This window comes from Rhodamnia argentea, chromosome 1 (genome assembly GCF_020921035.1).
Source record: "Rhodamnia argentea isolate NSW1041297 chromosome 1, ASM2092103v1, whole genome shotgun sequence".
Taxonomy (NCBI): domain Eukaryota; kingdom Viridiplantae; phylum Streptophyta; class Magnoliopsida; order Myrtales; family Myrtaceae; genus Rhodamnia; species Rhodamnia argentea.
In genome coordinates, this window is record NC_063150.1 from 16,111,337 (window position 1) to 16,255,515 (window position 144,179).

General features: G+C 39.9%; 1 protein-coding gene and 1 pseudogene across 1 annotated transcript; one reads left to right on the forward strand and one right to left on the reverse strand.

Annotated features, from left to right (window-relative positions):
* Positions 1–22,821: 22,821 nt before the first annotated feature.
* Positions 22,822–76,745, forward strand: LOC125314589 (annotated as a pseudogene).
* Positions 76,746–113,459: 36,714 nt separating this feature from the next.
* On the reverse strand, positions 113,460–116,866 carry LOC115754654 (UPF0481 protein At3g47200-like). Its single transcript, XM_048281833.1, has 2 exons — positions 116,827–116,866; positions 113,460–114,855 (listed from the first exon to the last, which is right to left on the reverse strand). Exons 1-2 carry the CDS (start codon positions 116,848–116,850, stop codon positions 113,575–113,577), a joined length of 1,305 nt encoding a protein of 434 aa, XP_048137790.1. The 5' UTR covers positions 116,851–116,866; the 3' UTR covers positions 113,460–113,574.
* Positions 116,867–144,179: the final 27,313 nt, after the last annotated feature.

Below are 144,179 nucleotides of genomic sequence, written 5' to 3' on the forward strand. Positions count from 1 at the left end.
TTATGAAATATCATAAGTAGAACATAGCTGATCAATACCCGAATTAAGTGAATTCTAAAAGAATTGGGGGCCTAATAATCTAATTAGGGAGGGATTCCATTCCGATTAGTTTTTACAATCCAATTCGCCATTCGAGACAATTGAAACACCTTCAAGATAGGCCAGCAAATCCTTGTACTCCTCAACAGGACTTTGGAGTTGACAAAAAAAAAAGGGCCTTTGGAAGGCCCATGGGTTAGGTGACAAAACAGCGAGCATATTCACTAGGCCTGTAAAAATGGGTTTAAAACATATTTATTTACCCACATTCACTCGGTATCTTTTATGTCGGCCTTCCTTTTTTTCAAAAAAGTCATTTCGCATGCTCCCCGATTAGGACCTAAGGGGAAGTTCGGATATTCCAATTCCTTCATGGAGAGTCAAAAGTTATAAATGGGTCATCGAAAATCTAGCAGGCCAACTACAAATGAATTTTCGACCAAAAAAAAAAAAACTACAAATGGATACCAAATGAAAGGGTCAAAATAAATAGGTTATAAATGGGTCATGTTATTAACCCATTTAGTTATTTCCATAGAAAGCTCAACTCAATCCATTTAAGTCGTGAGCGCATCTCTTTTTCTTTGCGAGTGCTTCTTCTTCTTCTTCTTTGGAAACTCCATCTACAAACCGATCGAACTCCAAACAATCATTTTCTATATTCTTTGATTCCATTCGAAACTTTATCAAATTCCTCGATAGCCTATTTTTTTGTTTTCTATATCCTTTCGATTCGACCCATCTCAAGATGCTTCCACCTTCACCGATCGCTGAGATTTTGGTTGCTTCGATGGATGCAGGCTCTCCACCACCTTGTTACCAATGTTGGAGACCACGGATCTCGTAAAACTTCTTTAACTATGAAAGCTATTTTAATTGTGTCGCCTTGAGAGCCGTGTTCGAGGCAAATGTTGAGGTACGATTGCGTTGTTGGGTTTCTATTCAGAAACCGGTCGTTTGGAGGTTGCGGACAAGCTAATTGATTTAATTCCTGAGTCAGAATCGGTTTCTTCGAATGCCTTTCATTGCTGGCTCTTCTCTAAATTGCCTGGTGTTAGCAAGGGTTAGCCGGCCCTTGCTGAAATTCGTAAAAAAAGAAAATATCAAATTGAGTGTTTTTTAAAAGTTACAAAAATTATCCTAATATGATTTTTTTAATTGGTACAAAATAAATTTTTCTATATTAGGTTAAATACAAAAGTATTTAATAAATATAGGTCAATGTGGGTATGGGTCGGGTTGAGTATGGGTCAAAAAATTTACATTGTGATAGATGGGTCATAAACGAATTAATAGGTCAATTTAGCTCGGGTCATGGGTCGGATCATTTGTGTCCCGACTCGAGACGGGTCTATATATTCACTATCAATAGGCTATTGGAGAAGAGCTCCACGTATAGATCAAAACCATGCTTGCTTTAGTTTGGTACCGTTCGTTTCGTGAAAAAAAAAAATTTGAAAAATATTTTTTATATTTTTCGGTGTTTGCAGACACGGCCGGTTCGGTGGAACCGCCGATTCCGGTTCAGGAACCGGCCGTGTATAATTCCGGTTCCGGTTCCGAACAGGAACCGGCGGTTCCGGGCTGGTTCCCGGGCCGGTTCCGGTTCCGCTTCGGAACCGCCGGTTCATTCCAATTCCTTTTTAATAATAATTTTTAAAATAATAAATAATAAATTAATATAATAAATTATAAATTATAAAATACAATTAAATTGTACATTGTAATAAAATATGGGCAAAAAAAAAAAAAGAAGGAATGGGCTTGAACTTAATGAATTATCATTAAGCGCCTACATATCTTCTTGGGGATAGAAGAATCAAAGCCCATGTAGTTCTTTTACCTTTGAGAACCCCAACTTACCTCATCGTCAATCGTCGCTACCCGTTGTGATACCCGTGGCGGTGGTATCTCCAACATCATCGCTAAAAAATTCGTGTTTACGATCTAACTCTTGGTGTTGATATTTCGCCCTCGTCCAATCGCCGACACAAGCTTGAGCTTCCACAGAGTCCGGGCTTAATCTTGAACGGCGAGCGTCCAAAATTAATCCTCCAGCACTAAATGCTTGTTCAACTACAACCGTTGAAGAAGGGATTGCTAATATTTGACGAGCGATGAGGGCGAGAACTGGATACTCGATTTGGTGACTCTTCCACCATTTCGAGATTTCGAAATCTGTACTATGTTCCGCATCACGAAACTCAAATTGAGTGGTTAAATATTTTTCTAATTCGGAAATACTACCTGTTGCCCCTTTTTTTTTTTTTTGCCTACTCTTAAGCATATTATACCCTCTACTAAGTGAACTACCACCTTCGCTACGTGAGGCAGTAGATTGTAAAGATCTAGAATCACTTAAATCATATCTACTACAAAATTCTCCATATAATGCTACTATAGATTCTTTAACATGTCCTAATATATTTGAAATATCTATTGAATCTTCCAAATGTAAACAATCATGATAATACATATTCAAATAATCTTGTAAACCTTCTAATTTAATACGTGGATCAAAAACAATACCAACTAAATAGACAAGAGGAATTTGCAAATAATAATGCAACCATTTTTCTCGCATTACTAAAATAGTTCGACCTAATTCGGTATCATTTTCATATTCACTAAAAACACTACCAATATTAACACACTCTATTAAAAATAAATGCGTTGTAGGATAATAAATACCAGATAAAGTCTTAGTAGCATCATTAAAAATTTTCAAAATATCTAAAATTTTCTTGCAAACGTCCCAATGTTGAGGAAGTAAAGTAATTTCGGGAATATTTTGTGAAATAAACATACATAATAAATCTTTATATTCAAAAGTTTGCCGAAGCAACTCGTACGTAGAATTCCAACGAGTCGAAATATCTTTTGGAAATCTTCTTGCCCTTCTCCCATTTTGTTTACAAAATTTTCCCCATGATTTCATACATTGGGGACGACTCCATAAAAATTTAATTGCACTTTTTATTGGGGCGAGAGAAGTGTCAAGAGTTCGTAAACCATCTTGTACACATAAATTTAAAACATGACAAGCACATCTAATGTGAAAAAATTGTCCGCCAAAAGTGGGTTTGCAAATATTTTCTAATTCGGGAATAGAAGCGGTATTTGCGGCAGCATTATCAAAACCAATTGAAAATACTTTATTTATTAAATTATATTCTTCTAAAACTTACCTAATTATTCTATAAATATTATGAGCCGAATGGCTTTCATCAAAAACTCGGAATGCAATAAGTCTTTTTTGAATCATCCAATTGTCATCTATCCAATGACACGTGACACCCATATAAGAATGAAATTGCCAAGGATCACTCCAAATATCGCTACCTATATGCACACGTCCATTGAATTCCGCAAAAAATTTTGCTAAAGATTTTTTTCCTTTTTTATAAAGATGAAAAACTTCGCGTTTAAGAGTATTTTTTGGAATAGTTGGCGCTTGCGGAACCAACGCAATATTTATCAAATATTTCATATTAAAATTTTCACCAGTATTAAACCGAGCATGATCAAGGGCAACATATTCACATAATGTTTGTTTATAAAGTGCTTCAGTGAAACGAAATAAAGGATAAGGATTAGAAGTGGCGTACCCGGAAATTTGTTGTTGCGTATTGTCGATCCCCGCTTGCGTTGGATGTTTTTTCGTCAAATGCCGATGGAATGTTCCGTAGCCGTCTCCTTTCGTAAATTTATATGTTTGCGAACAATATTTACATTTTACATTATACTTACCTTCGACTTCATCACGTACCTTGTCGAAGTGTAGCCACAAGTCCGATGTATTATCTTGGCCCTTCCGTTCTGGTTCATTTGCCGTTGACGTTTCTTCGACACCAGTGGGAGGATGAAGACTTTCTTGTGTTGTTGGGATGTGCTCGACGTTCGGAATCGGGACATAGTTGATATTATCGTCGTCATCTTCCCAACTTGCATACTCACGAGGATCATATTCAAGAATGGGATACTCGGAATCTCCCATAGTCATCTTGCCCTTGTCAGCATTTCTGCTTCCACTTGCCATTTTTGAGAGAATTGATCGGAAATCCGATTGAGAGAATTGAGTCGGGATTGAGAGAATTGGGAGAATTTGAGCGATTTGAGAGGATTTCAGAGAGAATTCGAGAGATTGTTCAGAGAATTTGTGACAAAAATGAAAGGGGAAGCATATGTATTTATAGGCAAAAATTATTTTTAATTCTTTTTTTTTATTATAAAGCAACGGCCCAAAGAAGAGAGGGGGGGAGGGGGGTAGTGGCGGGCGGGCCCGGGGGCGAGAGCCCAACGGCTCTCGCCCCGGGCCCCTTTTTTTTTTTTCGCGGTTCCAAACCGGCCTGGAACCACCGGTTCCGGGTCGGTTCCCATGATTCCGGAACTGTGGGCCCGGTCAACGGGCCGGTTTCGGGCCGGTCAACGGGCCGGTTCCGGGCCCACGGACCCAAATGGCCCCCTCTAGGTGTTTGGTTCACGGAAAATTAAAATGATTCAAAAAAAATATTTTCTACCCATAAAAAAGTATTTTCAAAAGCAAGGAAAATGATTTTCTCTTTTTGAATGGAAAACATTTTCCCTCATCCTTCCTCCCTCCATTCCTTCGCATTCATTTTTGGGCGGGCGGGCTCGGGGCGCAGAGAGCCCAACGGCTCTGCGCCCCGGCCCCCCTTTTTTTTTTTTTCGCGGTTCCCACGATTCCGGAACCGTGGGCCCGGTCAATGGGCCGGTTCCAGGCCCACGGGTCCAAATGGCCCCCTCTAGGTGTTTGGTTCACGGAAAATTAAAATGATTCAAAAAAAATATTTTCTACCCATAAAAAAGTATTTTCAAAAGCAAGGAAAATGATTTTCTCTTTTTGAATGGAAAACATTTTCCCTCATCCTTCCTCCCTCCATTCCTTCGCATTCATTTTTGGGAAAATTTCAAATAAGTGCATGAAGTATCTTTATTTTCTCAAATAAGGGTTTGAACCGAACATCATTTCAAATAAAGGTTTAAAGTGCTCAAATTGTTTCAAAAAATGGCCTAACCAAAGGGCATTTTTGTCCTTTAACTTTGTAAATATTTTTTGTTTTTCTCTTTTTCCTTTTTTACTTTTTCTTTTACCTCACTTTCCCTCCCTAAGCTATCGCCAGCCCGCAAACGAGGCCCAACCACCAGCCGAGGTGAGGGCGAGGGCTGCCTCGCCTGCGTCGATTAAGGGTAGTGGGCTGGCGAGACCAGCTCATGCGGGTCGTCACCGACCGCCACCGCCATCGCCATCGCTTCATTCATCGGGACATAAAGCTCGACAACATGCCTTCGACTCTCGGAGGTGGTTGAGGCTCGCGGACTTTGGCTCCATGGAGGTAATCGGCGAAGAGCCAATAGCGGCGCTGAGGGGGTTGTGGGCACACCATACTACGTGACGTCAGAGGTGGTGGTGGGGAGGGCATACGAGGATAAGGTGGACGTGCGGAGCATGTGGGTGGTGCCTAATCTTAGCTCCGACACTCGCATACTCTCAATGCAGCAGATTTTCACCCTTGAAAGAATTTGGAAACTTGTTTATATGAATCTTGAACCACACACACGAGATCTGACATTGAACACAGAGTGAGGGAGGGAGAGAAAGAGAGAGACCATACCAACTTCAGATTTTGGCAACAAAAGGCAGAGCCAGAGCGAAGTAGACAAAGCTAATGCGGATTGCGAGGAGACCCTTTTTCATGTTCTTTACGGTCTGCTTCTGTCATGAACATACGAAACAAATGTAGTCAAGGAGATCAAAAAGTTTTATTTCAAATTTACGATCCATTACGATTCACCTAATCCTTGTTCCGATCATAAAATCGTCAACTTGAAATGGTACTTAACGCAAGGCATCCATAGGTGATTAACTGCTCTTCCGGTGATGGCCTACGAAGGGAAGGAAAAAGAAAAAGAAAAGAGGAAAGAAGATAGAAAGACAGAAAAAGAAAAAAAACATTCAAAAAGTTAAAAGAATGCCCTTTCTTTGAAATAATTTAAGCACTTTAGACCCTTATTTGATAAAATAAAAACACTTTAAGCTCTTATTTGGAATTTTCCCTTCATTTTTAATTAAATTTTCTTTTCATTTTCTTTTTTGTTTTATTTTTGAATTTTTTATTTCTTATATTCATCTTCTTTTATTTTATTTTTTTCTCTTTCGCTCACCGACCACATGCGATGCACGACTAAGGTCGAGAAAGAAAGAAAAAAAGAAGAAGAAAAACTAAAAAAACTAATAAATTCATAATTTTTTCAAATTACAAAAATTATTCACATTAATGCCAACCATGCCATGTAGGATGGCCTAGTCCACGTTTTTGACCAAACAACGACTTAGAAAATCAAGTTTGATTTTGCATACTAAATGGCGACATATATTTTTCAGTTTACTTTCAAGTTTCAGCCAAACAAAAAAAAATATTGTCATTGTCCTTAAAAATGACTTCCCGAGAAATATTTTCCAAAAGTAACACATTTTTAACGAAATGAATGGAGCCTTTGTGCTTCTTGGAGTCAGACAGAACGGAGATGGCTTCTCGAAACCTTATGCTTGATCTAAAAGCAAAAAATAGCAACTATCCAAAGCTGTGATTTATTGAACTGCTGAAATTTATTGTATTTTAATCTCATAGTGAAAGACTTCTTTAAATAAATTGTGCATTTCTTGACTAATGTTGCTTTAAGTTCAAAACAATCAATCCACAGTTTTTTTTTTTTTTTTGTCATCATTTGCCATTACGCTGTCTCGATGACGGACCATTATGGTAGGGGCAAAAGCAAATTGAGTTCTGGATCTCAACTGCCAGGCGTCAATCATAACATATTCGTGGTCATTCCCTCCATCATAGTATGTCTCTTGTCAAGGATGATGGGTGCAATAATGGTCTGAATTTCAATAGCCACACAGAGAAATGATTGCAATTTTATTTAGCTTTTTAATTTGTTTTCTTCTCTTTCTTCAAGTATTTCATTGACTTGTAGAGTGATAATAGCAGATAAGCCAAATACTTTGTTAGCCTACCATTTCTCTCCACATATGCACATCAAGCAATAGATGATGCAATCCATCCTAGGTTTAGCAAAATTCAACGTGGCCTCTAGGATCTAACCTATTGGCACCGTCTTATGTGGTTACATCGGTCATTCCACCTTTCAAAATTGTCTATTTGAAGAATTTTTTTTCGATAAATTATTTGCCGATTTTTTTATGCTTTGATGATAGAAAACAAATAGATATTTGAAATTTTTTTCTATGTGACCAAAAGTAATAAGTCCAGATTAGAGGAAAATAACTTTCGTTTCTCGTAAGAAGGAAATCATTTTACCTATATTACAAAATAAATAAAGACTTAACCATTTTTTCTTGAATCTAATTTCTATAGAAAGTTTTCTCTTTTATTATGAAATCAAAACATAGGGTGGACAGAGGGTCCATTGGTGGAGTAGGAGACAATGATTGAATGTGGTGCATAGTATCTAGAGAATCCATTTATTTTAACTTGAAACCAAAGCCCAAATCCGTTTCATTATTTGTGGATGGCCCGAGCTGGACTTTTCGGCACCACCTTTATGCTTCCGTCCATAACCGATCCACAAGCTTCCTCACTAACTTGACGAGCCAGTCCATGGGGCCATCCATTCTTCAAATGTAGCATTATAGGGTAAAAAAAAATGCTAAAAATGAATCACGAGATGGGTCGGGACAAGTTGGATATGATTCAAGAAATTTGCATGGCAAATAAATGGGTAAAAATAGTTTAAATGATCTAATTTGGATGCGACTATTTATGGCGCAATCCGACTCCAACTCGACTAGACCACCTGCTTGATGGTCTTAGATCTAGATCTAGCTCTAAATAGATACAAACGCTCGACATACGCACTTGCAAATTTCTAAAAATAAAAAAGATGATGCTGATGTGGCGGTTCGCGCTTGCGTTAGTGTTGATCGAGCTAACCATCATGTGACATACATAGAAGAGTAATGAGACATTTTTTATAATGTTTAACCGACGCTTAATTTTTATGCTTCATTTTTAAAATTTTTCAATAGTGGGAAATGATCCCGAAGTCACCTCGGAATGAAATGGTAAGGATTTCACTAAGAAAAATGAAAAATGTAAAAGAATTTTCAAGTCTCCATGTAAAATACAAAAGTCTAATTATATATTAGAATTTTCTTGAACATAGTGAAATTGATTATGTAAAATAATTACGTTATGGACAGATATGCTTTAAAAGATCTAAATCCATACTTTTTTGTACGATACATAGTAAATCCAAGTTAGCTGCACATAATAGAATTCTTTATTATTGTTATTTTCATAAAAGTTGAATATGTTAATTTTCTTTTATAATTAATGAAATTTCATAAAGAATGGAAAAATAAAATACCACGCAACGCATGAATAACAACATTGGTTTAATATAAACCCACCAAGTTTGCAATTAAGAAAAGTAGAAAAAAAACTAAAGCAAGCTACTCAAATTTATTTGTGGATGGCCCGAGTTGAACTTTCGGCACCACCTTTATGTTCCCGTCTCAGAACCGATCCATGAGCTTCCTTTCTAACTTGACGAGCCGGTCCATGGGGCCATCCATTCTTCAAATGTAGTATTATAGGGAAAAAAAATGCTAAAAATGAATTACGAGATGGGTCGAGTACGGGTTGGATATGAATCAAGAAATTTGCGTGACAAATAAATGGGTAAAAACATTTTAAATGATTTAATTTGGATGCGACTATTTATAACCCGATTTGACTCCAACTTGACTAGACCACTTGTTTGATGGTCTTAGATCTAGATCTAGCTCTAAACAGATACAAACGCTCAACATACGCACTCATTCGTAAATTCCTAAAAATAAAAAAGATGATGTTGATGTGGTTGTTTGCGCTTGCGTTAGTGTTGATCGGGCTAATCATCATGTGAAATACACAAGAGAGTAATGAGAAAATTTTTATTATTGTTCGATGGATAGATATGTTTGACCGAGTAATTTTTATGCTTCATTTTAAAAATTTTCAATAGTGGGAGATGATCTCGAGTCACCTCATAATGAAATTGTAAGGATTTCAACAAGAAAAATGAAAAATGTAAAAGAATTTTCAAGTCTCCATGTAAAATACAAAAGTCTAATTATATATTAAAATTTTTTTGGACATAGTGAAATTGATTATGTAAAACAATTAATTTATGGACAAATATGCTTTAAAAGATCTAAATCCATAATCTTTCGTACAATACATAATGAATCCAAGTTAACTGCACATAGTAAAATTATTTATTGTTATTCTTATTATTTTCATACAAATTGAATATGTTAATTTTCTTTTATAATTAACGACATTTCATAGAGAATGGAAGAATAAAATACCACGCAAGGTATGAATAACAACATTGATTTAATATAAATCCACCAAGTTTGCAATTAAGAAAAGCAAGCTACTCAAATTTATTAACAAAGATTGGACATTTAACAAACATATCGTGAAAAGAAAAAAGAAACTCAGCGTTCGCCCCAGCAAAAGGCCACGTGCCAAGCAGGCTGTGTTCTCCTCACGCGTCTTGACCTTAATTCAACAGAAGTCCTCTCTCTCTCTCTCTCTCTCTCTCTCTTTCCCTCTCGAGATAAATTCAAACTCAATTCCTCTCTCTCTCTCTCGCTCGCCCTTCTTGGTCGCCATGGCAGAGACGCGGTGCGGGATGGGACAACGGTCGCAGATCTACAGCTTCGTGGCTTGGGCCACGGTGATACTGGCCGATTACACCGAATTCACCGGCAATTTCCCCAGCTTCGCCTTGCATTGCCCTCGAAGAACCAACTGCGACGGCCACACCTTCGACTTCACCGTCAACGACGGCTTCAGTAAGTCCATGGCTGCTTCATCGATCTCTGTGGATTTGGTTTCGCAGCCTTCGTGCTCAGATCCGTGCGACTGTAAACGATGGGTTTGAGGACGGGTTTCCTCCCTCCGTCGACGGGTCTTTTTGGTTTAGGTTTGGGTTTGTGAACCGAAACGAAACGAGTCAGTAAGTGCATGGCCCCTTCGATCGATCTCTGTGGATTTGGTTTCGTAGTCTTCGTGCTCAGATCCGTGCGACTGTAAACGATGGGTTTGAGGACGGGTTTCCTCCCTCCGTCGACGGGTCTTTTGGTTCAGGTTTGGGTTTGTGAACCGAAACGAAACGAGTCAGTAAGTGCATGGACCCCTTCGATCGGTCTCTGTGGATTTGGTTTCGCAGTCTTCGTGCTCAGATCCCGTCGACGGGTCTTTTGGTCCAGTTTTGGGTCTGTGAACCGAAACGAAGCGCGTCAATAAGTCAATGGACGCTTCGTTCGATCTCTGTGGATTTGGTTTCGCAGTCTTCGTGCTCTGATCCATGCGAAGGTAAACGATGGGTAGCTTGGGTTTTCCTCTCCGTCACAAATTCACTTTCCCTCACAAATGGGTCTTTTTGGTCCAGTTTTGGATTAACTGCGGCGGCCAAACCTTCAATTTCATCATCCATGATGGCTTCAGTAAGTGCATGGCCGCTTCGATCCATCTATGTGGATTTGGTTCTGTTTTGCCATAGGAAGAAATTTCTCCGTACCTAGTATGAGGATTTTAGGCTTAGATTTTCTGTTGATTGCTTGGCTTGAAGTTCAAGCGCTACATGTTTGTGAATATGCAAAACTGAATTTGAATATGAGGTCCATCTATACTAAGATTAAGTGCATTTACCTACCTTGAAGTTGAGCCAGTAAAATTTTTTCTTGGGTGTTGAACGTGCATACATGACAGACAGTTTATGTTCTCGGGTTGTACCCACCATATCTGCCTTTGGACTCATCGAGTTACAATGTTTGAATCAATGTCAACTTGTTAGCTTCCCTATATATATATTTTGCTATGTTGGAAATGTTCAGGAGGGAAAGGAAAGAAATCGGACAAAAAGAAAAAAAATTACAGTGAAAGAAATGGGAAAAAAAGCTGAAAAAAGTAAAATGCTAGAGGAGAAAAGGGAGAAAAACAGAGGATGCCCGGTGAAAGGCATGCATAACAAGTCGGTCCCCTGCTACCTTTCTATTGTAGTAGTCTCTAGTTTTGCTGCATTGGAGCAACTCAAGAGTCTTGCAACATCGATTTTAGAGTCCTTGAGTGCTTCTATGATTTAAGTTATTTTTTATTTTGGATCTTAACAACAATTGGATTATTGATGCTATGTGGCATCTTTTCACTTGTTACGAGAAGAATTGACAGTGCTGGGTTATCGGGTCATGTTGGTGAGTTCTAGCTAATTAGAATGGATGTTAATGTGGTTGATTATGCTTTTTGCAGAAAATTTCACTTGATGCCATCGTATCTGAGTCGCTGTCAGTACACGGCAACTATGCTTCAGGAGGGAAAGGAAAGAAAAAGGACAAACAGCAAAAAAAAAAAAAAAATCAAGAAATATGAAAAAATTCAAAAAAAGTAAAAGGCTAGAGGAGAAAAGGAGAAAAACAGAGGACCCCGGTGAAGGGCATACATCAGAAGTGAGTCCCCTGCTACCTTTCTATTGTAGTTGTCTCTAGTTTTGCTGCATTGCAGCAACTCATAAGTCCTGCAATGTTGATTTTAGGGTCCTTGAGTGCTTCTATGATTTAAGTTATGCTTTTTATTTCGAATCTTAACAACAATTGGATTATTGCTGCTATGTGGCATCTTATAACTTATTACGAGAAGAATTGACAGGGCTGGGTTATGGGGTCATTTTGGTGAGTTCTAGCTAAATAGAGTGGATGTTAATGTGGTTGATTATGCTTTTTGCAGAAAATTTCACTTGATGCCACCTTATCTAGGTCACTGTCAGTATGGAGCGACTATGCAATATTTTCTTCTTCCCTGGACTCTCCCTCTCTAAACTACTGGTGAAATATCCGCAAAGAAGCAGGTCCTTAATTGTCAACAACAAACTTTCTCTCTACCTAATCCTTAAAAGTCTGTAAGGACAAAATTCAGAGAGAGAGGGCAAAACAGAGATAGATGTCAACTGCTTCGCTTTGCTCTTTGATGCTCTAGTCTCAGATAAGTGGACTGGGAGGAGGACTCAAGCTCCAGAGATCTTCTCTTCGTCGACCGAACAATGTTGCTGTCACCAGGTATTGCCTCCTCCTCCTCCTCCTCCTTAGTCTTGGCATTGAAGTTATTGCTGCTTTTGTCTGTGGAGCTGAAGTTTGGAAAGGTGTTCTTTGAGAGGTTAATGTTGCTTTGGAATTCGGGATATTCTAGTGCTTAAATCTGTGCAGAATTGGGAGGGAAGTTGTTTTGACCAGTTTCGATGGAGACATTCTGGCTGGAACAAAGCGAGTAACTAACTGTTTATGGCAATTCGATCGAGTATAGTCCAGGAAATGAAGGATAAAGTAAAATCAGTTCACCTTTGTTTTTTTTTCCCTGTGGGTGGTGTGGTTTGCGTGGGAAGAATTTTCGTCTAGTGTGAGGTTTTGGAGTTTTGTTGATCTCTTGTTGGGGACATGTGTTGTCTGGATAAAGTAAAATCAGTTCACCTTCGTTTTCTTTTCCGGCTATGTAGCAAGAGTGCGATGTGGTTTGCCGTGGGAAGAAATTTCTCAGTAACTAGTGTGAGGATTTTAGGCTAAGATTTTCTGTTGATCACTTGGATTGAAGTTCAAGCGCTACATGTTTGTGAATATGCAAAGCTGAATTTGAATATTGAAGGTCCATATATACTAAGAACAAGTGTATTTACCTACCTTGAAGTTGAGCCACTAAAAATGCGTTTCTCTGTCTTTCTTTTCTTCAGTGTTCGCGTCTGTCCCTTGGAAATCAAATTCCATGGAAAAAATATTTCAAGTGATGCTCTTGAATTGCTTTTTGCGTGTGATTTGTATCTGGTTGGTTTCAATAGAAGCCTAGTTTCTGAGTTGCTAGTACTTCTCTCATTTGGATTAATAATCTGCAGGTGGGAAGCGTTTAGTGGCAGTCGGTCTTGAAGATGATGACCATGCATTGAAGATGATTTCACTACACGGTACTAGGAATACTTGAATCAGCTTCCTGAAGTTCAGCTTTATAATCTTCTTTCAATCCTGAATCTAGTAAAATAAATGCGATGTTTTGATTTTCTATTTGAAGGGTTGAGTTGTTTGGGATTAGGATGATTCCCCACTGTGTCCACTCCCTATATTGCTGTTGGGCCCAAACATGGGGTTGTTTTCCATGAAACTGCAAATTGCTAAAGTAGATATAAACTTGAGTAATGCAAATGGCCATACCACAGTTGATGCGCGACACCATGCAGGCACTACAGTGCTAAGAACTTTTACTTTATGATCAAACTACATCAATCTTCTTCCGTAAGATATTTTTTTATTCATGAAGTGTTAATGTGCTTATAAATAAGGAGGTTCACTTGCACTCATCTTGAGTTTGACATTGCTGGCACAGGGCTCACTCAATTTTTCTTCCTTGATCACTTGTTAAGGAAGTTATTGGAAATTGGTTAACTTTTTGTAAAATGGGGTTTATTCTTGGATGTAAATGCTTTGATTGACATTGTGGATTCTTGATCTTCCAAATTAGATTTTATATGGCTTTTAGCTATATTTTGGCTTTGGGCTCTTTATAGCAATGGGTTGGCACTCCCTTGGTGCCTTATAGCTCATATTATCTATGGAGGGAAAATGTATTGCTTTCGATTCCGATAAATTTATTTCTTCTTTTGGTACTAATCTTCCTTTGTGGTACTTAATTACTACAGGAAAAACACAAAGCTGTGTGGCGACTTCTACACATCTGACAGGATTGTAGCTTCTCCTCTCGGTGTGATTGCAGTAAGCAAATATTTCTCCTGCTTAATCATTATTAAGTTTTTGGGTAGAATTGCATTCTCTAAGATCCTAGTTGCCATACCTCAGAAGATTGATAGTGACAACTACGCGGTGGTACATATCTCAACATCATTTAAATTCTAATGTCCACATAATTTTGTTGTGTGCATATTGCAAAGATATTCACGACCAGCAAGGGCAATGACACGTTTTATTGTGTCCTGGGGGATTATATGATTCTTTTCTTCTTCTTCTTCTTGTTTTTATTCTATGGTGGTAATTTTTTGGTTTTTGGAAGTTACACATTATTCATTGTAAAATAAGTTATCGTTTAGGTCTGTGAACTCTAAATTTTTCTTCGGTGTTGAACATGCTAAGATGACAGACTGTTTATGTTCTTGCCTGTATCTGCCTTTGGACTCATCAAGTTACATTGTTTGAATCAATGTCAACTTGTTAGCTTCCCTTTGTGACAAGATACTCTTTTTTCATTTTTGTTATGTTGCAAATGTTAAGGGAGGGGAAGGAAAGAAAAAGGAGAAAAACCAAAAAACCAAAAAAAGCAGAGGAAAAGGGAAAAAAAAGGCCAAAAAAAGTAAAATGCTTAGAGGAGAAGAGGCAAAAAACACGGAGGATGCCCGGGGAAAGGCATACATCACAAGTGAGTCCCCCGCTACCTTTTTATTGCATTCGTCTCTAGGTTTGCTGCATTGCAGCAATGCATCTTTTCACTTGTTGCAAGAAGAATTGATTTGGTGACTTCTAGCTAAATAGAAGTTGATGTTAATGTGGTTGATTATGCTTTTTGCAGAAAATTTAACTTGATGCCATGGTATCTAGGTCCCTGTCAGTACGGGGCGACTAGACAATATTTTCTTCTTCACCGGACTCTCCCTCTCTGAACGACTGGTGAAATATTCGCAGAGAAACAGGTCCTGAATTGTCAACAGAAAAAATTCTCTCTCTCCCTCTACCTAACCATTAAAACTCTATAAGGACACAATTCAGAGAGAGAGAGAGAGAGAGAGAGGGAGCAAAACAGAGATAGACGTCAACTGCTTTGCTTTGCTCTTCGATGCTGGAGTCTCAGATCAGTGGACTAGGAAGAGGTCTCAAGCTCCAGAGATCTTCTCTTCATCGACCCCGAACAATGTTGCTTTCAACAGGTGTTGCCTTCTCCTCCTCCTTAGTCTTTGCAGTGAAGTTATCGCTGCTTTTGTCTATGGTGCTAAAGTTTGGAAAGGTGTTCTCTGAGAGCTGAATGTTCGTTTGAAATTCGAGATATTCTAGTGCTTAAATCTGTGCAGAAATGGTATAATCTTGGGAGGGAAGTTGTTTCGACCAGTTTCGATGTAGACATTCTGGTTGGAACAAAGCTAGTAACAAACTGTTTATGGCAATTCGATCGAGTATAGTTCAGGAAATGAAGGATAAAGTAAAATCAGTTGACCTTTCTTTTCTTTTCTGGCTATGTAGCAAGAGTGTGATGTGGTTTGCCGTGGAAGAAATTTCTCAGTAACCATTGTGAGGATTTTTGGCTAAGATTTTCTATTGATTACTTGGGTTGAAGTTCAAGGGCTATATGTTTGTGAAAATGCAAAGCTGAATTTTAATGTTGAAGGTCCATCTATACTATGATTAAGTGTAATTTACTTACCATGAAGATGAGCCAGTAAAAATGCCTTTTTCTATCTTTATTTTCTTCAGTTTTCACATCACTCCTTTGGAAGTCAAATTCCATAAAAAAAAAAAAAGATTTTAAGTGATGCTGTCGGAAATGTTTGTTTTTCCCGTGATTTGTATCTTGTTTGCTTCAATAGAAACCTAGTTTCTGAGTTGCTTGTACTTCTCTCATTTAGATTAAAAATCTGCAGGTGAGAAGAGTTCAGTGGCAGTTGGTCTTGGAGATGATGAACTGACAGTGCTGGGTTATTGGGACATTTTTTTGAGTTCTAACTAATTAGAATGGGTTGTAATGTGGTTGATTATGCTTTTTGCAGAAAATTTCACTGGATGCCCCCTTATCTAGGTCACTGTCAGTACAGTGCAACTATGCTTCAGGAGGGAAAGGAAAGAAAAAGGACAAAAAGCAAAAAAAAAAAAAGGGCAGAGGAAAAGGGAAAAAAAGGCAGAAAAAAGTAAAATGCTTAGAGGAGAAAAGGAGAAAAACATGGAGGACGCCCGGTGAAAGTCATACATCACAAGTGAGTCCCCTGCTACCTTTTATTGTATTAGTCTCTGGTTTTGCTGCATTGCAGAAACTCATGTCTTGTAACATCGATTTTAGAGTCCTTGAGTGCTTCTATGATTTAAGTTATTTATTATTTGGGATCTTAATGACAATTGGATTATTGATGCTATGTGGCATCTTATCACTTGTAACAAGAAGAATTGATAGTGCTCGGTTATCCGGTCATATTGGTGAGTTCTAGCTAATTAGAATGGATGTTAATGTGGTTGATTATGCTTTTTGCAGAAAATTTCACTTAGATGCCACAGTATCTAGGTCACCAGCAGACTATGCTTCAAGAGGGAAAGGAAAGAAAAAGGACAAAAAGCCAAAAAAAAAAAAAAAGGCAGAGGAAAAGGAAAAAAAAGGGCCGAAAAAAGTGAAATGCGTAGTGGACAAAAGGAGAAAAACACGGAGGACGCCTGGGGGAAGGCATACATCACAAATGAGTCCCCTTGCTACCTATTTATTGCATTAGTCTCTATTTTTGCTGCATCACAGTAGCTCACACACGGAGGACGCCCGGTGAAAGGCATACATCTCTGTCTCTGTGTCTCTATCTCTGTCTCTCTGTCTGTCTGTCTCTCTCTCTATCTCTCTGCAGTGTCCAGCAGATGTAATGCAAGTTTTTCCTTGAAAGATTAGTAACTTTGAATTTTGATCATTACCTTCTAGTTTTAGTCATTTTGTCTTTGAATTGCTTAAAATGAGTTGGTAGTAATGAAATAGTCATTTTCATTTGAATAGGGAAGTCTGTAGTTACTTACTACATTTAATGACTGACCTTGCTACTTACAATGGCTTGAACAAAACATCGTTTTTAGTTAAAATAATAATGTTTTCCCCAAACCGTTCAAAATATCTTTTGACACTCATTTCCAAATCCACCAAACTACCATTCCAACATGAATCTTGAGTTTGTTGCTGAAAATTCTGTCCTCAATCTTGGAGGCTCCGGTGAGAGAGATCGCACATGTTCCATTGGGTCTCTTTGCGGTTTGAATAAACGATTAGTTTGTTCTTTTCCTTTCTGTGGTGGTTCTGGTAAGTTTTTAATTGATGCAACTTTGTTTTCTTTGCCTTTAAGAAAAGAAAACTTTGTTATCCACCATCACATTTGCCTTGTCCTTATGTTAGGTTTTTGACTTAGTTGATTTGCTAATTTTGATAATGCTTTTCAGGTTTTCATGGTTTTGCCACTTCATAGCACTGCATTCTGAGTTGTTAGGGAGGAGCAGGCGTGGCAGCGAACTCAAAAAGTTTGATGAAAGCACGACGAATTTCCATTGCAGCTGAGCGAGCTCCTCCTTCAACAGGGAGGCGGGTTTACATTGCTACCCTCTTCCCAGAATCTAGGTTGCCGAAGAAATGAATGAAATGCAAATCAGGGATGACAAAGTAAGTAATGGAACTATTTCGAGACACTTGCATAATTTTTGGTACTAAAGCATCATTTTTTCTTTCCTTCTTGTTTGTGTCAGTATGAATATTCAAAATATTTAGCATCTCATCCTTACTTCTAATCAGGAAATGGACAAGGACCATAGTTGATAGTAATGGCACAGGCGCAGGACACATCATTGTGACAACTATCTGTGGCAGAAATAGTCAGTCAAAGCCGGTGAGTTTTTGGAATTTTTATGATATTTCACAACATCTACTCCCTCCCCCAACATACTCCTCTATGTTTTTGTTTCTCTTTTTTGCGCGCTTGGTGTTTGTCAAATGGAATGGTTGATGAATTGCCCATAGAACATAGAAACTAATTTTTATTGTCTTCTTCATCAAATACTCCATTTAACCTAGCCTAGTTTAGAATAATTGTTTGTAATTTTCTTGTTCGTCTGATTAATTATTCGATAGCGCCTCAGGATTTGAGAGAGTAGCACACTGCTCTCTCTGATGAAATGAAGGGGATAACTGTGAGTGCTTTTGCTGGGCTCGAACTAATTGATATGCTTGATCAACTTAGAAAGTGCTCTCTACTTTCTAACTCTTGTCCACATTTTCATAATCTGACTTCGTTTTGTTCATTGTTTAAGTCTATCTGGATCGACTTTCCTCATTGACAAAAAGGGGTTGAGTTAAGAGAGAAGGTGTGCAAAAATGAAAACAGAACATTTTTTTTTTTGGCAATAGGAGAAAGGAACATTCGATCTGTCTGGAGGAGGATCATATAATTTCTATCTAGGCCTTAAAGGCTATCATGGTGTCTAAATAGCTTGTCATAGCCATTGCCTTTCTATTGATTAATGGATTCTTCTGATGCCGGGCCTTGCTTTCTTTTGATGCTGATTACTTGGCTTATGGACCACTACATGAAGTAAAATGAGGACTTCCAACTGATTTTTCCCCTTTGAAATTATATTCTTAAATGAATACTGGATCCTTTATTTTGATATTATCATTTGCTTTACATTTATCTTTACATTGTTTTTCACTGGGTTACTCCTCATGGTACCCTCTCATCAAAATTTTGGAGTCTGTGGGCCAAGAAACTCATCATGGTTTCCATCTCTTCTTGTCTACAAGTCGAGAGTAGCATCTTTTGGGTTTGTCTAGATAGAAAAAGCTGGCATGGCTGTTTTTCCGTTAGAATGAATAGCTTGTGTGTGCTTGTTCTTTGTTAATGGACAGAATCTGAAAAACATGTTGACTGTTAATGCCCCCTCTCCGTTACCTGACCTGTTGCTCTATGTACAGGATAGAGTACAACCAATACTTGTGGGAAAAAGATTTTACTCTAGCAGGCAGGTCACACAAAAGACAAGATTTGGAGGCAAGTATGGACAACAATACCAACAAAATAATAATTGTTTTTTTGCTTTCGCTACAATTTAATGTGCATTTTCTGTGGTTTCGGATTGTTTTTGTCATGATGCTTCCATTTCAGTTTACTAAGAAAAGATGCCATACTCTGAAGTGTAGTCATTATGCTCCTTCACCTTTCCTAGAGGAAACACCTTTTCCTTGTGTTATTTACTGCTGCTGAACAGGTAAAAAATGTCATCCCATTTGTAATGAATTTCTTTATCGCAAAGAGAACCTTAGTTTTTATTCATTATGTCGTACTATTGACAATGTGTTATAATGCTGAGCACTTCCATTTTTACGTTGTCTTGTTCCTGTTATATAATGCATGTTCTGGATTAAGTCACCAACTACCCTGAGTCATGTAGCCATATGAAAGCTCTTTAATTCCTATTAAGTTATCGAGTAGCTATAGCGCAGGTAAGTACCCTTCTCTCTAAAGAAAAATGAAAGTCGAATGGCAAATTTTCATCATAAAGAATAAACTTTTAGTGTTTCCCTGAAAATGAACATAAAAATGGAAATGTTGAGAGGAAACAAACTTTTTTCAGAAAGATTTGTAATATCCTTCTTTATCTGAAATTTGTCTTTTTGCTTCATGGATCATTCATCTTGAATCAAGATTCCCTATAGAGATTAATCTCATCATATGATCTTAACAATAGGAAGGATAGATGTTTAATCATGCCAAATGAGAGACGCTTAGAATGAAGAAAGGTAAGCTATTCCTAAACACGTCCTTTAAACACTTCGAGAGTTGAGCGAAAGAGAAAACCCGTGTCGTCTAGGACGAGGGATTCATTCGCAAGTGGTACATGGATCGGGATGATAAGAGGCATTTCTTTCCTCTATCTTACACACTACAGGTGGCCATTGTTAGCCTCTTTGAGCCTTTACATGTGAAGAATTTTTGTGAAATAGCCTTGTCAAGAACCACCCCACAATGGGGGCAAATATGGAGGTTTGGGTTGGTATCATTTGGTGGATAAGATGAGAAAGACTTCTTTGCCTTCACTTGCATCAATCCTCTTGTGGTGTCTTTTGGGTGAGCTCAAATGAAAGTTCGAGACATCCCAAAGTGAAGAAGAGCATTCATTTCTCTGCCCTACACAGTTATACCCTTTGCGAAGCCAATTCGAGCCTACTAATTGATTTCTTGAACCCTAGTTGGTGATCATCTCTCTACATTGAGGCAAGGCAAATGATTTAGGTGATTGAAGACATGGAGTCTCGAGAGTCCATAGCACTCCCATATAAAATTCATGGAATTGTGATGTATATAGTCTTTGAAAGGGAAAGCCAAAGAGCATGAAATGAAAAAGATGATAAAAAGCTTGGGGCATGAAAAAGCAGTGCCACGTAAAAAGCAAGGCAAATGTCCATAAATGTAGAAAAGTGTTGAGAAAGAAAAGAAAGAATATATGTGTGCATTTCAATCCCATGTTAAAAGCAAGTCCTATGTCCTGTGGAATCTTGAGACTGGTGAAAGCACAAAGAATTGAGCAATCTCGGAAACAAGGATGTTGGTGATGATGCTCAGATGGTCACCAACCATAAAGCCCCCTTGATATACTTTTGGAGCCTATTGAGCCTTTCATTTCTTAACCCCAACACCAAGCCTACATTACGTCCCTTAATAAAGTCTCTTCAGATTGGGATTTTTCGGGCTAACATATTAGTTTCACATTGAAAGGTACTGCTCGAGGAAGTGGGAGCAAGGTTGTCTTATCTCATCTTAAGGTTTCTTGACTCGTAAACCTGGCGAAGATGATGATCGATGATTATTTCATTTCTTGGCTGATCATGCTTATCCATTGTTGAAACTGTGACCAAGCCCACATTACGTCCTTTTAAAGACCTCTTGGATTGGTCAATGTGTACCTCTTGCGAATGTTTCTTGAGCCTTCAACACCGGGAGTGTGAGTTATATCGAGTGATCAGATTTCTATTCCACATTATTGGATGGGATCAAATAGCTTTTTCTTGAGAGTATGTGAGAAGTCCTTGCTGACTAAGAATCTCTCGTTTGGCATGCTTAACTTACTCTTTTCAGGAGTTAAGTTCATTTTGAAAATGACTTCTCTCTCAAGGGAATTTAATGATTGATGATATACTCCAAGCCTGATGAAAATTCCATGATATTGGATGATATTAAATGCTAAACAAATTTATCTTGGTTCGCTCATGTGATAAATGCTTTCATTAAAATCCTTGACTTTCATGAGGAGGTGGTGTTTTCGGTTGAATATGCTAATACCATTTCAGAGTTTTCTCACTGGTTTCATTTGTTGACATCACATATACACACTCCGCATTTTTGATCCAAGGGTGAAGGCACACACAGGGGGCTCAGCAAAAATCCTCTACCGATCAACAAGTTTCAGATTCTTCTTCTATTGCAACATTTGGCTCTGAGGATTCAGTAAATGGATGGAAAAAGATGGCATTGCTTGCTTGACTGGACTCCTTAATTCCCTATAAAATGCCAACACCATGTGAATTGAATTGTGAAACCGTTTATAGTTTGTGTCTCACTTGCAAATGATACCTGGATATTTTGCTAAGAAGGGAACTCAGTGTAGCAATCATTCTTTACTATGTAATCATGTTCTCAGGACATCCTTGAGCTTTGTGCACTTATTTATGAAATTCATCTATATATTTTTATTTTTCAGCATTTTCTGAAATGGATGTCTTTGCAGACCTTTGGGGTTCATTGGTGTCCATATGGGAAATTAGCAAGGCTGCCTTTTTTTCAGTAAGAGTTATTTCAAACTCTAATGGTTGCATCTTGTTATTTATTGATTATTTCTCTGATTATACATTAATTCTCATTTTTTGACATAGAAGAACATTCCCGACTTCCATTTTTGGTACTAAATAAGCAAGAGCCTTTTAGGGTTATATTTTCTTACATGGTTGTGGGATGTTCTTATACAAGAAAGAAAGGGGAAATTTTTATAGTAATTTTCTCGTTAGTAGCTGAAAAGTCCATCTCAGCTACTTTCTCAAACAAAACCATTGAAATACGGATGTCTAATGTTTCAGGGCATCTATATTCAGGTTACTCAGCATATAGATAATTTAATAATAGTTCATTGTTTTCTTATGTGAAAAGTGGAATGAATTAATCGAAGAGTTGGAACATCAGGAACGATAAATCTTGGTAACTGTGGGATGTCATTGATGGATTAGGTGTTGAGAGAAGGGCAAAGAAAGCGAGTAAGAAGATGAAGTTGGTGATGTGTGCTCTTTAATCCCTTTTAGTGCATGACTGGTCCATTGTTTTTGGATAGTAAATTTATTCTCGATGCAAGCATTTATTAGGCTCAAAGCAGGATGTGCTTGTGCATGACTCATAAGGGCAATGACAACAGAGTATTGGCAAGTTGATTTCCAAATTTAATGTGGTTGATGAACGCAAGGATAGAAAGTTGACTTCCATGGAGTTAATGTAGCAGATGTCACTATGTAGGGTGTTGTCGACAAGCAGTTGCATCCATGAGGAAGGTAGGTTGGTTTGGAGTTTAAGTTTTGCCCCTTTTCGTTTTTTATTGAAACAGAACGAACATTGTTGAGCTATGAGACTATTGTAAAGAATGTTGAACTGATATAACCTGAAAATCTTCTTTTCTGTGTGTATTTCTGTATCCAGTAGATAGGGTCAAGGGCATATCTTAATTTAGTCAGGATCACCATACTTTGAGTCAAGCGGATAGAATTCATTTTGCGAAGGATTGAACACATCTGTCTATGGGTCAAAGGCACCTTGTGAGTCAATGAGAATGGAGTGGACCCCCTCATGCACGTTTTTCTTTGGGGTTCTGTAGCAGTAAACCTAGCTTAGTTCAAAATAATTTTTTGAAATTTTCTCGATCTTTTGATCATCAATTCTATAATGCTTCTGGATTTGACAAAGGAGCACGCTACTCTATCGGATGGAATTAAAGGTATATCTCCGAGTGCTTTTGATGGGCCCAAACGTATTGATACATTTGATCAACTCAGTAAGTGCTTTCTACTTTCTAACTCTTGTCCACATTTTTATGCTCTGATTGCATTGTGTTCATTGGTTGCCTACGTATGATTGGTAGGCAAAGAGAATGAAAGATTAAAGAAGCAGTACCTTGAGGCGTCATATGAAAGAAAGAGACTGTACAATGAAGTGATATGTCTTCTGTAGATGTAGACCATTAAACTCAGAAGAAATTGCAAGTGGCTCAGCTTGTGTGGTAAAATTTGTCCCTTCTCAGGTCAGTGAGCTTCAGGTACTTTCCTCTGATTCCTCGGAGAAGCTTTAATTTGATCATGTGTTTAAGCTGAGGATAACCAAGGTATCGTGACTAACTTTCTTGCAGACATTAACCTCATTGTCACATGTTTCAGAAACTATTCTTCATCCTCTCATCTTCTGCGTAATGCAGAGGCTGTTTTGCTCAGACGAAACCCATTACCGCTTCAGTAATGGATGGAAATAATGTGTGAATTTCCGCATATGGCCAAACTTGTACTGGAAAGATATTTACAATGGAAGGAACTCAAGAAAACTGGGGAGTCCACTACAGGACTTTGGAAGAGTTATTTCAGACATCCAAGGAAAGAAATGGCAGTGATATGAATTGTTTGACCGCATGCTGGAAGTGGACAATGCGAAGATAAGAGACCACTTGGTAGAAATCTTAGAACAGCCAGCTGAGAAGTGAGTCTTATTGTTTCACTGGATCTGGGATCAGTGCTCCTTTTTAAACTTAGTGCTGACATATTGTTATTGCATTTGGCATGTCTAAAGTATGCTAGCTTCCTGTTCTTTGGACTAGCATGGAGGTAGGAACAGACTCTGGTACCTAGTGTCGCCACCACATACTCAGCTACACATGTTCAGGTTAACCGCTTTGACAACTGTCGTGGGATAAAGCAGCCTATAGTCCACACCGATTCTGTTATCTAGTAATACCCAGCATTTTCAGCATCAGGAAAAAAAAAAAAAAAAAAAAAAAAAAAAAAAAAAAAAAAAAAAAAAAAAAAAAAAAAAAAAAAAAAAAAAAAAAAAAAAAAAAAAAAAAAAAAAAAAAAAAAAAAAAAAAAAAAAAAAAAAAAAAAAATGAGATAAAGCAAGCCGCAGATGGGGCTCAAGATGTTCCAAGGCTGGTTGAATCTCGTGTTTTCCGTACAGAGGAAGTGTGGGAGCTACTGAAGTCTAGAAGTCGAGCTAGATCACTCAGATCCACAAGTGTTATTGGCACTCACTGGTGATTTTTCTAGTTTATGCCTATCCTAGATTATGTTTCACTTAATTCAACTGCTGGATGTGTGCTGTTTTATCTCATTCTAAAGAATACTGGGATCTATCCATAATAATATACTCTGGCACTAGCTTATTCACTGAGTTCATTGATCACTGTCCACAGTCGCCAAATATTCCTATGCCAGCCTAGTGTGAGTGACCGTGGAGGGTGAGAATTTAGTAAACGGACAGAAGGTGAAGAGTCATCATTGGATGGTTGATTTGGCCGGCAGTGAGGCTGTTGGAAGGATTTAAGTTGAAGAAGGAATCTAAATTTATAAAGAGGTCCCCCTTTCTGGACTAGGAGATGTGATATCTGCCCTCACATATCTCATAGGTTCTCTCTTTCTCTCCTCTCTCTCTCCCTTTTATATGGTTGTGTGTCACTGGTGTTGCATTCTTATTAGTTCAATCCTTAACAGAAACTTAAAGCTCAGTCACATGCTGCAGAGTTCCCTAGGTAGGCCTTTCTTTTGTAGTCCTAAGGTTCTGATATACCAAGCTCCCTAGAGTTTTTGCTCTCCCTACTCACAAAAGTTCTTTTTCCATTTCCCATCCAATTTTTGCTCTTCCTTTTTCCTTCATTTGCCTTCATTCCTTTATTTTGTACCATTTGCTAGGATGTGTTCAGAAATTTTATTGAAATTTTGCAGAGACTTAAGGTGGTGACTTATAGCCCCATGTTTGTGTCCTGATTCTTTTACTGCAATATTTGGCTCTGAGGTTTAAACTAATGGATGTAAAAAGATGACATTATTTTCTTTGCATTATGGGGTCAAGAGCGGACCTGCTCGCAAGCAGGCAGATGTTTTAGATGTTTTCAGGCACAAGCAGATGGTATGGAGCAGCATTCAGAACCTCTGGACGTTTCACCTTCTGTCAGCTTATGTTGCTGCTTCTGAACTATTCTTTTTTAACAGGTGGAAAAACTAAAGCATGATGATAAAGAAACAAAAAGTTTCAAGACAATTTTTAGTCATTGCAGTTCAGGCTTGCTGGGAGAGAGCATACTTGCAGAAGCCTTCAAGAAAAGGTTAGTTATATACTTGGATTTTCTCCATTAGTTTGATTTTTTATCCTTCATAAGTAAGTCCGTTTGAGTATATTATGTTAAGCCTAGAGTTACATTTGACATTTCATATGGTATGAGGAAAAACAATTTTTTCCCAGTCTGTCTTTGTGGTCCTGTAGGAATAACTGTATCTTGAAGTCATTGTGTTCCTATGCTTAGGGCTTTTCCTCAGGCCCATTATCTGTTGCCCTCTTCAAACGTCTCTTTTTCTCCTATTTCCTTTAAGATAAAGGGTATTATGGTCAAGTACGGTAGGTATAGGGCTTCTGAAATATAGAAACAGAGAGCTCGTAGTTGAAATTTTAGGATCCGTTTCTTCCTCTCTTCATCTCCTCTCTATTTCTCCTCTCATGCTTCTTCTCTCTTTGCTATTTACCGTAAATTCTCTAATCAGCTTTGTGACAGTAATAATTAGTTGTGCAAGCTAATTGAGAAGGGACAATTAGCTACTTTAATCTCAAGTACTGCCAAGTGTATAGCTGAGATTCTTTAGCACGTAAAAATGTAAAAAATAGGAATAGTTGGCAATAATAATTGGCCTGGGTTTTTGTAAATGAGCTGTGCGACATATTTCTAGCAATTCATTAATGCTCAGGAGGCTGATCCAACTAATTTGGAAGTGGTTCTTTCCTTGGTGTCAGTCACAGAAATGGTAGGTGCAAAGTTAATAGCGAAATTTACCAAACAAACCAGTATGCATTTTTATGCTAGTTTTAGCGTTGACAGGATTCATGAGTTAATGAATTACATATTGGGACTCTGCTTTCTTCCTAGTACTTAGTAATGCAGACGAAGCTATTTGCGAGCTCCTTGAACTTGAATATTTCATTATTACTCAAATCTGTCTTATCCGGTGCTTAACATTGGCTTTATTCTTCACCAGTTCAAGTCAAGTCTCTCAGCTCCTGAGCTTCTTAGAGTTGTTGAGAAACATATACATAGCATATACTTAAGAACATTGAAATTTAAGCTATATAGTATTCCTCTTTAATAATTTGAGTGCAAGCTTGAGCACATTTTAACTTGAGTCTGCAATATGATTCTAGATATTTAAGTCGAGTTTTGTATATAAGGAGTTTCACTAGTTGAGGTTTTGTTTGAAAATTCTAATAGCCTGTGTTTGGATTTCTGGGTCTCTCTCTTTCTGTCTGTCACTCACTCACTCACTCACTCTCTCTCTCTCTCTCTCTGTGCAGTGTCCGGCAGATGTAATGCAAGTTTTGCCTAGAAAGAGCAGTAACTATGAATTTTGATTATTACCTTCTGGTTTTTGTCATTTGGTCTTTGAGGTGCTTAAAATGAGTTGGTAGTAATGAAATAATAATTGTCATTTGGGATAGGGAAATCTGTACATGTAATGCAAGTTTTGCCTAGAAAGAGCAGTAACTATGAATTTTGATTATTACCTTCTGGTTTTAGTCATTTGGTCTTTGAGGTGCTTAAAATGAGTTGGTAGTATTGAAATAATAATTGGCATTTGGGATAGGGAAATCTGTAGGTACTTACTACATTTAATGACAGACCTTGCTACTTACAATGGCTTGAGCAAAATATTGTCTTTAGATAAAATAAGAATCTTTTCGAATTGTTCAAAATATCTTTTGACACTCATTTCCAAATCCACCAAACTACCATCCCAAACATGTATCTTGAGTTTGTTGCTGAAAATTCTGTCCTTGATCTTGAAGGCTCCAGTGAGCGATCGCACATGTTGAATTGGGTATCTTTGCCCTTTGAGTGAATGATTAGTTTTTTCTTTTCCTTTCTGTTGTGGTTCTGGTAAGCTTCAAGAAAAGAAAACTTTGTTATCCACTATCACATTTACTTTGTCCTTATGTTAGGTTATTAACTTAGTTTATTTGCTAATTTTGATAATGCTTTTCAGGTCTTCATGCTTTTGCCACTCCATAGCACTGCATTCCCAGTTGTTAAAGAGGCTAATACGATTGACACCTTCAAATCACAAGGTACATATTAGGTTTGCTTGTTAAAGTTGTTGACCTAGTGTTGAAAATTCTAGTAATGATTTTGCCGCATTGTATCTTGTAAGTGCTGAAAGCTCCAACCATTCGGCCAATATATCAAAATATCCATTTTTGAATTAAGATCTAAACATGGTGACTCTCTTACGTGTTTACGGTATTATCCTAGACACGACTGGCGCATCCATCATAATAAACTAGATGCTGTATGATATCTTCTGGTGTTGGGTTCATTTGGAAAGAGCGAGACATCTGCAACAACTTATTTGGATATTATTCTTCAGCTCCTTCAATGCATTACTTTGTCAATCATTTCCCTACAGGACTTTTGTGTACATGTTGCATATGCATTTCTTGTTTTGTATTGGTTTGACTTATATGAAGTTCCATAGGGCTATTTGTGAAATGTTTAATGAATCTAATATTTCCTACTGAGTTGCCTCCATTGTTTTGGGTTGTGTAGTGAGTTACCGAGCTGTGTATTATTGTATCGCGAGTTGCTGGATTTTTAAGAGTGGCTGTATTTTTTGGATTCTGGCTTCCATTTACAATTTGTTTCAATTGTGTAGGTTAAGGAAATTGGAAAGGCAAAGGCAAGCTATGCTGGGACATTCTCTGTGTATGACTGAATATGTGCCCGTGGTTGATAAGGCAGTTGATGCTGGTTGGAAGAAGCAATCAACCCTTCAGAGGCCTTTTGCTTCCAAAGAAAAGGGAGCAAACCAGAGAAGAAGTGAATTTTTTACTAAACATAACAAGAGTACCATTTTACTAGCAATAGCTTTGCTTCTAAGGCACTAACACGGCAAACAGCAGCACTAAGCAATTCCTTTTTCTCATTGGGCATTTCAGATGGCTCCCAGCCTTTTCCTCTAGCTCACCCCGTCTTTTCAGTACAGAGGAGAGGAGTTCGGCCTCAGTAAATGCCAAGTACGTGATGGGTGACTGAATTCTTCTGAGTACTATCAGGAGCAACTTCAGAAATATTCTGATCAAGATTTAGTAAAAACGTGTGCAATTGATCGCAGGAAAGCAAACAGAGTCATGAAGAAGGCATAACAGCAAACAAATCTGAGCATCAAGTCCTTCTACTCTCTTTGCAGGGTCTGCCCGGGCTACAGTCCCTGGATCATGGGTAATTCAAATCATTTACTTAATTTTATAAAACAAAAGTGATTGTAAATCACAGATTAGCCAGCATTATTAACAACAATGCATGCTTAACATGCTAATGGAATACTTTGAAGAATTCACAACCTCTACAATCATAGATTTGCACTATTTGTCGTTGTTTGCATTAAGCTGGACTAATTTTGAGTCTATATGTGAGCTTTCCATTTTTATGTTTAGAGGGGTTATATTCTTCCTTTTTTGCAACATAAGATGTCACTTTGGGATTGGTATCTTCTACTATGAATTCGGTTGGGAGCTTTACTTGTTTATGAGGATATTTCAACGTGCATTTTTTCTTTATTTTTTATGATGAGCTATTGACAATGAGGGGCTAGATTGTTTTTATTTTTTATTTTTAAAGAATGGGGTTGATTGACGCTCTTTTTGGGTTAATTGTAGAGTTAGTATAGGGTTGTTTGGATATTGAGGTTTTTGAGTCATATTCTTTGTTTTCAACCGTTTAGATTTTTAGGCTATTCTGATTGGTGGGGTTATATCAACATTGAGCATGTTTTAGCACTTTACTTGTTTTGTGTGGTTGTAATTGTTTTGATTGGGACTCAGTTGAGTTTAATTATGAGCTATTTAGGACTTACAAGGTTTTTCCAAAGTTAGGGGTGCTTATTATGGGTTTTTAAGATTTTATCGGTTCACTCATTATATCCTTCATTGTTTGCAGTTATATGTTATTTGGAATTATAAGTTAGTGGGGACATGTTGGTTATCCAATATATTTTGGCCATTTGGTGTTCTTAATGAGATTCCAATTTTAGGGTTTTTCGATTAAGTTCTTTAACATGTTATTGAAGGGTTGTAATGGGATCATATGAGACTCATTTGAGGCTTGTTGGGTGTTGATTTAAGAGAGATAGTTCTTGTTTTGGCGTTTTTTCATATTTAGCGGTCTTTTGAAGGAAAAGAAGAACTTATCATTAATGGATATCGAGATAATTCCAGCAAAATTGCTGATGCTGACATTGATTTGATGTTGAAGTTGCCAGGATCATGGCCATTCAAAATGATGTTTCCTGGTTGGGTTCTTTTACCTGTGTCCTTCATGCATGTGTATCTCTGGTGTCGATACTGATGTCTTCGTAAATTTCATTCTATTTCTTTCAAATTGCATGATTTGGTCTTTCATCTGGTGTGTACAACAACAAATCTTTCTGGAAGATGCTTCTTGGTTTTTGGATGTAAGACTAAGATTTTAGCTTGTGTGGCCAGCTGAGCGGGAGTTATAATGAGAAAGAAGCAAATCTTGATTAGTGCTCCACAATGATTGTTTCAACCCAAGCAAAGATGTGCCAAGAAGAGGAAAAGCACAAAATTTATTTGTTACAAACAGGAGAATAGGAAACTGGTGAGAAATTTTTCATAATGAACTAATCAGCTTCATGGATGGTTTTGACACGATAGTAGTTGAACCATGAAACCTTTGGTAGCTTCACCGGATATATTGATGTGCTTCAACAACTGAAATTTTGCTCCATTGGCGTCAGTTTGTTTGATATATCGATATCAATTTCACTGTTTTTGCACTCTGCAGTTTGTAGCATCTTATATTTGTGTGGATTTAATGCATCACGACTAGTTGATTTATTTTGCTCATTCTTTTGCAGTTATTGATATTTTCAGGATGGTAATCCTGCATCCAGACGTGGCAGCTGGACTTCTGAGGCATCTAGAGGACAAGAAGGGTATTGTCAATTTCTTCTTTTGTTGAGCGGATGATTTCTCAGACTAGATTACCTACGAATTTAGGCCCATTTTTTTTTTTGCAAAGCGCTTTACTAGCTGTTGCAAATTGAAGAATATTTTGTTCTGATGGGATGTTGATTTGGCACCGTGATAGATGTTCTTATGGAATCAATCAAGAGAGCAGCTGGAGATCCTTTAGTTCCTGCAAATTCTTAACCAGCATTTGGGCCGTTGCTAATCTATTCGAGAATTCAGCATGCTACAACTACAACTGGTTGCAGAAGCATTGCGGTATGGTTATTGCCTTTTTGTCACGTTTCTATTTAGATGTAAATGTGGATATCTTACATTCAGGCAAGCAAACACGCATGCCAAGCAAACACGCATGTAGCGAGAGGGAAGGAGCTAACAAAAGGATTTGTTTCTTGATAAGCCGATAAAAATGTGTCGTTCACGAGTGCTTTATCTTAGTCTAAAAATATTTTTGAGTTCTGGTGAACATATATTTGTAGGATGGCAAATGGTTATTTGAGGTTCACGTTAAGCTTGCTTAGGGTTTAGTCAGCGTTAGGCTAATTTTGAGGTTTGGCTAGTTGTGTGTTTGAGTGGATTTTTGGTCGATATTCTTGGTTTTTCACTTGTTTGAGCCCTGTGCAGTATATGGAAACAATTTTCTTATTTTTTTGTCAGCTTCATGTTGGACGAAGGCAATTGTTATGAATTTTTCTAATATTGAAGTTACGGTTCAAGAACGGCGATTCTTAGATCGATGTCCAATCCGATCGTATTTGTTGTCGTATCCCGACCATGTCTCGGGTTTTTCATTCGTTTGTAATTAAACACCCGACGAGTTGCGGGTACTTTATTGCTTTTGTGTAACTTATTTTGATTTATCCTCCCTTATTCCCTTAATTGCTTTGAATGCTTATTTGTTGTCGGATCAGGACCATGTCTCGGGTTTTCCATTCGTTTGTCATTAAACACCCAATGAGTTGCGGGTACTTCTTTATCGCTTTTGTGTAACTTATTTTGATTTATCCTCCCTTATTCCCTTGATTGCTTAGGGTGCTTTTCTTGTTTCTTTTAGAATAGGAATCAAAACTTTAGAAAATGGCATGAAAAGAACTGAACACATTTGCATGAAAACTTGGCAAGAACGAAAAGACGAGGAGTCAATAGATTAATCAAGAATTTGAAAGGATGTTAATAGAAATATTAGTGTAACCAAATTTTCGAATTCTAGAACTTTGGTTGTATAGGAATTAGGAAGTTTTCTCTAGCCTGATATTTTGAGAACGAAATATCCAAAACCGTTGTAGAAAGGTATGGAACTGTGGAGTGCTCTCTGACAAATACGTACCCCAAAACAATTTTCTCAATTAATCTTGTTAGGTATAGGTGCTTTTCTGTTTACTCCCATGAAAAATGCCTCGTGCTATATTCGAAAAATGATGACCTAAGCCCTTCGCAGGGAAAGATCGTCCCCCTTTTCTTCGGATTTTGAGTAGATAAATCACTTTAATAGTGAGATGATATGACGAGAAACGCGTACTGTTACAGCAAATTTGGGTGTTATTTCATATTTGTGTTTTTTATGGTATATGGTTTCCTTTTGTGATTTTGCTGTCTTAATGATATATTTTTCTTAATGCTTTTGGTTTTTTTAGCCACATTTGGAGGTTACCATTGGCTATTTTAATACCAATTTTGAGCTTATTTCAGAGCTTTTCATGTTTAGGTTTTATTTCAAGATTAAGAGTTATTAACGGCTTATTATCATTTTGTGGAGTTTGCTGTAATATTCTTAATTTATATGATTTTTCTGTTTAGGGGCTATGATTCTAGTGTGGGGGTAATTTTTCGAGATAATTTTAATATATTCAGTTTATGAGATATATTGGTGTTATTCTTGCTCAAATGAACTAGTCTATTTTGACAAAAAAAAAAAAAACTACAATCTATTTATTTGAGGGTAGCTTGAGTGCTTGGGTTGTTTTATCAAAGCTTGAGGAGTTTTTTGAGCCAAATTTAGGGGTTGATTTTGGCTATTTTTAGCGTTTTCATGTTAGGGGGTTATTTTAAAATTAGGGATTATTAATGGCTTATTTTGATTTTGCGGTAAGATTCTGACTTTTTGCAATTTGTGTTTATTTGAGGCTTTTAGAACATCGATATAGGGTCTAGTTTAAGGGTAATTTTTGAGATTATTTTAATATATTCAGGTTGATGTGGATATTGGTGTTATTCTTACTCAAGTCAACCACAATTTATTTATTTGAGGGTACTCTGATTGTTTGGGTTATTTCGTTATGAAGCATCTATTAAGATATATGAAGATATTTTTAGGATATTTTTATTGAGCATTGATAAATAGTGATTTCCTTCTGATAAGTTATTAAAGTTTTATGGGTTTTTTGAGCTACATTTAGGGGTTACCTTTGGCTATTTTTAGACTAATTGAGGTTATTTAGGAGCGTCTTTCATGTTTAGGGATTACTTCAAGACTAGGGGTTACCGATGGCTTATTTTCATTTTGGGTATTTTGTGGTAAGATTATGACATTTTGCAATTCGCGTTTATTTGAGGTTTTTCGAACGTTGATTATTATTCTAGTTTTGGGGTTATTTTCAGGATTATTTTAGAATATGTAGGGTTATTTTGGTGTTTTTCTTATTCAAATATTTTTTTAGGGCAGTTTTATTGTGCGTGTTATTTCTTTATGGAGCATGTATTAGGTTATATGAAGATATATTTATTGTTGGAGTAATTTCGGTGTTGAGCATTAATTTATATAGCAGTTAGAAAGCGATAACGTGAGGCTTTCTTACAGTTAGCAAAGGGCATGTAAAGAGGGTGTGGTTGGCAAGACTTATGGAGTTTTATTTTGGTTTAGTTTATAATTTTGGTTTGTGGTTGTGGCACATTTAGAGTTATTTGAGCGTGTTTGAAGTTTTTTGGTTATTTTGATAATGAAATGTTTTTCTGTTCTTTCCTTACCAAAAAAAAAAAAAAAATGTTTTCTGTTCGGTGTTAATCATGTCATTTTAGACTAATTTCGAGTTTATTTGGGAGGTTCTTATTTTTAGGGGTGGGGGGTTATAATCGTTTTTTTTTTCTTAGAAAGATGCCATTTGGGGATTGTGAGTTGTTTAGGTTGAAAATTTTAAATAAAGGCCCCAAGTATCCTCATGAAGTGGCCCCTCGTCCGACGCCGACGAGGGTGGCCCCTCGTGCGATGCCGACGAGGGTGGCTCTCGCCTCAATCTAAGTTCTGATCTTTGTCCGGGGAACTTTGTGAGTAGATTTACAACTCTCTCGTCCTCTTAGATAGCAGGGACAGTGTTTGGACATCTTAGGCTTTACCAAGCTGCTTCTTGGGCAAAACTTGCTTCCTACTCCAATGGAATGAAAGCAGCCGCTTGTAAAAAGTGAGCAAATGAAATATCAAACCACATACGTGTTTCAAAATGCGGACATGAATGACCATGAAAGGGTTTCAAAGCATAGATCTCTTACAATTCAGAGTAATTTGTTGGGCCATATGTATTTTTGTTCTACGTCTCCAAACTATATATCCTCGTCTAATTCTAGTCATTGAATAAATGAAACTTTCATGAATAAGTAATTGATTTCCTTTCTTTCAGTTATTCTTTTTCCTTTTTCTTAGTTTATTAATAACAAAACGGATTCATCCAGTGTATAAAATAAAAATTCCCATGGCTTTTGCTACTATAACCTTCCCGACCACAGTTTGTCTTTTTTTTTTTTTATAGGTATTTCACCTCGAAACGAGTATTGATACGAGGTATAAAAGAACAAAAAAAGTAATAAATAGAGACCTCTAAGGAAAATTAGGACATTATTCCATCCTTTTGGTATCAGACATCTTGAGATGAAGAATTTCTTCTAAACAAACAATTGACACTCAAAATAACTCTCCCTCCGAGGCACCTGCGGTTTAGAGGTCAATATGTGTGCTAATCTCATGAGGGATTGACACACGTGCATAACACTTAAGGAGTTGACACATGTAGTAGACACGGAGAAGGCACGTCGAGAGAGAATAAGTAAAGCTTGTGTAGAACACATGATGGTACCGATGTACATCATTTGAAAAAAGCGTCGGAGCACCAAAGTATTTGGAAGCTATTTTCTTGAATCTCTTGGCAGGAGGACAATTTTGAGGCAAAATGATTCCTTAAGAACAAGTCGCGGATTTTGCGAAATGCGGGTGATATGAACATACCCTTCACAACCGAAAGGGAACTGGTAAGAATCCTATCTACAGTTACTAGATTGTTAAACTGCGTAGCCCCAAGATGTAGAGGACATGGGCATGATTGATACAAGGTAATCGAAGAGAAGCGCCAACAATATCAGTTATCTAAAGTCGAATAACCGCTCAAAGACTGGATCAGAAAGAATTCAAAAAGAGCGAGAAAGGCGGCAATTGTTGGTGCGCTCGGATTATAATCGCTAAGGAGCAGTTACCATTTCAATCATTATAAATATACGCAAGCATCCACAGAGGAGAACTTCTTGAACAAATCAACAAATTTATCTTATCTTCACTTTTCGTATTGCATTTATTTTCCTTACTTGTAGTTTTCAAGTTCTCGTCATCAAGTTAAGCTCCGGCGTCTATCTTTATCCTATACCATGCCATCGAGTTAAACTCTGATGCATTATCAAAGTGTATTGAAGGCTTTGTCATCGAGTCAAATTCTGACTCTGTTTTGGGTGGTTAGCTCATTACGTTTGAAGGAATGGTGCTTGTCGGATCATACCATCGAGTTAAACTCTAATTTAGTTCACGTTTGTGCATTTTTTTTAAATTTCGCATGTATCGATTCCTTTAGATTTGTACTTGTAGACTCACCATTTTCTATTGGATTCTTTGCAAGTTTTATTTATGGATTCTTCTTACTATATGAAATTCTCCTATCCAAAATTATCATAAAATCCCTTATCACATTTACAAGTTGAATCATGAATTTCGGTGAAAGATATTTTGCTGCAAAGTAATTTCGGCAAAACATCTTTTCACCGCCCCTGATGGGACCATTGTGATTGATTCAAGGAGAATGTCAATGGGAACCGGAAACCAACGTAATCCAGGCAACATCAGTTTGTGATGCTTCTCCACCACCGCCTCTTGATCGAGTAGGTGTATCAGAGTCATCAAACACTCAGGCAATTGCAAACCAAGTGCAAATAGTTGAGACAAATATCCCTAGGAAGCTACGGATGATTAGAAAGCGCAAATGAAGGTAAATCTGTCTACTTTTGCTATGACACTCCAAGAGAGTTGGATTGAGTAGACTAATCTTGTGATCAAATAGATGGCAGAGATGCTCAAACCTTTGATAATCAACAAAATTATGGAATGTGATCATACGCGAGAGTCGTTAAGCAGCACTGGTCTCACGCATGGTTAACATACATATCCCGATGACCTCCAGGTATGTTCCTTAACTCGCTAATGTGGTATGTTCCTCAATTCGCTAATGTTATATCCACTACAGGGAATCTTGTTTAGACGGTACCCCCTATGCTCTTGACAAGAATCCTTCAAAGGTTAAGACTATTAGCAGAATGCCGGCAGACGGAACAACTCAGCTTGGTCGTTCAAGTTGGTGTGAACAGTAGTGGTGAAAATAATCAAGCAACCCAAAATGTTTACCAGAACATAGCATCGATGATTGTCAAACCCATTCCCCAACCTGTTCCACATCTTGTTCCACAGATCATTCCACAACCTGTTCCACAGATCATTCAACAACCTATTCCATAGGCATATCCATAGAACCTACAACAAAATCTTAATCAACTGCCACAACCCAAGGGTTCTACGCACAATCGGCCGTGCCGCAGCCAATTCAAGGGGTCCAACTTATATAGCAACCTATGGTACAAGCTCTCAATCAGAACCTGGCTATATATGCTCAAGCGCCAAGATAATATGGAGTTGAAGTAGATGGAATTAGGGAGTATCGCATGCCGTATACATCATGAATGGATGAGATCGCTTATCCAAGGGGTAACATCTCAAATTTTCATATTAGAAAGCAAAATAAACCCTCTTAATATGTTCTTTGGGAAATTTTTGAGAAAGATATATAGAAATCCTACACGAATTATTTTGATATTTTCTAATGAGACAATTGCTTGACTTGTTTATGGAATTTTTGAAAATAGTATTAAAAATATATATAAGGAAGTAATAGCTTAAATAAGTTAATATTAAGCTAAATTGAGCTAATTGCAAGTCAATTTTCTAAATAATAAGAATGGGTCAATGCTTGGTCCATGATAAATTAATTTTCTAAAGGAAAAGGATGAAATCAATGTTAAGTCAATGCTAGGTCAATAATAAGTCAATTTTCTAAGAGATAGGATTAATTTCATTTCCATGTAATTAGCTATATAAATGGACCAATTGAATAACGGTAAGTGGCTATTCTAGGAACCTAAGAGAATAGCCTAAAGAAAAAGTTAAATGTTATAAATGTGTACATAGTTATAGAGAAACTCGATGAGCAAGTTGTTAATAAAGAAAACTAAAAAAGAAGTAGAATTTAATAAATACATTCCTAATTACCGTGAATGAAATTACATTAGCAAGATTAGTAAAGTTAAATGCTCTCCAATATAGTAAAATAAAATGTCATTAATAACCAAACTGAAATGCTTTCTTAGAAATTTATAAAAAAGATGAAGTTCGATGACACGAGGACAGATTACGGCACGTCAATCGGTTCGCCATGAGGGATGGTGTGAGCTTGGATGACACCCTATGAGCGGCGCCGACGGCCGTTGTCCCTTGACAGAGGTCGATCGTATTCCGAATTCACTTATCGTCTTTAATTATTTAAGATTAGTTTATAGATAATTAGCTTGATCTAATTACTTAACTAATTGATTAAGATTGTAATTAAGATGATTAAAGCTTTTTGAACATTTTGACCAATGAAAAATTGCCAAGAAACTATCCTAGGATCAATATAACAAGTGGACCAATAGGAAAATGATAAGTAGCTAGAAGACAAGGCTATGTGATTAGGTTTACTAGGTGGCCTCTTATTAGAATGCTAAGTGGCTTTTAATAAATAAAGCCTTAAATTCAAGAAGCTTCTTCATTAAGAAGTTTGACTTTTAGGAAAAAATCTCATTAGTATATTCTTGAGAAATTCCTAGAGCAAAGTCATAAGGTTGTTCACTATAAATAGAAGTGGTCCCCCTCTTGAAAAAGACCAGCCAAAACTTTCTCTCTACACTCCTCTCGTCGCTTCAAATTCCTTTACCTAGCCATTTTGCAGCCGCATCGCTCCACATGCCCGCACTGCCACACCATTCTACCTCTCAAGCCGCACGCCCGTTGCCTCATCCGTTGCCTTGCATGCCATTGCCCGTCATCATTATCGCTCCGTCGCCGATCCATTGTTATTGTTTATTTTTATTGGAACGGTAATCGGTAAAGAGGTAAATAGAATTTCTAGATCTAATACGATAATATTCATTTATTATTTGATTTGGCATTGCATTTTCGTGTGGTTGCATGCGTTTATGCATTTCATGGCATTAATGACAAGTTTTTAGTTAAAATTGCATAGAAAGGAGTTTGAGGATACGGAGAGGGAACAATAAAAAATGGATTGGGAGATTGTCAAGGCTGGTTGGACCGACAAAGGACCGATCCTAGAATTGGTTGGGTGTGGAATCGGTCCAATCCGGTCCGAATATAACCAATTCGGTTCTGCTGGGTGGCACCTGGTCGGTTTGGACGGGGTCCGGACCGGATCGGTTCGGTTCAGCCTGGCTAGATGCAAACTAGGGTTGGTCAACCCAGTCTTGGATGATTCCAATGTTTGACTTGATTTCGAGCCTTACCAGAATGGTTTGTTGGATCTGAAACAATTTGATTAAACCTTCATCCCGCCTTTGTTCCGCCGTTTTAATCTTGCACGATGGTAACGAGAAAAGACTATAACTGGAGCATTCGTGTGCAAGTTTGTAAATGGCCTTAACATCTATGTGCCTCTGTTAGTACAAGAAGCTACGGGGCAAGGGCTCGGGGTTAAGCGAAGTGAGTTTTAAAGTAGCCGTTGTTCGCGACAACGAAATCGATTACCGTCATCCGCCAAAAGTTTACTTTAGGCGATGGCGCATACGTCATTTACCAAGTGATTGAATCTCATGTGCCGTCATACACGAGACGACATTACCTAGTACCGAAAGTCTCGTTATAACCTCGAGAACAAGGATGCCCAAAAAGTGTAAAGAAAAGTAAATGCATTATTACATTATATGTGTACATGAGAATGATTCGATCATTGATGCTTGGCATGAAAAGTAAAGTAAATGCATGGCTGCATCTTTGATTGACATGGAAAAGATTTGATTGTTAATGCATAGCATTCTTGAAAAAGATCACGGGGTAGCTTTGTGTCTAATATTTGGACACCCCCGTGTTGAGTGCTATCCCGATATTCCTGTCTTAGGCTTAGAAATTTCATTTACTAGGCTATTTGCTCACCTTAATATTTTTCAAGAAAGAAAATGGAGTTTCCATGAGATCCATTGTTTGGGTATCCTCCCCATGACTCACCTTCGCCAAACTAAAATTGATGTAGAAACCGGCATCACATATATCTGTATCACTGCAATTGTATGGCTCGATGTGGGATTAACACATCAAATACCCCATCAAGTTCGTGTCGTGGCATGAACAAATGTGAGAGTGCATGATGAGAGTACCATTGCGAAACCTTAATATCCATGGCCCATCGGGACCTCAAGGTAGAGTAACGTCTTGAAATGGATCTTGCTGATGAAGTAGGGTCATTTCATCCTCTGATGAATAGTTGGTCTAGCGGACCGGTAAGATGGGTGAATGATCGAATAGCCTCCAACAATTTTTGTTGTATAAGATAAGTTGGAGGTAAAGTGCTGTGGGTATATGGGGATGCTTGAGATGTATAGCTTTCCTAGATTTTGGGTTATAAAATAGAATAGGAAAGCTAGGTGGTGTAATAATGGCATGGGATGCCCACTTTATATAATATTAAGAAGGTTTTGCAAATGTCTTGCAAGTCGCTATGTCTACTATGTAGATTGGGTAGTAAGTCTTCCACATTTGAGAATAAAGACTCGCAGAAAATAAGGAATTATCCTAGAATTGAACTTAGTATCATATAATTGAGAAGTCAATGGAATAATACATGTATTATGAGATAACTCTATAAGAAAGAGAGACCCGTGGTATTGAATGAGCAGATTAGATGTTTAAAATAAAGGATAACGTGGTCGGGTCCTGGGGACATCACACAAGGGGTTTTAAAAGATGATCAATCGACATAGCCTGAATTCACTTTGTGATGCCGTAGCCGGTTCAAAGGGTCCAGCTTATACCGCAACTAGAGTTCACTTTGTTCACTGGAAAAGATGATCAATCGATATAGGAACGCATGAACAATTTCGTTTCCATGTGCGGAGATGCTAGTCATGCTAATCATCGGAAGTTAAGTTTATTTCCATTATCCTTATCTAAAACGGCCTTCACCTGGTATACCTCCTTGCCACTAACTCGATAAATATGTGGTACCAAATGGAAATGATGTTCCACGATCAATTTCAAAGGGTCCAACACAAAGTGTTGGTGGAAGACTTGGCAGCTATGAGACAGCAGAGCAACAAATCGGTAGATCACTTTGTTGCTCGGTTCAAGAAGACTAGAAACAAGTGTCTCGTGTCATTACCCGAGAAGACATTTGCGGACCTTGCTTTGAGCAGACTCAAGTTCAATCTTCGAGAGAGGATGGTCGTAGGTGGAAAATGCAAGCCATACGGGTTCAACCTCCCTTAACTAAGAAGGAATTGGAGGAGTATCTCCTAAAGGCACTCTCGCGAGAGTATTTTAACCATATGTGCGCATAAAACTACTACTCTTTCGAGCATTTGATGGATGTAGGCACGAGAGTGGAAGGCATAATGACGAGAATCGAGAGGAACCGTCGAAGTGTTAGCGATGAAAGGAAACTCAAAAGTTCAACATGTGTGGAAGCATATAGCAGGTATAATTCTAAAGACATCCATGAGGATGAGTTGATTATGACGGTTGAGATATCGGTTCCCTTCGTGATCAATTTGATTAAGGTTGATACATAGGGTGAGGATGAAGATGGTCCCCATAAACTGCTGATTATCAAACTATTGAATGATGAACCGGAAAAAGTATCGGAGAACCGGAATGATGAGATCAAACTAGTGGTGATTAAAATTCCTTCGGTTGAGGAATATAACCCAAAGGCGGTACATTGGGATTATGAGATTGGTGAGATTGACGCCGTTATGAGATTTGGAAGATGTTATGCGCCAAGAGAAGGTGCACCCGAGAGCAAGCATACATTCTGAAATTCGTTTAGTGGTTTCATACAAAACTATTCTTCCGAGCTTGCACTATCAAATCACTTTAGTTCCTGTCAGGCATAATTTGAAGAAAAATGTGTATTTTGCCAATATGTTCTAATGATGCGATTCATGCATGACTATTTTATCAAGTTTACATTACCAATTCTATTCAGGAAGGTCATTACATCGTGACTTCCTTGAATGTAACATGAATGGGGGATTTCGATCCGAAAGGGCTTTCATTTGCTCTTGAGAAAAGCTGTTTATCTTGACCCTAAGATTCAAGATAAATCACTCAATCTTACTATCAGCACATTCGACATGAGTCTGAATAATCTCATAATTGGTACAACCAAGATAATATGGAGGTCTTGATTAGGACCGTAATGAGAGTTAAGTCAATGGTTCATCAAAAGCGACTCTGTCAAGTCAAATCTTTTGAAATGAAGTTCTTCGTCATCTACCTCAAGTTTACAAGCCAAAAACCTATAAAAATGAGAGAGAAATAATCTTGCTTGATGTTTAAAATCATTTAACTTTATGTTAACACAAGTGCCCTAATCATAAGAGATTTTGAAGGGTTGTAACATATGTTACGATACGGAATTGACGAACAAAAAGGCTCGTTTTGGCTCAAAAAGTATGAGAAGGCCTTGATATTGGTGATCATTGTTGATTTGTCACCAATCTTGGTCTTCTGAGAATGTCTTCGAAGGATACCATCATTGCTCGAGGGATGGTAGTTTTTTGTTGAGAATTACATTTTGCAAACTAATTTCTCCAAGGAATTTTCTTTACAACTAGTCCCCGTTGGGGATTTACAAGAAATACAACATATGCAAACACATTGAATTTACAAACTAACGTACAAAAATGTACACTTGAAAATTCAAAAGTACTGTACAAATGAACAAGAATTTGAATACGTATCGACCTTCCTTTTGATAGGCACTTTGCTTTTTCTAATGCCGAGATTTTGTGTGAGATCAACATTTGCTTTTCATACTCCAGCTCCCATTTTTCTTTTCCTCTTTCTTTTCTTTTTTCTTTTTCGAGAGAGCTTCTTTTCGACATCTCTTTTTCTCGTTTTTTTTAAAGAGATTTTTTTCTATTGCTTTTGCCACTTTTTTGTTTTTTTTTCTCGGGAGTGGACCCTTTTCTTTCAGGCTGAATTTTCCTTTCATAATCCGATGTTTTTGACAATCCCATGATTAGGAATTACAACAACATATTTACAAACAAAAATATGCCAAACATTACAAGAAAACTCTAGCTTGTGAGGGCCAAACATTACAAGAAAAACATTGTGATTCAGGTTGATACGTGTCGTGTTCTTTCGGGCTCAAATTAGACATCAATTAACTAAATGGATATTAATTAAAAGTCTTAAATACTTAAGTGAGCAAAAATGGACTGATTTAAATTTGAAACTAAGTCCAAGCCCCTTTGAATTTTCGGCACCCCCTATATCCTAGCCTTACCGAATTTTGTGATGAAATTATGGGCTTACCTCAAATTTTCGGGCTCAATTAAGGCTTTTCTCAAATAATGGACATTTAATTAAATACCTTAAATATATAATTAAACTTGAATAAACTGGATTTTGCTTGAAAATAGGTCCAAATGGCCTCAGATTTTTAGCACACCCTCCTGTGACTTTGGTAAAAGAATCTCAAACTCGGTCTGGTGGAACCGCTTGTCGAAATGAACTCAATTGCTTTCTTTGGCCTGAATGTCATGATATGCATGACTAACAGAAATTAAATATGCAATGCATGAGAAATTTGTTTTTGGCAGGAACCATAGTTAATTTTCATTTTATGCTTAAATGAATGAATTAAGGGAAATCAAAACTCAGATGTCAACGCAATTAAAAAAAGGTAACTTACAAAAACTATCCTTGTCTGTACTATTTGGCAATTTTTAATTTCGTTCACCGTACTATTTTTTGTGACATATATGGTCTCTAAACTAATCATGCAACACAGGCAAACAGAAGCTAATCTCCAAACATAATTTCAGGATAAATCCCATCTTCCGCATGAATTTCCATGGAAAATGCTAACTAAGCGCCGAAGATGAACAAGTGCCGCTGACTTTTAATATAAAACAAATCAATGGTTGAGGAAGAGTTTTACGAATATGAGACCCAAATCGATGTCGAAGGCGAAAAAACCACGTTGAATAGTTTTATGACTATAAAACAGAATAATTGGAATTGAATTTAACAAACATTGATCACATGTATAATTATTCAAAAAATCCTAAAATTATTAAAGGCGGCCAATTTAGTTTTAAACTTTTTTTTTTGTCAAAAGTGAAAACCTTTCAATTTGACCCATTTAGTTATAAACCTTTTTATGATATTCTACTGTATTCTTTTTCCGTTAATTTTGGTCGAAAATCGCTAATATGTACTCCAAATGTCCTATGTAATAATACTAGCGCTGACGTGAGTTATTTTTAATTTTTTTTAAATATCTTATTTTTTTATGTTTTTCTCTTTCTTTCTTTTTGTTTCTTTTCTATTGTTCATCTTCCAAGGGGGACTGATGGGGGTCCCTCGGGGATGGCAGGCATTCGGTCAGCTGCTAACCATGCATAATTTTGAGAAGTAAAAGTCAAGTCTAATAAAAGATGAAAAAAGGAAAAATAAAGAAAAATGAAAAAGAATAGAAAAGGGAAAATTTCTTAAGAGGGCCCGAAGTCCCTCATTGTCTTAAATAAGGGTCTGAAGTGACTTACAAATCTCATAAAAGGGCCTGATTCATCGGTTAGTAGGGACATTTTGGTTGTTTAGTATTTTTTTTCCTATTTATTATTTATTTTTTCCTTCTTTCAATTTTTCAAAAACAATTTAAGAAAACGGCCGAATCGGTCGATCGGCGAGGTCCGGCCCTTATTTGAAACGATTCTGACGATTTCGGACTCTTATTTGAGACAATAAGGGCAGCTCAGGCCCTTATTTGAAATAAGGATAACTCCAAACCCTTATTTCAGAAAATGAAAGCACTTGGGCCCTTATTTGGAATTTTTCATAAAAAAATTAAAAGTTATGTATAAAAATCATCTATTCCAATACCGCTATATAGGTAGCTGGCATTAATCGAATCGCCACATTAGCAATTTCCAGACATAATTGGCCGGAAGAAATATATGAAAAAATTGTGAAGATGTTTTAAGAATGAATTGGCCGCAAATAGATTTACGACTTGATGTCATTAAAAGCAATAAGAATCCCGTGTCTGAAGTAATTTCTTTACATACCGTAGAAATGATTGTCTTTGGACTTCATTTTTTTTTCGTACATCTATGCATATAAGAAATGTGTGGGCTTGGGGAGGCAAATAGGGGACACCGCTGGCCCGACGACCCCCTGGACCCGCCACTGATTAACTGCTGGATACAATTTTGGAAGCTGCTTGTGTCATTGCCACACTAGAAGGATGAATCCATCCTTCGTAAGAAACAAGACGAAATTGACTATATGACAACGATGTATGAAGTCTTTCACAAGTTGCATTGGAGTATTATCTCGATTGGCACGCCGATTGATTCATATGTCAGGAACTATTAGTCACACGCTCATATTCCAACAGCTATGTGCTAATTGCTCCGATTACTGCAATAAAATGAAAGTTCGCAGAACTTGCTGAAGAGGAAAACGCCTAAGAAGGACGAACAAGGAAACATCAAAAATTGACTTTATGAGAACGACGCATGAAGTCTTCGATAAGTTGCATTGTACTAAGTGAAACCGGACCACTTAACAAACTTCAAGGAACATTTGGAAAGAGTTCTACGTTCAAGCTGCTGGCTAACTAGTTCAATCTCTTTCCTAATTCAAACAACTTGTACACTTGTCATAGACGTAAATCCTCAATATCAATGCAATTGGTTGACACGTTGGGAGATTTTCAAGCTAGAAATTGAGAGTCACATGTTCATATTTCATCAACTGCACGCATACTATTCTAGGTATTGCAATAAACTGAAAGTTCATGGAACTTGATGAAGAGGCAAAGGGCTAAGAAAGCCTTAAAAGGAAACGTCAAAAATTGACTTTATGAGAACGATGCATGAACTCATGTCCACAAGTTGCATTGTTTTTTGTGAAAACCCACTTGCTTACAAAACTTCATGGAAAATCGGGAAAGTACACTAGAAGTGCCATAACTTGTGTACCTGTTCACTTGAGTGCCATAACTTTCAAAACGTTCACTTAAGTGCTATAACTTTCAAAAATTGTTCACTTGAGTGCTCCGTCGGAGCAAAATCGTTTACTTGAGTGCTACAATAACTTTTCCGGCGTGCCACGTCATCTTTCCGGTGAGCCACGTCGGCTTTTCGGCGTTCCACGTCAGCTTTCCGGCTGTCACGTCGGCTTTTTCGGCGTCTACGTTAATATGGCATTCAAGTGAACGATTTTTGAAAGTTATGGTACTAAAGTGAACATTTTGAAAGTTATGGCACTCAAGTCAACGCTGTACAAAAGTTATGGCACTTCTAGTGTACTTTTCCCCGGAAAATCTAGAAAGATTCCTACGTTCTAGGTATTGGCGAGAGTGAGAGAGGCATTTGAAAAATGAGTGGATGTCGAAAGGTGAACGTGTTCCGGTTAAATAGGCATACATGCACACACGAATTTCACTCAAAGTAACGGCAAAAATTCAAAAATATTTAATAAAAATAAAGAAGATAATTGTAATGATCGGAAAAATCACATCAATAGTCATTGCAGTAGATATTTCGTCAGAACGGGCAGATTTCTCATTTCCCGGTGTATTGTAACGGTAACATTTTTTAAGAGATAAGATGTACTTGATCTTTCGAATGTTACAAAGATTTGGTTACCCGATCTATTTCAAAATCTGCTGATCTCTTGTCGTTTGGACTAGTCACTCGGGAGGATTAGAAATTCCTAATTCTCCTATGATGAATTCGAACAATTGCTTGTCCAAAGGCTTTGTGAAAATGTCAGCCGGTCGATGCTTTGAGTCGACAAAGTGAATGTACACATCACCACTATTCACATGATCTCTAATAAAATGATGTCTTACTTCAATGTGCTTAGCTCTTAAATGCAATATAGGACTCCTAATCAGGTTTATAGCACTTGTATTGTCACAGCAGATATGAATACTAGTAAAATGTTCCTCAAAGTCGCTAAGTTGTTGTTTCATCCAAAGAAGTTGAGTATAGCAGCTTCCTAGCGTAATGTACTCATCTTCAGTGGTTGAAAGAGCAACTGAATTTTGCTTCTTTGAAAACCATGATATCAACATGTTTTCCATCATTTGACAAGTACTTGTGGTACTCTTATGATCAACCTTACATCTTGCATAATCAACATATGAGTATCCCAATATATCAAAGCTTGAAGCTTTTGGATACCATAACCCTGTTTTGAGCGAGGATGCCACGTACCTTATGATCCTTTTCACAGCCATGATATGTGATTCCTTTGGATTTGATTGGAATCATGCACACAAACATACGACAAATAATATATCCGGTGGAGAAGCAGTTAAGTATAGTGCTGATCCTATCATGCTTCTGTAGAGTTTGAAATCAATGGACGTACCTTTTTCATCCTTGTTCGGCTTGATAAATGCTACTATAGGTGTTTCGGTGAATTTGCATCCTCTAAACCGAATCTTTTCACCACATCTTTGGCATATTTTTCTTGATGGATAAACGTGCCAGCTCTTGCTTGCTTTATTTGAGGTCCAAGAAAAAAATTCATCTCTCCCATCATGCTCATTTCGAACTCACTTGTCATAACTTTGGGAAACTCCTTACAAAGATTTTCATTAGTAGAGCCAAAGATTATGTCATCAAATCTGAACTAACAATATGTTTTTATCTTTCTCTTTGATAAACAAGGCAGTGTTAACTTTCCCGTTTTGAAGTTGTATTCAAGAAGGAAAGAACTTAATCTTTTGTATCAAGCTCTAGGGCCTCATTTGAGACCGTAAAGAGCCTTCTTTAATTGATAAACATTATTTGATCGTGAAGGATCTTCAAAATTTGGTGGTTGATCAACAAACACCCTTTCTTTGATATAGCCATTTTTTTTTTGGTCGGATTTGATATAGCCATTAAGAAAGACACTTTTGACATCCATTTGGTACAAGGTAAAATCATAATAACATGCATAAGCAAGTAAGAGTCGAATAGCTTCAAGTCTAGCAACAGGAGCATATGTTTCATCAAAACCTATGCCTTCTTCCTATGAGTAACCTTTAGCTACTAACCTTGCTTTGTTTCTTACCACATTACCTTTGTCATCCATTTTGTTGCGGAACACCTATTTGGTGCCAATGATCTGCTAATCTTTTGGTTGAGGAACTAAATTCCAAATATCATTGATTGCGAATTGTCGGAGCTCATCTTGCATGGCTTCAATCCAACTTTCATCAATTATAGCTTCGTCAACTTTCATCACATTTGCCGTAGTTAATCATTGGTAGACCACATACCGGATCTTTTGATGCAATCTTGGAGATGTGCTTTACGTTGGTATGGTTTAGTTTCTTGTGCCATAGATCACATTCCTCCTTGATTAACATCAAACACTGCATTTCATCAAGTGCAACATTCAGCAAATATATGTTACCATGCCTTTTACCTGTAAAAGATTGTGTCGGATCCTAGCCGGTTCCAGTGCACATGTTTTCTTCAAAGCCGATCTTGTATCCCCTATCACACAGTTGGCTTATGTTGAGAAGATTATATCCAAGCCCTTAGACTAGTGAAGCATCTTCAATGATCAAGTTTCCCAACTTTACATTTCCAAAGCCAATGATCTTTCCTTTTCTTGACCTCCGAAGGTGACATTTCTACCGTCCACCTGTTTGAGATTGATGAACATGTTTCTTTCTCCTGTTATGTGGCATGAGCATCCATGTGGCGTAAGCATCCACTGTCCAAATACCACTTGTTCTTCTTCAATATCACTTGCAATCAAAGAGAGATTCATGTTTTCTTTGCTACCTACAAAAACTTGGGTCCTTTTTTGTTAGTCTTTGGACTCGTATCATATCTCCAGTAGATCTTTTTGGGCTTCATTTGCTCCGCTGGGCATGTTTGTTTATTATGACTAGATTCATTACAACTAGAACAATTGAATTGCTTGCCAGTGGATCTAATGAATTGTCGTGCAAAACGATATTTGTAAAATTGAAGAGGTAGTGTTTGTTTCAACCTCGTTTTGACATTTGGAAAATGATTCTTCTCTTCATGCTTCTTTTCGCATCCCAGTCTAGAGTTGTCGCAAAGGGGAACTTCAATGGAAAGAATGTATTGCAAAGTTTTTGAACTAAAGGAGAAATTGGTGCTGATTTTTGAAATGTCTTCCTTTAAAGATTTGCTTTCTTCCTATAGAGAGTCACGTTCACTTTAAGAGTTGAGCAGATCTTTTCATAGTTTCTTGAGCTCATCTTTCCGAGAAAGATTTTGTTCAGTTTTGAAACTTCCTTTTTTAGTTCTCAAATTCTTTTTGAGGCTTTTTTGTGCTCCAAAAATATTTCCTTTAAAAACTTTTGCATTTCCTCATATGACAGCTCGGAATCATTTACCTCAAATTCATTTTCTCTTTCGGATTTAGCCATGAGGCAAAGATTTGCTTCGCCGCCATCGTTTGACTCGCTTTCGGCGTCACTCCATGTTTTCACCTTAAGTGCTCATTTTTTCTTTTCAAATCTTCCTCCTCTTTTCTTTAGGAGGGGACATTATGGCTTTACATGATGTCCTTACCTTTGCTTTCTTCTTTTCCTTTGAAAAGCTTCTTCTCTTTTGAGAATTTTTTTTTATTCTTTTTACCTCCGAAATTGTCACCTTTCTTCATAAGGGTCTTGAATCTCTTGGTGAACAGGGCCATCTCGACATCATTGTCTTCTTCAGCAGATGTTTTGCCTCTTGTATTTTCATCGTCAGCATTAAATGCAATTACCTTCTCGCCTTTAACAAGATTTTGCTTGTTCACGCCTTGAGCTTCATATGATATCGGTGTGCCTATGGATTTGTCCATCGTGATGAGTTAAATCCTCATAGTTTCTTGAACTAATGTGTTCACGGTCATCCTTGTGTCAGGAAGTGCTTTGAGTATTTTGTTCACTTTTTCGGAAAATGTAAAGATCTTTCCTTGACTTACTAAGCCATTCACTATCTCGGTGAATCTAGTGTACATCTATCGTACTGTTTCATCGGGGCTCATCATGAACATTTCATATTTTCTGAGCAAGATATTCATCCTGGTCTCCTTCACTCTATCCGTGTCATTATATACCAAGTGGAGTCGATCCCATATTTCCTTAGCTGCGGGACAAGAAACAATTCGGTTAAACTCGGAAGGAGATAATGCATAATATAGAAGATGTCTAGCTTTAGAATTAAGAGTGACTCTTTTTCGGATTAGTTCAAGATGAGCAACAACCACTTCAGCTATTTGTGCAGCGGTTTGTTGTTCTCTAACGGCAACATCGAGTGCGGGAACAGCAAGTGCGGGAGCAGCCGCTGGAACTTCAATACCATTTTGGATTACATCCCACGTATCTTGATCATAGGCATCAAAATAGGCATACATCTTGTTCTTCCAATAGCTGTAGTTGCTTTCATCAAAGTTAGCCATAATAAGGATCTTTACGCTCCGAGGAAATACACTTCAAATAACGAGCAACAAAGCTCTGCTACCAATTGTTAGGACCGACAATGCAACCTAAAGGGGGATGAATAGGTTCTTTCGAAACTTTTTCAGATTTTGTAGAAAACCAAAGGTGATATGAAAAAGATCGGGTGAACAAATGTTTTACTAAATAGTGTCTAGGTGTTTGCAATCGGAGATATAAGCAAGAGAAGATTAGCACACCGGATTTATAGTGGTTCCACTAATACCAAGCCTACGTCCATTCCACACAACTAACAGCCACAACACGGGCTGTAATACACTAGTAAACCGCCTCACAAGTTACAAACAATATGTGAGTTGATCTTTCACATGATAGATCACACTATCTTGATACTGCCTCACTACTCTCAAATATACACTTATTTTTGCACGATTACAAGGCAACTACGTATCACAAGATCTTTCACACTTGCTTTTCAACTTGAGTAGATTCTAGAGCAACGATTGATATTCAATCGGTTCGGGTTCTCTTCTCCTGCTCTTTGGTCTTCGCGACCTCCTCTTTATATAAGCCTTAGCAAACTAGCCATTGGAGAACTTCTAGAGGAACAAAAGAACCGTTGGAGTCCGAAGGGACAACTTGTATATTCCTTGGAACTGCTTTCTCTTCGTCAAAAGAGACTTTCCTAAAATAGGTGCTAACGCATTGTTCCGTCACTGACAGTTTTAGCTTTTCTCTGACATAGCAGAGAATTGTTCCCAAGAAGCTAGAATTCTTCTCATTGGCCATTTCTAGCACGTGCGAGTAACTTTAGCAAATCTTTTCGAAACAATAACATGCACAGACTTTATACTCCTCACTTCTTCTGATATTTTAAGCTTCGATATTACATATCTAGTGACCGGATCTTTTGAGGACGCCAATGAATGTTTTCACGAAAGTACTTCGGTCTTCACACGAATTTTACCCGATAGCCATCTCGTGATCCTTTGCCATATGCAATAGACATCTGCATACAAATGGCAAATAAAATACCAAAGGATAGTTTGGAAATCATCAAAATATTTTATGAGATGTTTCTCCAATAGGTCCAATCCTCAATTGTCCGAGCAATTGATAGCCTCATCATAAGATTTCCAAATTAAAAATATCACATATTCAAAATTTACTTATTGTGTACAAACTATTTTGGAAATTGCAATAAACTAAAACTTATTACACCTTCAACAAATGTAAATATAAAGATGCTAGCCCAATCCTATCGATTTACATAATTGGTTGGCGGGTCAAGAAATTTCCAAGTTGGGAATTGAAAGTCGCATGTTGAAATTTCTCTACTGCATAAAACTATTCTGAGTTAGGGTCATCTATACAGACGAAACACTCGAACTTAATCGGTTCAAGTGCTCATAAAATGTTCCGATGGACCTTCGGTTAGCCGACCTACCCGGGCTTGTCCACCTAGATTATTAAAAAAAAGTGTCAGCCATGGAAAAAATATATATAGTTCATATTTGTGATTTTGTTTTAGTTAATTTTTTTGTATGGGACAATCCAGTTGTCCCAAAAGCTAGCATGTTTAGGAGTTAGAGGGACGCTTATTTCATCAGCATTCCTATCCTCCCTATCCATCGTTAGGCTTGTACCACTTGAGGGTCCGGACGGTCGCAAGTGCATGTTCATGGAACTTGAAGGGTAGAGAAGAATAAGAAGAGTAGGAAGACATTGAAATTGTCCCACTTAGGTTTCGTTTGTTTCGCGGAAAACAACTTCTCCAAAAATATTTTTTGGATTTTTCAGCATTTGGGAGCAAAAAAAAAGCTAGTCCCGGAAAACATTTTTCCTTGTGGAAAAACTCCTTAAAAAATGAGGAAAACATCTTTCTCTTTTTGAAAAGAGGACTTTCTTTTTCATCTTTCATTGCTCTTCTCTTTCACACCTTTTTTCTTTTTAATTATTTTGTTACTTTCTTTTCATTTTTTATTATTTTTTTATTTTTTTAAATTTTAAATTTTTTTCTTTTTCTTTAATTCTTCTTCCTCCTTACTTGGTTGACCACGAGCTACAACTGGATGCCCGACAATTAGCCATGATGTGGGTCGGCAACTCAGGGCTTGGCTGGTCCCGACAATCTCGGGCTTGCCGAGTCGGCAAGCTTTGAGCTTGGCCGAGGTAATCTCAACCATGGCGAAGGAGTTGAAGAACCTTGTTAAGTACATGCCCATTGAGGTTTCGAGCTTCGTCGTCCTCGTCACCATCATCTACCGCTTTTGATGGCCACTTCCATATCCATGTTGCTCCCTTACGACATGATAAAGAATCGCAAATTCGCCCATCGTTTTGTCTGAATCATTTGGTGTGCGTGGCACATTGGCTAAGAGGTTGCTGCATTGGACACTATATTACATTAACCTTTTCTCTCCAAATAATTCCTCCCTCTCTCTCTCTCCCCTTCTCTCTTCAGCGAGCATTCAATGTTCAGCAAAAAACAAAAGAAAATAGGTAAAAGTAAAGAGAGGGGAGTTATCTCTCTCTCTTCCCCCCTTTCGTTTTCATCTTCCCCTATCAATCAGTGTCTAAAATATCTAATAAAATTCGAGTTGGGCACGAGCACAATCATAACGATTCTGATTCATCCACGTGTTTCTCTTGATATTTTTTTCGGTGTGCCCGATGACGGTGGTTGGTGCATTGTTTTGGTGGCGGTAGATCGATGTGGATGTGCCGTTCACGGGGGCATTCCAAGGGCAAGTGGTGGAGGTCGGTGTCGAACTTGATCGGGGTCGGTGCGAGCTTTGGGATCCTGACGTCCCCGATGGTGGCGATGCCGGGGCGAACGTAGTACATGTGTGAGATTGGGTAGTTCGGCATGGCTCTCGCCCGGCTCGCTTGGGACCGGCTAACCCTTGAGTTCGCTTGCGATCGGTAACCAATCGAAACCGGAAGAAAAAAATAAAAAATAAACAGAGCAAAACGACAAAGATAAATAATAAAAAATTCAAATTAAGAAAATAAAAAAAATAGAAAACAGTATTAAAAGGAGTCCATGAAGAAAAATCAAATCTAATTTTCCATACCAAACAACAAAAAATATTTTCTGATTTTTTTATAGTTTAACTAAACACCGGAAAACATTGTCATTTTCTTAGAAAATAACTTTCTGAAAAATATTTTTTGAAAACTTCGTTTTTTCTGCGGAAAAAATCCAGCCTTTAAGTAACTTAGCAAGTCTTTCCATGAGTTGCATTAGTAAGTCATGTAGTACCTATATGTGTGGTGAGCGTTTTAGCAATGTCAATTTTCACGTCGGTGAAAATCATTTTGGAGAAGTCTTACCTTTTTGAAATAAAAAAATAAATACATAAGTTTCAAGATTTTGCATGTCATGATTTGTATGAATGTAATAAGACATTTATATAAGGCATAAGGAGAAGCATGATTGGCAAACGAATAACACGGGAACACGACCGTCTATGTTATAAAAGCTATAGAAACACAAGTTGTGCATTACAAATAAGACCAAAACCACTGGTGATCGTATTAGATTCACGGGGTAGACAAAATACACTTCCTTTGGAGTTTTTTTTTTTTTCCAATCACAAAGACCTTAAAAGGACATAACCCGAAATCAGACACTCCTTCTCGTTCTCAAGGATGCACGGTCAACACTTGTGATACCTTAGATTTTCGACATCCGTACGGCATCCGAATCCCATAAAAGGGTTTGAGATTGAATTCCAGTTCGATTCTAGATATTAAATTTTAGGGAATTAGGTATCGAAAATTGAAATTTTTCGAATCGTCGATCGAATCAGATTAGGTTTCTAACGATTAGCCGCCACGCCTTAGAATTAGAAACTCTTGAGCCCAAGCTTTATTTCAATCAAACCGACTCGAGATTGGATTAGAATACCCTTCGACGGATTGCCAAATATCCGAATTACCCTAGTTGTGACAAAACCGTCTTGTTCCCAACTAAAAACTTGAAAGGACCAAAATGCCCTTGGGATTTTTATGAGCAACAAGACAAGGAAATTAATGAAGTGGGACCCACCCCATCTCTTAAGCCCATTGGTCAAATTTTTTAGCCATTCTCTCTCTGTCATTCTTTCCCCCTCTTCTTCGTTCTGTTTTTCTTCTTTTTCCTAAGGTTTTGTGTGACCCTCACCACCCGAACACCATCCGGACCACCACCACCACCTCACGCCACCTCCGTTGGCCCATCATCACCACCGTGATCGCCGGAAGAAGCTGAAATAGACGCCGAAGCCTGTTGCTCTACTTTGCTTCTCGCTTGGCCTGTTTTCGCTTCCGTCTCGCTCTCGTTAGCTATTGTCTAGACACCTACGGCCACCCCGCACCATTATCAGCCACCCCCACACTTGTCCCATCCTCATCGAACCGCTTCAGCCCTCACTAAACCCCAAATATCCCCAAACCCGAAGCCCCCGTTCTGCCGCCCTGTTTTGCGCTTGTTTCGCCCCTGCTATTGTTGCTTGCTGTTTCGACCTCCTTTGGCTAACTCTATCGCCCACCGACCACCAATAATGACCACTATTGACCCTCGACGCCGCCCAAGTCTGCTGGTGGCCGATCGTTGCTTCTCGAACCCCAAAACAGCCACGAACTATTATGCTCTGCCTCCGATCCCCTATTTTGAGCCCAGCACCGGTTCCGCCTCTGTTTCGTTATCGTTCCCGCGTCTCCTCCACCCGGTTCCGCTACCACTGGCCACCTCCAGCTGTCTCAAAGTTTGCCCATGCCTTCTACTACACGCCACCAGCCATAAGTTACTGAAAGAGCCTCCTTAGCTACCATACGAAATGATCGCCTTGCCCGCCCTATTTCTCGAGTGTGCCCTATTTTATGGGCCACCGAGCTAGGCCGTGGCCGGGACTCTGTGCCGAGTGGGCCGAGAGTTTGCGCCGAGAGCTTGGGCCGTGTTCGAGAAATTTGGTCCTTCCGATAGAGTCTATCCTGAAGCGTGTACCCATATATTCGAGACCATATGTCGATTTACCCGGGCCATGGCCGAGCTCGTGTGCCACTATTCTTAGGCTGCGTGCCGGGTTCGTGGGCTAAGTGGGCTGAGGAATTGGGCCGGTTGCCCGAGAAATCTAGCCCGTGAGCCTAAGTGTCCGAGCCACGTCCGAAGTTCGTGCTGAGAAAATTCCAAGGATCGCCGTCGTTCTCGCTTTGAGTAATTGATTGTGAGTCGATCCCTAATCCTTGGTTAGGTCACTAATTGCGTTTGAATTAACTTAATTAGATTATTAGGTGTTTAGGTAGTTCGATTAGTGCTGGCTTAGGTTAGAAACTTGGCCCGGTTTCAATGGCCTTAATTGGTTAGGATAGCCTGGTTAGCTAGGATTACGTGGCTGATTGAATTTTGAATTAGATTAGTTGATCGAATGATTGTTATTGCTTAATTATGAGCGAGCAATAGGTTAGAGACGAGTGTACGTTCGATTGATGAGTTGGATTGGTTAATAATGAATTAATGTATGAATTGAGCCTAAATAAGTGAGATTGGGTTGAATTCTCATATGAAGATGCTTGGCCTTACTTGAATCTATTGTTTGATTGAATGGACTGATTATCCGTTGATTGATTGGATGTTCGATTTGGGGGTTAATTATTTCGTTGTGTGCGCAAAGTTGAGAGGATAATTATGTGCATTCGTATAACCACATCTAGCATCAATTGCACGTATTGGAATGAAAATGGCCTTGGGCCGAGTCACGAACATATCGTGTGAACATATGGCTAAAAATAGAATTATGAACCGATGGATTGCCAAGTATGTTTGAATGGTCATATAATGGATCTTCCACGACAATGTCGTACCATGTTGATCAAAATTCCACCACTTGTTAGATGCATGCCTTTCCGTGTCGTCGGATTGAGTAGATGTCGGTCTCAGCATGTGACGGACGGAAGCCCTTCTGAGGATTCTTAGTAGTTCCATACCATGTCGATCGAAATCACACGGATTATCGGATGTCGTCGTCGGAAGTAAGGGATGAAACCCGGTCCCGCCAGTAGAGCACCAATCGTCTAGTGTGCTATGCACCAACCGGCCGGCGTGCAAGGCCAAACGACCATTAATAATTGAACCGTATGCAATTGTGACTCGTTCATGGGCGAGTATGTGTACCTCGACTATGTAATTTGGTATGGGACGAATGGAATAAGACGACAGAAGCACATATTGGAGTTATAATTGCATTTTGTGTGACATCCTAGCGGACAAGTCGCATGTGGTTGAGATATCTGCATTGAGATATGTGATTTATTAATAAGACATTTTGGATGAGTTGATGTGATGCCTTACCTGTGAATGGATTGATATGACTATCATGTCATGTTTTACATTATATTATGTATGGCTTCCGTCAGGTAAGCTTGCATATAAGCGAAAGATTTACACAATGATTTTGTGACTACTTAGTAGAGGTTCCGAGTGAATGAACGCCCTAACTTGGATTAGGCATTGACTCACCGAGAATTATCTCACCTGGTCGTGGTTACCATTTTCGGGTGCTAAGTGATGGAGCTAGTAGTTCTTTCAGAAGTCAATGAGGACGACGGTGACGTAGCCTTATTTGGAGTAGATATGAAGTTAGTCTTACCTTGCTCGAAGTATGGGGCTGATTAGCGTGTTGTTTTAGTTGTCATAAGGCGTGTCTCTTACGTAAATGAAATTATATTTTTGAATTGATGCATTTTCTACTTGTCAATCCCTATCCTATATTATTGTGCGGGAGTATTATACGTTTTCGCATGTGTAGTTAAGTATTGAAGGTCGGTAGCATGCCCGGGACGCTATCTTTTATGACCCGAGGGACAAGTTGGCGGGGATGCCGCATGCTTGGGGATCGAGGCGTGACATTCTTGTCCAAGGTGGTATTAGAGCCAGGTTGACTCGATCCATCCGGTCATTGGCCCGGAGTGATAAGGAGCATTGAGTTTTTGGGATCGTTAGTAGGATCGTAAGCCTTGTGCAGGTGTTTGTTACTTGAGATTTAAGGCTGTATGCTTGAGTTTTCATTACGTGTTGCCCGGGGTGAACATGACTCCATAAATCACATGTACATTGAGCAACCGTAATGAGATAGAACCTTATAAGAGGCCAATTCAAGAAGCCCCCAAAGTAGATGAGACCCCGTAGACGTTGGAAACTTTGGGAGCTATAGTTGAGCACCAAATGGGAAATCAAACTACTGTCATTACCGTGGTTCTGCGTGAAAGCCCGTTGGTTAGGAATGGGGATGGCAGATAGTCAATGTTTAAATTAGTAGAGCAGTTTCTAGAGCTTGGACCATCGAAATTTATGGAAGTAGGAGATCCAGTGGCTGCAACCGCATTCATTAGGGAAATGGAAAAGACATTCGCCTCATTGAAATGCTCAGAAGTGGACAAGGAGATGTTGGCTGCTCACGAATCGTAAGGTGATGCTAGCGCATGGTGCGAAGCCGTACGAGGAAAGATTTTTCCTGAAAGTATGGTCTCGATATCGGATGTCTTTGTCGAAGCCTTTTATGGTAAGTACGTCTTGGATTGCGTACGAGAGTAGAAGATGATTGAGTTCTTGCAGCTTCGACAAAATCGGATGATGATAGATTCGTATGAGGCGAAGTTCGCCAAACCGTCGAAGTATACTCCAAGAATGACCAAAGACCCGGTGAATAGGGCAAGAAGATTTCAAGATGGATTGAGTCTCGAGGTTAAGAATCAGCTGGTACTAATGGACCTCGAGGATTACAATGAGTTATATATAAGAGCCCAATTGGCAGAAAGGAACCTGACCGAAAGGGTAGTCGCATCTGGATAGCGATTTAAACCTCCCGCTAGAGATAGCTGTTGGTTTGGGAAAAGACCAATGATAACCATAAAGGATTCTATTCCGCCCAATTGAAGAAACGTTGTAGAGAAGCCATAATGTGGCTCTAAAGATAGATGCTGACCATATAGATGGAAGTACGGAACAATCCCATGCCTTTTTAGGATGGGAGCTTGCTTTGGATGTGGTCAACTGGATCACCAAGCAAAGGATTGCCCACAGAGGCAAAGGAAAGCTCAAGCATTGCTGCCCAAGGACAACCGCAAGAAAATGCCCCGTAGGACAACTTGGGTTGACTCTGCTGAATAGTGTGATGTTTGCTGTAGGATACCCAGTTATAAGTTAGTCGTGGCTAGTCAAGATGAGGATGACCTTTTGTTAAACTTGACTTATGCACATGGGCTATAATAAAACAATTGGTATTTTTGTGGAGTGTATAAGTTTGAACTTGTGTCGTATTTTGATGATTTCAACCATCAACCTCCGTCAATACTTTTGCTTGGTAAAATGATTAAGCTATGCAAGAAAGCTAGCGAGAATCGGAAAGTTTTAAGCTTGGATTTGAATTGATAGAAGCGGTGGGTGAACAGTTCTTTTAAGGATGGAGAATAGCGAGACATTATAACTGAAATTTTGGATTGTTATAGACCAAGCCTTGGAAGGCGAAGATTCCGCTTGAGTTGTGGAAGTCAATGAGTATCCCATTTGGAGGGATTGTGGAAATGGAATTGGGGTAACCGATACTTGTAAAGCATTAGTCCAAATTTGTGTGGCACCTCAATAAGTTTAAGTTATTGATTTTGGTTGATGGCCTCGATTGATGAGGCAAGCGGTGTAGAGGCATCTCGAGATATCGATACACATTATGGAATTGGAAATGAGCCAACAACTACTACTACCAAAGCATGGCTTGACAAAATAAGGATGTTATTTATCGAGAAAAAGGGCTTAGGACCTTCCTCTCGCAGTGTGATCACTAGTGACGCCATTAAGAAGGTCAATGAAATAGGCATTCCCACTAAGATTGCGCAGAGAATAACATTTGAGGAGAAGGTCACCACTTATAACATGAATTATTGACAAAATCTGGCTAGTAAGAAGTTATGTCTGGTATACAAAGATGGTTCAGCCATGTATCTACTTAGAGAGGGTTCTAAAGGGCATACCTCTTTAAGGCTTGACCAAGTTGTTCATCGCAAGATTATGGACGGGGACATCGTTTGTCAATAGGCCGCTGGCCACACATAAGCACACTCTACAAGCACTATTGGTTTATGTAACCGATGATCACACCGAAAAGCTAAATCCTTTGATTTGTGGACCTCTTGGTGCTGACTTCGAAGGGGATTGTGCCGCTGGCCACACATAAGCACACTCTACAAGCACTGTTGGTTTATGTAACCGATGATCACACCGAAAAGCTAAATCCTTTGATCTGTGGACCTCTTGGTGTTGACTTCAAATGGGATTGTGTTTGCTTGTTTTATATCGGTCATCACCTACAAAGGCCGAGATAATAGAACTCTTTTCGATAGAAATACAATTACTAAGCTCACATAGTAGCAATCTAAATCTGCTACTAGCGACCAATTCCCTATTGTCACTAAAGATGATGTTCGGGAAGTATTATTATTTTTTTATGCTTTACAAATGTTGCAAACTGCCTTACCATAGAACCTTAGACAAATGTGAGAAATGAGAGATTGTGAAGACGAATGGGGAAGGTTCATAATGGCAAGTTATGAGTTGATGGTATAATGAGGCTCACTAGTTGACCTTGTAAATCGTTAGGATCGGTGCCAATCTAATTAAAGGTTGAGATTGCGAGATGTGGCAATTAGGGAGGACAAATGATCAGAGTACGTAACGAAAGTTGGGTGAGACCACGGAGCTAAATGATATGATGGTTACAAGAGTTTTGCTTAGGACTCGGATTATTCACCAATGACGATTAAGAGTTGAGGTAAGCCACCGAGAGGTTGGACGTCGCCTTCGATATGGGTCATGGCTTGACTTTCCAGTCAATTGTATTGTGGATCGAGGTGCCAACCTTGGACCAAGCATGGACTGATTTGGGTTGATCTTGCTAAGCTGTATGTCGATAATAGGATCACCTTGAAGTTGACCGGGGATTGATCCATGGTATGATTTGCAAGCTAGCGTTGATTGACAAATAAGTTGGCCACGGATCTAATGAGGGACAATTTGTATTAGAACCCCATACCAACCACGCACTAGTCAAGGGTCGATCACCTCGGACCGAGTAACGTGTTGTTGGAGGAATACGGTCGAGATGAACCGATCCCGCATCAATTTGAGTTGGTCATGAGAGGTGATCTCAATAGTGTTTGATTGTGCCATCGGTTTAGGAATGGGTGGTTCTAACCCTAAACCGAGATAATCAAGGTAGCTCTTGACTTGTCGGTTGTTCGTGAGCCGAGCTGTCTCGGCAGAATGAATGGTCCGACTTTCAACTTGATTGGACGCCTAAGGTCGATGATTCCATGAATATCCCGGTGGTTGTCAAGTGATAGCTCCAATCTTGGAGCATTGATGAAGGAACCAATCACCAATTGGCCTTTCCCATTTAAATAAAATGCTCAAATTGCCATTAGTGTTGGTCATAATTGGCATATATAGAATGAGAGGGGAAGCATCGACAAGTCTTGTATGATGGCGGTTCGGAAGTGGTCGATCGATATTCAAGGATGGCTGACCTTAGAATTGATTGTGGTTTTCGTATAACATTTGATCCTTGGATTAGATGGTAAGTTTAGATAGTGACAATTTAGGCAAGAGTCATTGGAGTTGGATGATCCAAATGGTTGGAACGAGATGTGGATGCGGAAAAATAAGTTGAAGCTTGGAAAGTGCACTTGAATCCGATTGGGATATCAATGGTCAAATTGTGGTCTTAGTACGGTGAATAGAGATGAGGGTTAATTTGAAGCAAGTATGGTATGATAAGTAGAAAGGACGTTGTGAGGCGTCAATGACCTCGTTATACGATTTGGTATAGTGGTATAAATTTTGGGGATGAAATTTCCTAAAGTGGGGAGAATTGTGATGCCCTGGATTTTCGACATCCGTACGGCAATTGAATCTAACAAAAGGGTTTGAGATTGAATTATAGTTCGATTTGAGATATTGAATTTTAGGGAATTAGGTATCGAAAATTGAAATTTTCCAAATCGGATTAGGTTTCTATCGATTAGCTGCCGCGCCTTAGAATTAGAAATTCTCGAGCCCGAGCTGTATTCCGATCAAACCGACATGAGATTGGATTAGAATAACCTCCGTCGGATTGGGCGATGTCCGAATTACCCTAGTTGCGAAATAACCATTTTGTTCATGGGCAAAAACTTATAAGGACCAAAATGCCCTTGGGGTTTTTATGAGCAACAAGACAAGCAAATTAATGAAGTGGGACCCACCCCATCTCTTATGCCCTTTGGTTAAATTTTTTGGCCACTCTATCCGTCATTCTTTCCCCCCTCTTTTTCGTTCTGTTTTTCTTCTTTTTCCTACTATTTTGTGTCACCTTTACCACCCGAACACCATCTGGACCACCAATACCACCTCACGCTACCACCACCACAGACACCAAAGCCTCCCGCTTTGTTTTCCTTCGCATTTGCCATGTTTTCGCTTTTCGTTTCACTTCGTTAGCCACTGTCTACACCACCTCCGGCCACCTTGCACCATCGTTTGCCACACCCGTACTTGTCCTGTCCCCGTCGAGCCGCCTCGGCCTTCATTGAACCTCGAATAGCCCCAAACCTGAAGCCCCCGCTTTGCCGCCTTATTTTGCACTAGTTCCGCCTCCGTTGATGTTGCTTGCTGTTTCGACCTCCTCCGGCTAATTCCGCTGCCCACCGACTACCAATAGAGACCACCCTTGACCCCCGATTCCAGCCAAGTCCGTTGGTGGTCGGTCATTGCTTGCCGTACCCCAAAACAGTACCAAACCGCCTTGCTTTGCCTCGGATCCCTTGTTTCGAGCCCAGCACCGATTCTACCTCTGTTTTGCCGTTGTTCCGGCCTCTCCTCCGCCCGGGTTCGCCACTACTAACCACCTCCAGCTGTCTCAAAGTTTCCCCAAGCCCTTCGCCACACGCCACCAGTCGTAGGTCACCGAAAGAGCCGTCTCGCCCACCGTCCGAAGTACCTAGCTCGCCCGCCCTATTTCTAGGGCGTGCCCCTTTTTGTGGGCCATTGAGCTGAGCCGTGGCCGGGACTCTGTGTCGAGTGGGCCAAGAGTTTGTGTCGAGAGCTCAGGCCGTGTCTAAGAAATTTGGCCCTTGTGATAGAGTCGTGTCCTAGAGCGTGTGCTTGTACGTCCGGCCACATGTGCATATTTACCCGGGCCGTGGTCGAGCTCGTGTGCCACTATTCCCGGGCTGCGTGTCCGGTTCGTGGGCCAAGTGGGTCGAGGAATTGGGCCGGTTGCCCGAGAAATCTAGCCCGTGAGCCCGAGTATCGGAGCTACATCCGAAGTTCGTGCCGAGAAAATTCCAAGGATCGTTGTCGATCTCTCCTTGAGTAATTGACTGTGAGTCACCTCTAATCCTTGGTTAGGTCACTAATTACGTTTATATTAACTTAATTAGATTATTAGGTGTTTATGTAGTTCGATTAGGGCCGGTTTATGTTAGAAACTAGGTGTAGGTTCAATGGCCCTAATTGGTTAGGCTAGCCTGGTTAGCTAGGATTACGTGGTTGATTGAATTAGGTTGGTTGATTGAATGATTGTTATTGCTTGATTATGAGCGAACAATAGGTTAGAGATGAACATACGTTCGATTGATGAGTTAGATTGGTTAATAATGAATTAATGTATAAATTGAGCCTAAATAAGCGAGATTGAGTTGAATTCTCATATGAAGATGCTTGGCTTTGCTTGAATTTATTGTCTGATTGAATGGACTGATTATCTATTAATTGATTAGATGTCCGATTTGGGGGTTAATCACCTCGTTGTGCACACAGAGTTGAGTGGATAATTTTGTGCATTCGTATGACCACATCTGGTGCCAATTGCACGTATTGGCATGAAAACGGCCTTGGGCCGAGTCACGAATATATCATGTGAACATATAGCTAAAAATGAAATTATGAACTGATGGATTGCCAAGTGTGTTTGTATGGTCATATAATGGATCTTCCCTAACAATGTCATGCCGTGTCGATCGAAATTCCACGACTTGTTAGATGCACGTCTTTCCATGTCGTCGGATTAAGCGGATACCGGTCGCAGCTTGTGACGGACCATAGCCCTTATAGGGATTCCTAGTAGTTACGTGTTGTGTCAATCGGAATTACGGGACTATCAGATGTCGTCATCGGAAGTAAGGGACGAAGCCTGATCCCGCGAGTAAAGCACCAACTGTCTAATATGCTATGCACTAATTGCCAAGTGTGCAAGGCCAAACGATCGTTAAGAATTGAACTGTATGTAATTGTGACTCGTTCATGGGCGAATGTGTGTATCTCAACTATGAAATTTGGTATGGGATGAATTGAGTAGCACGACATAAGCACATATTCACACATATTCGAGTTATCATTGCATTTTGTGTGGTATCCTAGCGGACAAGTCGCATGTGGATGAGATATCCGCATTGAGATATGTGATTTATTAATAAGAAATTTTGGATGAGTTGATGTGATGCCTTGCTCGTGAATTGATTGATATGATTGTCACATCATGTTTTACATTATATTATGCATGGCTTTTGTCGGGTAAGCTTGCATGTGAGTGAAAGATTTACACCATGATTCTATGAATACTTAGTAGGGGTTCTGAGCACATCAACACCCTAGCCGGGCTTAGGCGTTAACTCATTGAGAATTATCTCATCCTGTCGTGGTTACCATTTTCGGGTTCTAAGTGATGGAATTAATAGTTCTTTGAGAAGTCAATGGGGACGAGGGTAACGTAGCCTTATTTGGAGTAGATATGAAGTTAGTCTTACCTCGCCCGAAGTATGGGGCTGATTAGTATGTTGTTTCGGTTGTCCTAAGGTGTGTCTCTTCTGTAAATGAAATTGTATTTTTGAATTGATGCATTTTCTATTTGTCTATCCCTATCCTATATTATTGTCCGAGAGTATTATATGTTTCTGCATGCGTAGTTAAGTATCGAAGGTCCGTAGCATGCCCGGGACGCTATCCTTCATGACATGAGGGATGAGTTGGTAGGGATGCCACGTGCTCGAGGATCGGGACGTGGCAACACTGGTTTCCCTATTAGTTATTAACTGAAGGACCATCATTACTATTGGGGTCGATGGGGTTTACCGTGGTCCGTTTATATAGGCAACCACACCCCATGCACGGTATTGATAAGGCAATTATCAACATCTATGAAACGACATGATATATGTGCTTTATCTATTGTTCTTTCCTCTGCTAAGTTCCTTCGATAGAACGAAAGAACAGAGAACGATGAAATGACGGCAACGACGATTCTCCCTTCTCCTCTCCCGAAAGTGATATCGGGACGAACTCTCTTACTGCAATGGTAACATTTAATTTGTGGAAAACGAGATATGTCCGTTACGTGACGTATTTCTCCGATTAGTGATTCAAGACGATCTTAGGGCTTATTAATTCAGTGGAATCCACTGCGTTTGTTAATCGGGATTGGTTCCCTTCATTGGTATTAGAGCCATCATTCTTGTTTCCGGATCGTTTGTGTTTTATCGATGAAATTGAAAAGTGAAAAATCGGTTTTCGAGCGCATCGTTCATCGGCCAATAATTCTGGTCCGTGTAACAAAAATGTTTTTTTGAGCACATCAATGGAATGGGCTTGACGAGACGAGAATTTGGAGTAGTCGACCGTCGCGAGGCGACGCCGGACAACCCCGCATGCGCGGTACGCGCCACCGCGAGATCGAGTTCCCGGGGAAGCGACGAAACGTCGCCATTTCATGCAATTTCACTCGGTCAAAATGGAAAATAAGTATACTATCAGACTTGTATCGTCAAGATGATCATCTCGAGAGTTCAAACGTCGTTGGAGACCGGCGGAGGAGGCGGTACAAGCCGCACGGGCCGGCGGGGCGCGATGCACGATGCGCGTGGGACTCACACGCCCACGTCTTGTGTGCATGCCTGGGAACGTCATGAAGGGTTACTGACGTCATCGATAACATCAACGAGCGATTATCTCGACCCGGTTTCTCTTCTAACCAGGTCCAAGACCCGACCCGCCGACTCGGCCTGTTGACCGTTGACCGATCGGACCAACTTTTCAAAAATTGAATTTTAGTCCCCGAGTTTTTTCGAAATTGCAATTTGGTCCCCAAATTTTTTGAAAATTTTTCAAAAATTGCAATTTGGTCCTCATACTTTCTAGAAATTACAATTTAGTCCCTAAAGTTTTTGAAAATTGCGATTCGGTCCTTGAGTTTTGAGAAATTACTTGTTGACCTCGTTGACCAACCGTTGACTAGTCAAAGCAGAAACTTTGACCGGCTTGTACGAATGCATATGAGTTTCGTTTGGGGCATATGAAGTACCATTACGTTCGTCTCGAAATTATCTTCAATTTGATATATTATTTGGACATATTTTTTGAATATAAAATTATTAAAATGTGTATGAACCCTCTTGATACATGTTTTTTTTTGGTGTTTTCGAGTATTTTTTTTACCCGTATTGTTTTTTTTTTTTATATAGAGGATGGCTTACATGTATATAATGACTCGCGATAGCCTGTATAAAGTTTACAATGCTTGCTATCTATGAGGTTAGAGTATGATTTGATACGTAGATTATTTGTATATTAGTTCAAATCATACTATGCCATGTTATGGGCTTAAGTACACTACGAGTGCCAAAACTTATATACGGTACACACTTTAGTGTCAAAACTTTCAAAACGATCACTTAAGTGTCAAATTTTTTGAAAAATGATCACTTTAGTGACGAAACTTTCAAAACGATCACTTAATTGCCAATTTTTTTAAAAAATGATCATTTAAGTGCCAATTTTTTTTTTTAAAAAATGATTACTTCGGTGTCAACTCACCGAGCCACGTTAGCTCAAATATTAATAAAAAATAGCACATGTCGGATTTTCGGCAAGCCACGTTAGCTCAAATTGAAATTGGCACTAAAATGATCGTTTTTAAAAGAAGTTGGCACTTAAGTGATCGTTTTTAAAAAAATTGGCACTTAAGTGATCGTTTTGAAAGTTTTGACACTAAAGTGAGCGTCGTACACAAGTTTTGGCACTTCTAGTGTACTTTAGCCCCATGTTATGATTACAAGATATAAGGATCATAGTATGAATTGTGATCTTTATTCGAGTGGGATGTTTCATAAAGTTTTAGTAACTTTAATGAACTTAATTTTAGATAAATGATTATGTTAATGATAATTTCAAGTGGGGATTCTTAGACGATGATTGGGAACATATTGAATTTTCGAATCTTAGACCTTATGTGAAATTATTCATTAATATAATTAGTTAGTGTAAAATAGATACATAAATATTAGACATTAATAGTTCGTGAGTACATGTCATTAGAACTTTGTGTTCTAATACAATGGCTATAGCTTGTTAGAAAATCATAGCTGAACTTGACAAAGGAGAGAATTTTGAACGGCATGAATTATGACAACTGGAATATGAGAATCCAATATGTGCTAGAAAAGAAAGAAGCGCTAAAAGCTCTTAACCTAGTTATGGGAGAACCTGAAGCTGGGAATCTTGCACAATTTAGAAGGGAAAAAGAAGCATTTGCTACATGGAAAATGATGAACTCCATTGCTAGCATTATGTTGCTGAGCAGCATGTAGAATGATTTTATGCATGAGTTTAGGCATTTTTGAAAATGCTAAAGTCAAGTGGGAGGCATTAAAAACTAAGTTTGGTTAGATATCGATCACCAACTTGAGGCCGATCACCACAAGGTTTGATACTTATATGATGCCTCATGGACATAATGAAAAATAGCTTTCGTGGCATGTGTCAAACATGATAAGTGAACTATAAGATACATGCCATATTTTGAAGATAGATGAGTAGCAAGTGCAAGCAGTAATATGTTCTTTACCTCATAGCTGTGTGCATATGAATATCCACATGATCCACAATAAAAGTTGAAAACTTTTGAGAATGCTAGGCGACGCCTTGAACTAGAGGTTAATCGCTTTCTGGCAGTGAAACTTGAAATCGATATTTGTTATGCTAATTCTAGTTCAAATGAGTTTTGCGCTCAAGCGTAGGCGTCAAGGTGGGTTTAAGAAGAGGAAAGGACAAATGAACAAATTCTTCCGGATAGAAATCGAACTTTAACCGACATTAAAAAGGAAAATGTCCTTTCAAGAAAAAGGTTTCAAAAAGTGAAGTGTTTTCCTTGTGGCAATAAGGGTCACTTTGCTCACAATTGTGGTGAGTTAATAAAGTAAAAACCCTTCGTGCACTTAAGAGTATACATATGTCTCAATTCAATTTTAGTAACTGAATCTCATCCATTGTGGATTGTAGACTTAGAGACCACAGACCATGTAGTGAAGGAAAGAAATGCCTTAGTGGAATTTCAATGAGTTACACATGGAGCAAAGTGAATAAATGTGGGAAACAATTCCTGAGTGGAAGTTAAAAGGATTGGCACCTGTCAATTGAATATGCGGGGTGGTCACACCCCACTCCTACATGATGTATTATGCTCCAAAACCTCGATGGAATTTAGTTTCCAGGTTAGTTTTTTGGTTAAACTTGATTTCGGTTTGAACTTTCATAACAATGATAATGACTTGTCATTGGGAACAAGTTATTATGGTTCTGGATGGTTTCATTGTGCTGATTTTAAGTACAATAATGTGAATGTAAGTTACTCCCTATTTTCATCTTTTGTGATGATATGAATATGTGTCATGTTAAGCCGGGTCATTTTGGCCAATAGCAAATATTTACGTAAGCCAAATAGGGCTTATTGGACAATATTGAAAATATCGATTTGCCTATTTGTGAACATGCCTAGGGTAAAAAAAAAGAGGAAACCATTTGGAAAAGGAACAAGAGCTAAGTTTCCTTTGCAAATTGATTCCTTTAGACATATACGGTTCAATGAATGTGAGGGTAATGCATGGGCTGTTTATTTCATCGCATTATAGATGGTTACACTTGATTCGGACATGTTTTTTTATGATTTTTTTTTATAAATCCGAGGCATAAGTTGCTTTGACAAAATTTTTGAGTTTTTGAAATATCAATTTTTTTATAAAAAAATTCTTATCGAGGTAAAAAAAAAAAACTACACGATCGGTTCGGATGTTTATGTGATGAAAAACAGATAGAAAGACATTTAACTATTTCAGCGATTCTTCAATAGAATGGAGTTGTAAAGAGAGGAAATATGTCCCAATGAAAATGGTTAGGTCTATGATGGCACAAGCTAACTCGGCTATCACCTTTTGGGGTGAGGTTTTGTTGTTTTCTGTCTAGATACTTAATCGTATACCTTCTAAATCAGTTACTTCTACTCCATATGAGTTGTGGATAGGTCGATAATAAGATTTAAGTTTTCTTAGACCTTGAGAATCTGCTGCCTTTACTCATAAGTTCTCCTACATGTATGGAAAATTGAGCCATATAGGTAAAAAGAGTATCTTCATGAGATACCGAGAGCACTCAAAAGGGTACGTGTTATAGGTGAGCAAGAAAGTAAAAGTGTAACTGAATATGAATCCCGAGATGTCACATTCTTAGTGAATGAATTTTCAAATAAGGGCGAGATAAGTGAAAAATTATTCTCTGCTTGAAATCTTGGATAGTGATAATGATTTTACTAGAGCATCTCATCCAAGTGGGAGCAATGTGAGAAGTGGGGAATTTGTTTCAAACTAGTCTCAATTGCAACAACTTGATGTAAAGATGTTGTCATTATCTAATCCCAGTGGGAGTATAATGGAGAATGATGTACTAAGTGTAAAATCTCCAATTTGGCGAATCAGTCACAAAAGCTTTCTCCGTCGACTCATCGATGTTTAGACATTGAAGGTAAAGCTTTTATGGTCGCTCCACAAGAAGAGAATAAGCCAAAGAATGTAAATGAGGCTCCGACTTGCCCTAATAAGGAAAATTGGATATAAGCAATGGAAAAAGAGATGGAGTCATAGGATCAAATCAAGTTTAGAAACTGATTGATCTTCCGCATGGATGCAAAGCCATTGGGAGCAAATGAGTTTTCCAAATAAAGCCTAAAGCTAAAGGCTCGATTGAGAGATATAAGGCCCGCCTTGTGGTGAAATGGTATAATTAATTCACCTCATTTTGGCAGTGATTAGTATGGATCTTGAATTACGTCAAATTGATGTAAAGACTGCTATTCTCAATGGAGAATTAGTAAAAGTAATTTATGTGAAACAACCTATTGGGTTTGTTACAGAAGGCCAAAAACAAAACGTATATCGACTTTTGAGATCGATATATGGCCTCAAGCAATCTTCAAGATAATGATATATACTTTTTCCTAATGCCATAGTAGCATACGATTTTGTAATGATTGGTGATGATCATTGCATATATATCAAAAGATCCAAAGATCAATATGTGATCTTATCATTACATGTTGATGATATACCAATTGCTGGGAACAATATGTAGTTTATTAATACAGTCAAGAATTGGTTACGTTCCAATTTTGAGACAAAAGATATGAGCGAATCTGCATACATTCTTGAAATTAAGGTTCCCAGATATTGTTCAAAGAGATTGTGATCTCTATCACAATAGACTTATATAGATAAAGTACTTGAATGATTTCGTATGCAAGAGAGTAAACCTAAAGATACTCCTATTGTAAGAGGTGAATGCTTGAGTCGTAAAATGTATCCCGAGACTCCATAAGCAAATGAAGAAATGGAAAATGTTCCATATGCTAGTGTTATTAGAAGCTTAATGTACGCTATGAAATGTACTAGACCTAATACATGTTATGCAGTTGGCATGGTAAGTGTACAATCTAGGTCAAGTACATTGGATTGCCGTCAAAAGATTCTCGAGCTATCCGAAATGTAATACTGATTTTTTGTTGAGTTATCAAAGTAGAGATCTGTGCTTTGAAGGCTACACTGATGTTGAATGAGGAAGAGGTTTAGATAAGAGGAAATCTACCTATGGGATTGCATTCTTACTTAGCAATAGCGCTATATCATGGAGTAATAAGAAGCAAACGTGTATAGCCTTATCCACGATAGAAATTGATCCCGTGGTGTTATCGGCAGTAGTACGAGAAAATGTTTGGCTTAAGAGATGTTTGGATCAATGAGGTGTTATTAAGGATACTATAGGTCCAATTATTGGTTAATTGTAATAGTCAAGTAGCAAAAGCTTACACTAAAGATCCATTGCCAAACCAAATATATGGACACGACGTATGATTTTGTGAAAGACATGTTTATATGAAAAGATGTGAACATACAGTACATATCTATGCATAGAATAATAGCAGATTTTATGATGAAGTCAATTCCTAGAGATGTTTTCATTAGTCATATGTTGACAAAGGGATTAGTTCTCTACTTTGAAATCTCTAGAATTACGTAGAAGTGAGAGTCTTGGATAGATATATATTTCATAAAGTTCACAATTAATGATATTTGTTATCATTATTGATATTTATGAGTTTGTATGACATTTATACATATTGGTACTTAGTACATTACTTTGAGAAGGTATGTCGGACGGATGAGAGATTAGCACGATCACATGGGTAATTGCCTTTATTTATTGCGTGATGAATAGAGATGAGACGATTTCAATCTTATTATCTAGGTGATAATAGAGAGCTCAAGCTTGAAATTTTGATGTCGCCTTAACATAAGTGTTAACATGAGGTCATAATGTTTATTATGTCCGAAAGTGAAATAACTCACATATTTCACTTTATCCGTCTTTAATGCCGGATGTGAGTTCTGATGGATTCTTTTAAAGAGAGTAGATTTGTGAACTCAAGTTAAATATTGAGTATGTTTGACCTATCATCCGTACAGTATTAAGAGGAAAGGCATATGTTATATGTGAAATGAAAGAATACCGTAATACGTACTTCATATTACGTATGCATGAGACGACCAATAAGAGGCGACAAGAATTTTAATCTCAACTCCGTAGCCGTGTGAAACTCTTGAGAATAAGAGTTCCTCAATTTAGTCCCCTTATAATTCTTACTTATTCTCAAGATTTCTTTTCGGTGTTCGCTATCTTAGGGTGTTACCTATGGTCATTAGATTGATTCGATCTAATGGGACATTTCTAGAAAAACGAGTTGAATTGAGATTGAGAGGTTTAAGGAAAGAGGAAGATCAATTTATTTTGATGTCACATTTAATCTTGGTAGTCACAGGTTGACCAATTATGATTATTTGAGTTTAATCATGATTGTGAATACAATGTATTGTATTTGAGTACTCAAAGAGATTGAGAGATATGATGTAAATGTGACTGATTGATCTAGGGTACTACATACTTGAATCTACTCGAGTTAACATGCTATTTTGAGCTGCTATATACTCCCAACGGATGTATGGCAATGAGCTCTCGCAGTATCTTGGTCGCACGGATTATTTGTCAATATGAACTTTATAGAAAAGAGAGAGAGTTATGTTTAACCCTCTGTTGGTGAGTGGAAGTAGTTGACCCTCCGTGGGCACGTGGGATTTGTTTGCCCTCCATGGGCGAGTGGGAGATGTTGGGGTCCGTGGGGTTTGCCGTGGTTTGCCCATGTAGGCAACCACACCCCATGCACTCTGTTGATAAGGTAGTTATCAATATCCGTGATACGACGTGATATATGTGCTTTATCTATTGTTCTTCCCTCTACTAAGTTCCTTCGATAGAACGAAAGAACAGAGAACAGAGAAATGACGGCAACGACGATTCTCCCTTCTCCTCTCCCGAAAGTGATATCGAGACGAACTCTCTTATTGCAATGGTAACATTTAATCTGTGGAAAATGAGGTATGTCCATTACGTGACCTATTTCTCCGATCGGTGATTCAAGACGATCCTAGGGCATGTTAATTACCATCATCACCATCCGCATCAAAACTACGCGGTTTGGTCATCCAATATTTGTTATTGTTGCGACGATCCAAGCAGTTGTAGTTATTTTTGTCCACTCAAAGTTGTGTAAATTTACGTATAGTTCATGGATGCTCTGTGATTTATATTGTTGCTCTACGTATTTTAGGTTGCACAATGTTCCATTGCCCATGTGTGATTTTTGGGAGGATGGCAGCGGTCGTGGACCAAGGATCTTCATGTAAGTAATTATCAACTAGTATTTTGTTCACAAATCCGTTATCCCTCTTCCTTGACCCCCATGAACTATCAACCTTTAGTAATTGCAAACCCCAACCCCGATATGATGCTCATGGTAGTGGCGGATATTGGATTCAAGGTGGTTAGCCTCGTATTCAAAATCTGCCATCTAAGTAAAATGATAGAGGATTCAAATTTGACCATATGAGTAAAGCCTAGAGAGAGAGATAGAGAGGAGGAGGAAGAGCTCAACGACGTGGTAATTAGCAGTAGAGAGAAGAGAGACAGATGGTTAAGGTTTAATCGGTGGTGTGTGCAAGTTTTCAAGTTAAAATCTACAAGTTTGTGTTAAAAAACTGTAAATTTGCCAAGTTTCCAAGCAACAATAGCCATTCCATACCCGAAATGTTTTAAAAAGCTGCAAAATTCAATATCGCTTGACTATGGGTTTATATGCTTTTTATATACATTTAGTTTCTCTTTCTCGCATTGGCTTAAACTTTTGGTATGACATTGTAATATATTATCTAATGGAGGTTACGCCATAGTATATTTCCTGTCCTTGCATCAAATTACGCATGTACATCCGACTTCGGAATTGTTGTGGCCGCCACAGTAATTTACCTCAAATCATCAAAAAACAATAACGTTGCATCTTAATTATTGGTTAAGGTCATGAAAACCGAAAGAGCATAACTGAGAAGGATGATGGCAATTATTATCATTACTCGGCTTTGACCCTTCAAAAATTTCTAAGCAGAAATAATTTTTTTCTAATTCTATTCTTGGAAACAGTTTCTAAGCAAAACAAAATGTTTGGTAACTACACAAATTTTTATTCTCAAAAAAAAAAATAGAAATGCGTTTGTTTTGACCCTAAAAAATTTTATTCCCAATTTTTTTTCAATTAATTATGAAAATGTTAGCGACGATTAGCGGTGGATTCGTGGTTCTAAAGACGAGCATTAAGTTACACCGAGCTTGGTTTTCTAAAATGACATTTGTTCCAGGAAACAAAGAAATACTTTTTTTTGTTTATTGTTTCTGTTCCAAATCTATTCTTGACCCCTAATCTATTCTCGAGAACAGAAAAAATAACTAACGTTACTAAACTAATTTTTGTTATTTTCTATTATTAGGAACAAAAAAATAGGAATGAGAAAAGCATGAGAATTACCAAACATGCCCTAAACCTCGGATTTCATGAACATCCCACTACCTTCATTCATCAGCACTCACTGCTTGTATTGACATGGATCCCGATACACGAGTTGAATATGGTAAATTCTGCATGTAAATGATCATGTCTTCCGGTCAAAGCAATTTTCGGGATGAGGAGAAAATAGAGCAGAGTGGCGCAATGGGGATGACTCAACCTCCAAGGATGGATAAGACGAGCTGGCTGAGCTGAGTAGCAAATTATTTTTCTCCTCTTTCTTTGAGGAAACTGAATTTCTAGTGTTAAGCATATGGGGTACGAGCAGCGCATTGACATGTTCGGGAATCCGTCGGCGTTTTTATAAGGTAGAACCTCATTAGAGAATATAAGGTTTTCATGAGGCTGATTTTTGTTGGAGTTGACGAATATTTTTGGGACTCTTGTTTCTCATACCGGGCACGCCTACGTGAGCTTAGAAAAATTAAAGTATGAGCCGACGACATGTGATCTTTGTGCATGGAATGACGGGGGTCCCACTGCCTGGACAACGGGTTTTGAGTTGGCCCATTTGTTGTGAGATTAAAGGGATTCGGATAGGCTTAGGTTTTGGGCCCATTTTAAGTCCTTTATATTATACTCGTACGAGAAATCATTATAACGAGTGACTAGAGTTGTAAACCAAAATATTGAAATGGAATCTCTTTGCAGAACGTAGCCCTATTTTTGGGGTGAACCTGGGTAAACTCGTGTACCATCTTTTATCTTTTTTATTTTTATTTTTATTTTATGTGTAATTGCTCTGATTTAGTTCATGATATAACTCATCAATTTTGAGTGAGCCGGATATGGTGTATCATAAGGAAAAGGAAAGGTCTGACAACTTGGCACTAGATATTCGGAGGATAGCTCACCTTCTTTGTATGTATCTTACTTTGAAACCTAGAATCAAATGGAGGATAAGCAGCCATTTCGGGAGATGGTCACTTTGATTTTTCATATTTCTCATTTATTCAAATATTTCATTAGTTTGTTAGCTGAATAATCATTTAGTAACATCTAAAAATAGACTAATATAGCATTTATCAGAATATAAAAACATAGAAAAAATTGCACAGCCCCCGTTTTATCTTTATTCTTATCTCATCATTTTAGATAGCTTCTGATCACCGACATAAATTACATTCCGAGTTAACTTATTGTGACATCCCGTATTTCGACTCACTTTTGAAGTTCGGAATGAATGAAATGTCTCATTGATGTATTTCGATCGAATCTCACTCGGAATTGATCCCTCTTGAGAAGGCTAACCAAATGGGAATGGCTAGATAGGAAAATCAAGTACATGGACCTAAGAACTTGATCATGTATTGACTCTTTGGCTATGAAAATTGTCGAGGGAATATTTTGGACCAATATAGACCAATCCTAGAATGGTTAAGGAACGATTTGGGTAATACCCTAGGCTTGGATCACGGGTGATTCCGTTTGACCTCGTGTGGGTTCCGAACGTCTCGAAATTATTTTCTAACGATCATGTCCATCGGGACTAGTTATTGACCCTCGCAATTGAATCACAACCAAAGTCGCCATGGCTCGAGAAATTCTTAAACGTGATATTAATCACGGGTTGATAGGCGTAACTCCTAAAAGCCGCTTGTTAGTTTGAGATACGCTGAAATTTCAATTGTTGAGATTGATCGCGAATCGAACTTCGGAATTTGACGTCGGACCTTCAAGGGTTCCAATAATTAAATTTTGGACGTTTCCTCATCCAAAGTACAATTTCTTCGCGGTTTGCCCCAAAAGGATTAGGAAAATAAAATTTGAACTGGAAATGAGAAATGACCCATTTACCCTTGGAAAATATCCAATTTTTCCACTTTGACCAAAGGGCATTTCGGTCAAATTACCCTCATGGCCGAATTTGACTAGCCAATGTTGACAGAAATTACCAATTTGTCCTTCTTGACTTTCAAGACCAAAATATCCACCCCAAAAAAATATCCTAAACTTTATTAATCAATTTTTTGGTCATCTTCTTCATAATTGCAAGAAGCTTTCTCTCACTACCTCACTCTCTCTCTACTTGGCTGAATTTCATCATCCTCACCACTACCATCACCGAAATTTCTCCAAGCCGCCATTGGCCTCACTTTGAATCACCAAAGCCGAGCTACCACCTTTGAATCACCCGGAGTCACCGGAATGTTGTGGAACCGCCCCGGCCGTGAGGAGCACCGCCGGAACCGCTGCTCAATTCAAGTTTTTTTTTTCTCAACTTTTCCACCAAAGGAAATTGCTAGATCTTGAGGTAAGATAGTTTCTAAACTTGGATTAGGTAACTAGGATGCTAAGGGAGCTTAGATTGAGTAGATTTGATGAAAAATTTGTGGGATTGTGTTCTTGATGCATGGTGGCCGAAAATGGGAGAAGGAGGAGAGAGAAAATTGTGTTCTTCAAGTGAATAGTAGTGCATGATTGAAATTGGATGGCCATGATTTAATCTTGCTTTTGATGCTTTAATTGGATGGCTATGATTTAAACTTGCTTGTGATGCTTTAATTGGATGGCCTAGATTGCATCTTACTTTATGAAGATAGATCATGTGGTGGAGATTAAATGCACGTTAGAATATTTAAATCGTACGGTCCCGATTAATTGCCACGTTAGTATAATTTAATTGGATGGTACGTATTAATTGTACGTTAGTATAATTTTGATTGTACAGTGATTATGAATTGCTACGTTAGCATAATTTTAATCGTATGGCGTAGATTAATTTTTGTGGTAGCATAAAAAGATCGTGTGGTATGATTGGCCGACGGCTTGAGTATGATTTAATCGGGTGGTCCCGATTTATTATTTATTCAACGTGAGTGAATCACGTGGTCTCGATCGAATATTTATTCAGTATAATTAAATCAAGTGGTCTTGATTGAGCGGTTGGGGAAAATTCGAAAGATCGTGTGGTCTTGATCTTTTATTAGAGAAAATTGGTGAGATCGTGTGGTCTCGATCTGCTAATCGGGAAATTTAGCAAGATCATGTGGTGAAGATTGATTGATCGGAAGGTTTTAAGTGATCGTGTGGTATCGGACGAGCGATTGAGGAATTATTGTTATTATATGGTCTTTTGAGGAATAATCAAGCGGAAGTGCGGAATTTTACCCTGCGGCGTTATGACGCAAGGTTCGTATTTATAAGACCATATTTTACCCTAAGGCGTTAAACGCGGGGTTCTGTGTATTATTTTATCCTGAGGCATTAAATGCGGGATAATAATCCGAGGCATTATTACGCGGGTTATAGTGACTTGAGGCGTAATTACGTGGGTCCGGACTATATAATGGCCCGAGGCGTTATTATGCAGGTCTGTCCATTTATATGATAGCTTGAGGCATTAAACGCGGGCTTTGGAGTAACGTGGAATTTTTATATTATAGCTTGAGGCGTTGAATGCGGGCATTGGAGTAACGTGGAATATTTATTTTATAGCCTGAGGCATTAAACACGGGCCTTGGAGTAACGTGGAATTTTTATATTATAGCCTGAGGCGTTAAACGCGGGCTTTGGAGTAACGTGGAATATTTATATTGTACCCCGAGGCGTTAAACGCAGGCTTTGGAGTAACGTGGAATTTTTATGAAGGTGTAGCAAGTTGGGAGGAAGAATGATGTGTATTCTGGAATTTATTTGGTGAATTATTGATTGTGAGAGCAATTGTTAAGAATTGCTGACCTATGACGTGTCCGGGAGGTACTAGCGCCCGATCTAGGATGAGGGACTTTCTTACCGAGATTTATTCTCACCCCATCGTGGGCTCTCTTTTTCAGACTCTCCACCTCGACAATGAATGACCCACCCTAGAAATTCGGAATCCCCTAGGATATGGAGACAGTGGTGACGGAGTATCCAGTAGGGGAAGATAAGGTATATTATAGGCACGTTACTACTATCCGGGTGGATGTAGGAGAGCTTTTCCGGAAGGCCTCACACGTACGTGGCGTGGATGTACCGCCACGGGGATATGTTGGTGGGACCGCTGAGGGGTTTTGGTATCCTCTACGATGGAGTTGGGGAATGGGACCCCACTAATGCTGCACCTCCGGACGGCGTAGTGGTGAGCCCCGATGCTGGACCCGAAGGCTTAGAGCCCGACCTAGAGATATTGGTGCCGGAAGAGGATGGGGAGATTGTAGAGCCGTCTAATGCGGAGCAGCCACCCGAGGTTGATGAGGTGGAGCAGGAAGCTGTAGATTCCATAACTAATGATAGCGAAGATGGGGCATAGTGTAGTTGGCCTCTTGACTTTTGTTGAGGGTTTTCTAGTTTGAAGTATAGTAGGCTTCGACGACTTGACCTTTTTGTAGTACGTGGTCATAGGCTTGTACAGTGGCCTCTGAAGCCTTAGGTTTGACTGCTGTAATGGATATGTGTATATGTATATAAGTTTGCTTTTACCGTCCCAAGTCATCGTGTTACTGTTTGTTCTTGTACGGGGTTGGTTTCTGCTTCCGCAAGATTTTGTTGGCCTTTGGATGCGGGGAACTGTACTTAAGCATGGCCAGGTGGGATGTTGACGAGCTCGCGGGGTTCGGGTCGTGTCACTTATCCATTTTTCAATTTAAACAATATTAATATTCTTTTTCCCAAAGTAAAATTTTAACGTTTTCTAGGGGCCTTCGTCTGTCTTTTGCTCTTGGCTTTTCGTCCTTCAGATCATGATGATAAAGGTTTCTTCTTATTTGTTCCATGACGATGACAAAGGTTGATGGTGATGGTTGAAAGCGTTATGTAGGCAGAAGAATTAAAAACCACAATAACGAAGTAAGTTTCGTGCATTCCCTTCCCTTTTCTGATCCTTAGTTGTGTTGACACATTAATTGCATTGATTGTTTTCTTTTTGTTTTTTTTTTATAAGAATTAGACCATCTTTCTGTCTATTATATTCATATTGGTGGTTCAATGATTAGCTATGAGCAATAGCATGGACACCTTATTTGTTATTTAGGTTTTCAACTATATTATACATTTATAGTCTCATGCGCCTTATGTAATTTAAGTGTCCCATGTGTTGATTTTGTTTTTAAAATGAACAAAGAAGGCATTTTCCTTGTCCCACATAGGTGGAATGAGAAAGTGCAAGACACTTTAAATATGATAAAGCTATTGTAGTCTTTCAAATACAAGAATGGGTGCACTTTGTGTGCTGCGGATGAAAATAAGTCTTAACAACAAATCTTTTTATTTCGAAATTAATTATTATATAATTTTATTTAAATAGTTTTTTTAATTATGATTGTTCAGACATGAACGATTGTGTTCGAATGGCGGTTTTCACATACAAATGGTCATGTTCGAATTGTGATTTTCCGAATATGAATAGATGTGTCCATATGGGCAGTTCGACTATCAAGAGGTATGCTCTATTCGTATTATATAATGGATAATTCTATTCATTTTCTATAGTTCCTTTTATTTTATTTTTCTTTAAAAGAGATAAAACCATCTTTCCATAATTTTGCATAGAGTTTTAGGATATTTACTGGAATTGTTATATAGTATTCTCACCATGACTTTGTTATATCCTGAAAGGAATTTGTTAGAAACCTATAACAACTTCGTGAGGCAAATTAGTCCTAAAAGAAAGTGATTGCATGCCTCAAGGCCCATCTACATTGTTACTACTCCATTTCCTCCAATTTTTTTAACACCTTGTTAATTGGACAAATCAATTGTGTCTCAATTTCATCCAGCATGAGAGGTCAAAAGAACATAAAAGGATTGATATATGCACTGTATCATGAGGTGATTCCCTTTAGGTGGTGAGCAACTTTTTTTTTTTTGGCCGAATGATGGTGAGCATTGAATTTGTGGCACTTTTGTTACCTTCTAAATCTCCGATCCCTCGTGTATTATTGCCATTTTTTTTTGGTTGAATTCGAAACCTACTCTTTGCGAAATGCATGGATGGCCTATGTGAAATGAAATCTATGTATTAAGAGATTATAATGGCTCTAGTCTCTATGTGCAGGAGGAATGCAATGAGAAAAATGGATGCAAGGTTGTGTTGATTTGTGTAAATGCGAAATGCATGATGGATCTAAAAGCAAAATGTAGGTGCCATACAATCATGAATGGAGATACTGCACCATCACATGTTCCCTTTTTTTTCAATCAATAAACCTCTGCATTTAGAAACTAGATCGTTGACACTCGATTTTTAATCAATTTTCTTTTAGTTTTATTTTCTAAAAATTCCTAAAAATTCACAAAAAAATCAAAAAATTAAAAATCAACATTGGAAACTTGGCCAAGAATAAGGAACCAATTTGGAACAAAAAATAATTTTTCATATTTTTCACATTTTTTAATATTTTCGAAAAATAGGAAAATACTTAAAAATTCATAAAAATACCTCACGAGGTCACAAAAATACACAAAAATGTCCAATATTATTATTTTAATTCCCTTTTCATATTGACCTCATAAAAAATTAAAAATTGGATTCAATTTTAGGTGTTTCTATATAATGCCTAAGGTTGAATTTACACAAAAAATACCAATTGAGTCTTTTTATTTGCAATTTTTGCACATTTTAGGTCTAGACATTCAATTACAGTCCCTTTAAACTTCAATTTGATCAATTGCACCCTCAATTGCACGAATTGCATGAATTGGACAAAATTTCTAAAGAATCTTGCAATTTGGTTCCTCAATTCCTCAATTTTTGAAATTACTTTCAATTGAGGGATCTTCATAGCAAAATTGGACCGTCCCCCTATGTTTTCATGCATTCCAAATCGATTGGCATAGGTCTCGTGGTCCAATTTGACCAAATTGACATCCAATTGAACTTTTCCCCAAATTGGCAATTTAGAAAAATTTGGGGCTTTTGTGCAAATTGATAAGAACTTTTGGGCAAAATCACATTTTTAGATAATATCCAGGCCCCTAAGTCCAATTTTGAGGTTTAATTGCAAAAATTCCCCATCAATTGTGTTTAATTTTGAAAATTTTACAATGTACACTTTATGAACCGGTTCGGACCGCCGGTCGGACCGGTTGAACTGGTTCGGACCGCCGGTCGGACCGGTTGAACCGGTCCAAACAGTGTCATCTTCCCCAATTTACCCGCGCCATTTACTGAATTGAGCGATGAACTTCCACGACCAAATCGAAGGCTAATTCGATCCTAATTGGTTTAATTAACGTGGGGTTTTTGTCTTGCAGGTCGAGCTGCGTTGATTGACATCACCGGCACGGCCAATGGCCGCCGGTGATGGCCGGAATCGCCGGTCAAAGCTCCGGCGAGGCGAAAAGTCAACATAATGCATTCAGAGTTCGATTGGCGCTCATTTTGGGTTCAACGAGGGCTTAACGGACTGGGACGGAATCCTAACGATTCCGTCACCGTCCGGCGAGCCAAAACTCACGTGTTTGCACGTGAGGACAGCTCGGCATTGCTCGCCCGTGCACGCGCATTTTCAAAGATTGGGTATAAATAGCCAAGAAGGTTCTCGATCCAAAGGGAGGTTCATTCTGCTCGCTTTGGCATTAGAATAGAGAGAGAAAGAGAAAGAATTAGAGAGAGAGGCTCTCAAATACCTCCATTGACGAAGCTTCGGGCCGAAGTTTCAGTTCTTGATCCCAGACGATTCGGTGCAAATCGAGGCGGCGGATTGTCACCGGAAGCTCACCCGAGCTAGGAGGAGTTGATTGGCACGGCTCAATCGGCTTGCCACCTCTAAAAACGGTGAGTCGAACCTTCCACTTTTCTATTGTGCTCACATGGTATCTCGCTTCTGCGAATCTCATTCCTACAATTGCTGTGTGCGTTTTCATTCTCGAACTTCACTGCTCATCTTCGCATATCATTTCCACATCGATTTTGCCCGATCATCCCGAGTCGAACCATCAACCTACGCCGACCTGGTCGAGCTTCGGCCAGGCGTTTCTAACCCTTGCGAGCTCGATCCGAGCTCGAGGTAAGCTTCCTATACTCCTTTTCGAACTTCTGTGTGAAGGAATTGAATCAATATGCCCTGCGTTGCTTAATTGAACTTCGCAATATTGATACTGTGAAGACACGATTAGTCGTAACTTCGTGGATGAAATTGCTTGATTTTTGACTATGTTGATCCGGAGAGTGAATTGAGTCGGTCGGTGTTGGTTTGAGGTCATTTCGGCGAGATCTCACCGTTGGATCTCGCCGGAGCAACCTCGGCCGTCCATTCCCTCGCTGGCGCGAGGAAGAAGACGAGCTGGGGTGGCGATCAACGTGGTCGGCGAGTTGAAGTGTCGCTCCGTGATAGGTCCACCCGGATGCGAGTCGGCTCGGCCGTTGGCGCGAGCGGGCTGACTCAGATCCGATCCAACGGCCGAGATAAATAGGGTAGTTTGATTCTCGGCCGTTGGATCTCCTTTTTTGTATTTTTAGATATTTCGTTTATTAGACAGAAAGTAGAAAAATAAAAAAAAACGGTGTCGTTTTACTAGAGTAGTTCGTCGTCGTTTTGAACAATAGGCGAGTTGACGGCCCGGATCAAATCTAGGATTGATCGTGGCCGTCCGAAGTCTTGGTTGAAGTGTCGTCGTTTCGGGTAAATGAAGGCGGACGGCCCCGATTAGATCTTCGATCTAATCTTGGTTGTCCACGCAATAAAAGCGATATGGCGCCGTTTTAAAAAGTGCCAAAGCATCGTCGTTTCATAGTCTGATTGAGCGAATGGCTCGGATCGAGCCTCGAGATTTAATCGTGGCCGTTCGTTTTAATGGTGAGATGCGGCGTCGTTTTGAAGAGAGCCTTAGGCGACGTCGTTTCATTTGGTGGAGAGTCGACGGCTGAGATTAATTCCAGGATTGATCTCGACCGTCCATTTCTTTTACATATATTCGGATATTAGGATTTAATTTCGGAAAAATCGAAAATAAAAAGGAAAGTAAGATACGGTGCCGTTTTTGGTGTCGCGAGTGGTCTGTGGGTGGTCGGACCGGGTTGACCGGTCGTTGACCGGTTTGACCCGGTCCAAAAATATTAATAAAAAATAATAAAAAATAAAAAGAAATTTCCAAAAATCCAAAAAAATTGTAAAAATACTTAGAAAATTCATAAAAATTCCCAGATTTTCACAAAAAAATTTCTAAAAATTTCTAGATCAATTCGGGACTCATAAAGTCTGGATAAAAAATTTTGAGACTTTGAGGGTCGATCTGTGTTGATCAGGAAAATTTCCAACATTTTTTAGAAAATAAATAAAAAATCCAAAAAATTAGAAAAATTCCATAAAATCACAAAAAATGGGAAATGACCACATTCAACTGGCCCAACCCCAATTTTGTGATTTTCGGGTCCCGAACCCCAAAAATGACCATTCTACCCTTCCGGGCCTTTCGCCCCAAATTTTCCGGAACTACCCCCGGAATCTAAATTCGATATTTACGTGGGCCGATATGGCCATTTTTAGATATATTGAGCTATGATTGATTGATTTGATTGACTTTGAATGTCTTGATTGCACTTTTGATTTTTTCGATTGTGATTGATAAGAATAGTAAAATTCCCATCCGCATGAACACCTTAAGATCTTTAGGGCCTACCTCACCCGAAAATCCATCCGCATGAACTCATAGGTTAGAAAATCACTCAACATCGGTAACCGAAAGGGCGTCAATGTGAATCTTGGCGTAACCAAGTCCCCGGACCCAAAAATCTCTAGTTTTCGTAGAACCGAACGGTTTCTCCCGACCGCTCGGTAGGGTTCTCCGATCATACCCTCCAATAAAGCGATCGGTGGCGACTCCAAAATTGCATGTACACTATGCACATGCCACCCGACCACACTAAGGTCGATATTCGATATGAAATTTTCTCCGACATCGCGATTCGAGTAATGGGTCTTGGGAGAGACCCGCGATCCTAAAAAAAATCCTGGCGACAACCGGGGTCATAAAAATTAAGGATCGGCTCGTTAACCCTCTCACCACCGGAAAAGCTATGGAAGATTTTCCGGAGGGTCGCGACAGACCGGCGACTCCGTTGGGGAATTCGAATGATTGCTAAATCATTAAGAGGACTTAAGCCGATAAAAATGTTGATTGCCTTCTAACCTCGTTTTCTGCAGATGCTCTTGAAGGTGAGGTACGCCCACTAACCAAAAGTGTTAAATGTTGATGCAGATGGGAGTTATAAGGGGTGGCGTACGTGTTAACCTTTTTGATGCAGATATGGCGTTTTGGGTTGTGTGTTTATTTATGGTCATTTTGAAGCGGCGTTTTGAATATAAATTGTTGTGCATGTCTTGCATATTTTGAGGATCACGACACTGCACACACAAGCGCCTAAACCCGAGCCGCGAATCACTAGGTCGCCATAGATAGGGATCGGTATGCGAAGCTCCTGTGTTTGATTGCACTTGGTTTGACTATATTTGATCCCGCTCGCTATGCAAGATTGATGGTCTCACCCACTTGTTGTTTGATTGCGCTTGTGGGCGGCCCATCGATTTGTATAGCGGGAGCCTTTTTAGGTCCATACCCGAGCCTTTTTGATTTCTTTAGAGTTGAACCTCACTTGTCTCATGCGCATGTGAAATGGACGGTTGGTATACCTAAAACCAAAAACCCAAAAAAAGAGAGTAACATAAGTTGGTAAGGCTTTTTACCCTTTTTATTTTGAACTTGTAAATTTAAATTTTGCATATCATGCATATTCACGACATATTATCACCATTTGTAAGATCGTTTAAGTGATCGGGGTTAAAGGTCAAATTTTCCTTTTTAGGATAGATGGCGCCCCGAGGTCATATTGATGTACCCGACATATTCACATGGGAGCGGAGGACCATTCGACGCGAGGACCGAGTACCCGCTACTTTTCGAGTCTTTGGATTTGTCCATGGACGGGAGCTCAACGGACGGAACCGTATTCGTAGCGAGAGTTGTGATTATACTCGTTGTACGCAACGTTTGGGACTCAAGCGCGAAAAAGAGAGAATTTGGGAGTTGTACATGAAATTGGCAAAGAAGCCTCGTGCAATCAAAACGGCCCCAAAACACTCCCCGATTAAGAAGAAGGAAGTCATCACCATATCCTCCGATGATGAAGAAGATATCGAGCTTCCTGAAATAGTGGAGATCTCATCCGATGAAGACACTACTTCGATTGTCTAGCTTAGTGCGACTTTGGGGTATTTCTAGGATTCATTATATTTTGAGTCGATTATGTACTTTCATTGACATTTGTTGTCCGAACATCTTTAGATGCTATCATGTCCTATTTCTTTTGACTTTATTGTACTAGACTTGTGAATTTTATGAGTGGACAAATTTGGAGTTGTAAAAGCGACTTTCTACCCCGATTACACTTAAATCATCCTAATCAATTACATGCCATCTTTGGGTGAGATTAGGTCCATAACTACCCTGTTTGGCTTATTTGGGTCAAATGGGAGTAGTTGACCCTCATGTTACCAAAAGATGACATGGAATTTGGTTAGCACATTTGCATCACATTTCATGCATATTCATATTAAACCCGTGGTAATTGACTTTAGGATCATCATTTTTGCATTTTTTTAGATCATGGGGAATGGAGACATCAAGATCATTCCGGTACCACGCAAAGAACTCTCTATATGGTGGGATCGCCTCAACATCATCAACAAGGCCTACGTCGAAGGACGTTTGGGACGACTAGTAGATCCGATCAAAGTGGAATATCAACCATCCATCATTCAAGCGCTAGCCAAAGCATGGGACGCGCGCACAATAACCTTTAACTTCCAAGGCTTGGAATTGACCCCTACGCTCGAAGAGTATACCGCTATCATTGGGGCTAAATTTCATGACCATGTAGCTCAACCCCCTTGGACATGGACTCCACTCATTCTCTATCGAGTTTTCTCCGTCTTAAAACTTCTAAGATAGAAAAAGTTTATAAATCCAATTCTAACAAGTTCACATTCTCATTCCTTTTTGACAACTATTCCTCCCTACCCACCGAAACCGGTCATAAATCGGGAAAGGTGTTCATTTTAGCCTTTTTTGCATTCGTTCTATTCCCAACCTCGGGAACCACTTTTGATCCCTCTATTGTCCATATAGCCGGACAAGCATGTTGTCGTTGGGATTATTCGTACATGATTATAGCTGAGACCTTTCTTTCCCTAAATCGTTCCAAAACTTCGAAAAAAGCCGTTTTCCAAGCATTTAATGGATTACTCCACATGTGGTTCACTTCTCATATAAAGACCTTCCAACTCCGAGTAGGATGTTATGAGATCAATGAGCACATTCACCCTCTTAGATCCTTCCTCAAGTGTCAATCCCTTGTACCCAAATACTCGTTTAAAAAGTGGGTTGAACTATTGGAAAATTTGAAGCCTGAACATGTTAGATGGCGTTTGACTTGGCCTAAGATCGTAGAGGCTCGCATCATTGGTGTTGAAGATAGCCTTATTCCCTTATTGGGATGTCCTGGCGCTGTGGCGTATTACCCTATCCGAGTGGTGAGGCAATTTGGAGTTCTACAAGAAATACCACCGATGTTTGTCCCGGGGATTTTCTCGTTTGACATGACACGAGGAAAGCTCACCAAGGAAGCAAAGAAGTTGTATCGATCTCGGATCAAGCTCATTCTCCATGCTTTGAAGAACTCCCCTGTTACAACAAGTTGAATGGCCGGATTATTTGGACGACGAGATGAACATTCATAGAGCCTCCAAGGAGTATATCCAGAAGTTTAAGGAGTATCGCCAATCAATGGTCGAGCCATATGTGCACGAGTGCGTATCTCCTCGGATTGAAGAGGTGGAGTCCTACGAGCCGGAGTACATAGTACCGTACGTACTGGGAGTAGAGCCGTACATTCCCGAAGATCCAGAGCGGTGGATGTCGGAAGAAGGAGAAGACCCATACCTGTGGGATTCCGATGGATCGGAAGAGCAAGAAGAGTGGAAGCGCCCTCGACTTGGATAGATTCATTTCCCCATTTAGATTTTCGCATATTTGTTATCTTTTAGATACTTTTGAACAATTTGGTTTGTAATAAATACGTATTATTCCTTTTATGAGCATTTCATGCATACATATAGAAAAGTCGGTTACCACGGATCGGCGTCTCCAAATCCTTTAGTATTTTCCATACCGATTTGATATTCTGAAAACAGGTGAGTGATAAACACGAGGACTTGTAGCAAGGCGCGCAAATTAAGAATGGAGCGGGAAGAACTCGCACCTCGTGTGGGCAATCTGGAGAACCAAATGAATATGATCGCCACAATGGTGGCAGAGATGAAGGCGATGATGATTGCAAGCCGGGGTAGATACCCCGTTGATCCTAATTCCCAAGCCCCTACGGGCTCCTCTGATGGAGCAAATGCTAATTCGGCACCTGCCGCTAATCCCACTCCGAATCCGGAGCGACCACCTAAGGATCCTCCCATTGTGATAGATCCGGAAAAGAAGGAAAAGCAAGTCCTCAAAATGGAAGAGGAGATTAAAAGGCTTGCTAAGATCGAAGAATGCTTGGCGAGTCAGGGGTATGAACTCTCGAGATTTGATAAGGTAGCACCATTTGAGAAGATAGAGGTTCTCGGCGATTATAAGGAACCAGATTTTGTGAGGAAATATAATGGGACCGGGTGTCCCAAGGCGCACTTGAAGTATTATTTGCGCCGAATGTCGCAATTCTCCGACAACATCCCACTCTTGGTCAATACATTCCAGGAAAGCCTATCCGGGGCAGCCCTGGCGTGGTTTATTGAATTGGAGCGAGAGAGGCTCGCCGATTGGGACAAGCCGGCAAACGAGTTTCTTCGGCAATACAAGTTTAATACTTTGACCGCCCTCACTAGAGAGGACCTTTCGAGAACCGTAAAGGGAAAGAATGAGGCCGTTCGCGCCTACGCCCAAAGATGGAGAGCATTGGCTGTGCGGGTAAAACCCCCCGTCCCCGAAGAGGAACTAATAGATCTTTTTCTCAAGGTACTTCCTTTCGAGTATTTCGACAAGCTAAACACCTCGGGGTGTCGGACGTTTGCGCACCTAATCAAGGTAGCAGAACGCCATGAGTGGGCACCGAGAGAGAAGAAGATACCTGAAGCGCCTTTCGGACGCCAATACCCTTTGGGAAGGGATAATATGGAGCAAACTGGAGAAGTAGCCTTTGTCCCTAACCCGCCAAAGCCCGGAAATTTCTCACCTTCTACCCCTACCCAAGGAACGTCCTCTTGGATCGCTTCTAAACCACCATAATTTAGAAGAAAGAACCAACCTGTTTTCACTCCACTACCCCGACCCTTATCCAAATTATTACCCATGCTGCTGGAGAACCGCCTAGTTACAAAAGAGCTACCTAGAGCTCACCCGCCAAGATTTCCCGGGTTTGATGAGACCCAGACGTGCATATACCATATGGGAGAGAGGGGACATAACGTGGACAACTGTCTCGCTCTCAAGTTCAAAGTACAAGCGTTGATCGATGGTAAGGTTTTGGAGTTCGATAAAACTGAACCGAATGTGCAATGGAACTCGTTACACGAGCATCGCGAGGTGAATGCGATCTTCGGAGATGAAGAGGAAGAGGTTCTGGAGTTCATAGTGGATATGAGTAAAATGCGGGATGTCTTGACATTGGCCTCGCAATACCCGGAAGGAGAGAGTATTTCCCAGGAGCAAAATGAGGCTTGCTTGGAAAAGCCGATTAACTTGGGCGTTATAGGAAGAAGGAAGACAAGCCCGGCGAGGAGATAGGAGGTTTTCGCAAAGAGCCCTTGAGAAAGGCGAAATAGTTGATAATCTTGGGGAGGATAGCGGCGGCTATAACTTTAAGTCCTTTATTCGGCACCCCCAAGCTTTTTCGTCGATTCCGGAGATATAGTCCCCGATGGGTGAGGTGGTATGGATGATCCCGGAAGTGAAGAATTTGTTGGAGCGGTTGATGAAACCGAGAATCAAGCGGCTCCTCGGAATGAACAGGAGAATCGGGAGGTCGATATGCGGGTTTCTAATCTGGAGACGCATATACGTCATTTGACGACTATGGTAGCAGAGTTATCTCGGTTGTTGGCTAAGAATGACGCCACAAGAGTAGAAGAGAACATGCAGATTCTGGAAATGCGGCGGGCCATGGAGACACAAAATCGAAAGATCGCCCTACTGCAAGAGCAAGGAGACGATGTGTCGAGGAAAATGGATGAGTTGAAAGAGCTGATTACGCCACTCACTCAAGCAAGAAATGTTCCGCTCCAAGGCATGAACCCGAGAGTGACCTTTCGCACAAAATATAATGGCACTGGGTATCCCTCGGCGCATATCTCATATTATCTTCGCCAAATGGTTGGCCATCATGAGGATGATGAAACTTTGATCCAGAATTTCGAACGTAGTCCGGCGGGCCCCGCATCGGTGTGGTTCCAATTAATCGATCTGGATTGGATCCCGAGCTGGGAGGATTTATCAGAGCACTTTATACGGTACTTTGAAGCTAGAATCGGAGGTTATTTCACTAAGGCTAATTTGTTGAACATCGGGAAAGGTGAAGACGAGAGTTTTGAGCTTTTCGCTAGGAGATGGAAGAAGTATGCTGTGATGGTGCAACCGCCACCGTCAGAAAGGGAGATGCTGGAGTTCATCTTGAAGTCACTTCCGGCGGAATATTTTGACCGCATGTATGCATACACTTATTCTTCATTCCAACATCCGGTGGAAATCGGCATGAGGATTGAGGGAATTATCCCGAGAGTTAGAAGGGAAAGGCAAAGGGATCTAGATGAAGAAAATGCCACGCTGGTAAGACCAGGTCCAGAACATAACCCCGATGATGTCCATGAGGACGATATGATCGGAATGGTAGATACTCCGATTCGCTTTGTTATTGATCCGAATAAGGTGGATAATTGGGAAGCATCCACTTCGGAAAAGCCGTCAACATCCGAACTACCACGGGAAGAGATCATACCGGTGAAGATTAAGTTGCCGCTTGTGGAAGAGTATAACTCGAAGGTAGTCCATTGGGACTATGGAACGGGCGAGATCGACGCCATAATGAGATCGGGAAGGTGTTATCCACCAAGAGAAGCGGATTCCGAAAAGATAGTCCCGATCGCGGAGGAGGTTGAGAAGTTGCAATCGGTTGTGAGAACCGGTGAATATGAGATCGTCGACCAACTGCGGAAAATGCCGGCACTGATTTCTTTCTTGGATCTCTTTAAAAATTCTGAAAAGCACAAGAATGCCCTCTTGAAAGTGCTGGATGAGGTTCATGTCCCAGAGACCATCAATGAGGTTCAACTGGGGGACTTCGTAGGTGCTATCCTCTTGAAAGGCCAGATATCTTTCTCGGATGAAGATTTCCCAAGGGAAGGACGTGTCCACAACAAAGCTCTTTATATTGCTGTGAGGTGTCATGGAAAGGAGGTTCCTCACGTTCTGATCGACAATGGTTCGGCCTTTAATCTCTGTCCCTTGAGCACTTTGAGAAGCTTGGGGATAAATGAGGATTTTGTGAAGACATCCAAGGCCACTATTCGGTCATTTGACGGAGTCTCTAAGAATGTGGTAGGGGAGATTGAACTGGACATCTCTATTGGACCGGTGACCTTCTCTGTACCGTTTCAAGTGTTGGACATTCCTAGTGCCTTCATCTTGCTTACGGGAAGACCGTGGATTCATGTGTCAGGGGCGGTTCCTTCCTCTCTGCATCAAAAGGTAAAATTTGTAGTCAAGGGCCAGCCGATCACCATCCATGGCGAGACGGGACATCGCGCTTCTTTAAAAGGGATGGTCCCATACATTGAACCCTCAAAGGAGGAAGAGTTGAGTTATCATACCTTTGACATCGTATCTGTCATGCATGTATCGCCGGATACAAAGGTAGCTATGCCTGAGCTTTCAAAACCTGCGACTATGGCGGGAAAGGTGCTACTTTCGAACGGTTTTATACCAGGTGCCGGATTAGGGAAGTACGGTCGGGGAATCCTTAACCCTTTGAATTTGAGCTCGAATGACCATAAGGTGGGTCCGGGCTATAAAGAGACAGTAAAGCATGGAAAGATACATGTCAATGCCGAGGTCGAAACAATCGTTATGGAGACCAAGGAGGCCGTGGACACCAAGGCGGCCGTTTTATAGGCACTAACGCATGGAAAGCTAGAGGAAAGATGTTTGAGATACCCTTATTTGAGGTGTTTTCCAAAAGGGGCAAATGGTTGGAAGATGAAGACATTTCTGAAGATGCATAGCTTGATTTGTTCAACCCGTTCCTGGATAATCGGGTGCACGTGATCATTGAGTGGTTGGAGGATGATTTCCCCACCCCTGAGTAAAAGGCTCTTTCTGAACTTTATCTTTTAATGCATTTTGATTACTGCATTTATTTTCGAAACTTTTTGTTGTTTTAACACCCTTTGGATCGCATGCTGCGATTCAAGAAGTGCAGTATTGTATTGCTCCTAGTTGCATCTATTAATGAAAATCATCACAAATTTTATTACGGACATGTGGAACAATGGATTGGTCCGATGATGACAATTACTTATACTATGGGACTTGAGGCCCGATCCGCCATGTGATCTTGAATTTTAAATAGCTTTTTGAGAACAAGGATGTTCGAAAAGTTATGGACTAGTTCTCTTTCCTTTTCTTCAAAATTGAATTCGAAAAATGTTTTCATGGTAAAAAAATCATCATACATTCTTTAATTTTGTCATCTTTGAATACTAACATTTCATGATGCATTTCGGGCATGTCATCCCACCCATGCATAACAGGTTAATATGTGACTTAGATCAGCTCGATGATTATGCATATGAAATTGATATAGAAGAGGCTGATGTGAGCGATATCAAGAGGGAATGGGATTGTTTTGAAGAGTCTAAGCCTCCTATCTCTGAAGAACCCATCACTATTAATCTAGGAGATTCTACTTGCGTCAAAGAAGTGAAGGTGGGAGGACACCTGTCTGCAGTAGATGCCTTAAGAATGACGACATTGCTCAAGGAATATCAAGATATTTTCGCCTGGTCATACGCCGACATGCCAGGTTTAGACCGTGAAATAGTGGAGCATGCTCTGCCTACAGATCCCGCTTGCACACCGGTTAATCAACCATCCCGAAGGATGAATCCCGAATTGGCAGATAAGATCAAAGAGGAGGTGATGAAGCTCCTCAAAGTTGGATTTATTGAGGCTGTCCCATACGCCGATTGGGTCGCCAACATTGTGCCGATTAAGAAGAAAGACGGAAGAATTAGAATATGTGTGGATTATCGGGACTTGAACAAAGCCGATCCGAAAGATGATTTTCTCCTACCGCACATTGATGTGCTTGTCGATAGCACTGCGGGCTTTGAATTATTCTCCTTCATGGATGGATTTTCGGGGTACAACCAGATCATGTTAAAGGAAGAAGATAAGATCAAGACCTCATTCACTACACAATGGGGGATCTTTTGTTATAAAGTCATGCCCTTCGGACTGAAAAACGCAGGGGCAACTTATCGGAGGGCTATGGTGACCCTTTTTCATGACATGATACATAAGGAGGTGGAAGTTTACGTGGATGATATGATCGCCAAGTCCGGACTTGGAGAATATCATGTTCAGTTGCTGAGAAAATTATTTGATCGATTGAGGAAATACAAGCTCAAGCTAAATCCCGCAAAATGCGTATTTGGTGCAAGATCCGGAAAACTGCTTGGATTTGTTGTAAGCGGTTGTGGAATCGAAATCGACCCCTCCAAGATCAAAGCCATATGGGAAATAGGGACTCCTTCCATTGTCAAAGAAGTGAGGGGCCCGCTTGGAAGATTGAATTATATATCCAGATTCATATCACAGTTTGTCGAAACGGCGAAACCCTTTTTCAAGCTCCTGAAGAAAGGCGCAAAATTGAAATGGGATGCGGAATGTCAATAAGCATTTGAGAAGATCAAGGAATATTTGGTACAACCCCAAGTATTGGTACCTCATATCCCTAACGTTCCTTTAACTTTATATTTGACGGTTCATGATGAATCTTTGGGAGCTTTATTAGCTTAGACCAACCCCAAAGATCGAAAGGAACGGGCCATCTATTACCCGAGCAAAAAGTTCACAACATCAGAAGCTAAATATTCCTTAGTGGAAAGGACTTGCGTAGCATCGGTTTGGGTCCTCCACGGATTGAGGCGATATACTCTGCACTATCATATCCAATCGGTCACCGAGAATGACCCTATCAAATATCTTTTGGAGAAACCAGCCTTATTGGGAAAGATGGCCAAATGGCAAGTGCTGCTTTGGGAATTTGACATCGGAACTTCTCCTCAAAAATCTGTAAAAGGGAGAGCAATTGCAGACATGCTAGCTGAAAATCCTCCTAAAGACATTTGAGAACCGAACAAGGGAGATCAAATTCTGAACATATCTGAAGATAGATGGACGATGTATTTTGACGGCGCAGTGAATCTCTTTGGATTAGGTACCAAGGGCGTCTTAATATCCCCCGAAGATCAATATTATCCAGTCTCGGCCAAGTTGGTATTCCCATGCATCAATAACACTTCGAATATGAAGCCTCGCATCCTGGGATTACAATTGGCTATATCATTAAAGGTGAAGAAGCTACTGGTATATGGAGATTCCATGCTAATCATTTTACAAACTCAAGGAGAGTGGAAGACAAAGGATCCCAAGCTTATCCCTTATCATAAGTACCTCGAAGAGCTGATCCAACATTTTGAGGAGATCACTTTCGAGTATCTACCAAGAACTCAGAATCACTTTGCTGATGCTTTGGCCACATTATCGGCCATGTTACAAGTGCAAGATGGCCTTGAGATAGAACCGTTGAGAATTGATATCCTGGAGCAACCTGCATATTGCATGGTCATTGAAGAAGAACCCGATGAAGAACCGTGGTATCATGACATTAAGAATTATCTGCTGAAGGGCGAATTCCCACAAGGCGATCAACGGGAAGATAAAAAGTATATCAGCAAGATGGCATCTAAATTTTTCCTCAGCGGACCGATCCTATACAAGAGATCCTTTGACTCGGTCCTACCGAGGTGTGTGAACTCAAAAGAAGCAAATCTCATTATGAAAGAGATCCATAAAGGGGAATGCGGACCACATATGAATGGTCACCTCCTCGCCAAGAAGATTATGAGACTCGGGTATTACTAGATGACTATCGAGTCAGATTGCAACCAACATGTGAGATCCTGTCATTAATGCCAAGTGTACGACGACAAGATAAATGCGCCGCCAACCGAGCTACATCAAATGTCAGAACCATGGCCATTCTCTATGTGGGGAATTGATATGATTGGCCCTATCAACCCAAAGGCCTCCAACGGACATCGTTTTATTCTGGTGGCGATTGATTACTTCACCAAATGGATTGAAGCCAGCTCGTATACCAATGTCACTGCGAACAACATGGCTAAATTCATCAAGAGGGATATCATCTCAAGATACGGAGTGCCAAGAGCCATAATTACGGACAATGGCTCTAACTCGAACAACAAGGTTGTCGATCAACTATTGGAACAATTTAAGGTACGACACCTTAATTCTTCACCTTACCCCCCGCAAATGAATGGAGCCGTGGAAGCGGCAAACAAGAACATCAAGAAGATATTAGCCAAAACCGCTGAGAAATATTCGAGGGCGGCACGAAAGATTGCCATACGCTCTCATGGCCTATCGAACTTCAATTCGTACCTCAACCGGGGCAACTCCCTACTCTTTGGTATACGTATGGAAGCAGTCCTACCAAGAGAGGTGGAAATCCCCTCTTTAAGGGTCCTGTCTCAAGTAGAACTCACGAAGGATGAGTGGAACCGGCAGAGACATGAACAATTGAATTTGATTGATGAAAAACGATTGAAGGCTATCTGCCATGGTCAAAGCTACCAGAAGAAAGTGGTCGGAGCTTTTAACAAGAAGCTTAAGCCCCGAAATTTTGAAGCGGAGATGCCGATTGTGAAGAAAATGCTCCCAAATGCTCAACACCCGGGAGGCAAATTTATGCCAAATTATGAAGGCCCCTACGTGGTTCGGAAGGTCTTATCCGGGGGAGCTCTTATACTTGTAAACATGGATGGAGAAGAATTGGCGAGTCCAGTAAATGCAGACGCCGTGAAGAGATATTACCCTTGAAATAAAATTGAGCTTCGGAGCGATTGATGAGCAGATCTGAGTCACATAGAGTTTTACATTCGCATGACACTTGCATACATGTATTTGCATACGTTTGTATTTTGCAGGTAAACCGGGAATCATGAAGAACCTTGCAGAGCAATTGATCAAAACAGGAAACAAGAATTGACATCCGAAGAAGACGGGAGGAAGTCGCTTCGGGATTTGAAATTTTGAACATTTTAATCGATTGATTCATTCTGTTTTTACAGGAAACGGGAGTCAACATCCGAAGAAGATAGGAGGAAGTCGCTTCGGGATTTGAAATTTTGAACATTTTAATCGATTGATTCCTTCTGTTTTTACGGGAAACGGGAGTCAACATCTCAAGAAGACAAGAGGAAGTCGCTTCGGGATATGAAATTTTGAACATTTTAACTGATTGATTTCTTTTGTTTTTACGAGAAACGGGAGTCAACATCCGAAGAAGACAGGAGGAAGTCTCTTCGGGATTTGAAATTTTGAATGTCTTTGAACCGATTGTTTCCTTTTATTTTTACGGGGGACATAAATCAATATTTGAAGAGGACAGGTTTGAGGTTCTCCTCCTTTATGAAATACCTTCATACATTGTCATGCTTAAAATTGAAAAAATTTGGATTTGTAAAGCCATAAGGCTCTTTCAAAGAAACATTCCTTTTAAAGTTACAAAAGCATCTTTTGGATACATCTTTTGATGAGAACCTTTTGCGAATGATGAATTTTGATGAAAACGCCCCGGCTTTCTATAAAATGGCATGTTTTGAAAGTTTTTCAAAAGAATGATCCTTCGGATGAAAAGAGGCAAACTTTGTCCTTAAACACGTCCCCGATACACCCGAGTGATGAGTGAGAGTCATAGAGCGAAAAAGCTTAATTTTGGGACGTAGGGATCATTCGTGGTGATTACATGGATTGAAATGAAGAAAGACATTTCCATTTCAAAATCATCCATACACATTTATATCCCTTGATAACCAATCTGAACCAAAAGGGGAGAATTTTCTAAACATAACCCTGTCAAGAACCACCCCACATTGGGGCATATTTGGAGGTTCATTGGATGATTCCTTGGAGAAAAGATCGGGTAAGACTTTATTGTGCTAACTCGCATCAATCTTTTTGTGATAGCTTCAGGTGATTTCTGGCAGAGACTTGGAACACCTCAAAGAGAAGAAAAGCATTTCATTTCTATATCCCCAAACACTTATCCTTTGAAGAGCCAATTTGAGCCTTTGAATATTCATTTCTAAACCCTTGTTGGTGATCACCTCCCCACACCGGGGCAAAATAAAGGAATAACCAGCAATGAGTCAAAAAAAGCATGATCGGAAGAATTTTTTATGCTGGTCTCCAAAAGAGCTAGCCAATGCAAAAAATGATAAAGATTGAAAGGGCTAGAAAAAGCAAAGTGCCTGGTAAAAGCAAGGCCAAAGCCCATGAAGAGCATCTCGAAAAGGGGCAAAGTTTGAGAAATCAAGATGAAAAGAGGAAAATCCTCAAAGTCGATTGAAGAAAGAACGATCATGAATCTACTACAAAAGCAAATGAATGCTGGTAAAAATGTCAAGGTGATCACCAAAGTTCACCCCTCTTTGAAAATATGGCCTTTTCTTAAAGAGCCCACCTTAAGCCAAGATACAACCCGTCACCAAAACTTTTCTGATCTAAGAGGTGTTTCAAGTTGATGCAAGAAATCATACGGGAAGCTACCGCTTAAAGAGGTAAGTACAATCCTGTCTTATCATGACTTTAGGGTTCTTGACTTGTAAACCCGAAGAAGCTATTGTTGATCAAAATTCATTTCTAAACCTTAAAATGAACATCCTTTGATAAGCCTTTGACCTGGCCCGAATTACGGTCCCTATTAAAATGCCTTTTTCGATTAGTCAGATTGTATGCATCTCAAATGATCCCGAAACCTCAAGGTTAGGTTTTACGTGAGCGGATTTGAATTTCAAGAAAAGCCTTCCCAAAATGGTGAGAAGCCCTCTTGGATGAAGGAAAACCCTTTTGAAAAACTTTTAAAACAACCTTTTTGTAGAACACTCGGAATGTGTCATTCAAAATCCATCCTCGGTAGAAATTTGAACTTGTGATTGGACGCATTTCCTTCACAATTATTCTTTGAAAATTTGTCTGGAATTCTTAAGTTTCTCCCTAAGACTTGAAACTGTCGTTCTAATGATGTTTGATTAAACTTTCTGTAGGTTCCCTGGTGATCCCAAATCCTCAAAAAAGTTACATTTTAAAGATTTGATTAACTTAGATTTTCTGCTGGTCTTCCGGCATCCCCGTGTCCTCGGATCCCCAATTTGAAAATTTGAAAATAGGGTTTGAGCTTTTGTAGGTTCTCTAGTAAACCTAGGTCCTCGGTTGGTACCCTCCTCTTTGAAAATTTGAAATAGGGTTTGAGCTTCTGTAGGTACACTAGTCAACCTAGGTCCTCAGATGGCACCCTCTCTTTGAAAATTTGAAATAGGGTTTGAGCTTCTGTAGGTACACTAGTCAACCTAGGTCCTCGGATGGCACCCTCCTCTTTGAAAATTTGAAATAGGGTTTGAGCTTCCGTAGGTACACTAGTAAACCTAGGTCCTCAGATGGCACCCTCCTCTTTGAAAATTTGAAATAGGGTTTGAGCTTCTATAGGTACACTAGTCAACCTAGGTCCTCGGATGGCACCCTCCTCTTTGAAAATTTGAAATAGGGTTTGAGCTTCAGTAGGTACACTAGTCAACCTAGGTCCTCGGATGGCACCCTCTCATAGGTGAAACCCCTTTGTTACAAGGGTGAACCCCCTTCCGGACGGTGAGTAGCTTCCTAGATGAAAACCGATCTGCGTTTTAGATGGTGAGTCCCCGCATAGAGGATAGCCAATCTCTTTTAAATAGGTGAAACCCCTTTGTTACAAGGGTGAACCTCCCTTCTAGACGGTGAGTAGCTTCCTAGATGAAAACCGATCTGTGTTTTAGATGGTGAGTCCCTTCATAGAGGATAGCCAATCTCTTTTAAATAGGTGAAACCCCTTTGTTACAAGGGTGAACCTCCCTTTCAAACGGTGAGTAGCTTCCTAGATGAAAGCCGATCTGCGTTTTAGATGGTGAGTCCCTTCATAGAGGATAGCCAATCTCTTTTAAATAGGTGAAACCCCTTTGTTACAAGGGTGAACCTCCCTTCCGGACGGTGAGCAGCTTCCTAGATGAAAACCGATCTGCGTTTTAGATGGTGAGTCCCTCCATAGAGGATAACCAATCTCTCATAGGTGAAACCCCTTTGTTACAAGGGTGAACCTCCCTTCCAGACGGTGAGTAGCTTCCTAGATGAAAACCGATCCGTGTTTTAGATGGTGAGTCCCTCCATAGAGGATAGCCAATCTCTTTTAAATAGGTGAAACCCCTTTGTTACAAGGGTGAACCTCCCTTTCGGAAGGTGAGCAGCTTCCTAGATGAAAACCGATCTGCCCTTTTAAATGATGAATCCCCAAAGGATAGCCAATTTCATTCTGAATAGGTAAAACCCCTTTGTTACAAGGGTGAGCCTTCCTCTCAAATCTTCAAACCACCGCTCGACACCAAATGGACGCCGATCATAATAAAATTGCACCAAACATTCAGAGGTAATTCCATATAATCATATTCTCAACCTCGGATCAACAAATCTCGGACTACGGACAGATGAGCTACGGGTAAGTATCTCTCTCTTCTCATCTCTCTTTCACATGAAATGAGCATGAATTGGAAATAATTCCCCACGTAATCAGAGCTTTAACAGAAAGGTAAGGCAATCGAATGTCAAGACTTATTTTCTTTAGATTTTTCCCCAACAGAGTCGATTAAGGACCAGGTGTCACCTTGTCTTTGAAAGCAACCTCTAACCGAGATTACTTTCAAAGAGGGGCAATTGTTGACACCCGATTTTTAATTAATTTTCTTTTAGTTTTATTTTCTAAAAATTCCTAAAAATTCACAAAAAAAATAAAAAAAATTAAAAATCAACATTGGAAGCCTTGGCCAAGCATAAGGAACCAATTTGGAACAAAAAATAATTTTTCATATTTTTCACATTTTTTAATATTTTCGAAAAATAGGAAAATACTTAAAAATTCATAAAAATACATCACGACGTCACAAAAATACACAAAAATGTTCAATATTATTATTTTAATTCCCTTTTCATATTGACCTCATAAAAAATTAAAAATTGGATTCAATTTTAGGTGTTTCTTTATAATGCCTAAGGTTGAATTTACACAAAAAATACCAATTGAGTCTTTTTATTTGCAATTTTTGCACATTTTAGGTCTAGACATTCAATTATAGTCCCTTTGAACTTCAATTTGATCAATTGCACCCTCAATTGCACGAATTGTATGAATTGGACAAAATTTCTAAAGAATCTTGCAATTTGGTCCCTCAATTTCTCAATTTTTGAAATTACTTTCAATTAAGGGACCTTCATAGCAAAATTGGACCGTCCCCCTATGTTTTCATGCATTCCAAATCGATTGGCATAGGTCTCGTGGTCCAATTTGACCAAATTGACATCCAATTGAACTTTTCCCCAAATTGGCAATTTAGAAAAATTTGGGGCTTTTGTGCAAATTGACAAGAACTTTTGGGCAAAATCACATTTTTAGATAATATCCAGGCCCCTAAGTCCAATTTTGAGGTTTAATTGCAAAAATTCCCCATCAATTGTGTTTAATTTTGAAAATTTTACAATATACATTGTCTGAACCGGTTTGGACCCGGCTGACCGCCGGTCGGACCGGTCGAACCGGTCCAAACAGTGTCATCTTCCCCAATTTACCCGCGCCATTTGCAGAATTGAGCGATGAACTTCCACGACCAAATCGAAGGCTAATTCGATCCTAATTGGTTTATTTAACGTGGGGTTTTTGTCTTGCGAGTCGAGCTGCGTTGATTGACATCACCGGCACGGCCAATGGCCGCCGGTGATGGCCGGAATCGCCGGTCAAAGCTCCGGCGAGGCGAAAAGTCAACATAATGCATTCAGAGTTCGATTGGCGCTCATTTTGGGTTCAACGAGGGCTTAACGGATCGGGACGGAATCCTAACGATTCCGTCACCGTCCGGCGAGCTAAAACTCACGTGTTTGCACGTGAGGACAGCTCGGCATTGTTCGCCCGTGCGCGCGCATTTTCAAAGATTGGGTATAAATAGCCAAGAAGGTTCTCGATCTAAAGGGAGGTTCATTCCGCTCGCTTTGGCATTAGAATAGAGAGAGAAAGAGAAAGAATTAGAGAGAGAGGCTCTCAAATACCTCCATTGACGAAGCTTCGGGCCGAAGTTTCAGTTCTTGATCCCAGACGATTGAGTGCAAATCGAGGCGGCGGATTGTCACCGGAAGCTCACCTGAGCTAGGAGGAGTTGATCGGCACAACTCAATCGGCTTGCCACCTCTAAAAACGGTGAGTCGAACCTTCCACTTCTCTCTCGTACTCACATGGTATCTCGCCCTCGCGAATCTCATTCCTACAATTGCTGTGTGCGTTTTCATTCTCGAACTTCACTGCTCATCTTCGCATATCATTTCCACGTCGATTTTGCTCGATCATCCCGAGTCGAACCATCAACCTACGCCGGCCTGGTCGAGCTTCGGCCGGGCGTTTCTAACCCTTGCGAGCTCGATCCGAGCTCGAGGTAAGCTTCCTATACTCCTTTCCCGAACTTCGTGTGAAGGAATTGAATCAATATGCCCTGCGTTGCTTAATTGAACTTCGCGATATTGATACTGTGAAGACCCGATTAGTCGTAACTTCGTGGATGAAATTGCTTGATTTTTGACTATGTTGATCGGGAGAGTGAATCGAGTCGGTCGGCGTTGGTTTGAGGTCATTCCGGCGAGATCTCACCGTTGGATCTCGCCGGAGCAACCTCGGCCGTCCATTCCCTCGGCGGCGCAAGGAAGAAGACGAGCCGAGGTGGCGATCAACGTGGTCGGCGAGTTGAAGTGTCGCTCTGTGATAGGTCCACCCGGATCCGAGTTAGCTCGGTCGTTGGCGCGAGCGGGCTGGCTCAGATCCGATCCAACGGCTGAGATAAATAGGGTAGTTTGATTCTCGGCCGTTGGATCTCCTTTTTTGTATTTTTAGATATTTCATTTATTAGACAGAAAGTAGAAAAATAAAAAAACGGTGTCGTTTTACTAGAGTAGTGCGTCGTCGTTTTGAACAATAGGCGAGTTGACGGCCCAGATCAAATCTAGGATTGATCGTGGCCGTTCGAAGTCTTAGTTGAAGTGTCGTCGTTTCGGGTAAATGAAGGCGGACGGCCCCGATTAGATCTTCGATCTAATCTTGGCCGTCCACGCAATAAAAGCGATACGGCGCCGTTTTAAAAAGTGCCAAAGCGTCGTCGTTTCATAGTCTGATTGAGCGAATGGCTCGGATCGAGCCTCGAGATTTAATCGTGGCTGTTCGTTTTAATGGTGAGATGCGGCGTCGTTTTGAAACGAGCCTTAGGCGATGTCGTTTCATTTGGTGGAGAGTCGACGGCTGAGATTAATTCCAGGATTGATCTCGACCGTCCATTTCTTTTACATATATTCGGATATTAGGATTTAATTTCGGAAAAATCGAAAATAAAAAGGAAAGTATGATACGGTGCCGTTTTTGGTGTCGCGAGTGGTCCGTGGGCGGTCGGACCGGGTTGACCGGTTTGACCCGGTCCAAAAATGTTAATAAAAAAAATAATAAAAATAAAAAGAAATTTCCAAAAATCCAAAAAAATTGTAAAAATACTTAGAAAATTCATAAAAATTCCCAGATTTTCACAAAAAAATTTCTAAAAATTTGTAGATCGATTCGGGACTCATAAAGTCTGAATCAAAAATTTTGAGACTTCGAGGGTCGATCCGTGTTGATTCGAAAAGTTTCCAACATTTTTTAGAAAATAAATAAAAAATCCAAAAAATTAGAAAAATTCCATAAAATCACAAAAAATGGGAAATGGCCACATTCAACTGGCCCAACCCCAATTTTGTGATTTTCGGGTCCCGAACCCCAAAAATGACCATTCTACCCTTCCGGGCCTTTCGCCCCAAATTTTCCGGAACTACCCCCGGAATCTAAATTCGATATTTCTGTGGGCCGATATGGCCATTTTTAGATATATTGAGCTATGATTGATTGATTTGATTGACTTTGAATGTCTTGATTGCACTTTTGATTTTTCTGATTGTGATTGATAAGAATAGTAAAATTCCCATCCGCATGAACACCTTAAGATCTTTAGGGCCTACCTCACTTGAAAATCCATCCGCATGAACTCATAGGTTAGAAAATCACTCAACATCGGTAACCGAAAGGGCGTCAATGTGAATCTTGGTGTAACCAAGTCCCCGGACCTAAAAATCTCTGGTTTTCATAGAACCGAACGGTTTCTCCCGACCGTTCGGTAGGGTTCTCCGATCATACCTTCCAATAAACCGATCGGTGGCGACTCCAAAATTGCATGTACACTATGCACATGCCACCCGACCACACTAAGGTCGATATTCGATATGAAATTTTCTCCGACATCGCGATTCGAGTAATGGGTCTTGGGAGAGACCCGCGATCCTAAAAAAAATCCCGCCGACAACCGGGGTCATAAAAATTAAGGATCGGCTCGTTAACCCTCTCACCACCGGAAAAGCAATGGAAGATTTTCCGGAGGGTCGCGACATAGACACAATGTAACTTTAGGCTCTTAGACCCCAGGAATCATTCATGCATTTCGTGATGCGATCGATGATGCAGTCAAACTTTGACTTTTCAAAAGGGTGTAGAAAACCCTAGGTGCCATTTATTACTAAAAGGAAAATCTTTGTGATTTCATTGGAATTTATAAGCGTTATTCGTGCCAGGATTGGATTGAGCTCCAGATTTTCGAACATGGCTGGTTCTTATCCGAACTATGGCGGAGGCGCAGCCGGGCGTGTCCCGGCGCCATCGGGTAAGAGTATTTTCACAATTAACTCGGTTTAAGGTCGGAATCACCCATTCCTAAACCGAGTGTCCAATTGGAACATAACCGAGGGTGATTAGTCCGCGGCTCGTAATCCCACACATCATATTGTACAACCGAGGGTGATCAGCCCGCGGTTGGCATGTGTCGAGGTACGAAGTTCCAATGGTATACTCCCTCGGACGAATTCAAGATTAGTTTATTCATGTGTCGGAGTAATGCTGCAATCGGTTCACGAGCCAACCCTATTAGGATTGATTTATGGCCGATACACATCTAACGGGGTCGATCCATATCAAGTCTCATACTCGCTCCGAGAACTACCACAATATGGCGTCTCAATCGAATGAAACTAAGGCATGGTCGCTCGTAGACACTCCCTACCCGAACACTAGAATCGATCATGATTCGCTAATAGGCAATCTTTTCACAATTGTGAACTAGCTCTGTCCCCAACGTCCGTGGCTTCAATCCATAGCTCGTCCGAGGTAAGACTTAGATGGATCCTAAAATTTGGGATGTTACAACTCTCCCCCCCACAAAAATTTTGTTCTCGAAATTCTATGGCATACCCGGTCACCGGAATAGGTGTGGATACTCTAGTCTTATTTCTTCCTCACTTTCCAAGGTAGCTTCCTCTATATCATGATACTACCCTAGAACTTTGACAAAGGGAATGGGCTTATTCCACATGACTTGCTCTATCCACGATCCGCACCGGCTTTTCAACATTTATTGTTCTGTCATCTATTTCAATCATTTCTTAATCAAGTACATGTGCCGGAGCCGGCTCATATCTTCTTAACATTGAGATTTGAAACACGTTATGCACATTAACAAGTCATGGCGGTAATGCCAATCTGTATGCTAATTCCCCAATATTTTCCAAAATTTCAAATGGCCCTACGTATGTTGGATTCAGTTTTCCTTTCTTATAGACACGAGATACGCCTTTCACAGGCGATACTTTTAGGAACGCATAATCGCCTACTTGAAATTCTAATGGTTTCCGCCGTTTATCCATGTAACTCTTTTGGCGGCTTCTAGTAGTCTGTATGGCTTCGGTACTCGGTTGCACTAATTTTGGACCTATAAGTTTCTTTTCCCCGACTTCGTCTCAACAGACCGGAGTTCTGCAAGCTTTTCCATATAATGCTTGAAAGGGAGCCATTCCTATACTTTGCTGATAACTATTGTTATAAGCAAATTCTGCTAGATGAAGATGTTTGTCCCCGACTCCTTTGAAATCTAGGGCACAAGCTCGTAGCATATCTTCCAATGTTTGAATAGTTCTTTCTATTTGACTATCACTTTGCGGATGATATGCTGTACTAAACTGGAGTTTAGTTCCCAATGTTATCTGAAAACTTCACCAAAAAGTGGCAGTAAATCGAGGATCACGATTTGACATGATCGTAACTAGAATCCCATGTAGGCGAATTGTCTGCTTGACATACAAATCTACATATCTTTCCAGTGAATAATTCTTTTGCACTGGTAGGAAATGAGCTGACTTTTTCAATCGATCCACTATTACCCAAATTGAATTGTTTCCTCTTTTCATTCTTGGTAATCCTACGATGAAATCCATTATAATATGTTCCCATTTCCACTCGAGTATTACAAATGGTTGCAGTAATCCTCCGGGCTTACAGTGTTGTGCCTTTACTTATTGACAGGTTAAGCACATAGCAACAAACCTAGCTATATCTGCCTTCATTCCACTCCACCAATAATGCTGTCGGAGATTTTGATACATTAGTGCTTCTCGGATGGATATTATAGTTACTGCGATGTGCTTCGGACAAAATCATCTCCTTAAGCTTATCATCGTTAGGTACACACAACCGCCCACGAAACATGAGGGTTCCATCTTTTGACTTATCTTCCACCATTGCTATATACTCTTGATATCCATTGCTTAAAAGTTCAGCAGCCTCTATTGCCGAAATTATGAGGGTCGAACATTTTTCCCTATTTACAATGAACTTATAACTTGGGGAATTCAAGGGATCAAAATGGATCACTTTTCGATAGCAATCCACCTTGGCTCGCTATTGTTGGAGCCACTCCATCCCAATTATAATGTCAAAATCACACATGTCTAACATAATCAAGTCTATCTTTCCCGCTTGACCACCTATACTAATATTACATTCTCTGTACACTAAGCTGGTCGGTATTTCCTTCCTTAATGGCATAGAGACTCTAATGATTACCTCAAGCGGTCTAGCTTCTAATCCAATTAAGTTCATAAACTGCTTGGATATAAAGGAATGGGTAGCACCTGTATCAAATAAAGCATGCGTAGCACAACCATGAATAAAGACCGTACCTGTGGCAATGGTCTTGAAATTCTCCGCATCTTCTTGCGTACCAGCGTAGCTTCGCCTTTAAGCCGATGGCCGTTGAATATTTCCTTGCGATGCGGTTTGTTGTGGTCGTTGTCGTACCTGTGGTTGTTGCTACTGACAATCCCTCATCGGGTGACCTTGCTATCCACATCGAAAACAGGCTTCAATCCGCATTCTATAGGGTGCGTTGCCATGTTGCCTTCCACAATAACGGTAAGTTTTGTTTACAGCACCATTGAGTCCCTTCCTCCTTTTATTTGAACCTGGGGGTTGTTTTCCCCTGTACCTCTTGTCACAATTCACCATTCGCGACAGTACTTGCTCTTGATTCAATGTGGGGACCACATGCTCTAGCATACACTTTTCTATCATTTGAGCTCGAGCATATAGTTCATTATAATCTCGAAGATTCAATGGTACGACCTGGTCCCTAATGTTGGGATGTAGCCCTTCCCGGAATAGCTTAGTCTTGGGTACAGGTTACTCCACTAATCTTGGAGCGTGCCTTGATAATTCGGCGAATTTAGCCTCGTATTAATCCACCATCATATCATCCTGTTGCAACCGCATAAATTTCATCATTTTCTTGTCTCGAACACTCGTCAAGAAGTATTTCTCATAGAACGCCTTTCCAAAGGCATTCTAGGTGATCTCAAAGACTGTAGGAAATACTACCCTTTTCGTAGCCTTACACCAATAACCGGCATTACCTTGTAATTGATATTCTGCCGGTGCTACTCGATCAACTTCTGAAAACTCGAAAAATGAAAATATCTTTTCCAATCATCAATCCACAACTCTTCCTCATTAGGGTTTCTAGTACCAGAAAATTTCGACGGTCTCAACTTTAGAAATTGCTCAATCAAGCAATGCATAAGGCGTTTACTTTGATTGTTTCCGGTCCCCGAGGTCGAAGCATTTCCATTTTTGGAGGCATTTACCATCGGCTGATGGGCTTGCTGTTGGGCTTGTTGTCCTATGAGGTTTCCAATCTGAGTTAAGGCTTGTAGAATACTGTCTACTCGGGGATCTTGTCTTGGTGGTCTTCCATGAGAGCTCATCTTATTCTATGGTCAGAAAACCGGCCGGGGGAGAAATTCGATATAACTGTCATCAAGGTTAGTATCATTTCAAACCAATAGCTGTAGAAATTAAAACTAGCATTCACATGTATGTAGTGTCTCCTATATTCTAACCCCAAACTCCTATGCACCTTATCACTCCAAGTATAACCTCGCTCCGGTACCAAAACCGTCTGTAACACCCCCGACCTGTCCCCAATGGTGTCCAACTAAGAAATTCATGCCAAATGGAGCCGGAGTCGGTTTCGTCCCTAAGGTCTCGGCGTCAGCAGCTGAGGTCTTATGACGTCCTAAGCGGGTAGATCTCGTTTTGTCTCCCCAATTTTTAAATTTTTTTTGTACCACACAAGTGATTATTACATTCATAGCAACACATAAACATCTATATCATTTTATTAACATAGCTACTATTCTTTTTACATCACTACACTATCACATGCTTCTATTTACACCATATTCGTCTACGGTAAAATGCAAGGGTATGCCTAACTCCTCTAGTAGCGTGTACTCCCCCAAAAGTTCTCCCTTTATAGTATATCCATCTTTATCAAAAAGTAGTATCCCTCCAAACTACTTTCTCCCACTTCCGCTAGAGCTCGGTGGCCCATCGAATTCCCTTAATGGGCTTATAAGTTCTCCACCCTAAAGTAGGTACCACGCCACAAAATAATGGGGGACCCATAGCGGAGTCCCTCTTCCACGAAGTCAGTAGTAAGGTAGCGATAGGTAACATCCTCATCGACGTCCGTTATGTCGGTGTGCTTTATTTCAACGGACATAACTAGACCAAAATGAGTTGGAGGGTTAGTCGATGACATACCTACAAATCTAAACTATAAAAAGGTGAGAAGAACTTCTCAATAAGTGAAAAACTAAATTCATAATAGTAGATTAGCTATAATCAAACTCAAGAATCAAGCAACAAGTAAGAGAACATAGGTCTTTCAAGACCTAATCCGAACTATTAGGCCATGTATAAGCATACAATTTTCATCTTTTCATGTACGTCCCATACTTCTTATGGGCCCACCCATCCTTTTCTCGAACGAGGCATCTTGGCGTGCACTTTGAATATACCAAGACATCCCGTAGGGCAACCCGAACATGACTCGATTATGTACTTCCGTCGTTCTAATCGATTCATCCCATACCAAATCTCATAGTCAAGATGCACATAATCACCCATGAACAAGGCATATCATATCATGTCATATCATATCATTGATCCAAGGTTCTAGAGGTGGCTGTCACAAGACTCTCGTCGTTGTATAGCACTTAGTCCTTGACCATCATATGAAGAGAGCATGCAAATCAAGATTCATTCATGCAAGATACATAAGTTGACATAGCCTTCACCCTACTATAAATTTAGAAATTCACTTACATATCTTGTTGGCAAGAATGTATAAAACAAGATGAGTTGACGGCGGCGGCATGTGGAGGCCAAATCTTGCACGTATGCCTTGAGGATTCCGTTGAGTAAGCTAGAAGAACTAGAGAAGAGGAGAGGGTGGCCGAATAGAAGATGAGATGGAGAGAGAAGTGGCGTGAGGTAGAAGAGGGCCTAAAGGGCTCCATGCTTATTTATAGTGAGAATTTCTAATTTATTTCTTAATTTTATTACTTTCTTGACTTCTTCTTCAAGTAAAGGTGTCCCTTTCTAGGGCTTTCTTTACTATCCTTAATTTATTAGCTATTAGGGTTTTATAATGCTTTTAGGGTCTTCTAATGGTGCTAGGGCTGTCTAATGATTCTAGGATTTTCTAATGGTTCTACAATGTTCCTTTATATTATTTTTTACTAGTAAAAAACCTTATCATCTACCTAAAAGTATGTTCCTTGATTTTATCATCTAAGGATTCGTGCCTTCATTTTATCATCTAGAGATTCGTGCCTTGATCTTATCATCTAAGGATTTGTGCATTGATCTTATCATTGGGGATTCGTACCTTATTATCTACCTAGAAATGTGTGCTTTGACTTTTCAAAGATGATGTAATCAATGGTGCAATCAAACTTTGACTTTTCAAAGATGATGTAGTCAATGTTGTAGTCAAACTTTGACTTTTCAAAAGGGTGTAGAAAACCCTAGGTGCCATTTATTGCTAAAAGGAAAATCTTTGTGATTTCATTGGAATTTATAAGTGTTATTCGTGTCGGGATTGGATCAAGCTTCGAATTTCCGAATATGGCCGATTCTTATCTTAACCATGGTAGAGGCGCAGCCTGGCGTGTCCCGATGCCATCGGGTAAGAGCATTTTCACAATTAACTCCGTTTAAGATCGGAATCACCCATTCCTAAATCGAGCGTCCAATCGAAATATAACCGAGGGTGATCGATCCGCGGCTCATAATCCCACACGTCATATTGCACAATCGAGGGTGATCGGTTTACAACCGGCATGTGTCGGGGTACGAAGTTCCAATGGTAGACTGCCTTAGACGAATTCAAGATTAGTTTATTCATGTGTCAGAGTAATGCTGCAATCGATTCATGAGCCAATCTAATCGGGATTGATTCGTGGCCAATGCACATCTAATGGGATCAATCTATATCAAGTTTCGTACTCGCTCCAAGAACTACCGCAATATGACGTCTCAATCGGATGAGACTAAGGCATGGTCGCCCATAAACTCTACCTATCCGAACACTAGGATCGATCATGATTCACTAATAGGCAATCTTTTCACAATTTTGAACTAGCTCTGTTCCCAACGTCCATGGCTTCAATCCGTAGCTCGTCCTAGGTAGAACTTAGATAGATCCTAAAATTTGGAATGTTACAAATTTAAAGGCTAACATAGCTAGCACGTGGCAAAGTGTTTGACTTATAGTAAGTCAAGGCGCAGCATTGTAAGTCTAGTGGACTACTATAGCCGCTGAAGATTCAGAGCGAAAGTGAGAGCCTGTCACAATGGACTTTGTGATGAGTTTTCCAAAAAGTTAAAATGGAAGTAATTTGATTTGGAGTGGTAGTGAGTAGATTGATGAGACTTGCTCAGGTTGTGGCAATATGAAGGGATTTCACTTGGTATAGGTGAGACGCCCCAAAAATTAAGGTCAATCTAAGCTTAGGACTCGGACTATTCACAAATAATAGCCAAGAGTTGAGGGAGGCCATCGAGAGATTAGAAGTTGCCTTCAACACGGATCATGGCTTAATATGCCAATTGGCTGCATCGCTAATTGAGGTTCGACTCTGTGACGATCTTAAATCGGGCATGGATCGATTTGGGTTGATCTTGTCTAGCTGTAAATCGACTATGGGATTTCCTTGAAGTTGACCAGGGATTGATCTATGGCATGATTTACGAGCAGGCATTGATCATCAAGCAAGTAGGCCATTGATCCAATGAGGGACGATTTATACTAGAACCCCGTATCGACCATGTGCCGGTCAAGGATTGATCACTCTGGACCGTGTGATGCGTTGTTGGGAGAGTACGGGTTGAAACGAACTAATCTTGTATCAATTTGAATTAGTCATGAGAGGTGATCTTGATAGTGTTCGATTGTACCAATGGTCTAGGAACGGGTGATTCCAAGCCTAAACAGAGATAATTAAGGTGGCCCTCGACTCGTCGCTGAATCGTGAGCCAACTTTGCTCGGCAAAACGGATGGTCCGATCCTTAGCTTGATTAGGCACCTAAGGTCAAGAATTCCCTGGATGTTCCGATAATTGACAAGTGATGATTCCAAATTTTAGAGCGACAGGAAAGAGACTAGCCATTAGACGACTTTGCCCCGTTGAAATAGAATGCTCAAATTGCCATTAGTGTTAGTCATAAATGGCTTATGTAGAACAAAAAGAGAGGTAGTAGCAAGTCTTGTCTGATGACAATTCAGAGAATGTCGATCAATACACTAGGATGGCCGATTCCAATGGTTAATTATGGTTACATTACGATAGCCCATAGCTAGATTAGACAATAAGTTCGGATAGCGATAATTCAGGTTGAATCCTTGGAATTATTCTATTTAACCTGTCTAGACAAATTGGGGATATGAAATTGTGATGGATTGTTATTTGAGGAGTAGGCTTAAACCCGACTTGTGCATTGATGGCCGCATTGTGGTTTTAGTGTACGGAATCGAGATAAAGATTGATATGAATTGGACATTATACGACAAGCAACAAGAACGTTATGAGGCGCTAAGTCCTCGTCTTTTGAGTTCGAGTATGTTGAGAAAAATCCCTAGACGATTTTGAAGTTGACAAAACAATCCAAGTACTCTTGTGTTTTGAGATAATGCCGTGATTTATTTGTTTTGCATATTATCCTTTTTGGTGCGGGGATGCATGGGATTGAATCTGGCAAAAGGATTTGGCTCAGATGTTTCTGAGAGTCTCAAACGCTGGTTCGAGCTCGGACGATGAGCGGTGATAGCTCGGACGTTGGAATGACGCTCAAGCTTTGAGAGAAGTACTTCATAAGCAGTAATGAGAACTTCAAGAGGAATTCAATTTGAGCTTAATTGATGCATATCAACGAACACCATCGAGTTGGATCATTTTTGAAGATTCCGGGTGATAGAGATCAATCAAGGATGCGGAACCAAGAAGACAAACAAAGACTTTCCAAATGGAAGAAACCATCTATGGAAACCCGGGATCATAATTGTATGGGCGATTTGATCCAAGTGGGGAAGACTTTCCTTTGGCGATCCCTAACGGCTAAGAGATCTTCTTTTGGTAATTATCTCATCGAAAAGGGTAGATTTGGAGAGATCTCTTCTGGATGCCTTGCAACAGCTAGATTGGAGGCGGAAGAGTACAAAAAGACATCTCGAAGACGAAGGAAAAAAAAAGAGAGATCGGTGTTAAGAGGTAAAAGTGTTCATAATTCTTAAACAGAGTGAATTCCATTTCCAACACACTTCTTGAACCATCCATTATAATTGTGAGGAGGTGTACACATGAGTGTTGAATGCTAGGTGTGAAGTCCTGCGTGTCAAAGAGATCAACGATCAGTAACCTCCGAGCAGATTACTAGTGGAATCTAGCCGATTGTCTGTCGCCCGAAGAAGTGGGCGTAGGCTTAACCAAAGCCGAACCACTATAAACCCTTTGTGTAGTTTTCCTTATCTCTTACTTTAATCACTCTAGATATATTGTGATAGCTAAACCGCACATGAACAGTGCGCATTGATCACATTACATATCCCGCATCAATTGAATTACTTGCTCATTGAGATACACTCTGTCTCCATCATCTGAGATCTCTATTTTACGCTGTGTGATCTAAATTCCGCAATAAATTCTTAAAATCACACTCTATCACCTATTCACCCCCCTCTAGGTGAAATCACTAGCCATCAACAATTGATATCAAAGCCTGGTGCTCATATTTTGTGAAGTGTTTTTACTTCTGAGCTAACGATCTTTATGGCTAGCAATTTCTCTCCTTCTTGGATCGAAAGTGGAAGCAACAACAAGCCACCATACTTTGAAAGAAAAGATTATAGCGACTGGCGTAACAAATTCAAAGCATTTCTCGGATGCCGGGATCCCCAAATCTGGGATGTCGTACAAAGAGAAGTAACACCAACAACAGAAACTACAAGTACAGGGGACAACACAACGCCGACGGCTGCTCTATCTGCAACCGAGACAACCAAGAGAGATGCTCTTGATGCAAAGGCTATTTATTCATTTTATAGTGCATTATCTCCTACTGAATATAGACGTATTGCAGATTGCTCCTCATCGAAAGAAATATGGGATAAGCTTCACGTCACCTATGAAGGAACAAATAGAGTAAATGAGACGAAAGTCAATTTTCTACTCGGACAATATGAAGCATTCAAAATGAAGCCTGAAGAGAAAGTGAAAGAAATGTTTGACAAGTTCACTGAAATAGTGACCGGTCTCACATATCACGGGTAAACAGTTTCTGGACCGATGAGAATCAACAAGCTACTCCGAGCTCTTACAAAGGAATGGGACAATGTTAAAACTTCCATTCGAGAGACTCAAAGAATATCTCCCTTGTCAATGGATGAGCTCATTGGAACTCTTCAATCTTATGAAGAACAAAGAATCAATGATGAAACCACAACTAGAGGTAAGAAGTCAATTGCGTTAAAATCTAATATTGATTTCGACGTTTCAGATTCCGAAGACGAAGATGATGAAGAACTAGCACTCATGGTCAAAAGATTCAGAAGAATGGCTAAACAAGGTAGGAACTTTAAAGACAGAATGGATCTCGGACGATACAATCAGAACGGATCATCCGAGACAAAAAATGGAAGTCACGAAGCCATCTATTACGAATGTAAGAAAAGAGGCCACATCAAACCCAATTGCCCACTATTATAGAAGAAAGACAAGGATGAGAAATCCAAGAAAGCATTGAAAGCAGAAACTTGGAGCGACACCGAATGTGAAAGTGATGAAGAATACGCAAATGTTTGTCCAATGGCGGACTCAGATAATGACCTTGAGGTAACTCATTCAATCATCTCTCCTAAAGTATCTGCGTATATAGATGAGCTGTGTTTAGAATACAAGACTCTCAAGAGACTTTCCGATACATTTACCCGAGGAGATCGTCAAGAGAGAGCCTAAGTCTGAGCTGGTCAACATATTCGGTTGGATCCATCTTCACTTAAAAGCTTAAGCTAATGAGTTATGGGCCAACTAGATATATTAACTACTCAATACAACATCAATTTTTCAATGTGAGACTTCTCTAACATAACTCACATGTACATTCTAACATAAAGTTTGGAAATAAATCATGATAGGATGCAAAGTAAACAGTCTCACCTTGTTGTAAGCTTTGGGATAGGATCCTCCCGAGCTATGACCATAATTAAATGTGCACGTTTATTCAAATCAAATTATGTATGCTTCTAAAAACTAACATGTCGAAGATAATGATAACGAGCTATGATGAACTAAACCTGACCTAATTATGTTATTCACAACTAAGGGCAAATACGGCTTTTATATTTTTAAATGATGATCATGCAATATTCATTGAGAATGAACTATGATTGGGTATAGTACTGACCTAAACATGCAATTTGCCACGAAATGCAATTCTCTTTTCTTTTATAATTTGCTATTTTCATCCTTTTATATATTTTTTCACAGAATCAAGCCTTGAACGGAAGGAAATACACGTCCTAAAACTAATAATGATGATGGAATACCTTATAACGCGAGATTCAACTAAGCATAAATCAGAATTTTCTAAAAGAAAAGTGGTTTACACTAAACGCTAATTTCAAATTTTCATTTTTCATTTGTCATTTTATATCATTTCTTTATCTACACTTAAGATGCCATGACAAATATCCACATTTGTCGCAATTTTTCCAAAGGTGAACCACCAAAAAGAAAGTTAATGATTATTAAGCCAAAAACTTAGCGCAGACTCTCCCAAGTCCATATCAATTGCAACTTTGGGGGTTTTAATTTAATCGATTGCACACGCAAGTCAATTCAATTAGGAGTTGTCATTAGTCTATTGCGGGCCGGCTAGAAACCCAAGCGAAGTACGTGTAAGAGAACAGTCTACTTTTGCGAACCGGAGATAACATGGATATAATTGATAAATTTAATGACCTTTCGGTATCTTTTCTCTTTTATTCAAATATATGTTGCAAGCAATCTTGATCAATTTTATTCAAAAACCACTAGCATGTGACAGGTGATCACACGGTGCGTGCAAACAAGAATTTAAAAATTAATAAATCAATGTAAAATAAATTATTAGAAAAGGGCAAACCTCAATGCATTAATCAAAGCATAACTTCACTATGATTAATATCTTAATATCTGCAAGATATTAATTAAAAAAAAATGCATGTATGGCCTAAACATGATTTCTAGATGCGATATCAATTAATTCTTTTTGAGTTTCTCATATTGAGCAAAAGATTAAACTATGTGCAAAATACATGAGATGCAATTTAATTTTATGTTATGTGGAGCTGAACTCTAATCTAACTAATGACATGTGACGTGGAATTATTTAGATGCAAATCTATGAGACCTAATTATAATGGTGGACAAAATTATTTTGAACTAATCCAATATGACATGTAATGATATAGAAATTTTGATGACATGGAAATATGACGTAGAATTGCTGATATGGCAATTTGATGGCATGACAATGATGATGTGGCATTTGACGATGTATCAATGATAATGATGCAGCAAAGATGACATGACAATTATGAAACTAATTCTCCACATAAGATATTTTTTGTGATTTCCTTTTGGAATAAACTACCTAAAATATGTGATTATCTAATTTTAATTAGGACATAATTTATATTAAATCCAATTCTAAATTAGGTAATTTCCTGATTAAGAAATCAACACGGATGCAATCAACAACGACATTGCTGTTACAACACGGTATGACTCTAATTGATGTAAATATAGCGTTCACTATAAAAATAATATAATATCTTCCATTAAACAAGCAGTAAGTTCTCATTTAAAAGCCAAGACGATACTAGTGGCCATAGAACACAAGTAATTACTCCAAGGGAAAATTTAAACGAACATCGATCACTTTTTTTTATCATTTAATAATAGTAAACACTGTTTGTGCGGCAGTGAGGAGGAGCAACATGGTGGCTGCGGAAATGGACAACAAAGCCCAGGGGCTATTCAAATGTTCCCTCCTCAGTTTCGCCATCCAGCCGTTTGTCTTCCTCTTGCAGTGGGCATTCACATTTTTGAAGATGTCGAAGTAATAGAAATTGGATAGAGTGATGTAGTCACCCATCTTGTTGAACATCTGGGCAACCACCTCGTTATCGCCCAGGTAGTTCTTGGTGATCCCTTTGCGGCAGAGCCGCTCGACATCCTTTGAAGAATTTATGAGGCAGTCCATGAATGTCACGTAGTCCGTGAAGTAGTTGACATCTCCGCCTTGACGGTGCTGCTCGTATGCGATTAGGTTTCGGAGCCGCGACTCAGTGTGGTCCTGTACAGTGAAGACAGGAATCTCGAGTATCCCGTTGTTGAATTTGATGTCCATCTCATGGCGCCCTTGCCCTTGCACAGCCTTGAGCCGGACCCCGGACTCCCTGAGCTCTGTTATGGAGGACACGAAGGCGAAATTCTCTTCCGTCATTTGGGTTCTGCTGGGCCTACTAGGCAAGCCAGAAGTCCAACAGGCGTGCATTAGGTGCAGAAGATGTTTGCTCTCGCGAAGTGTCCTGCGAAGCGTCGCATTTTGGCTCAAGTCTCTTGGTCTAAAATCGAAATACCAGGTGGCAACATTAATGAGCTCGGAAGGCTCTTTCGGACCCTTAGTCAGGTCATACAGTTCATTCAAGACGAAGAACGGGATTTGGTTCTCGAGCAGCAGTAAATCACGCTGGAGGCAGCATCGAATCCAATCTGCTTCCATAAGCGGGTCGTCTTCATCTCTCAGCTCCTCCATCCTGAACTTCCGGAACAACTCAACGAGGAAACAACCATCAATCAGCATCATCGCTAGGAACTTTTCGTGGGAGAGGTCAATGGTTTCCGCATAGCAATCACGCGCCCGCTGTTCCATCTCCCTTAGAATCGGCATATACCTGTCGACGCTCCCTTCGTTTCTCCTCTTAAGCAACCGCTGCACGTACCGCATCTTTTGCTCCTCCATATATTTGAATTTGTCACTTCCATAGTGATAAGGGCCGACCACTAGAATCTCCGGTTCATAGGCTTTCTCATTTGCTTTGCGCATTAGATGACGAACCCTAAATATACTACGCTTTGGCGGGGTCGGAGGCACACCACAAAGCAAATCCTCAATGTAGATTAAGGCATGATCTTTTGTCCCGGATAGATCATCGTTTTTAGCATACTGTATAGGTTACAACATAATTAATGCGACAATAAGCATGCAGTAAAGCAAGATAATAGCTGTTCATGTTCTTAAAATGATCTTTCACGTGCTTCCCTTTCATTGACATGTGTTTGTGGCCTTACTCAATAGCTTAGCATGTTAATTGAACTTTATAATCGTTATTATAAGCTTATATTGTGTATGTAAAACGGAGCGTCAAATACAATTGCTGGCAAGAGAATTAGTAAAGCTCACATCTTGCATGACGTAGAAATCGAAGCCATTTTACATGTAGATATAGATGCATGCAACAGAATCAACAGACGCATCAACTCGAACAAGTAAGGTTAAGGTTGGTTTTGTGAGATAGCATCGGGTTGTCAGAAAGCAGCATTTAAATAACTGTGCACTGATTTATTTAGCAATACACCAAAGAAGCATTTAGAATTGAATGCATAGACATGGAGAAATCCTAGAGCAATGGAGAACTTTGTAGCTATCCTGCTTAGTATGCACGTTAATGATCCTACTAGTTGATAGGCTGTCCTCCCCTCACTCTCATGAATATGTAAAAAGTTACCCACAATAAAATAAAGGCAACTTGCAAAAACTGTCGTTGTGTGTTTTATTCGGCAATTTTTAATTTCGATCATCATAATGTTTTTACGGGTATTTATGGTCTCTAAACTAATCATTAACACAGGCAAAAACGATGCTAATCTCTGATAATAATTTCAGGCCAAATCCCATCGGCGAACACCTGGTGCTGACTTTGAACATAAAAAAGAAAAAATCAAATAGTTGAGAAAACTCTTAAAGAGTTTCGGGAATATGAGACCCAAATTGATGTCGAACGTGCAAAACCACGTTGAATAGTTTTACAACTATATAACAAGAATTATCGAAATGGAATTAAACAAACATAGAAAAAAGGGTATAATCATCCAAAAAGTTCTAAAATTCAGTCCTAAACTTTTTAATTTGACAAATTTAGTCCTAAATCTTTTTATGATTTTCCAATGTATTGTTTCCAGCAAATTTTGGCAGGAAATGCTAACATGGACTCAGCCGTCTTATGTGGCATGCTTGGCGTTGGCGTTATTATTATTTTTTTTTTCAATTTTTCAGAATTTTTTTTTATGTTTTTCTCTTTTCTTTCTTTTCATTTCTTTCCAATTGTTCATCCTCCTAGAAGGGCTGGTGGGGGTCCTAGGAGCCTTGGCGATGGCAAGCGTCTGGCAGTCATCGGCCATGTATAATTTTGAGAAAAAAATCAAATATAATATAAATAGGAAAAAAGGGAAAAAAAGGTAAAAAATTATATATAAAAATCATCCACTCTAGTACCATCACGTATGCAGCTAACGTTGATCGAACTGCTACATCATCAATTTCCGGACAAAATTAGCCATGAGAAATACATCGGAAAATGGTGAAAATGTTTAAGATTAAATTGGCTGCATTTAATAATATATGACTAAATCGACAATCCTATAATAAGTTTATGACTTTTTCCACAAATTTTTCAAGAGCACAAAGATATCATTAAAAGAAAAAAACCGAGGTTTTGAAGTAATATACTTCATGTTATTCATCTAAGCACATAAGGAGTGTTTGGGCTTGGGGAGGCGGTAGGGGACACCAGTTGCCTGATGACACCTAGATCCGCCGCTGGACATAAAAGTTTAGAAGCTATTAGTGTAATTGCCACACTAGAAAGATGAACTTCCATCCTCTAGCAACAACAAGACGAAATTGATGCACGAGCGACTTGGTCTGATCATCATGCGGCTGTTAATTTACTTTCGATACCTCGAGTAAAGCTTAATGTTTATTGTTTAAGTATGTACTTGACAAAATGTGAATGGCATACGTAACGCTGCTCACAATGAAAAATCTCATCCTTCAACTTCAGTTTTGTTCAATGCATAATGAATAATCTCAACAGTGAAGGATCAGAGAAGGGAAGGGAAAATTCAAAAGACTTACTTGATCGCGTTGGTGGTGGCTCATTCTTCTCGAAAAGCCAGACCAGACCAGCTACGACGGTATAGGATTCAGTTCCTCTCTTCTTGTGGGATTGTTTCTCAGTGAAACGAGTAGAGATAACAACGAGACTCCCACAATTCCAACCTGTTTATATCAAACACAAACCCCTTTTTCTTTGGCCCACCAAGAAAAAGAAACACACGCTTTCATTCGTCTCCTCCAACCTTTTCTTGTGAAATTGTGAAGACAGGCGGTATCGCGATAAACCGAAAGTTCATGGAACTTAATGTAGAGGCAAGGGGCTAAAAAAGACTTAATGGGCAACGTAGAAAATTGGCTATATGACAAGGATGTATGAAGTCTTTCGCAAGTTAAACTGTATTATTATCTTGATTGGCACGGTTGACTGGCAGACCGATTGATTTTTATGTTAGGAACTATATTATTCACACGCTAAGATCCCTCCAATTGCACGCAAACTTCCAGTAATTTGAAAGTTCGTGGAACTTGATGAAGATGCAAAAGGCTAAGAAGGCCTTACAAGGAAACAACAAAAATTGACTCTGTGAGAACGATATATGAAGTCTTCCCCAAGTTGCGTTATACCAAGTGGAAAACGACCACTTAACAAACTTCATGGAACATTTCAAAAGAGTCCTACGTTCAAGCTACTGGCTAGACGAAACAATCTCATTCCCAATGGAGAATGACTTGTACACTTGTCATAAACGCAAATATGAATACCCTCGATATTGGCGCAATTAATTGGCGCGTTAGGAGATTTCCAAGCTACAAATTGAAAGTCACAGCTTAGATTCCACAAACCGCGTACATACCATTCTGGGTACTGCAATAAATTGAAAGTTCATGGAACTTGATGGAGAGGCAAAGGGCTATGAAAGGCTTAAAGGAAACAACAAAGATTGACTTTATGAGAACGACGTATGAAGTCATCCACAAGTTGCATTATTTTACGCAAAAAACCACTTTTTTACAAAACTTCATGGAAAATCCAGAAAGATTTCTATGTTCTAGCGACTAGCTACACAGTATAATCACCTTCATAATGAAGACAACTTGTTACACTTCTAACAAATGTAAATATTGGGATGCTGGCCCAATCATGTGGATTGGCGCAATTGGTTAAGGCCGCAGTAAATTTTCAAATTAAAAACTGGATGTCACATGTTCAGATTTTACCAACTGCATGCAAATTGTTTTGAGATAGGGCCACCTACACAAGCAAAATGCCCGATCTTAACCATTCATTTTTTCGTGAAATAAATGGAACCTTACATGAATGCTTATTACTAGATCAACAGATTCGGAGAAACGATGGAATGGGAAGTGTTGGTTTTGGGTTCACATCAATCGTATCGTCCATCGATTTTACTAAATTCCCTATCCATCCATAGGCCTCGCCACCGGGGGTTCCAGACGACTGCAAGTGCATGTTCATGGAACTTGAAGCGTTGAGATGACTAAGAAGACTCGGAATATGTCAAAATTGAGTCGTTCAAATGACTTGACAAGTCTTTCCACAAGTTGCATTACTAATTAATGTCACCCACGTTCGTGAGCACAGGTTTTTAGCAGCTCAGTTTTCTCGTCAAATAAAAATCATTTTGGAGAAGTATGACCAATTCAAGACGATAAGTGAAGCGAGAGGCAGACGGATAAAGCGTTAGCTCGGCCATCTCATATATATATATAACTGCTCACTGGACTACCGCATAAACAGAACAAGCCATCAATTTGTGTTAGATAAGCTGTAAAATCACAAGTTGCGCATTCATAAATGGGACCTAGACGTTTTGCCCCCCACCGTTTGGCCATCTTGCAAACCTTAAAAGGACATAACCATGTTGTCCCGGGGGTCGAAACCTTTTTTTCTTTTTTGGTCACAAATATGCAGTCGATTTCGTACCCACACGGGCCACACCCCACCGTGATGAGCAATCGAGAAATGTCACTTGGTCATCCAAGTTATGTCATTGTTGGGCCGATCCACATAGCTTTAGGTCTTCTCGTCCGCTCAGAGTTGGATTCAAACTCTTGCATTCGGGATGCCTATTTGGCTCTGATGCATGCAATTACCGAAACTTTTTCAGGATGGGAAGAACATGGGCAGATGGGTAATGGCTCAATTGGGATGACTCCACCCGAAAGGATGACAATCTAGAAACACGAGGCCAGACGGCTGATTAGCGAAGGTCATACCACAAACATCCCAATGTTAGCACACATTTCAGTACCACACGACATTTTTATTCATAAGCCTCTCATTGCTCGTAAATTGTAACGATTTCTTGAGAAACACTGTCGAGAAAAAGATTCTTGGCCCATCTGCTTATTTTGACTACATTTCACTGGCTGGTCGACTCCCATATATACGGTGTTGCAAGCACAAAAACCGGCAAATATCGTTTATGAAGAGAGAAAAACAAAAACATCACTATCGTGAAGGCCTAATATTCTAGAGATCCTCAAACTTTAGCTCTTGTCTCAATTCTAGCTTTTGTCTCATAAAAAGCCTTCAACTTTAGGTTTAATTTCAATTCTAACCTAAACTTTTCTATCCCATAAAAAACCCTTATTTTAGGTGATACCCTAATTCTACCCTAAACTTTTTTTATCCTAGGAAATTTCTGCAAATTTAGGTCTTGTCCTAATGTTATTGTCTCGTCCCAACTTTTCCCTATAATTTTTACTATCTTATAAAAAATCATAATGTTTTACTTTAGATACAAATCTGCCTCCATTAACCCTCCGTCCAAAAGTTTCTCATTGATAATAAAGAAATGAAAAACTCCCAAATATGAAGTGTTATAGCGTCTCAAGCGGAGCTCTCCGATCGCTAGAAATGAAACATACCAAGCACAAGAGATTGAAGATCGAGCACAAAATCGCTAAGGGCGATTTTGACGGAGTATTAATGGGGATAGGACTCAAGTAAAAGGTGGTGAACTTTTGTGAAACAAAAAAATAAGAGTAAAATTGAAAATAGAACTAAAGTTGAGAGTTTTTATGAGGAAAAAAAAAGTTTAGGTAAATTGATACTGGACATAAAATTGGTGATTTTTTATGCGACAAGCAAAAATTTTAGGACAGAATTAAGATTAGACCTAAAGTTGAAAGTTTTTTATCGGACAAAAAAAAGTATAGGGTAGATTTGGGACTGCATCTAAATTTGGAGATATTTTATAGAAAAAAGGTAGAATTGAGACAAGATCTAAAGTTAAGATTTTTAAGGATACTAGGTCCGAAAAAGTTTAGGGTAAATTTGCCTATCGTGAAGCTTTGTTTCTAGTGAGGATGTAGGACTTCGTCCGACTTTTTGCAAATTCTTTGTTGTGGCTAATTAAACGCAACTTGCAGTGGACTTGTCCATCATTTTGACGTTTTCTTGTGGTTTCTTAGTTTTTTGCTCTTCATGTTTCATTTTCAGATCACCGACAGCAAAAGGTTTTTCTTTCTCTGTGCGTTTGTTTTTGCCATGACGATGACAAAGGTTGAAGGTGATGGATGAAAGCGTGTTCGTAGTTTAGTGTGAAAGTTGGTATCTGTGAGTCTCATCATTATGTCTCCACTTGCTTCTTGTACTTAATATCAAACACTAAACAGGGAAGAATCTATTATATACCCCTTGTAATTTGGAGAGGAGAATGACAAACCACAATAATGAAGCAAGTTTCATTCCCTTCCCTTTTCCGATCCTCAATTGTGTTGAGATATCATTGCACTAAGAAAAAGAAAAGAAATATTTGAGAAAAGAAATATTTGAAGAATGAGACCATCTTTCTCTCTTTTGTATTTAGAATTTGAGAAGGTGACAGTGCAATGGTATGATGATGCAATTTTAACTACAAATATTATGTAGAAAAATGGTGTGGCACCCTCCATCCCCCAAAAGACTTCCCCTTGCTCCCCCTTCTCCACCCTAGGATTTCCAGCCGCCACGAGCAAATTTGAGGGAGAGGGAGGGACTTATCTCCCTCTCTCTCTCCCTCTCTCTCTCTCTCCCCCTCCCCTCTCTCCTTTTTAAGTTATTTTGCTTCTCTATTTTTTTTTTGTTTTCCTCCTGTTTAGGAGCTTTTCTCTTCTGATTTAGTCTAGGTCCTGGAAGTTTCTTCCTCCCTTTTTTGGAGATTTCTATCCTAATTCAGTCTATAGTTAGAACTTTTTGCGAATATGTTATCAGGTTTTTGCTTTCTTCGATTTTCGTTGGTGAACAAGTTTAGTTTTGAAGAAGATCAAAGAAGTTTCGAGAAAGTTTTGCTCTTACAAGTGTAAAATTTATGCTCGTACAACCTTTTTACTCTACTCGGTGATAGTATTGAGGATGCCAAACATAGGCATGCACCGCCGAAAGGCAAAGCTGTAGTGTCAAATGGAGTTCTCGATGTGTGCTTATAACTAAAGAAGGAATTTGTGATCGACCGCTAATTTTGGGGTGAAGAATTTATAGGTGTGTCCTTTTTGAGTGTATGACTTATAATATTATTCTGATGATTTTTCTTATTATCTGGCGCTTGTTCTGTTTCAAAGTTGTTTGAGATTTATTTGGGTTTGAAGTTATGCTCTTTAAACTGAGATATTTCTCTCTTGTGTTTCCATCGAGGAAGTGAATGAAATGTTGTTTTGGGGACCTACCTTTGATCTTGTTAGGGCACATGGGTTCTTATGGTGGTCTAGCCATGCGGGCAACTAAACCCTACCCACTATAGATAAACTGCCTTTAGGCAATTATCTACTGTTTTGAAATGTGAAGAAATCACGTCTTTTGAAATGCATAAGTCACCCTTCTTCCTTCATTCGTTTATTGGACACAGAATGCATAACACAGAAAACCAGAGAAAGAAAGATTGTCATTTTGCTCTCACTTTTCAATGCTCGAGGAATCTCTTTCGTTTGCAAGGAACATCTAATATGTGGTTTATATCGTATGTCTCTCGTGTGATACATCGTTAACGATTGGTGATACAAGTAGGTTTTGGCATGTGCTTTCCACACATTTGTTGTTTAGATAAAGGATTTCGATCCTTTATTGGTATCACAACCATGTAATGCTTGTTTCCCGATCAATTGTACGTTGATTGAACCAATTATTGCATGTTAATGTACTGTTCATCGTTGATCATGAATGCCCGCTTTAGGTTTAAAGTCAGTACGGTTTTGGCTTTTAGAGTATACCCACCAAATTTCTAGCAAAATCAGAATTAACGTCTTCTTTCATTTTGTTAAACTTTGCATCAATTGCTACCATGATATCCTCTCGCAGAACAGTGCATGCCCATATGCCGCCAATATTAACTCTGACTCCATCATTGCACAAATAAATCCTTAAAATTGATGGAAAATTTTGTCGGAAATAGGATGCATAACGAAATCAGACTTTGAGGTGTGATAACAATTTCTTTAAGAATTTCTTTGCCCAACAATATTGCTAATGGTTTTCGGCAAATATCCTTCGGGACACAAAGAAGTCTCAGTAGGAATAGCACATAGCAATTCTGATAATTCTCCGCGACCTCTTAAGGAAAACATTTGAAAACAATGGTTGTATCTCTCGTTTGAAAAGAAGCGACAAATGGAAGAAGAAGTTGTAAATATTCAAGAGAAACGTTGATACATAATAGTGTATACCTTTGTGAACAGACACGTTATTCTTAGAAGAACACAACTCTTCATATCCGAATAGACACGACTTTTCAAAGTTGCATCCCTCTAAAATAACTGCTAATAAGTAACCACCAAAGTGGGAAAAGACTTCTCTTCGTTTGTTTTATAAACAAAACACCAACAACACTTCACCTTCACCTTCTTCCCCGGTCGGTTGCTCGGCGTTCGACAGCCCAAAGCTCTTTTGCTAGGTCATGAGTCGATTTGGGAGGAAGAGAGAGAAGGGAGACATCACCGGGCGTGAGACGAGGAGAGAGAGCATAGTAGGGCTTCTCAATCGCGAGTCGAGAGGGATGGAGAGAGCAGAGCGGAATTGCCAATTATCGGGAGGGAGGAGGAGGAAGAGAAAGAGAGAGAGAGAGTTGAGCATGAAGAGTGAAGAGTGAGGAGAGAGGGAAGATACCGTGTCGAACAAGTGAGTCAAGGGAGGGAGAGAGAGACCGCTCGGGCGAGAAGACGAGCTCTCCCTTGCTTTCTCTCTCTTTCTCTCGCTTTCTGAGTTGGTTGTGAACAGAATGAGCCTCCTTTCTAGTCCGGAACCTTCTCAGCCCTTTTATACTTGTTTCCAAATTTGGGCGCGCACGGGTGTGAGTTCGCCGACCACGATTCACGTGCGGTCACGTGATTTATGGCCGCCGGACGGTGACGGAATCGGTTATGATTCCGTCAACATCCGGTTGGCCTGCCGTCGAGCTCAAACGAGCATCAATTGAACTACGGACGCATGATGTTGACTTTTTGCTTCGTCGGAGTTTTGACCGTCAATTCCAACCGTCTCCGACGGCCATTGGACGTGCCGCCGGTGGTAATCGACGGAGCCCGACCCGCACAACAAAAGCCCTAAATCAATTGGCTCAATTATACACGAATTGACCTTCAATTTGGCCATTGAAATCCAACTCTCAATTCTGCAAATGGCGCGGCTGAGTTGGGGAAGATGACACTTTACTAGACCGGTTCGACCGGTCCGACTGGCGGTCCGACCGGTCCGAACCGGTTCAGACAGTGAAATTCCTCCAATTTTCAAAATTAAGCAAAATTGGTGGGGAATTTTCGCAATTAAACCTCAAAATTGCACTTAGGAGCTTGGATATTATCTAGAAATGCAAGTTTGCCCAAAAATCCACTTCAATTTCTATGAAAGCCCCAAATTCTTCTAAAATCCCAAATTGGGGAAAACCTCAATTGAGTGTCAATTTGACCAAATTGGACTATGAGACCCATGCCAATCGATTCAGAATGTGTCAAAACCCTGGGGTGGTCCAATTTTGCAGAGAAAGTTCCCCAATTGAAAGTAATTTCAAAAATTAGCAAGTAGAGGGACTAAATTGCAAAACTTTTGGGGATTCTTATGCAATTTGTGCAATTCGCGCGATTGGGGGGTGCAATTGATCAAATTGAAGTTCAAAGGGACTGCAATTGAATGTCTATACCTAAAATGTGCAAAAAAATTGCAAATAAAAAGACTCAATTGGTATTTTTTGTGCAAATTCAACTTTGGGTATTGTGAAGAAACACCTAAAATTGAACTCAATTTTCAACTTTTCTTGAGGTCAATATGAAGAGGGAATTAAAAGAAAAATATTGGACATTTTTGTGTATTTTTACGACCTCGAAAAGTATTTTTTATGAATTTTCTAATATTTTTCCATTTTTCGAAAATATTAAAAATGTGAAAAATATGAAAAATTATTTTTTGTTCAAAATTGGTTCCTTATGCTTGGCCAAGGCTTCCAATGTTGATTTTTAATTTTTTTTTGATTTTTTGGGGATTCTTAACGAATTTTGGAAAATAAAACTAAAGAAAAATTGATTAAAAATCGGGTGTCAACAGTTGCCCCTCTTTGAAAGTAATCTTGGTTAGAGGTTGCTTTCAAAGACAAGGTGACACCTGGATCCTTAATCGACTCTGCTGGGAAGAAATCTAAAGAAAAATTAGTCTTAACATTGAATTGCCTTACCTTTGTCATTAAAGCTCTGACTCGGCGAGGAATTATTTCGACTCATGCCCATTTTATGTGAAAGAGAGATGAGAGGAGAGAAACTTACCCGTAGCTCACTTGTCCGTGTTCTGAGATTTACTGATATGAGGTTGAGAGAATAAGTTCATGGTATTACTTTTGAACGGTTCGCGCGATTTCGTGATGATCGGCGTCCGTTTAGTGCCGAGCGGTGGTTTGGAGATTTGAAAGAAAGGTTCACCCTTGTAACAAAGGGGTTTTACCTATTAAAACGCAGATTGGTTATCCTCTAGGAAGGGACTCACCATCTGGAGAAATTGGCTATCTTGTAAGAAGGAATTCACCATTTGAAATGCAGACCGGTTATCCTCTAGGAAGGGACTCACCGTCTGGAAGAGAGGTCACCCTTGTAACAAAGGGGTTTCACCTATTAAAATGAGATTGGCTATCCTCTAGGAAGGGACTCGCCATCTAAAATGCAGATCGGTTATCCTCTAGGAAGGGACTCACTGTTTGGAAGAGAGGTTCACCCTTGTAACAAAGGGGTTTCACCTATTAAAATGAGATTGGCTATCCTCTAGGAAGGGACTCGCAGGTTAAAAATGCAGATCGGTTATCCTCTAGGAAGGGACTCACCGTCTGAAAGAGAGGTTAACCCTTGTAACAAAGGGGTTTCACCTATTAAAATGAGATTGGCTATCCTCTAGGAAGGGACTTACCATCTAAAAATGCAGATCGGTTATCCTCTAGGAAGGTACTCACCGTCTCAAAGAGAGGTTCACCCTTGTAACAAAGAGGTTTCACCTATTAAAATGAGATTGGCTATCCTCTAGGAAGGGACTCACCATCTAAAAATGTAGATCGGTTATCCTCTAGGAAGGGACTCACCGTCTGGAAGAGAGGTTCACCCTTGTAACAAAGGGGTTTCACCTATTAAAATGAGATTGGCTATCCTCTAGGAAGGGACTCACCATCTAAAAATGCAGATCGGTTATTCTCTAGGAAGGGACTCACCGTCCGAAAGAGAGGTTTACCCTTGTAACAAAGGGGTTTCACCTATTAAAATGAGATTGGCCATCCTCTAGGAAGGGACTCACCATCTAAAATGTGTTGGCTATCCACTAGGGATTCACCTGTTAAAAGAGGAGGGTGCCATCCGAGGACCTAGGTTTACTAGTGTACCTACAGAAGCTCAAACCCTATTTTCAAATTTTTCAAAGGAGAGGGTACCATCTGAGGACCTAGGTTTACTAGTGACTACCTACAGAGTAAACCCTATTTTCAAATTTCAAAGGAGAGGGTGCCATCTGAGGACCTAGGTTTACTAGTGTACCTACAGAAGCTCAAACCCTATTTTCAAATTTTCAAAGGAGAGGGTGCCATTTGAGGACCTAGGTTTACTAGTGTACCTACGTAAGCTCAAACCCGATTTTCAAATTTCAAAGGAGAGGTGCCATCCGAGGACCTAGGTTTACTAGAGAACCTACAGAAGCTCAAACCCTATTTTCAAAATTTCCAAAGTTGAGGATCCGAGGACCTGGGGACGCCAGAAGACCTACAGAAAATCCAAGTTAATCAAATCTTTAAAATGTAACTTTTCCGAGGATTTGGGGTCACCAGGGAACCTGCAGAAAGTTCAATCAAACATCATTAGAATGACAATTTTAAGTTCTGGGGAGAAACTTAAGAATTCCGGACAAATTTTCAAAGTATAATTGTGAAGTAAATGCATCCAATCACAAGTTCGGATCTTCACTGGGGATCGATTTTGAATAACACATCCCGAGTATTCTACAAAAAGGTTGTTTTAAAAAGTTTTTCGAAAGGCTTTTCCTTCATCCAAGAGGGCTTCTCACCATTTTGGGAAGGCTTTTCTTGAAATTCAAATATGCTCACAGGAAACCTAACCTTGAGGTTTCGGGATCATTCGAAATGCATACAATCCGACTAATCAGAGAAGGCATTTTAAAAGGGACCGTAATTTAGGCCAGGTCAAAGGCTTATAAAAGGATATTCATTTTGAGGTTTAAAAATGAACATTGATTAAGAATAGCTTCTTCGGGTTTACAAGTCAAGAACCCCGAAGACATGATAAGACAGGATTGTACTTACCTCTTTAAGCGGTAGCTTCCCGTGTGATCTCTTGCATTAACCCGAGACACCTCTTAGATCGGAAAAGTTTTGGGTGACAGGTTGTATCTTGGTTTAGGGTGGGCTTTTAGAAAGGCCATGTTTTTCAAAAGAGGGGTGAACTTGGGTGATCACCTTGACATTTTACCAGCGTCCATTTGCTTTTAAAAGATTTTCATGATCAGCTTTCTTCAGCTTGTTTTGAGGATTTTTCTCCTTTCATCTTGATTTTCAAACTTTTCCCCTTTTCGGGATGCTCCTTTTCATGGGCTTTGGCCTTACTTTTACCAGGCACTTTGCTTTTTCTTAGCCCCTTTGTTTCTTGCCATTTTTTGCATTGATTGGCTCTTTTGGAAACCAGGATCGAAAATTCTTCCAATTACGCATTTTGACTCATTGCTGGTAATTCCTTTGCTTTGCCCCAGTGTAGGGAGGTGATCACCAACAAGGGTTTAGAAATGAATATTCAAAGGCTCAAATTGGCTCTTCAAAAGGGTAAGTGTTTGGGGATATAGAAATGAAATGCTTTTCTTTACTTTGAGGTGTTCCAAGTCTCTACCAGAAATCACTTGAAGCTATCACAAAAAAATTGATACAAGTTAGCACAATAAAGTCTTACCTTGATCTTTTCTCCAAGGAATCATCCAATGAACCTCCAAATATGCCCAAATGTGGGGTGGTTCTTGACAGGTTATGTTCAGAAAATTCTCCCTTTTTTGGTTCGGATTGGTTAACAAGGGACATAAATGTGTATGGATGATTTTGAAATGAAAATGCCTTTCGTCATTTCAATCCATGTAATCACCGCGAATGATCCCTACGTCCCAAAATTAAGCTTTTAACTCTCTGCCACTCTCGCTCATCGCTCAAGTGTATCGGGGACGTGTTTGAGGATAATGTTTGCCTCTTTTCATCTGAAGGATCATTCTCTTGAAAAACTTTCAAAACATGCCCTTTTGTAGAAACTCAGGGCGTTTTCATCAAAATTCATTATTTGTAAGAGTTTTCATCAAAAGTTGTATTCAAAAGATGTTTTTGAAACTTGAAAGGAATGTTTCTTTGAAAGGGCCTTGTGGCTTTACAAATCCAAGTTTTTTTAATTTCAAACACGACAGTGTATGAAAATTCTTCATAAAGGAGGAGAACCTCAAACCTGATTTCTTCAAATGTTGACTTCTGTCTCCTGTAAAAATAAAAGGAAACAATCAGTTCAAAGACGTTCAAAATTTCAAATCCCGGAGCGACTTCTCCCTATCTCCTTCGGATGTTGATTCCTATTTCCCGCATGAACAAATGGAATCAATCAGTTAAAGTATTCAAAATTTTAAATCCCAAAGTAGCTTCCTCCTGCTTTCTTCGGATGTAGATTTCCGCCGCCTGTTTGATCCATTGCTCTTGCACGATTCTTCATGACCCCCCGGTTCACCCGCAAAATGCAAACATATGCAAATGCGTGTATGCAAATGTCATGCGAATGCAAAACTTTATGTGACTCGGATCTGCTCATCAATCGCTTTGAAGCTTGATTTTATTTCAAGGATAATATCTCTTCACGACGTCCGCATTTCTTGGACTTACTAATTCCTCTCCATCCATGTTTACAAGTATAAGAGCTCCTCCGGATAAGACTTTCTGAATCACGTAGGAGCCTTCATAATTTGGCATGAATTTGCCTCCTGGGTGTTGAGCGTTTGGGAGCATTTTCTTCACAACTAACATCCCCGCTTCAAAATTTCTGGGCTTGACCTTCTTGTTAAAAGCCCCGGCTACTTTCTTCTGATAGCTTTGACCATGGCAGATAGCCTTCAATCGCTTTTCATCAATTAGATTTAACTGTTCATGTCTCTGCCGGTTCCACTCATCCTCCGTGAGTTCTACCCGAGATAGGATTCTTAAAGAGGGGTTTTCCACCTCTACCGGTAGGACTGCTTCCATACCGTATACCAAGGAATAGGGAGTTGCCCCGGTTGAAGTACGAATCGAAGTTCGATAGGCCATGAGAGCATATGGCAGCCTCTCGTGCCGGTCTCGATATTTCTCAGCAGTTTTGGCCAATATCTTCTTGATGTTCTTGTTTGCCGCTTCCACATCTCCATTCATTTGTGGGCGGTATGGTGAAGAATTAAGGTGTCGTATCTTAAATTGATCCAATAAGTGATCGACTACCTTGTTGTTCAAATTGGAGCCATTGTCCGTAATGATAGCTCTTGGAACTCTGTATCTTGATATGATATCTCGCTTGATGAATTTAGCCACGTTGTTTGTAGTAACGTTGGCATATGAGCTAGCTTCAATCCATTTGGTGAAATAGTCAATAGCCACCAGAATAAAACGATGTCCGTTGGAGGCCTTTGGATTGATAGGGCCAATCATATCAATTCCTCACATAGAGAATGGCCATGGTTCTGATATCCGATGTAGCTCGGTTGGCGGCGCATTTATCTTGTCGCCATATATTTGGCATTGATGGCAGGATCTAACATGTTGATTGCAATATGCCTCGATAGTCATCCAAGAATATCCGAGTCTCATGATCTTCTTGGCGAGGAGGTAACCATTCATATGCGGCCCACATTCCCCTTCATGGATCTCTTTCATAATGAGATTTGCTTCTTTGGCGTTTACGCACCTCGGTATGACCGAATCAAAGGATCTCTTGTATAGGATCTGTCCACCGAGGAAAAATTTAGAAGCCATCTTGCTAATGTACCTCTTATCCTCTGGTTGACTACCTTGCGGGAATTCGCTCTTCAGCAGATAATTTTTGATGTCATGATACCACGGTTCTTCATCGGGTTCTTCTTTAATAACCATGCGGTATGCAGGTTGATCAAAGATGTCAATCCTTAACGGCTCTATCTCAAGGCCATCTTGCACTTGTAACATGGCTGATAGTGTGGCCAAAGCATCAGCAAAATGATTTTGAGTCCTTGGTAGATACTCGAAAGCAATCTCCTCAAAGTGTTGGATCGGCTCTTCGAGATATTTATGATAAGAGATGAGCTTGGGATCCTTTGTCTTCTACTCTCCTTGAGTTTGTAAGATGATTAGCATGGAATCTCCATATACCAATAGCTTATTCACTTTTAATGAGATAGCCAATTGCAATCCGAGGATGTAGGCCTCATATTCAGAAATGTTATTGGTGCATGGGAATACCAACTTGGCCGAGACTGGATAATTTTGATCTTCGGGGGATATCAGAATCGCCCCAATACCCGATCCAGTGAGATTCACTGCGCTATCAAAGTACATCGTCCATTTGTCTTGGGATATGTTCAGAATTTGACCTTCCTTGTCTTGCTCGGAAACGTCTTTAGGAGGATTTTCAGCTAGCATGTTAGCAATTGCTCTTCCCTTGACAGATTTTTGAGGAGAAGTTCTGATGTCAAATTCCGAAAGAAGCACTTGCCATTTGGCCATCTTTCCCAATAATGCTGGTTTCTCCAAGAGATATTTGATAGGATCATTTTCGGTGACCAATTGAATATGATAATGTAGGGTATCTTGCCTCAATCTATGGAGGACCCAAACCAATGCTACGCAAGTCCTTTCCACTGACGAGTATTTAGCTTCAGATGTTGTGAACTTTTTGTTCAAATAATATATGGCTCGTTCCTTTCGATCATTGGGATCGGTTTGGGCTAATAAAGCTCCCAAGGACTCATCGTGAACCGTCAAATATAGAGTTAAAGGAATATTAGGGATAGGAGGTACCAGTATTGGGGGTTGTACCAAATATTCCTTGATCTTCTCAAATGCTTGTTGACATTCTACATCCCATTTCACCTTTGCGCCTTTCTTCAGAAGCTTAAAAAAGGGTTTATTTGTTTCTGACAAATGCGATATGAATCTGGATATATAATTCAATCTTCCCAGTAGACCCCTTACTTCCTTAACAGTAGATGGAGTCCCTATTTCCCATATGGCTTTGATCTTAGAGGGGTCGATCTCAATTCCATGACCGCTTATGACAAATCCAAGCGGTTTTCCGGATCTAGTGCCAAATACGCATTTCACAGGATTCAGCTTGAGCTTGTACTTTCTCAATCGATCAAATAACTTCCTCAGCACTTGAACATGGTCTTCTCCTGGTCTCGACTTAGCGATCATATCATCTACATAGACCTCCATCTCCTTATGTATCATGTCATGAAAGAGGGTTACCATGGCCCTTTGATAAGTTGCCCCTGCGTTTTTCGTACCAAAGGGCATAACCTTATAATGAAAGACCCCCATTGTGTAGTGAATGAGGTCTTGATCTTATCTTCTTCTTTCAACATGATTTGATTATATCCCGAGAACCCATCCATAAAGGAGAATAATTCAAAGCCCGTAGTGCTATCGACGAGCACATCAATGTGCGGTAGGGGAAAATCATCCTTCGGATTGGCTTTGTTCAAGTCTCGATAATCCACGCATATTCTAATTCTCCCATCCTTCTTCTTAACTAGTACGATGTTGGCAACCCAATCAGCATATGGGACAGCCTCGATAAATCCAACTTTAAGGAGCTTCATCACCTCCTCCTTGATCTTATCTACTAATTCGGGGTTCATTCTCCTAGATGGCTGATTAACTGGAGTGTAAGCAGGATTTGTGGGTAGAGCATGCTCCACTATTTCACGATCTAAACCTGGCATGTCAGCATATGAACAGGCGAAAATATCTTGATATTCTTTGAGTAACGCCGTCATTCTTAAAACATCCGCTGCAGATAAGTGTCCTCCCACTTTCACCTCTTTAACGCAAGTAGAATCTCCCAAGTTGATAGTAATGGGTTCTTTAGAGATAGGAAGCTTAGATTCTTCATAACAATCCCATTCTCTCTTGATATCGCTCACATCAACCTCTTCTATATCGATCTCATATGCATAATCATCGAGCTGATCTGAGTTACATATTAACTTGTTATGCATGGGTGGGATGACATGCCCGAAATGCACCAAGGATGGTTAGTATATGAATGATGAAATTATAAGATGCATGATTTGTTTTGACAAAAACATTTTCGAATTTCTTTTTGGAAGCAAAGAATAGGAAGGAGAACTAGTCCTTGATTTTTTGGACGTCCCGGTTCTCAAAAGGTCATTTTAAAACCCAAGATCATATGGCGGATCAGGCCTCAAGTTTCATGGTAGAAGCAATTGTCATCATCGGACCAATCCGTTATTCCATATGTCCGTAATAAAACTTGAGATGATTTTCATTAATAGATGCAACTAATGGCAATACAAGATCGCACTTCTTGGATCGCAGCATGGGATCCAAAGGGTGCTAAAGAAGAAAAACGAAAAGATTTAGAAACAAATGCAGTAATCGAAATGCATTAAAAGATAAAGTTCAGAAAGAACCTTTTACTCGGGGGTGGGGAAATCATCATCCAGCCACTCAATGATCACGTTCACTCGATTATCCAGGAATGGGTTGAATAAGTCCGGCTCTGCATCTTGGGAGATATCCTCATCTTCCAGCCATTTGCCCTCTTTGGAAAACACCTCAAATAAGGGGTTTAAGAACATCTTCCCTCTAGCTTTCCACGCATCGGTGCCTACAAAACGGCCACCTTGGTGTCCATGGCATCCACGGTCTCCATAACACTTGTTTCGACCTCGGCCTCGACCCGAATCATTCTTCGCTATTCCATTATAACCCGGACCAACCTTGTGGTCATTCGAGCTCAAATTCAAAGGGTTACGGATCCCCTAACCGTGTTTCCCTAATCCGGCTCTCGGAATAAAACCATTTGAAAGTAGCACCCTTCCCGCCATGGTTGCGGGTTTCGAAAGCTCGGGTGTAGCTATTTTTGTATCCGGCGATACATGCATGACGGATATGATGTCAAAAGTATGATAACTCAGCTCTTCCTCCTTCGAGGGCTCAATGTATGGGACCATTCCTTTTAAAGGAGCCCGATGCCCCGTCTCGCCATGGATTGTGATCAATTGGCCTTTGACTACAAATTTTACCTTCTGATGCGAGGAGGAAGGTATCGCTCCAGACATGTGAATCCAAGGCCTTCCAAGAAGCAAGGTGAAGGCACTAGGAATATCCAGCACTTGGAATGGTATGGAGAAGGTCACCGGTCCAATGGAGATGTCCAGCTCAATCTCTCCCACCACATTCTTGGAAACTCCATCAAATGACCGGATAGTAGCCTTGGATGTCTTGACGAAATCTTCATTTATCCCCAAGCTTCTCAAAGTGCTCAAAGGACATAGATTAAAAGCCGAGCCGTTGTCTATCAAGACATGAGTTACCTCTTTTCCGTGGCACCTTACAGCGATATAGAGAGCTTTGTTGTGGACACGCCCCTCTCTTGGGAAATCTTCATCCGAAAAAGAGATCTGGTCCTTCGGAAGGATAGCACCCACAAAGTCTCCGAGTTGAACTTCATTAATGGTCTCGGGGACATGCACCTCCTCTAGCACCTTTAGGAGGGCGTTCTTATGCTTTTCCGAATTCTTGAAAAGATCCAAGAAGGAAATCAGTGCAGGCATTTTCCGCAATTGGTCGACAACCTCATATTCACCGGTTCTCACGACCGATTGCAACTTCTCAACCTCTTCCGCAGTTGGGACTTTCTTCTCAAGATCCGCTTCTCTTGGTGGATAACATCTTCCCGATCTCATTATGGCATCAATCTCGCCTGTTCCATAATCCCAGTGAACCGCCCTCGAGTTATACTCTTCCGCAGGCGGTAATTTAATCTTCACCGGTCTGATCTCTTCTTGTGGTGGCTCAGACGTTGACGATTTTTCCGAGGCGGATGCTTCCCAATTATCCACTTTATTCAAATCAATAACGAAGCGAATCGGAGTATCTACCATCCCGATCATCTCATCTTCATGGACATAATTGGGGTTATGTTCTGGACATGGCCTTACCGGCGTGGCATTTTCTTCATCTAAACGCTTTTGCCTTTCCCTTCTAACTCTCGGGATTATTCCCTCAATCGTCATGCCGATCTCCACCATATGTTGGAATGAAGAATACGTGTATGCATACATGCGATCAAAATATTCCGCCGAAAGTGACTTGAGTACGAACTCCAGCATCTCCTTTTTCGACAGTGGCGGTTGCACCATCACAACATGTTTCTTCCATCTCCTAGCGAAAAGTTCAAAACTCTCATCTTCCCCTTTTCTAATATTCAACAAATTAGCTTTAGTAAAGTACCCTATGATCCCAGCTTCAAAATGCTGTATAAAGTGTTCTGATAATTCTTCCCAACTTGGGACCCAATCCGGATCGATTGATTGGAACCCATCCAATGCGAGGCCCGTCAAGCTATGTCCAAAATTCCGGATCAACATTTCATCATCTTCATGATGGCCAACCATTTGGCGGAGATAATATGAGATATGCGCCAGAGGACACCCAGCACCATTATACTTCGTGCGGAAGGTCACCCTTGGATTCACGCCTTGGGGTCGAATATTTCTTGCTTGAGTGAGTGGCGTAATCAGCTCTTTCAACTCATCCATCTTTCTTGCTACATCATCCCCTTGCTCTTGCAGTAGAGCGATCTTTCGATTTTGCGTCTCCATGGCCCGCCGTATCTCCGGAATCTGCATGTTCTCTTCTACCGCCATGGTATTTCTTTTAGCCATTAATTGTGACAAATCCGCCACCATGTTTGTCAAATGACGCATATGAGTTTCTAAATTAGAAAATCGCACGTTGGACTCCCGATTCACTTGTTCATTCCGAGGAGCCTCTTGATTCTTAGCTTCATCAACTGTTCCCACAAATTCTTCACTTTTAGGATCATCCATGCCACCCCACCCGTCGGGAACTATATCCTACGAAAAAGTTCGGGGGCGCCAAATATAGCACTTTAAAGTTATAGCCACCGCTATCCTCTCCGAGGTTATCAACTATCTCGCCTCTCTCAAGGGCTCTTTGCAAAAACCTTCTATCTCCTCGACGGGCCTTATCAAGGCGCAATTCATACTCGTCTATCTCTTCAATTTCCTGGCCATCTCGGATATTCATCAAGTACCACGATGGAACTCTCCAGGTTTTTCCTCTTGTAGCCTTCAATGTGAACTCTTCCGCCATCATGTCTATAGTGACGTAGGTTCCTTTGAAAGAGGAATCTTCCATTCTTCCGATGATGCCTAGGTTAATTAACTTCTCCAAGCACGCCTCCTTTTGTTCCCGGGAAATATTTTCTCCTTCCGGGTATTGTGAGGCCAATGTTAGGATGTCTTGCATTTTATGTACATCCATTATAAATTCCAGAACCTCTTCCTCTTCGCCTCCAAAAATCGCGTTCACCTCGCGATGCTCGGGTAGAGGGTTCTACTGCACATTCGGTTCAGTCTTATCAAACTCTAAGACTTTTCCGTCAATCAATGCTTGTACCTTGAACTTGAGAGCGAGATAGTTGTCCACGTTATGCCCCCTTTCTCCCATATGGTATACACACGTCTAGGTTTCATCAAACCCGGGAAGTCTTGGAGGATGAGCTCTAGGTGGCTCTTTTGCAACTAGGCGGTTCTCCAGCAGCATAGGTAATAGTTTAGATAAGGGTTGGGGTAATGGGGTGAAAACGGGTTGGTTCCTTCTTCTAGGTTCTGGCGGTTTGGAAGTAGTCCAAGAGGACGTTCCTTGGGTAGGGGTGGAAGGTGAGAAATTTTTAGGCTTAGGCGGGTTTAGCACAAAGGCCACTTCTCCAATTTGCTCCCTATTGTCCCTTCTCAAAGGGTATTGGCGTCTAATAGGTGCTTCGGGTATTTTCTTCTCCCTTAGTGCCCATTCGTGACGTTCTGCCACCTTGATCGGGTGCGCAAACATCCGACACCCAGAGGTGTTCAGCTTGTCGAAATACTCAAAAGGTAATGCCTTGAGAAAAAGGTCTATCGGTTCTTCTTCGGGGATGGACGGTTTTACCCGCACGACCAAGGCTCTCCATCTTTGGGCGTAGGCGCAAATGGCATCATTTTTTCCTTTTACGGTCCTTAAAAGGTCCTCTCTAGTTAGGGTAGTCGGGGTATTAAACTTGTATTGCCGAAGGAACTCATCTGCCAGCTTGTCCCAATCGGCGAGCCTCTCTAGCTCCAACTCAATGAACCATGCCAAGGCTGCCCCAGATAGGTTTTCCTGGAAGGTATTAACCAAGAGTGGAATGTTGTCCGAGAACCGAGACATTCGGCGCAAATAATACTTCGGGTGCGCCTTGGGACACCCGGTCCCATTATATTTCCTCACAAAATCTGGTTCCTTGTAATCAGCAGGAACCTCTATCTTCTCAAATGGCGCGACTTTATCGAACCTTGAAAGTTCATACCCACGACTTGCCAGGCATTCTTCGATCTTAGCAAGCCTTTTGATCTCCTCCTCCATTTTGAGGACTTGCTTCTCCTTCTTTTCCAGTGTCATTACAATGGGAGGATCCTTAGGTGGTCGCTTCGGATTCAGAGTGGGATTAGCGGCGGGTGCCGGATTAGCGTTTGTTCCATCAAACGAGCCCGCAGGGGCTTGGGGATTCGGATCAACGGGGTATCTCCCCCGACTTGCAATCATCATCGCCTTCATCTCTGCCACCATTGTGGCGATCATATTCATTTGGTTCTCCAAGTTACCCATACGAGGTGCGAGTTCTTCCTGTTCCATTCTCAATTTGCGCGTCTTGCTACAAGTCATCGTGTTTATCACTCACCTGTTTTTCAGAACATCAAATCAATATTGAGAACTATTTCATGGATTTGGAGATGTTAATCCGTGGTAATTGTATTTTCTATATGTATGTATGCAATGCTCATAAAAGGAATAATATGCATTTATTACAAACCAAATCGTTCAAAAGTGTTTAAAAGATAACAAATATGTAAAATCTAAATGGGGAACGGATCTATCCAAGTCGAGGACGCTTCCACTCTTCTTGCTCTTTTGATCCATCCGAATCCCACAGGTATGGGTCTTCTCCATCTTGGGACACCCACTGCTCCGGATCTTCGGGAATGTATGGCTCTACTCCCGGGACATATGATACTATCTATTTAGGCTCGTAGGACTCCACTTCTTCAATGCGAGGAGATACGCATTCGTGTACGTATGGCTCAACCAATGATTAGCGATACTCCTTAAATTTCTGAATGTACTCCTTGGAGGCTCTATGAATATTCATCTCATCATCTAAATGATCCGGCCATTCAACTTGTTGTAACGGGGAGTTCTTCAAAGCATGGAGTATGAGCTTGATCCGAGCCCGATACAACTTCTTTGCTTCTTTTGTGAGCTTTCCTCGTGTCATGTCAAATGAGAAGATCCCAGGACAAACATCCGGTGGGACCTCTTGTAAAACTCCAAATTGCCTCACCACACAAATGGGATAATATGTCTAGACCGACATCCCAATAAGGGGATGGCTTCTTACAATGATGCGAGCCTCCAAAATCTTCGGCCAAGTCAAGCACCATCTAATATGCTCGGGCTTCAAATTATCCAATAGCTCAACCCACTTCTTAAAAGAGTTTTTGGGTACAAGGGATTGACACTTGAGGAAGGATTTAAGAGGGTGAACATGCTCATTGATCTCGTAACACCCTACTCGGAGTTGGAAGGTTTTTATATGAGAAGTGAACCACATGTGGAGTAGTCCGTTGGATGCTTGGAAAAAGGCCTTTTTGGAAGTTTTGGAACGGTTTAGGGAGAGAAAGGTCTCAGCTAAGATCATGTATGAATAATTCTAACGACAACATGCTTGTCGGGTTATATGGACTATAGAAGGGTCAAAAGTGCTTCTAGAGGTTGGGAATAGGACAAATGCAAAAAAGGCTAAAATGAACACCTTTCCCGATTTATGACCGGTTTCGGTTGGTAGAGAGGAATAGTTGTCAAAAAGGAATGAGAATGTGAATTTGTCGGAGTTGGATTTATAGACTTTCTCTATTTCGGAGGTTTTGAGACGAAGAAAGCTTGATAGAGAACGAGTAGAATCCATGTCAAGAGGGGGTTGAGCTATATGGTCGTCAAACTTGGCCCCAATGATAGCGGTATACTCCTCAAGCGTAGGAGTCAATTCAAGACCTTGGAAATTAAATGTCATCGTGCGCATATCCCATGCTTTGGCCAATGCTTGAATGAGGGCCGGTTGATATTCAACTTTGATCAAATCTACCAATTGTCCCAAACGCCCTTCAACGTATGCTTTGTTGATTATGTCGAGGCGATCCCACCATAGAGAGAGCTCCTTGCGCGGTACCGGGATGACTTTGATATCTCCATTCCCCATGATCTAAAAAATGTAAAATGATGATCCTAAAATCAATTACCACGGATTTAATATGAATATGTATGAAATGTGATGCAAATGTACTAACCAAATTCCATGTCATCTTTTGGTAACATGAGGGTCAATTACTCCTATTTGCCCCAAATAAGCCAAATAGGGTAATTATGGACCAAATCTCACCCAAAGATGGCATGTAATTGATTAGGATCGTTTAAGTGTAATCGGGGTAAAAAGTCATTTTTACAACTCAAAATTCGACAACCCACGAAATTCACAAATTTAATACAATAAAGCCCATAGAGATAGGATATGAGAGCATCTAAAAATGTTCGACTAGCACATGTGAATTGAACATACACAATTGACTCAAAATGTAATGGACTCTAGAAATGCCCCAAAGTCGCACTAAACTAGGCAATCGAAGTAGTGTCCTCATCGGATGAAATCTCCACTATCTCGGGAAGCTTGACATCTTCTTCATCATCGGAGGATATGGTGATGACTTATTTCTTCTTGATCGGGGAGTATTTTGGGGACGTCTTGGTTGCACGAGGCTTCTTTGCCAATTTCATGTACAACTCCCAAATTCTCTCCTTTTCGCGCTTGAGTTCCAAATGTTGTCCACAACGAGTATAATCGCAACTCTCGCTACGAGTGCGGTTCCGTCCATTGAGCTCCCGTCCATGGACAAATCCAAAGACTCGAAAAGTAGCGGGCACTCGGTCCTTGCGTCGAATGGTCCTCCGCTCCCATGTGTATACATCGGGGACATCAATATGACTTCGGAGCGCCATCTATCCTAAAAAGGAAAATTAACCTTCAACCCCGATCACTTAAACAATCTTACAAATTGTGATGATATGCTATATGAAAATGCATGATATGCAAAATTTAAATTTACAAGTTCAAAATAAAGAGGGTAAAAAGCCTTACCAACCGATGTTACTTTTTTTTTGTTTTTGGTTTTAGGTATACCAACCGTCCATTTCACATGCGCATGAGACAAGTGAGGTTCAACTCTAAAGAAATCAAAAGGCTTGGGTATGGACCTAAAAAGGCTCCCGCTATACGAATCGATGAGCCGCCCACAAGCGCAATCAATCAACAAGTGGGTAGGATCATCAATCTCGCATAGCGAGCGGGATCAAATATGGTCAACCCAAGTGCAATCAAACACAAGAGCTTCGCATACCGATCCCTATCTATGGCGACCTATAAGGGTGATTTCGCGGCTCGGGTTTAGGCGCTTGTGTGTGCAGTGTCGTGATCCTCAAAATATGCAAGACATGCACAACAATTTATATTTAAAACACCGCTTCAATATGTGCACAAATAAACACATAACCCCAAAACACCATATCTGCATCAAAAAGGTTAGCATAGACGCCACCCCTTATAACTCCCATCCGTATCAACATTTAACACTTTTGTTAGTGGACGTACCTCACCTTCAAGAACATCTGCAGAAAATGGGGTTAAAAAATACTTAGCATTTTTATCGGCTTAAATCCTCTTATTGGTTTAGCAACAAGTTCGTATCCCCGGTGGAGTCGCCGGCCTGTCGCGACCCTCCTTCGCTGGAGCGGAGATGCGAGAGTTAACGAGTCGATCCCCTTTTATAGATAAACCCCGGTTGTCGATGGGATTTTTAGGAATCGCGGGTCTCTCCCAAGATCCATTACTCGAATCGCGATGTGGGGGAAAATTTATCAAATATCGAGATCGACCTTAGTGTGGTCGGGTGGCATGTGCGTAGTGTACATGCAATTTGGAGTCGCCACCGATCAATTTATTGGAGGGTATGATCGGAAAACCCTACCGAGCGGTCGGGAGAAACCATTCGGTTCTGCGAGAACCGGAGATTTGGGTCCGGGGACTTGGTTACGCCAAGATTTACATTGACGCCCTTTCGGTTACCGATGTTGAGTGATTTTCTAACCTAAGATTTCATGCAGACAAAATTTCGGGTGAGGTAGGTTCTAACGATTTTAAGATATCATGCAGATGGGATTTTTACTATCCCTATCAATCACAATTAGAAAATTAAAAGCGCAATCAATATAATCGCAAGCAATCAAATCAATCAATCAAGGCTCAATATATCTAAAAATGGCTCTATCGGCCCACAAAAATGTCAAATTTGGGTTTCGAGGATGGTTCGGGAAAATTTGGGGCGGAAGGCCCGGAAGGGTAGAATGGTCATTTTTGGGGGTTCGGGACCGGGAAATCACAAAATTGAGGTCGGACCAGTTGAATGTGGCCATTTCCCAATTTTTTTGATTTTCCTGAATTTTTCTAATTTTTTTCCTATTTTTTTTGGATTTTTTTATTTATTTTCTAAAAAAGTTGGGAATTTTTCGGATCGATATGAATCGACCCTCGAAGTCTCAAAATTTTCGATCCAGACTATAGGAGTCCCGAATCGATCTAGAAATTTTTAGAATTTTTTTTGTTAAAATCTGGGAATTTTTATGAATTTTTTAAGTATTTTTGCAATTTTTTTGGATTTTTTGGAAATTTTATCTATTTTTTATTATTTTTTTATTAATATTCTGGATCTGGTCAAACCGGTGAACGACCGGTCAACCCGGTCGGACCGCTCTCAGACTCGTTCAGCATTAAAACGACGTCATCTACTATTTATCTAATATATTTTTTGATTTTCTAATATTAATTCCTAATATTCGAATATATAGAAAAAGAATGGACGGCCGAGATCAACTTCGGAATTAATCTCAGCCGTTGGCCCTTCACTAAACGAAACGACGCCGCATAGATCTAATATACGGACGGCCCAGATTAAAACGCGAGGCTCGATCCGAACCATTTGCTCCTTCTACCCACAAAACGATGACGCTTTTGGCCTTTATTCTAAACGGCATCGTGCAACTAAATAGACGAGCGGCTACGATTTAATCTAAGACTCAATCCAGGCCGTTCATTCCTTCAAAACCCGAAAATGTCGACGCATTTGCTTCAGCTTCTAAATGACATCGCCCTCTCAATGACTTAAACGGCACCGTTTCGATCATTTTCTATTTTCTATCTAATATACAAATTACCTAAAATCTAATCGAACGGTCGAGAATTAAACTAAACTAATTATCTCCACCGTTGATCTAATCCGAGTCACCTAACTCGTTCAACGGACGAGCTGACTTGGCACCGAGCTGGACCAATCACAGCTCGCCACCTCAGACTCTTTGACTCGTTGACCGCCACGTCGTCTTCGTCTTCTACCTCCCGCCAACGACGCAACGGACGGCCGGAAGCTTCCAACGATGATCCAACGGTGAATCCTCGACCAAATCTCATGAAAACAACTCCTATCGACTCATCCGGACTTCCAGTTTCACATATATCAGAATCAAGCGAAATCATCGACTAAATCTCAAGAACCGGACTACACACGGTTGCAACATCCAGAACTTGAATCGAGCAAAATAAAGCGGGATAAGCCAATTCCTTCATACAATCGCACAATCAGGAGTTCTAGAAGCTTACCTCGAGTTCTGATTGAACTCGCATAGGCTAGAAAGGCTTGGCCAATGTTCGGCCGGACCGCGATAGATGGAAGGTTCGACCGGGATGACTCGGGCAGAATTGACGCGGAAATGGAATGCGATCATGTTCAGAGATGTTCCAAAGACAAAAGGCACACATCAATTGACAGAATCGTGCTCGGGAAGTCGAGGTGCCATGATCGCACGTGAGCAATGCTCAAAGCTCGACTTACCGGTTTTGGAGGTTTGAAGACGACCGAGTTGGCTCGATCGACTCCTGAAGGTGCTAGCAAGCTTCCGGAAGTGAAAGCGGACCTCGATTCCCCTTGGATTGCTCTGGCGAAGAACCCGCATCTCGAGCTCAAGTCCTCGATCGCCCGAGCGAAAAGACGAGCTCTCCCTTGCTTTCTCTCTCTTTCTCTCGCTTTCTGAGTTGGTTGTGAGCAGAATGAGCCTCCTTTCTAGTCCGGAACCTTCTCAGCCCTTTTATACTTGTTTTCAAATTTGGACGCGCACGGGTGTGAGTTCGCCGACCACGATTCACGTGCGGTCACGTGATTTATGGCCGCCGGACGATGACGGAATCAGTTATGATTCCGTCAACGTCCGTTTGGCTCGCCGTCGAGCTCAAACGAGCATCAATTGAACTACGGACGCATGATGTTGACTTTTTGCTTCGCCGGAGTTTTGACCGTCGATTCCAACCGTCTCCAGCGGCCATTGGACGTGCCGCCGGTGGCAATCGACGGAGCTCGACCCGCACAACAAAAGCCCTAAATCAATTGGCTCAATTATACACGAATTGACCTTCAATTTGGCCATTGAAATCCAACTCTCAATTCTGCAAATGGCGCGGCTGAGTTGGGGAAGATGACATCGTGTTGGACCTGTTCGACCGGTCCGACTATCGGTCGACCGGTCCGAACCGGGTTCAAACAGTGAAATTCCCCCAATTTTCAAAATTAAGCAAAATTGGTGGGGAATTTTCGCAATTAAACCTCAAAATTGCACTTAGGGGCTTGGATATTATCTAGAAATGCAATTTTGCCCAAAAGTCCACTTCAATTTCTATGAAAGCCCCAAATTTTTCTAAAATCCCAAATTGGGGAAAACCTCAATTGAGTGTCAATTTGACCAAATTGAACTATGAGACCCATGCCAATCGATTCAGAATGTGTCAAAACCCTAGGGGTGGTCCAATTTTGCAGAGAAAGTTCCCCAATTGAAAGGAATTTCAAAAATTAGCAAGTAGAGGGACTAAATTGCAAAACTTTTGGGGATTCTTATGCAATTTGTGCAATTCGCGCAATTGGGGGGTGCAATTGATCAAATTGAAGTTCAAAGGGACTGCAATTGAATGTCTGGACCTAAAATGTGCAAAAAAAGTGCAAATAAAAAGACTCAATTGGTATTTTTTGTGCAAATTCAACTTTGGGTATTGTGAAGAAACACCTAAAATTGAACTCAATTTTCAACTTTTCTTGAGGTCAATATGAAAAGGGAATTAAAATAAAAATATTGGAAATTTTTGTGTATTTTTGCGACCTCGAAATGTATTTTTTATGAATTTTCTAATATTTTTCCATTTTTCGAAAATATTAAAAATATTTAAAATGTGAAAAATATGAAAAATTATTTTTTTGTTCAAAATTGGTTCCTTATGCTTGGCCAAGGCTTCCAATGTTGATTTTTAATTTTTATTTTATTTTTTGGGGATTTTTAGCGAATTTTGGAAAATAAAACTAAAGAAAATTTGATTAAAAATCAGGTGTTAACAATATTATATTCAGTGTGTGCATGTGTGCGAGATTTCAATCTCATCCTAAAGAATATCATATGTCTGCTGTCAAAGAATCATCAAGTACATAGGAACTAATCCAAACCTAGGAATATGGTATCCAAAAATATTAGATCTTGTATTACATGGCTATTCAAATGTCGATCTTGCAAGTTGTAAGTTGGATAGAAAAAATACTTCGGGCACATGTCAACTTCTGGAATCAATGCTAGTGTCTTGCTTTTCCAAGAAACAAAACACTGTGGTTCTATCAACTGCAGAAGCTGAGTATGTAGTACTAGGAAGCTGTTGTGCTAAAATCTTATGGATGAAGCAACAACCGAAAGACTTTGGTGTTCAAGCTCACAATGTGGAAATTAAATGTGACAACACAAGTGCTATCAACCTCACAAAGAATCCAGTTCCGCACTCGCGAGCTAAGCGTATTGAAATCAAGCATCATTTTTTTCATGATCATGTGCATAACTGTGATGTTAACATTCAATTTGTTGATTCTCAACATCAATTAGCTGATATATTTACTAAGACACTTGACAAAAATACATTTGAGTACATTAGACAAGAATTGGGTATTACCATGATTCCTATTTGAGCTAAGATCTAGACAGGATAAATTGCCTCGGAACTTGAAAATATCATTTGAAGACTTTCAGCGACTTTAGAGCTTGAAAGCATCATATGAAGGAACCGAAGGATCTCAGAACTTAGAGGATCATCCGAAAAGGGAAAAGGAAAGGTTGGAGAACTCGTAGAGATTGAGCAGGGAAATGCTCAAAAGGAGGATGTGAAGGAGGAAGAAATTTCGTGACTAAACACTCCGAGGGATGATGATGATGATGAACTAATTTATTCCTTCTTCAAGTCTGTACCAATGAAGTTTTTGGCTGATGAAGAAGAGGTAGATATGTTGTTTAGATCGAAAGAACATCAACAGTGCTACAAGGCACTACTTGCTAGAGGCATTATGCTTAACGTGACCTGTTGATTCGACTTTTTTGAGAGGAGTGGTCTGCAGATCCTCTATCCCCTCACCAACT

Excerpts from the sequence above, each read along its gene's own strand:
- LOC115754654 (XM_048281833.1), bottom strand. The coding sequence starts at position 116,850 with ATGAGCCACCACCAACGCGATCAA. Across the intron at positions 114,856-116,826 it reads GCCACCACCAACGCGATCAA|TATGCTAAAAACGATGATCT; the intron begins GTAAGTCTTTTG and ends TAACCTATACAG.